Source organism: Nelumbo nucifera, chromosome 3 (assembly GCF_055504915.1).
Source record: "Nelumbo nucifera cultivar China Antique chromosome 3, China Antique-T2T, whole genome shotgun sequence".
In the NCBI taxonomy this organism is placed as follows: domain Eukaryota; kingdom Viridiplantae; phylum Streptophyta; class Magnoliopsida; order Proteales; family Nelumbonaceae; genus Nelumbo; species Nelumbo nucifera.
In genome coordinates this window covers 15,290,588-15,434,766 of record NC_142651.1, presented here as the reverse complement: position 1 = coordinate 15,434,766, position 144,179 = coordinate 15,290,588, and the positions used below count along the sequence as shown (strand labels likewise).

The 144,179-nt window shown below is 35.9% G+C and overlaps 7 protein-coding genes, 2 long non-coding RNA genes and 2 pseudogenes across 38 annotated transcripts; 4 read left to right on the top strand and 7 right to left on the bottom strand.

The window, feature by feature from the left end:
• Window positions 1-3,048: 3,048 nt before the first annotated feature.
• LOC104597794 (expansin-A1) lies at window positions 3,049-5,106 on the top strand. Its single transcript, XM_010259514.2, has 4 exons — window positions 3,049-3,181; window positions 3,344-3,480; window positions 3,620-3,932; window positions 4,234-5,106. Coding segments are annotated over exons 1-4 (759 nt in total). The 5' UTR covers window positions 3,049-3,179; the 3' UTR covers window positions 4,541-5,106.
• Window positions 5,107-12,610: 7,504 nt separating this feature from the next.
• Window positions 12,611-14,012, top strand: LOC104597786 (chlorophyll a-b binding protein 4, chloroplastic-like). Its single transcript, XM_010259509.3, has 3 exons — window positions 12,611-13,017; window positions 13,185-13,600; window positions 13,721-14,012. Exons 1-3 carry the CDS (start codon window positions 12,815-12,817, stop codon window positions 13,852-13,854), a joined length of 753 nt encoding a protein of 250 aa, XP_010257811.1. The 5' UTR covers window positions 12,611-12,814; the 3' UTR covers window positions 13,855-14,012.
• A 39-nt stretch (window positions 14,013-14,051) lies between these two features.
• LOC104597757 (agamous-like MADS-box protein AGL65) lies at window positions 14,052-24,181 on the bottom strand. Of its 6 annotated transcripts, none has more exons than XR_735249.3 (11): window positions 22,868-23,794; window positions 21,775-21,834; window positions 21,655-21,673; window positions 21,460-21,524; window positions 21,330-21,345; window positions 21,162-21,223; window positions 19,684-19,780; window positions 18,674-18,804; window positions 15,330-15,690; window positions 14,424-14,590; window positions 14,052-14,332 (listed from the first exon to the last, which is right to left on the bottom strand). XR_735249.3 is itself a non-coding variant. In XM_088902204.1 (11 exons), the coding sequence occupies exons 2-11, from the start codon at window positions 23,050-23,052 to the stop codon at window positions 14,579-14,581; spliced, it is 1,008 nt and encodes a 335-aa protein (XP_088758330.1). In that variant the 5' UTR covers window positions 23,053-23,131; window positions 24,002-24,181; the 3' UTR covers window positions 14,052-14,578. The 6 variants fall into 6 exon arrangements, 5 of the variants coding, with proteins under 5 accessions (XP_088758330.1, XP_010257792.1, XP_088758329.1 ...); XM_088902204.1 differs by adding an exon at window positions 24,002-24,181 and having other exon boundaries at window positions 14,052-14,590; window positions 22,868-23,131; XM_010259490.2 differs by adding an exon at window positions 24,002-24,180 and having other exon boundaries at window positions 14,052-14,590; window positions 22,868-23,238.
• A 22,270-nt stretch (window positions 24,182-46,451) lies between these two features.
• LOC104597747 (uncharacterized) lies at window positions 46,452-49,082 on the top strand. Its single transcript, XM_010259478.3, has 3 exons — window positions 46,452-47,263; window positions 47,445-47,984; window positions 48,502-49,082. The coding sequence occupies exons 1-3, from the start codon at window positions 46,672-46,674 to the stop codon at window positions 48,783-48,785; spliced, it is 1,416 nt and encodes a 471-aa protein (XP_010257780.1). The 5' UTR covers window positions 46,452-46,671; the 3' UTR covers window positions 48,786-49,082.
• A 4,056-nt stretch (window positions 49,083-53,138) lies between these two features.
• On the bottom strand, window positions 53,139-62,592 carry LOC109113908 (uncharacterized). 12 transcript variants are annotated; one of them, XR_016084719.1, is made up of 6 exons: window positions 62,225-62,578; window positions 61,917-62,017; window positions 61,607-61,764; window positions 58,412-61,319; window positions 57,698-58,242; window positions 53,139-53,471 (listed from the first exon to the last, which is right to left on the bottom strand). It is a non-coding gene; the product is annotated as an uncharacterized LOC109113908 (long non-coding RNA). The 12 variants fall into 12 exon arrangements; XR_016084720.1 differs by having other exon boundaries at window positions 58,412-61,294; XR_016084722.1 differs by having other exon boundaries at window positions 58,412-58,464; window positions 60,806-61,764; window positions 62,225-62,563.
• A 4,103-nt stretch (window positions 62,593-66,695) lies between these two features.
• On the top strand, window positions 66,696-69,116 carry LOC104602969 (pentatricopeptide repeat-containing protein At5g39680 pseudogene; annotated as a pseudogene).
• Window positions 69,117-71,368: 2,252 nt separating this feature from the next.
• LOC104602959 (putative calcium-binding protein CML46) lies at window positions 71,369-71,959 on the bottom strand. Its single transcript, XM_010266841.3, has one exon. It carries the CDS (start codon window positions 71,957-71,959, stop codon window positions 71,369-71,371), a length of 591 nt encoding a protein of 196 aa, XP_010265143.1.
• Window positions 71,960-80,646: 8,687 nt separating this feature from the next.
• Window positions 80,647-81,724, bottom strand: LOC148800975 (uncharacterized). The gene is made up of 3 exons (XR_016083903.1): window positions 81,413-81,724; window positions 81,240-81,295; window positions 80,647-80,984 (listed from the first exon to the last, which is right to left on the bottom strand). It is a non-coding gene; the product is annotated as an uncharacterized LOC148800975 (long non-coding RNA).
• A 9,746-nt stretch (window positions 81,725-91,470) lies between these two features.
• Window positions 91,471-92,052, bottom strand: LOC148800974 (enoyl-CoA delta isomerase 2, peroxisomal pseudogene; annotated as a pseudogene).
• Window positions 92,053-104,062: 12,010 nt separating this feature from the next.
• On the bottom strand, window positions 104,063-108,311 carry LOC104597726 (cyclic dof factor 1-like). Of its 3 annotated transcripts, none has more exons than XM_010259452.3 (2): window positions 107,491-108,311; window positions 104,063-105,830 (listed from the first exon to the last, which is right to left on the bottom strand). In XM_010259452.3, the coding sequence occupies exons 1-2, from the start codon at window positions 107,707-107,709 to the stop codon at window positions 104,511-104,513; spliced, it is 1,539 nt and encodes a 512-aa protein (XP_010257754.1). In that variant the 5' UTR covers window positions 107,710-108,311; the 3' UTR covers window positions 104,063-104,510. The 3 variants fall into 3 exon arrangements, with proteins under 3 accessions (XP_010257754.1, XP_088756787.1, XP_088756788.1); XM_088900661.1 differs by lacking the exon at window positions 107,491-108,311 and adding an exon at window positions 107,073-107,475; XM_088900662.1 differs by lacking the exon at window positions 107,491-108,311 and adding an exon at window positions 106,816-107,056.
• Window positions 108,312-136,985: 28,674 nt separating this feature from the next.
• LOC104597688 (transcription factor BHLH089-like) lies at window positions 136,986-143,334 on the bottom strand. 12 transcript variants are annotated; one of them, XR_016084551.1, is made up of 8 exons: window positions 142,376-143,324; window positions 141,708-141,911; window positions 141,391-141,456; window positions 141,194-141,262; window positions 141,004-141,075; window positions 137,661-137,897; window positions 137,245-137,350; window positions 136,986-137,126 (listed from the first exon to the last, which is right to left on the bottom strand). XR_016084551.1 is itself a non-coding variant. In XM_088902047.1 (7 exons), the coding sequence occupies exons 2-7, from the start codon at window positions 142,502-142,504 to the stop codon at window positions 137,772-137,774; spliced, it is 666 nt and encodes a 221-aa protein (XP_088758173.1). In that variant the 5' UTR covers window positions 142,505-142,652; window positions 142,991-143,317; the 3' UTR covers window positions 136,986-137,771. The 12 variants fall into 12 exon arrangements, 4 of the variants coding, with proteins under 4 accessions (XP_088758173.1, XP_010257722.1, XP_019053577.1 ...); XR_016084552.1 differs by having other exon boundaries at window positions 136,986-137,091; XR_016084548.1 differs by having other exon boundaries at window positions 137,245-137,897.
• Window positions 143,335-144,179: the final 845 nt, after the last annotated feature.

Sequence of the window (144,179 nt, the reverse complement as noted above, 5' to 3'; positions counted from 1 at the left end):
ACATTTAAATAGATTCATACTTACCTGTGCATAAAAATAATAGCTTCTAGTTTCATAAGATGTATTTTTGAGTTGGGTTGCTCCATTGCAACCTGAGTGGTCAGGGTTCAAATACTTACCGTACAGAACCCCACAAACCCAAAGTGCAAAAATCTACTGCACCACCATGTATCGACATCGTTCCTCTATTTAAAAGGTTCCAATCCAACAGTTTTGACGTTAGAAAGGACAACCTTAGCTGTTCTTCTGAAGGGAGCGGAGCCCCCACCACGGATGGCTCTATGTCACTGAGTCGTTCTCTTCTCTTCCCAAACACTGTGCCTGACCGACAAACCTTGGCAACATTCCAATGGTTGGCTATGCCTTTCTTTCTTTCTTTCTTTCTTTTCATGGCTTTTAAGTCATTTAAGAAAGAAACCATCACGGCTGTTGAGGTTGAGGTTAATTCATTGGTTGCAGGTAAGGTTCATGTGGAATATTTACTCTCATTCTGTTGCTCTTCTGCAATTTCTACTTGGCATCCCAAGAATCGAAAGAGCAAAAATACACATTTCACTCACCACTCTGTGAACAAAATCTCTAGTTTTTGTAGCCTTCAGTCAATCAGCCATTCCATAGGTAACTAAGCTAACTTGCTAATTAAGTGGGAAATTAAACAAAACCATCACCACAGTGATTGCTTTATTAGTTTCTTTAAATTTCTAAACAAAGAAAGTCGAAAAAAGCCAAACAAGGAAGTTGGAAGGAGAAGCTGTAATTGTTGATGAGATCTTCCTCTTGGCTTTTTGTACTTGGTTTTATTTCCATCAATTCACTGGGAAGAATCTGAGGGAAATTACAAAGAGAAATAGAATAGAAAAGCCAAATGCGTTTTGAAGCATGAAAGGTTCCAATTCCAAACACAGCATCTGCATTTGCCGAGTGCGAAGCCTGTAGACAGACACTTGAAATCGCTTTCATTTCAAGAGTAAAAGGACAAGAAATCATGCAAACTAGGATCTTCAATTTCTACACCAAGTAATCTTCTATTCAAAAATTTTCACCTTTTTACTACTTTACCACAACAAGACAAACAGGGCTTAAGTTAACAAAATTTGTTGATTCTTTTCTTACTTAGATGCCAATTGATCTAAAGTTTTGTTTCAGATGCTCATTGCCACCACCCCTACAAGACCATCCACTTGAAAACCACATTGTCTTCCTTCTTTTATTTTCTTTCTTCGCACTTCTTCCTATCGTTTAATCATTAAATATCAACCATTTGTAACACTTTCCAAGCTAGAGAAATTTTTACCTTCATGGATATTTTCTTGCTCTTCATCTTTTTACTTTTCTTTTTGAATTTTCTCTCTAACAAACATAGAAAGCACAATTTGATGCATTTTTTTTTTAATTATATAAACCGAATGCTTCTAGAGTTGGCATTTGATATCTGGAAACCCAGAGAGGACACTCAAATAAAAAAAAAAAAAAAGTTTTAATATTAAAGAAGGGGAGGACATGCGTTTATTTTGTAACAGAAAACGGACATGAAGGAAATCAAGTCAAAGAAGCAATCTCTTCATAGTTGTTAAATGGGTTGACTCAGCGAAATTTCTAGTGGCGGGATTCTCGGCCCTATGATTTCGCTAATCAAATTAGTCATGAGCTTTTCATTCTTTGTGTAGTTCACGGAATAAAAAAAATTGTTTTTCCTTTCTGTAATGCTTTTACTTTTTCATTAATTTATCCTCTGTTAGTTGCACCAACAGAGATTGTAGTTATTGTCCCATTGAGGAGCAGTATACAACTATATAGTATAATAAAAATAAGTAAAGCAGAAGAACAAAGAATCCAGCTCGGGAATGCAGAGAAAATGGAGAAAAGCAGAGGAAGAAAAAAAAAAAAGAAACTGAGAGCATGGAGGAGGGTTAATCACATGCCATGCAATTTGCAGGTTGAGATATTCGCCTTTTGGTTTCACGTATTTAAGAACTGAGTAGAGAATAAATGAACAGACTGGATACATCTGAACTCTTCCTTCTTCCATCTTTCTTTCGAATTTAAAGCTGTTTGCTGTGTCATAACCCACGTGGTGTAAGCGTAACAATCTCTAGATATAGAAAGCGGGGGTGTCTGCAACTACAAAGAATGAATTTAATGAGGTGGGTGAATTTTTTTTTTTTTGCTCTCTCAAAAGAAATTCGAGTCAAATCCCATTCTAATTCATTCACAGTTTAGACCTTCAAAAGTCATAATAAACGGCTATGGCGATTGATTGCTTCGTGTATATTGTAATAAATTCAACATTGTTGTTCGTTAGTTGTTAGACACCCATTAAATCCGTATAGCTATAACATCCCTCCGAAGATCACGTTCATCAATCTGGGCTCTTCTTATGGCTCATGCCTTATGATTGGGAAAACCTGTGAACAAGTCTTTTTAAATTTAATTAATTGTAGGTTAAGGCTAAATATGTAATTAGAGAAGGAGAGAGGAGAGAGGGAAAAAGCTAGAATACAAAGAAAAAAGAGTTTAAGGTTTAGTTGCGGAGAATGGGCGTTGTTTGTATGTGGGGTGGGAATTCACATCTGCGCCCCACCCCGCTGTGTATTGACTGGCTCCCGATGATTGATATATATCATCATCGGGAGATGTTCTCAATACATGGCGGGAATATGCTTTGGACGTGGTGGGGCGCAGATGTAAAATCGTGGGGTGGGCAGGACAGTTTTAAGTTTTAACTGCTCAGGGGTCTGGGCTGAGGGCAGAGCCGTTCGCTCTGATCTCTAGTCTCTAATCTCTATCTACTACGGTACCCCACCGGGATTTAGGGATTTTCTTTTTTGGTTGAGATTAGGGGATTCCCCAATCCCCATAACCCATTTCCCATCCAGGAGAATCCAAAACCACGCGGTTTCGGTACAAAACTGCTTTTTAAGGCAAAAGTGTTATTTTGCACTATTAGAAAACCGCTTTCACTGGGCCGTTTTTGGTCCAAACGGCTCGAGTCTCGAAGAGTCAGTTATTTGTGACGGTGGGCCGGTGGCTGAAGCCTGAAGCTGAAGGTCCCCCGCACTCCCTCCAAAGTCCAAACATCTATTTATTTCCCCCGACCCCCTCGTTACTTTCCTCACCAATCCTTCCGTCGTTTCTCCCAATTATCTGCTTTTGCTTCTCTTCTTCTTCTTCGAAAGTTCATGTAATCATCTATCCTTTGTCATTTGCTTCCATTAGTCTTTTTACTCGCTGAGAACCAAAAGAAAGAATGGTTACAAAATGAGATAGTTTTGAGTGACAGTTGAGTGTTTTCAGTGTTTTAAAGTTCGTTTTTGGAGTACTGAAGACAAACTAATCTGTGCAGGAAAATGGCTCCAATAGGGCTTCTGTTCGTGGGATTTCTCTCAATGTTCTCATCTGTTCATGGGTATGGGTATGGTGGGGGTTGGATTAATGCTCATGCCACCTTCTATGGAGGGGGTGATGCTTCTGGAACAATGGGTATGTTACAAACTGAATGTTATAATCTCTTCCTCTCTCTTTTTTTTTTTTGGTTTCTATAAAGAACCCAAGGCGTACCTTAGCTAGCAAACTAGCTATTTCGACATTCTCTTTTGATTGCTGTTTTTCCTCTTTGCAGGCGGGGCTTGCGGCTATGGAAACCTCTACAGCCAGGGCTACGGGACTAATACTGCAGCTCTGAGTACCGCTCTGTTCAACAATGGCCTGAGCTGTGGGGCTTGTTTTGAGATTAGGTGTGTGAACGACCGAAAGTGGTGCCTGCCTGGCTCGATTGTCGTCACAGCAACTAATTTCTGCCCACCCAACAGCGCCCTTCCTAACAATGCAGGGGGTTGGTGTAACCCTCCCCAGCACCATTTTGATCTCTCTCAGCCTGTCTTCCAACACATTGCTCAGTACAGAGCTGGGATTGTTCCAGTGGCTTATAGAAGGTAATTTTTGTACTTCTTTGGTCCTCTGTTTTGTCCAGTGTACCTTAAGCTATGTTGGTTTGACAGAAAGTTGAGGGAATTTGTTAAGAACTTTGCCTCAACTTTCTTTTTCTCTCTCACTTTCTATCAAAAAACCAAACACAGCCTTCGGCCCTGCTCTTCTCTCTCTCTCTCTCTCTCTCTCTGTAGTTTGTTTTCTAGGCTTTAATTCTTTCTGAATGTTCATGTTCCCTTCTCTCCCCACGCCAAGAAATAGAAGCTTGCTGACAGGTTTGCTCTTCTTTTGTGGGTCTTTTTGCAGGGTTCCTTGCAGGAAGAGGGGGGGAATCAGGTTCACCATCAATGGCCATTCATACTTCAATCTAGTCCTCATAACCAACGTCGGAGGTGCTGGTGATGTGCATGCTGTCTCCATCAAAGGGTCAAGGACTGGGTGGCAACCAATGTCAAGGAACTGGGGCCAGAATTGGCAGAGCAACAATTACCTCAATGGACAGAGCCTGTCTTTCAAGGTCACCACCAGTGATGGGCGTAGCGTAGTCTCTTACAATGTTGCCCCTGCTGGCTGGTCCTTCGGCCAGACCTTCAGTGGAGGGCAGTTCCGCTAGAGAGACCATCCCTGACCCCTACAGCTACACTTGGGCTGTGGGGAGGTTGGATATATAGACATACCCTGATGAAAGGTTGTTAGCGTAGGTGTTTCGGTAATTAATTCGTTGTTGGGACGAAGTGAGAAGGGCCTATTTTAAAATTGCCCTTGTCATTTTAATTTAATTGTGGGGTTTCTACTTTCTATTCATGGGTCCCGTCAGGCCCTTTGTTTTTGAGGTCTATTTAACTGTTTGTGTGAGAGAAGAAAACACTCAAACAGGGAATGTAATTAAGCTTCTGCTGTAAAAACAGAAGCTGGCAGAGGTGATCCCTTATCACCCGCCACTAGTATATCAAGAGTGGTGTTTTTTTTTATTTATTTTTTTTTTGGGGGGGGGGGGGGAGGTTATCCCCTTTTTTGTTTTTCCCCTCTTTTGGTGATAGAAAAGACAACGTTATGCTTATAAGTTGTAAGCGGTTGTTGTGATCAGCTATGCTGAATATTTCCTGGCTTATATATGAGACTCTAAATGTAAATCTCCAATTTATCTCTAGTAAACTCAAAAAGGGTTCTATCTTCTGAGTTCTGATGTGATTTGTTAGCTTCAGTCTCCAAAAATTTTGTTCGGGCCTTTCTTTCTTTCTTTCATTTGGGTTAGGTTGCAATGGCAGATTAGCACGAAAAGGAAATGTGCTTGACATGTTTAAACTGCAAAAGAACACTAACAGTGCGAATGAGCTCCGCCTTGTGGAGAGCCCTGTTTCTTTTTATGGCATAAAAAAGATCACAACATGTATATCAATTATTTGGTCTGAAACTATACATTTTGCCTCTTTTACATGCCATGTAAGGTGGATTATGGGCAATTACATTTTTACTTCTATCCTCATGACATATACTATAATCATCAAAATATCTTAAGAGAACAGTAACATTTTCCATATAGAGCCTATCAAGCCATCACCCTTCTTTGGTATTTGAGTTGTTCAACTTCAGGACCATATTATATATTATTCTGGAAAGCTTTATTGCCCTAGTCTCTGCCGGTCTTCAGTGCTAGATGTAATTCTCTCCACTCAACATCCAAATTTCCCCATGCTTTGCGTTGCACACCTGCTGCATAAAGCACCTGTTGGTTGGTGAGCATTTAGAGCTTGCATTCTGCATTCTTGTAGTAGCGAGCTGTATTTGGAGTAGAACCTCTTGATTATGTAAAATAATGCCTTTGATAATGTAATAAGGTAATTTGGGAGGCTGCTATGCTCAAAATTCGAACAAAATTGCCACATCTTGTAGGATTGCTCTTTTCCTTGCCCCACATCTTATAGGATATGGAGGCCTTTTTGTCTCTCTCTCTCTCTCTCTTTTATGGTTAGGTGAAAAAGGAGAGGAGAAAGGATTTCCTGTGACTGGTTGTATGACATTCAACAAAATTTTTTAGACCAAACACTAGTTGATGTGATGTTTTATATTTTTAGTGGCATATTTCCATTGAAATCAGTGCAAAGCTCGTTTCGAACACCCATTAATATGTTATAACCTTGTATTGAGAATATCTCTCCATGAAATTAGTAGTACGAAAATGTTTCCAATGCAAACGGGCCTTGTACTTACTGAAGCGGATCTCCGATAAAAAGAGCCCATCCCATCCCTGAAATCATGAAGGGATATAATAGTAACTAGTAAGCCCACTTAGCAAGGAGATCAGTAGCTGGATTTGCTTCGTTAGGAATATGGTGAATTTTGAAGTCCATCAAATCATCTGTGCAAGGAGATGTCCAAAATTATTTCATACAAACCTATAACCCTTCATTTGTTATATTGAGTGATGATGTAATCAACATGAAGCTTCATCTGGTAAAGGGTAGAGATCACTCAATACATGAATAAACTTGTTGGAAGTAAAATCTACTCCCTTCTCACTGGGTATTGAAGCAGGTACTTCAATCTTTCCATCAATATATGAAATTATGAATCGTAGATCATATATCATCTCCAACTCAAACAACAAGCCACTACCACCACAAGGCATTTGAAAGCTAGGATTTTTTACTTGGCAGAAACTTCAGATAAGGGAAAGGTTATTCATGGAAGATCACAAGAAAATCTTTTAAGAAGCAAAATGTGTAGAGAGCAAGGATTAAAACATCAATATGCACCAATATCCACTTGCCCCTATTTTTTCTTAACTTTTTATTTTTTAAAATTTTATAGGCATTAAAGAGTCCCGCCCAATATTTTAATGTTTTAAATATTAAAAAGAAAACCTTTGTATCGATGTATCCACACAAAAATATTTTAATCCTTGTTCTAGAGTCTACTACCCACATGGCTTGAGGACTAAATAATGTACAAATAGATGAGGGGAAATTACTACTATTTCCTCATCAAGAAACATGTTTTCATTAAGGCTATGTTTGGTTTGAAGGAAAAGGTAGGGAAACCTATACAAGGTTTGTAAAGGTTTCTTTACCTTTCCCTACCTTTTCTTTCAAACCAAACACAGTTTAAGAGATAAAAACATATGGCTAGATTTTTCCTATTCTGAAAATAAGACCTTCAACTCTCTCTCTCTCTCAATAATTAATATGGGGATAAACCAAAGGGTAAATCTCTTAAAGTACCCTTAAGTTTTAGGAAACTGACTAATTTTGCCCTTATTCATTAGAAATTGCCTTAAAGGATGCCTAAGTTTTCTAACAATTGACTAAATCCTGTCCTACCGTTAGTGTTCCATCACAATTTGTTTACATGTAACACCACGTGATACAAAATATTTTTAAAACCCAATATACCCTTATGTGATTGATTTTTTTTCTCCACTATTCTTTAAATTTAAAAACAACAAAACTCAACATCCACCTTGCAGACAAGAACATAGTTTTCAATCTTTACTTAATTGAAGCTCAAGAACACAGAAAGGAATTTCCCCATTGTTTCCTATGGTATTGAAGTAGATGGAAATGGAGTGAGTAAGAGCTAATCCTCAAAATCTAATTTTTGGGTGGAAAATGATCCTTCCTTTTCACTTGTTGGGCATCTCTATCCATTGGAAAGCTTTGCCAATGATGAAAGTTTCGATGAGGAGGAAGACTAGCAAGGTATTATTGTCAAGTCAAGACCATCAAGATATTATTCAAATGTTTTATATTGAAAATTTAGAAAAAAATAATGGGTAAAATAGTATTTTTCATCTTTTTGTTAATTGTTAATTGTTGAAAAAACTTAGTGATAATTTAAGGCAATTTCTAAATAATAAGGGTTGATAAGTCAATTTCCTAAAACTTAGGAGTGGTTTAAAAGATTGGCCCAAAGAATAACTTTTCCTATATATCTTGCCATAGACAAATTGTGACAAATCCACATCTAAGTGCATTCTTCCATTGATTTTCTTATTTTTTGCTTTCATACTGAATTGGGTGAGATGTAATCGTGGTTCCAGCATTTAAAGCATTGATGGAAGGTCTTCCACTCTTTTATATTTAAAGCATTTACATTATCTTCAACCCTGATCACCCAATATTATACAAATAAAAGTAAAAGCATTTCAAGTTGTTAAGAGGAGTAGAGGACCATAGACGTTATTTATTTTTGAAAGAGAGAACTCAGGGTGATAGTACACGATCGATCTTATCTCCGTTGGACACACATGCTGTTAAATGAGGACTCGTCAAAGAAGTCGGACAGTGTTGAACATTTTTGGTGGAAGCTGGTGAGCTGCAAGAGGCTCGCTCTGTAAAGAATGTATAGTTTATAAGGTTTGGTATGCCAGTGGGATCCATGTATTGAATGATTCGTACCTTGGTAATTAATGTTTACGTTATAGAGAGAGAGTGAGTTTCATCGTTTGTTTGGTTATTCAGATGCTGTTGAAGGCTTGAAATTGAAGCAAGCAGTAGGAAAGAAACCAGAAATATCCAGTTCAGTCAAGTGCTAGTTAAATGAGACTCTTCCGGAAAAGCTTGGCAGATCTTTTATATTAAAAAAAAATCTGTCCCCCTTATCACCTCCTCCATTTAATGCTTGGTTTGGTCGGTGTTTTTTGATCAGGGACATCAAAATTCCTTTCAGCGCCAATTTACTGTTCTTATGTTGACAACCCAAGCTGTCGGCCAAAATTTTCTTAATAATAATAAGGATTCGATTATGATATTGAGAAAAAACTTATAACCAATCAACTGGCATTATCATAGTCAGAATTTATGGGCAGATTTGATTGGTCAAAGCCTTTCTGATATTACAGATTTTTTTATAATAATAATTAAAACACCTCATTTTTTTTCTTGTTTTTTTTTGGAAAATACAGTTTCGCTGTTTTTTAATAGGGAACAATTTAGTTAGAGTAATATCATCATTTACTTGGTTCTGGACTGTTGGTATTGCTTGAATGATATCATCATTTACATGCATTTTTTTTTTTTTATACTTACATGATGGCTTTTAACCTACCTCACCTGGGTTTGTTTCTCCAGAAAAAAATGAACATGGAATTTATTTTTTTAGATAAAAATACTTGAGTTATTATTTTCATCCTTTTGCAACAAACTTGTAATTTATTTGTTTTGATGTAGACGGCAAATAAAAGAATGCTTTAAACGTAAAAGGGGTGAAAACTGAGAAGTATTGCTCAGATATTTCAGACTAGAACAACATTTTTATCTCTATTGCACAAGCAAACAGAGATAGGATAAGGAAAACACACCGTCACAAATTCACAATCCAATTCTTTTCTGATTTAAAATGGTATGGTGGGTTCATCTTGTGGTTATTTCATGCCTTATCCCTATTAGAAGAAGAAGAAGCAGCAGCAGCAAGCATGTGCCCTTCTCAAACCATTATAACTAGAACTATAAGTTATTAACTGTCCTATTTGTTTGTTTCTGGTTTAGTAATGATTTCTGTTTTACTCAAAAAAAAAAAGAAAAAAGAAAAGAAAGACTGTCCTATTGCAAAAAACATTGATTGTCAAAGACGGTCCTCTGCTCAGTCTGGCCCAATCCAATAAATAAGATGGGCCTCACATTGGATCTAGGCTTAAACCCACATTACAATACATTTCACCAGAGTTGATAGCAATCAAGTAGCTCTCAGTTAAGGGGCTTCATCCAGACCATGCTTAAAGTGCTTACTACTACACTATTACTGGCATTAATAAATGTGTATGTAGTATGTATTAAGGATGTTCATAAAAAACCAAAAAAACTGAAAAACTGAATCGAACCGAGAAAATTGAATCGGAAAATGTGGTTAACGAATCAATCTCAGTTGGTATTTTTAAAAAATCGAAGGATCGGTTCGGTTTTCGGTTAACCGAACCGACTGATATATATTTAATATATGTCACATATTTTTATATATTATATATTTTTATAATATTTATAATATATTATATATCATTTATTATTTATTATTTATAATATAATATAATATAATATAATATAATATAATATTATATATATATATAAATATATATATATATATATATATTTATATATTTATATAAGAGATATTATGAATATAAAAAACTGAAAAATCGAAGAACCGGACCAATGAATCAATTAACCAGTAGTACCGATTCAATTTCGATTTGAAGAAACCAAAAAATCAATAAGACCGATTCAATTTGAAAAAAATTGTCCATAATTCGTTTAACCGAACCGTGGACACCTTTAGTAGTATGTACTCAAGGGATGTTTGATGTTTCTAACATTATCTTTATTATATAAAGTCAAAGGATTCCCTATATTCTGCTCCTCTCACTTAGTCGAGGAACAAATTTTGGCCTGGAAGACTTTGCCACATGGCAGAAATATAGATAGTAGCCTTAGATAAGGAGCTACCCTCCACTCAACGACTCAATTAGGAAACCTTTAGGTATACATAGGTTCTGACTTCTGATGAACATTTGTAGGCTGGTCTGGGCTAAAGTGAGCTGTGAGCCTAAGCCCAGCCAGAGTTTTTCTTTTTTTTTTTTCACTTTCAAAAGGCTGTTGGACAGGCCAAAACCCATTCTAGGCCAGTCGGTGTTGGCCTCCTTTAATGTCTCCTTTTTAACCTAAGATTAACTACTAGTCAATTAGAGTGGATTTTTAAGCTATGGCTGTCCTCCCCATCTATCCTCCAAGTAAAAAAAAAAGGGTAAATGATCAGGGCATTCTTCCATTTCCATCAAGTTGATTTATATCTAATAAAATCTCTTAGAAGGATGCCACTATTCGTATAATTCAGAGTCCACATAAAAAGGGGCAAATGTAGCTCCACATTTCACATAAAAACATAGTGGGTTGTTTTCATTATTGAAATGGACCAGAGTGAACTAACACAATTTCAGACCAGCCCAGTATAGACTAGTCTAGGCTTGAATTGCTTCTTTCACTCTTTGAGCCTATGCATGGGGTATGTTAGGACCAATCATTAAGTGGTTCTGTCCCTCCTGGCTTTTTAGACATGGTGAGCTTATTATATTAATTGAATAAATAATCCAATATCCATTAATAGAAGCGAGCCCGAACATGTCAATAGGTCAGGTTTAATGGTTCAGCTCAATCTTATCTTGTGTGTCTGGATCAGGTAATCTTCTTTTTAACTGTTGGTGTTTTGATGTGTTGGCTTAGATAATTTGGTGACTCTCTCTCTCTCTCTCTCTCAACATATGATTATTTCTTCTCCACACAGGGTGAGACCCATAGAAAAGATATATCAGAACTATGCTTTTTTTCTTGGTTGCTGGGTTTCCTTTTATGCATTCCCCCCATTTAGAAACTTCAAAAAGGTATATAATTTTCTAATTAAATGCACAAAAGCTCTTCTTTCTTTGATATTTTGTGGGTCTGAAAGGAAGGGTTCATCATCTTCATCATCAACAACAACAACTTCATATAAGACTTTTCCCAAACATATGGGGTTCGGTCAGCCAATTGAACCCTATTTTGTAATACCTCTCTGTTCAGTGCTATGTCCGCTGTTAAATTAGGAGACCTTAAAAATCATTTCTTACTCCCTTTTAACTTACAAAAAGTCACTTCTTCTCACAAGTCAGAAGTTCTCCCCAATTGAACTTGAGACCTTACCACTCAAATGGCTAATAATTCCCATGGCTGTACTCACAGCAAACAATGTGGGGCTTATCGCTTTCCTACGATTTTCTTGTTAATCAACATGATTAATAGACAGACGATGTGGTCATGTCTGGGCCTAATCAAGGTAGACCTACCCTTAAGGAAATACGCCAACCTAACTCTACTTCTACAACAACTGACCCAATCCTATTGTTAATCAGGCTATCGGGCCTTAGCCTGACCCAATAAGAATTAGACCCGCTTAACACCACTAAAACCTGGTAATTTTTAGACTGGTAGTTTAAGAATAAACGTGTGAAATGACAAGGTTAGACATACTATTTGAAGATATTGCATATAAGAAAGAGATAGATCTCTGCTGCAAGGTAGAGGGTATCTTTGTCGTAAAATAAACTAGGATATTGACATTATTGCTAATGGTCTTGGACCCGGTGTACCAGTACCACGATAGACCATCCAAATCCAATTCGTCAATATTGCTTTTGTGGATGGTCAAAATTTGTCCCACGCACTATATTTAGATTGTCTGACTGCTTAGGTGGATGGTCCAGATGGAAACTGAGGATAAGGGGGCCCCATCCCAAGGACGCTGACTCCTGAGGCTGAGAGGAAGATGCCAAGAGGGAATTGATTGTTTTCTTTTTCACGATCTCGACAGGCTTATCCTTGGTATATCTATCTTTCTTTTTCCATGCAAAAAAAAAAAAAAACCCTCAGCCAACCGCTTCTCAGGTAGGTGATTGGATGTCCAGGTTCCACGTCGGAAGCTGATCCTCTCCAGAAATTGGATTCGGAGAATCGGAGTCTCTCTCCACAGAGGAAGAATCTTGCAGATCCATTGGATTTGGACCCACAACCACAAGATTTTTTCTTTTTCTTTCCTTTTTTTTTCCCTAGGCTTTAACCAGCACCAACACAGCAGGAAACAGCAAAGAAGAGATAGGTTTGTGGCTGTGGATACGGAATCAGAATAAGTAAGGATAAGGATCGGATGCTCCGATTGGCCAGTATAACCCCTTACGAGATCCTGATCATTAGATTTCCGAAACCAGGCAAACCAACCGTCAGCTTCAAGCCATGAACCGGAACCACGAGAATACCATAGTAATGAAATTCAAAAAAGGATACCATACACAAAACGCACTCTAAATCTCTAATCCCCGCGGCCACTGCACCCCTCTTACGTCTTACGTCTTACCGGGAATATTTAGATGGCGATGGTCACCACACAGGCTTCTGCTGTATTCCGGCCATGCACCTCAAGATCGAGGTTTCTCACTGGCTCTTCCGGCAAGCTCACCAAAGTTATCTCCGTCAAAACGCCCACTTCTTCGTCCCCCAGTTCCTTTAAAATCGAAGCCAAGAAGGGCGAGTGGTTGCCTGGTTTGGCCTCGCCTTCATATCTCAATGGCAGGTATTCTCTGCAAGATTTTGTCTGTTACAGTCATATGTGTAGTATGCTTTCATTAAAGCTTCCTTATAGATTGGATTGTTGTTGTTGTTGTTGTTATTTGAGAGTTAAGCAATGCCAATGGACGTCGGCATCTTCTATATGTTCTAACAACTTGACATTGATGACAGTCTCCCAGGCGACAATGGATTCGATCCTTTGGGACTTGCAGAGGACCCCGACAACCTGAAATGGTTCGTCCAGGCGGAGCTTCAGAATGGGAGGTGGGCCATGTTGGGTGTCGCAGGGATGCTGTTGCCCGAAATTCTCACCAAGATCGGCATTATCAATGTGCCAGCGTGGTACGATGCCGGAAAAGTTGAATATTTTGCGTCGTCTTCTACCCTCTTCGTGGTTGAGTTCATCTTGTTCCATTACGTGGAGATCAGAAGGTGGCAAGACATAAAGAACCCAGGAAGCGTGAACCAAGATCCCATCTTCAAGAACTACAGCTTGCCTCCCAATGAGGTTGGATACCCCGGCGGCATCTTTAATCCCCTGAATTTTGCCCCAACTCTGGAGGCCAAAGAGAAGGAGCTCGCCAATGGTAATACCTGAATCACCATAACCACCATCACTAGTGTTCAGCAAGTTGATTGATTGTTAAGTTGAGCTTTGAATTATGGATGAGAAATAAGGCTAATTTTTGTTTGTGATACATTTGCAGGGAGATTAGCAATGTTGGCATTCTTGGGGTTTGTTGTCCAACACAACGTCACCGGGAAAGGACCCTTCGACAACCTCCTACAACATCTCTCTGATCCGTGGCACAACACAATTGTCCAAACCCTCCGGGGCTAATTTAAGCGGGACACACTGATTCTATTTTCATGTTCCGTAACCATGAGTTGGTGGTATTTGAGTGAATTAAGCTTTAACATATAAAAATGAAACTTTCAATGCACAGGGGAGTTAAGAAGACATTATTGCTTTAATTCAATCTACTTTTGCTTCTATTCTATCATTACTCACAAAATTGGCCTCGCAAACAGACGAGAAAAGAAGAAATTCCCTATATTCTTTTTTTTTACTGCTAAAATAACATTTCCAAAGAAAAAGCATCCAGAAAATATGAAGATGTTAGCTTGAATTTGTATTACTAGAGTTTAATTTACAGCTTAGATTACTGAGAAATGAATAAAGGAGATTCTCCCCGTCATTAGTAACACTGTCAAGGGGAAAGTGTAATAAAAAAGCCTATTACCATATATTGTTTATACTATACAAACGGTTAGGTATTGCAGATCCAGTAGCTCAAACGACTGAATCAGCAACCTTCCTGCTACCAAAAAAAATAATCAGCAACCTTCCAATCTTTGCGGCCAAACGTTCAAGTCATGTACAAATATAATATAACAGTTGCACCATACCATGTCTCTTGCGGGCTGCCTCTGATAATTGTCAAAGATACCAACCCAGCATCCAGAACTTTGTTAATTCGTATCAACTTGATTTCACATTCAAAAGGACTTGTGCTGATGTGGCTACCCAGCAAAGAATGATAATGATAAAATCACTCGTGAATTCAGTTTGGTTGCTGCAAGAAATAATAGACAACTTCAAATTGATGCAGTCCCTAGCTAGCAGAAGATCGAGGAATAGTTGGGGCAAGAATTCAAAATAAAATCAGACGATAATCTAGATTATAGTCAATTTCCATGCCAAAATATCCTGATGGACCAGATGATCCCATAATTAGACTTGGTACATCAATCTGGATGGTCAGTCTTCCTGGGCAATGGTCCGAGAAAAAAAGAACCATCAAATTGATGGTAATAGAGCACCTCCCAAGTAAGATATCATGGTTCAAACTTTTTTATTTTTTTGATATCTTCTGAAGGGCTACACAACGAGGGGTAGCCCATCCCCAACCCAAGTGCAGGTGGGATTCGATCCCAAGTCTCTGCTACGACCAGCAGGAGACCTTACCAACCAGCTGGTTGGCACCTTGCATTATAGTTCAAACATTAATGAAAGGCTAACACACTCAAGAAGTTAGGGCCAGCCTTCTCTTCAAACCAAAATTTCTTCAGATTGTTATATCTCCAACTTATCATTTGAATGGAGAAGAGTGAAGATATAACAGTTCAAAGAAATATGATACTACATATTTATAATATTAGGATTGTCCTTCTACCACATTGAGATCCTGTCCATCCTTGTGGCATTTTACCAGTTATTATACCAGATCAATTCACTGCTCTGCTGTGTTTGTAACCATGGAAATTAATATTGTGAAATTCAGGTAAGCCAGAATTTATTGCAGGAACACTTACTTGAGGGTATGATTGCTGATCAAACACAGCAATGGCACAAGGTCCAGATGTAGATGCCCAACTCTGATGGCTTGTGTCATACCCAGGTCTAGTTGGTTCAAAGCCACTATTAACTTGAAAATCCACAGGGTTTTCATGTAAACTCATCTTTGTTTCAGTCTTCAATTTCTTTTCATCCAGCAAATTGAATCCATATGATGGATATGGATATTGCCCACCCAATTGTAGCCTCAAGCATGCATTTCTGCTTAATTCATTCAGGGCATTACTTTCTTGACCCGAACTATCAACTTCTGTTTTGCACGCACTAAAGAAACCAGAATAGCTTGGAATGGAAGCATCTGTGGAGCACTCCAGATCTCTAGGTAAACATAGAAAATTGGTTCAATGAATTATGAACAAATATCTAGTTAGCAAGCTCAGCAAACAATGGTTCAGCAAAAAAGTACTGAATAGACAAGAAAAGTAAATAAAGCAAATGGCAGAAAATCATCATCATTCAAGCCTTATCCTAACCATATGGGGTTGGCTACATGAATCTTGTTTCACCATTCCATTTATTTCCATATCCATTGTTAAATTATTAGCGCTTTAAGTCATTTCTTACTATTTCTACCCATGTCCGTTTTGGTCTACCCCTAGCCCTTTAAACCCTTCAATTTGCAACAGATCACTTCTTCTAATGGGTGCTGTTGATGGTCTTCTATGAATGTGACCAAACCATCTTAGTCTACTTTCTCCCATTTAATACCTATTGGATCTACTTCTAAGTTCCTTCAAATGACTTCATTTCTGAATCTATCCTTTCTAGTTTTTCCACTCATGATAAATATCAGCATATGCATTTTTTCCACAATCATTTTTTGGACATGTTTCTTGACTGCCTAACACTCGGCTCCATACAGCATAGCTAGCCTTATAACTATTTTATAGAATTTTCCTTTTAATCTAAGTGAAATTCTCCTATCACATATGTTACCTCTCCATTTTGCCCATCCTGCTCAAATTTTATGGGTGACATCTTCCCCAATCTCTCCCTTGTTATGAATTATCAAACTGAAGTACTAGAAAAGGACGCATTGAGTTATCAAGTAGATAGCAGAAAATCTCATCTATAGATGGGCACTAATTGATAAAAACAAATATATATATATATAGGGCAGAGACACTAAATAACTAAGGTTGTGTTTGGTACCATTGCCACTTCTACTTGCAACATTTTAGGTTGGTCAATACAAATTTTTGAGAAGTTGTCTTGTCACATCACATCAAATAACCACTTCCACTAAAAAAAAAAATATAGGCATTGGACTGGCTGTTGCCATTTATAGTAGAAATACCAAATTTGATAGCTCAAAGCAATCGTACCAAACACAATAGTACCAAATGTTGTATTGATAACTCAAGGCAATTGTGGTAGAAAACAATATGTTCTCATAAAATATGTACTGACCAACTAAAAAAGTTGCAAGTAGAAGTGGCAATGGTACCAAACACAACCTAAATAAGTCATACATGATTATACCAAGTTATCAAGTACAACAAATTCCGAATTCAAACACAAATTTTGTTTAGGGAAAATTACTTAAGTCCCCTATATTTTTGAGTCTTGCAAAAAAACCTCCCTTCACCTTTCAAATAAATATGCAAACACACCCATTCTTTTAGGCTATGCTCGGTTTGAAGGAAAAAGTAGGGAAAGGTAAGGAAAGATAAGGAAACCTTTACAAATCTTGTATAGGTTTTGATGTCTTTCCCTTCCTTTCCTTACCTTTTCCTTTAAACCAAACATAGCCTTAAATTTTCTGATGGAAAATGCTGACATAATGCTTTAATCTTTTTAAAATCCCAGATTTACCCATGAAAACTATATATTAAAGTACCTCTTGATAGGCAAGCACACCCCTTCATTCATTATCCCAATTGCAATTTAAATACCCCATCATTACTGAACTCAGCATGGTCAATGGTCACCTTGATTTGCATACATTTAATAAGGGCATAGTTGTAACAGGGATGAAGTGGCATTTTGAAATGTGTAATCTTCTGTCTTAATGGTAATAAGGGCATGGTCATAATTTCAACATCTCAGTTACAAGGCCTTTAACAGGAGTGTGTTTGCATATTTATTTAAAAGGTGAAAGGAGGTTTCTGCAAAGGTCAAAACACAGGGGAAGTTTAAGTAATTCTCAGATAAGCCATGAGAGGTTTAAGTAATTTTCCCTTTTGTTTAAGATTCATGTCTTTTTAGTCACATATTATAGATTTGATAGAGAGAAAAGACTCCTCATATAGGTGTTTGTGTCCATGTGTATGACACCCAACTTTAATTGTCCATATGACGATATTGGAACTAGCACCTTTTTTAGGTACAAATTCGTTTAGAACAGCTACACTTATCCACAGAAATTAGAATGGTTGCAAACTTGATGTTAGTGTAGTTTTTTTATGGCATTAAAGAAAATCCAGTCTAGTTGGTACATTACCTGTTCATGGGCCAGGCTGGGCTTTGACTCTTTATAAACAAAATATGACCAGGCCTGAGCCCGAGCCTGGCCCAACTATAAATCCAAAGCTCGATCTGAACAGAAATTTTATAATATATTAATTATATAGAATATATATTAATAATATAAGAATATTATATAATACTTTTATTGCTAATAATAATATATATTATATATTTATATATTATATTTAATATTATTGGCCAGGCTTATTTGGGAAAGCCCGGGTCTGGCCTGAAAACAGTCAGGCCTGGTGTTTCGAGCTCAAGCCCATGGGCTTAAAGATTTGTCCAAGCCTGATATAGAACGAGCCAGGCCGGGCTAGCCCGTTGGGCTACTCGGCCCATGAACAGGTCTGGAATTTATCCTCTAGAAATTTAAATAAAAGAAATAAAATGAATTCAATACATAGATATGTAGATTTATAACTAGCAACTAGGGACTGCTCTTCAATGTGAATTAAATTGCCCAACAAACATTGCATCAGAATTCTTCACTTCTACAAGTAAGATGCATGAACCAGTTCAGAGAAACCATATGGATCACCCCTTTTACAAGTGTTGAGAGTCAACCAGTTACATTCACAGACTATCTTGAATCCAATCACAGGGTAATGGAGAGTGTGAAAATCAACTTTGGTAAGAGATGATGCTCCAACTAGGTCTGAAAGCACAGTTATTGCTTATGCCTTATGCATGCAATTTAAGAAGATAAGTTTGGCCCATGTGATTTCCTGTGAAACTGGATCATGAATGCAATATTGATCCCAACTGGGTTGACCGAAAAGTTAAACTTCCAAGACAATCAGAAAATTCTTGATATAGGAAAACCACTCACCTGTGAGGTAACAAGTTTGGATCCTCTGCTAACATCATATGTTGACTGTCATTACCAGGCAGCCATGAAATGGGTTGTGCTTGTGGCTGCTCAACACTCATTCCCAAGGGTAGATGCATCCCATTCTGGAACTATATATCAAAGGAACTTGTGTAAGACTTCCAATTTATGCAACAATAAAAAAATTACAAGATCTCTACATGGGCAGAATAATCCATTTGGCTACTGCATTTCAATGAGAAAAGCTGCTTTTATCTGCAATTATCTAGGGGATAAATTATTGATCTATATGTTACTGGGCAAGCTAATCAAATATTTCAAAACTCCAGGCCACATGTGTGGCAGGGGTGTCCATCAGCATAGATAACAGACATGTAAATGTCCAACATTGGTTTGCGGTGGGAATCAGAATCAAAATCTCCTGGAACTGGAATCAGAATTGCTTATTCCCCCCACCTGTTTGATTCAGACAGGAATTAGGATCAGATTCCATATGATATGCACAACTCCCAAGAAGAGTTGGTGTCAGGTAAAGAGAAATAGGGTTTGGGGGGTTTTTAAGTCACTTGCCTTTTTTTTGGCTGGCTGGAGAGTGGAGATTCTCATTCCCAAGGGGGGAGGCCAGAATGGCCATTCCCTCAAATGGGGGACCGCCATTCCACCAGGAATGGGAATCAGAACCCCATTCCACCCAACCAAATGGCTGGAACCATTCTGGTTCTGATTCCAGACCCCTATTCCCACGAACCAAACAGACCCTAACTAGCTTCAATAGAGTACCATTATGCTGAAACATTACTAATAAATTACAAATACAACATATAAGGAGACATTCTGAAGCAAAGACTAAATATTCTAAATGATCTTGAATTTCTAATAAACTAAACATAGTTCCCACCTTCCAGATGGTGTTGTTAGATTAGATAAAATAATTACATTAGGGTACAGAAATAAAACATAAAAGCAGATCTTTACCAAGAGAGGCCTATATTACACAACAAAAACCATACCTTATGAGCTCTTATTTGGTTAAGTGATTCCTTAAGAGAGTCTTCCATTGCCCTCAGATGTTCTATATTGTTGATTTTATCTGGATGAGTCCAATAGCTGAAGAAAACAAAATGGTATGCAGTATTATCATATCACAGTGATGAATCGAGCATGTTTTATGCTAGCTTATATATATATATATAGGATAGCACAGAAGAAAAGGCATTTTAAAGACAAATCAAGCCTCTCTTATTTAGAAAGGAATGGAAAGTGAAAGCTTCAGAAAAAAAAAATGATTAGATGTATGAAACATGGTGATAAATTAGAAAATACTTTCAGTAAACAATATTAAGATGCAGCAGCTATAGAGCCCAGCTCACTCCATAGAAGATAACTTATGCCAACTGAACTGGGTGAGTTTTATCCACATCATCCTTGGTTCTTTCTTTTTTTTGGTAGAATATCATCCTTGGTTCATTAACATTCTAAAAGAAAAATTAGACTTGTTATGATCATCTTCACATTCAAACATAACTTTTACTGCAGGTAAAACTAAAATTCAGTACAAGAACTTTGCATGAAAAGGAGAGGGGAAGGTATAGGTAGAATTTCATCAAAGATAATGATAGACATACAACATTAAATGTAAGAAAATGGATCATAAGCTGGAGAGCTCTAGCAAGAGACAGTTTTGCTACCATTCTTTAAGTGCAGATTTTAATGGTTCTTTCTTGAAATTGTTCCAATAAATGTGTGGCACTTAATAAGTCTACTTGAATTTCCACCTTTAATATTACTATAGATAATTTTCTAATATATTAGCCTTTTATGATCTTTCATAACTGTTCTGTAAATGAAATTAACAACTGTTTTGTAACTTTTATTTCCATTTTAAAAAAATTCAAAGAAAAAGGAACTTGCTTTGCTCCAATGTAGACTATGGCTTCCAGTATTAAGAAAGGACCACCAATGACCCTCATACATGTCCAGACATATGGTAATTACGGATGAAAAAAAAAAAGCAAGCACCAGTAATGAATCTAAAGTTGATAACCAACCTTGAATAGTTGGGACTAAGGGTGAATTGAGTTGTATTTGGATTGTTAAAAAACTTAGTAATCTCCAATCAACTGGACTGAATATTATGGTAGAACAAGTTCAAAACATGTTGTTTCAACTTTCGAAAGAATGTGAACAAAACATCTCAGACTCTCAGTCATTTATAAGATAGTCAGCATTGTATACCACTATACCTTACTCTTGAATAAGTCGCTGGCTTTTTCTTGGAGTTTGTAATTCATCTATATGCTACAACAAAAGAAGCTTTCTACTTAAAAATGCAATAACAGTTTGGAGGCATATCAATGGAATGAGCTTACCAAATAAAAATGATTAGAAAAATGAAGTACAGCCCAATATATTTCAAACTTCCAACCAATATAAATCTATAACATCTCAGAGGGAGCAAAATAAAATAAATACTGTTTCAAAGATGCACCTCAATCTCTTGTGCGTTTCTGAAAGTTGAGTTTGCAATAGCCTTGAATGGTTGGTCAATTCCTGCAGAAAAAGAAAGATAAAATATAAGATGTCATTGACATGAATGACAAATTAGAAACTGAAAGATCAAGAAAGGCATCAATAATTACTGGTTTATGATAAATACCTCAACTGTTTGAGTACTGCAACCGAAAGAGAAGGGAAGTATCAGTTTCTTTTAACTACGAATGCAATGCAGAAGACAAGAAGTTTTATTGAAATAATAAAGTACCAATTTCACCAATATTAGCACAAACCTTGCACCCAAAAAGTCTTGTATGTTTACATCATGATCCAACTTCTTAAATGTTTTCTTTAGTGCCTATAGTCTCAAAGAAAGCACCAGAATGTTGTGTGAACATACATTAAAGATGGTTCAAATCCAAACATATATAAAAAGCCAAGAGAATGAAGTCTGCAATAGAAGAATAGATCATGAAGAATTGGCTTACTTCGAGGCTCTCCAATTTCCTGTTCCAATCCAGTGAAAAATTATTAAACACCAAATACCATTCATATCTAACCCAAACCCAATAAATAAGTAGATAAGCTCAAGATTGAGCTGAGAGAACCTTTTTGCCCTTTCCTGTGGAGTTAATTGAGCAAACTTTCCAATAACCTCTTCAAAGTTACTGAATCATGGAGAAGTAAAGAATCATCAGAAAAGGACACAAAAAAAATCAATGATGAAAAATATAAAGTTACTTTCTATAACATAGAAACAAAACCAGTTAGTAATATACAACATAAAGAGGTTTTGATGATTTTCAGGGTTAAATGAGAATATTTACAGTTCAAATGAGATGTTCTGTCTAGTGTCTTCATGATCGAATATGTACAGTAGATGGAAAGATATACTATCCTGCATCCTTAGAGTCCAAAATGCTAAGATTAAACAATCTAAATTTGAATGTTCTGCATAGAAAGAACTTGTCTTTATGCATTGATAATAATCTATGATGCATGGCATAAGAAAGACTCGTCTAGTCGTCTACATGATAGGGACTGAAGCAAAAGACAGAGACATATGAAACCTTCTACTGCAAAGTTATTCTATGCTAGCCTAATTGCAACAATCTCAGCATAAACTAAATTTTCCTTATGTCACTTTTATGGATCTTTTATTGGAGGATGCATTTAAATTCAACTCAGAACAAGCCTATTTGAAACCCCAAAAAGAAATACAAGAATACGGATGAAAGGATGTCACCGATGGTTTTTTTCTATAACCGAAGTCGTTGCAGTGTACATAATGTTTTCTTCTTAGTTTTGAAAGCTGTACATGAATAACCCCGTTTGTCCTTCCCTTTTTTTCAAGTCATTAGGACCTAGCGCAAATGTTCTTCATTTTTTACTCCAAGGAGAGGCCAGTATTTTTCTTGCTATATAGGTTCACTTCATACCATGTCTTTGGATACAATTAGAAACCTTTGATCATTTACTATTATCAAGGATGCATGTAAGTAGAGAGCAGACAAGAAACTTTTTCAGTTTTGATAAAGGTACAACTTCACTGAAATGATCTGCTTTTCTCTATCTCACTAGTAATCAACTTTATGCACTGTTTAAACCATTTTTGAGACTTTGGCTTGTAAAATCACATAAGAGCCAAGGTTATTGATGAGCAGATAACAGAAGGTATAGCTAAAAGGAAAAACAAAGTACCTGTGCTCTCCTAGGCACAATGTAGGCTTGCCAGTTGGTGAAAACATGATAAGGGCAATGTCTATGTCACATAATATGGATAATTCCCTAGCTTTCTTCAAGATTCCATTCTTCCTTTTTGAATAGGTTACTTGTCTACTGCTTGTATTCTCCAATCTCTTTATCTTGAGCTTAACCCTCCCCATCCTACAGGTTTTCAAGTAAAGCCCTTTATCTCTTTCCTATCTCTAGAGCTTCTGATCCCCTGAAAAAAGGTTTGAAATCCTAGCAAAGCAATATCCCTTTCGTCAAGTTTCACCCATAAGTCCATTTTGAATTTGCATCAACAAAATTCTATGCGGAAATACAATCGAAGCATCCATTGCCAACACCTTGAACTCCGATGGAAATAAATCAAATAATTTAGTAACATCCACATTCAAACCGAATTACAAAGCGACAAAACAATTGAAGCGGAAAGGCAACACAGCAGCAATTTACGTTTGAGACATCGAAACTCGGAAAAAAAAAATACCAGGAACTGTTGACAGCACTCTACTGCTAAAAACAGAAACGAACAACTAATCAAAAGCCATATCAAGTTTACCAAAGCTGATTAAAATAGGTGAAAACCCATATAAAACTAAAATTCAAATTACAAAACCCATATGGAATTAGAAATAGAGGAGATAATACCCAAATAAAATTCAAATAATCCCCAGTTGCAGATTCCTAACCTTCTGAAAAACCTAATCCGTGTAATAAAAAAGCATGAAATCGTATGTAACAGATAAAGAACACCAAACGAACAAATACCCAGATGAAGAAATAAAAAAATTATATTTTTTTTCAAAAAAAAAAGAACAACATGGATAAAATCATTAAAGGAAAAAAAAAAGAATTATTGCAGGTAACGAAAGAAAAATGAAAAAAAAAGAAATAAAAGAGATGCAGAGAGAGATGTATAGCTCACATTTCATGACCGGCCAAGCTGAAAAATCGGTCGTTAAAACGCGCGGGAGAATCGGGAGGCACCCGAATTTTCAAAACCGACCAACTAATTGGAAGAAAGAAAAAAGCGGGAACAAGAAAGAACAGAAAAACTATAAATTTATTTCGAGAACCACGAAATTCAAACGGACGGTGAGTTCGTACCCTTCAAAGTTCAACCTCCTTGGAGAATCATTAAACCCCTCTCAACCAAGGAAGCTCCTCGTTCTCAGGAGTCCATCGCCCGAAACGAACTATAGAATTCCGATATTTTGCCGATACGACATTCAAATGTCGAATCGTTTGGCTTCTCTTTCTCTCTCTAACCACTATCTTTACCAGTTACGCTTACGTGGCTAACATCTCAGTAAGACAGTAACACAGTATAGAGAATTCAGATATGTGATTTTGGGCTTTAATTAATCCTCTACCACAGGAAGCGCTAACTCTACGGTTGTCATGGGCCGGGCTTCAGGCTTATCACTTTAAAGTTTAAATACATTAAAACTATGGTTTTTGAAATCGAACCGAACTGAACAGTTGGACAGTTCGACCTTAAGAACCAGTTATGGCTCAGGATTTGATTTTGGACCCCAAATCGTTTGATCAGGATTTTAACTGGACAGTCGAACCATTTGACCCAAGAATCGATGGTCAAAGTGATTCCATCTAAATTGGTTTTTAAAACCATGACATGATTAATCCATCCAAATATGTTTGCATGTGATAGGAGAATTAGTATTTATTGCCTTTTATCCTATTAGCTAAAGCTTTAGCTAATGGGTTGTGGAATCAATCAGTGTTTTCAAAATTCGATTGGAAAAACTGGGAACTGGTCCATTTTACCTTAGAACTGCTTTTTGGTCTAAAACTGTTGATTTGGTCAGTGAATTACTGACTTAGGTGGTCGAATTATTGACTCAAATAACAGTTTTTTCTATTTTTTTATTTTTTATTTTTATTTTGTTAGAGTGGACTGTCCATTCAGACTGGATGGTTGGACCATTTGACCTGGGAACTGGACCTAGAATGGTTTCTTGTCCGATCTGATTTTAAAAACCTTGAAATCAATGATAATATCTCACACCAATAATAAAATACATGGAGCCTGAAAAGGTTAATTAATTATAAGTATTTTATGACTGGTGTGGAGCATTATTATTGGTTCGACAACCTACTTACTGAATAACTATTGTCCTCCGTTAATCCTATCTTCTAACATCATTTATAGGTTAATTTAAAAATAAATAAATAAACAAACCAATTTTACCTTTTTCATTGCCGCTTTGCATATAAAACCAGGTATCGGTGCATTGGAGGATTCCTCCTCCTTTTTGCATATGAAATGGGGAGTCCCGGAGTCGAGAAGTGGGAAAACAAAGAAATGAAGATTTTTAGAACTTAAATCAGAGGGGAGGTATAAATATTTATCTTAAACCTCCACTGTTAACTCTTTCACCAAGTATGACTATAAAAAACTGTATATATACTATTTTTTAACAAGTAACAATTTTTTAGAACAAAATAATATTTTTTTTGGAATATAATTACAAACCCAACTTTTCAGCTTTAAGGAGTTAACAGTATTCTTGATAAATTTATTCAATGAAAATATAAAGCAATATTATGCCATTCGGTTCAGTCATTTCAGCTATCATGATTGGCCTTTGGGATTAATTAATTTTAGAACATCATTTGAATGGTTTATATTAATTCATTGCTTTTAAGGGTCTGTTTGTTTTTTAAATTTTGAGAAAGGAGAAAGTTGGTCAATAGGATTTTAGTTATCATTAATCAAGATACTTATATTCTTTTTTTCAAATTTATGTAGGGTCTATGGAAAATTTATTTTCCCTAGGTATCACTATCTCCTCCCAAGTGGGTTCCCACCTAGGGGAAAAGTTGACAACATTTGGGTGGGACAAAATTTTCCCTTCTAATAATAGATTTTTATGGCTAAAACGATCACTATATCATTTACTTGAAAAATAAAAGAACATGGATAAATACACTTATTTGGGTAAAAAATTTATCAAAAAACAAACGGGGCCTAAGAGACAACTTTAATGGACTAGATTTTTGAATTGATTGGATGCATTGTTTAAATAAGTAAATATTATATTAATCTTAGAACACCTGTTTACTAGTTTAGATATTCTTAGAAAATTATCATATATTACTAGAACGATCGTGTGATTAAATGAACTCCTAATCATCTATCCATATAAACAGAGTGGACAATATTGTAATTATACATTCATTAGTTACACAAAGAGCTTTTTTTTTCCTTATTTCTAAAAACATGTTTGAGTAATAGATAATTTCTAATATGCTTTCAACAATGATTGCAAGAGCAAGAGCTGCAAGACCATTTGCTTCTATGGTTTGGATGGCCATTTAAGTCACTCTAGATCTATTGTCTACAAATTATTCCCACATCTCTACTCACAGAATACCACCACTGTTTATTGGGAACATCTTCGCATGAATAACAAGGGAGATATTCATAATGCACAGCTGTAATGTCCTGTGGGTAGAGGGATGTGGGGTCAACTCGTGGCAAGCATATCAAATATGCTATTCATGATCTAATCAGCTTGGATCAATGCAGATCTGATGTCAAGAGTCAAGACTAGAGTAAAGCCACTTAGACTATGTTTGGTTATTAAGTGGTTTGATATGCACAAATGCTTATTTTAACAACCACTTAATGGTGTTTGGTGACCCATTTGTAAAATCACTGATTGGGGTGGGGATGTTTGATGAGCTACTTTCCCCACAAGTGCTTATTTTAGCATAAACAACAATTTTAGCCCTTATTTTACCCACACATATAAACAATGATTTTCAATATTATATTATACATTTGAAGGAAGTTTGTCACATCACCACACTATAACACATGGGAATCCATGTGGGCCTACACATTGAGTGCCATGTGAAGAATGTGCAATAAAAATTAAAAAAATAGTATCACAAAAAATTGTATTAATAAAAAAAAAACAATCAACATTCGGATTAAGGAAAAAAATAAATTTGGAAAAACATCACCAAAGAACAATCACCAATTATTCATAAATTGGAATAAAAACACAAACTACAATAATATTTAACACAACCAAACTAGTTAACACAACATTATCGTTTTTATCTTTGACAATCGAAAAAACCAGTTTTGAGAAAAATATTGCACAAAAAATAATAATAACGCAAAACTAATTAACACAACCTGATGTTGCCAGCGATTATACAACGAGACTGGTGTGCCCAAAAAACCAAATTTGGTAAACAACAATGCCAAAAGGGTTTTGAGCATTAAATGCCTCAAAAAAAAAAATTCATAAAAGCATGAAAAAAATGGTTCCAAAAGTAAAATTGACCTGATCATCGATGAATTTTTAGATTGTTCAGTGGTTGCCGGTCACTCCCAGTAGAGGTGCCACCGCGGTCTGTTCGAATGAGGAAGAAGAGGGTTTTTCTAACACATGGGGGGTATCTCATGGATTTAAAAAATTAACTAGGCACTGAACTGTCCCAAAAGTTTCAAACATGCATATTTTTAAGAAGTGCTTAAAAAAGCCACTCTCAAGTTGTTTTTTCAATAAGCACATTTTCCTTACTTTTTTATCAAATAGAAATAAATACTTATTTTACACTTAATGTGTGATCCCAACACTTATTTTAAATAGTATTTAATAAAAGTGAAATCAAACAGGGCTTTAATCAATTAATGGGCCTTTAGGAGTTGACCTATTCAAAATTTGGCAAAAGTTGAATCCGAACTCAGCCATGAATAGGTAATTCTATTTAGGAGGATTAAGATCATAAATCATTTTAATTAATTATAAATGATTTAGATAAAAAAGAATTCTAGGAAGTAGATCAATTGCATTTCTTTATATATATATAAGCATCGTTTGGTGTCCCCAAGCCTCGATCCCTTTGGAAAGGCTTTCCCATGCAGACAGCATATAAGCATCGTTTGGTAAAAAATTCAGAAAATCCAAATTTGATGTTGTTGTCGTCGTTCAGCCAAGTGAGAGGAGTTCAACAAACCTTCGGCCCTCCCAAAGGACCCTGGCCTCCACGTATTAATTTAATTACATATCATTGAGTGATTTTTTTTTTTTTTGCGGGTAAAATGATCTAGAACACGGTTGAACTAATTTGTTTTTTTTGTAGGAGGGATGGATATATACAAATAATGAATGGATTAATATATACCAAATGAAAAAGTGGTGTTAAATTTCTCTTCAATAATATTCACAGTGTACATGCATTTGAACGATATGATGATCAACGTTGTACATAAGGGATAAGGCTCATCGATCCGTTCATAAAACAAAGCCGGAATGCCGGATGGGATGGTCATCAAAATTACAACCCAAACAGAAGCCTACGTCGTGTGTCAACTCAAACTCAAAGTTATACATGATGGATGCGGGTTGCGGGAGTTGAGTTTCACACATCCACTCGTTAGCCGCGCCTCACGTACGTTTGGTTTTGAACTTTTGATCATCAACTCAGGAATGCCTGGCCTAGCTTAAAGTTCCACTGTTTAATTACACACAGATCTATGGATCAAGTGTGCTATGAATTGGCCATTCATGACGCGTCAGACACGGTTTAGGGTTTAGACACTAGTCTTAGAGTCTACTGTCTACGGAGGGAGCAGTAGTGATGTCTCTTCCATGCTAAGCTAGTAGCTAGGAGGGAAGGGAGAGTGAAACTGAAAAGGCATAGTAAAATATATATGATGCATGCGTGGTTGATATATGTTGATGTATGATTATTAATAACTTCAATTATATATATAGATAGAGAGAGAGAGAGAGAAAAAAGAAGTTACGACTATATATACATATATGGGGTTTGGCATGGAATGAGATGGATGCATGAGAGTTGAGAGAGAGAAGTGTACCCAATCAAGTCTGGGCTTTGGGACTATGCATGCACGAGTGGTTGAGTGGCATGCAAAATTTCAAAGTGCAAAGGGCATAGCGTAGAGTAGAGAGAGGAGTAGTGGATGGGGCGGGACCCTTAACGCTCTCCCTCTGGTGTTTAGTCAACGACTTATTTTTATTCTGTCACGTACCAGTTTGGTTTTGCTCTCTGAGAAGTCAGAACCACATGGAAACTGGCCCAACTGTTCCTTTGAGGGGGCTTCCGGCTTGCAGTTGCATGTTGTGATGCTACCTCCTCTCCTTGTTTACTGTGTGTATGTATTGTGACTTGTGATTTTTCATACATACATGATAAGGAATTGCACTTCACTTCGATGCCGTTATGATGCACACGTAAATTATGGCCTCATGGCGCCTTGGGATTAAATTGCTGACACCCCAATATTTCCTGAAACAAAACAAAATGTTAACGTGGCATGTATGAAAAACAAAAAATGTTTAAACGTTTAAAATAATAAATGGCCTTTCAATAAACTCCACCGGAACCAAATATATAAGTTTGTTTTAGCTTTTTAAATTTGGGATGCAACTGTCAAGCATTCAACTGACACTTCATCAAACTTTAATACCTGCCCATCAACAGAGTGTTGAGAAGGACCTCGCATGGTAGTTTCTATTTGCTTGTATAAATTTTACAGCTTAGGCTGTAATTATGGTTTTCCCATTATACTATGCGGATAAGGGGATTACTCTTGTATACACTTGAATGTTATGTGTGAGCTGACTTTTAGATTACAGGAACTCTATGAATTTAACAGTTATTTCTAATGTGGAGATGAATGTTATGCCAACATAATTTTTTGCTCGTGCGACACCCACGAATTTAATATGCACAAGACATATTTTCAATGCTATGTGAACACAGTTTTTGCTTATAGGATGGTTCTATACTAATTCCTTATAAGCCCTTTTAAAAGGAGAAGATAATAAGTGGACATGCATTTGAATTCACTAAGGCCGTCTTGGTTTGAGGTGTAAAGTCAAACTGGGGTAAATTTTACACCCTGGTTCCATTTTGCAAGCGTTTGGATAGAGTGTATATTTATTTACACCATAAATCAGTATAAAACTCCATTTTGAAATATTTTTGCGTTAATAATTGATATAAAAAAAAAACATCAAAATTATTAATCTAAAACTTACCCTTTCTACAATCGAACTAAAATTCTTCTCACTCTAACGTTTCTCTTTTCCATTTCTCCGTGTACTCCATCTTGCTCGTGGTGGCCAGGTCAACTTTTGGCGGTGATCTTGGCCACATCGATGGCGGAAGCTTCGGGCTTCTTTTTAGCATACAAGGTGAAGAAAGTGACGACAACCACTAAAATAAATCCCCCAATAGCCATGGTTGTAGAAGAGAAGGGTGAAGGGCACCGTGGGTTAGTCGTGCCTCCTGCTTACTGCCCGAACAACCTCTTAGACGCCTCCATTTTCTGACACTTCATCACCTCGTGCCGCCTGTATGCCTCTACCATTTTCTCCGGTTCTTTGTTCCACTACTCTCTCTCTCATTTGGTGTTGTAGTAGAGCGAACCATGGAAGAAAGAGTTGGTGAGCAATGATGCATCTGCTACAAGCTACAGGTTGTAACAAGCTATATTTACAATGACTTGTGCTCCAAACTCCGAAAAAAATTCATCAAAATTTACACCTTACAACCAAACATGATTGATGTAAATATTCAAAAACAACCAATTTCAATTTCCATCCATCACTGAACCGGTTCATATTTTCTATCGGTGTAAAATTAAATTTACACCTTAAACAAACATAGCCTAATGGGCTTCCAACAATCATTTTGGTTAGTGGGCTTCTAATGGTTAGTTTCATTAAATTCTCTAACACCTAGTTTTACATTTAATGCTTTAATAGTTAGTTTTTCATTTAATGCTTGATAGTTAATTTTTGTTCTCTATATAAAACCTTATAATATCAATTTAAAGGCATCAAGTTGTTTCCTTTCTTTTGAGAAGCTTATAGCTATCTTTGAGAGTTGAGAGAATCATCTTTTTGGGTGAGTGAGTCCCAACCTTGTCTAATATTGTAAGTTATCTCATATTAACGAAGTTTCATCAAATTTCTTTCTTCTTCTTTTACTATTTCTTTGAACAAATTTCTTTCATTACCTTTCTTCATATTTGAGCTGCACCAATCTCATTCTTTTAATGGTATCTAGGGGGTAAGCCCATGTTCTTCTGTTACTATTATGGGTCCCATGGAAAAGGAATTTTTTTTGGAGAGTATCAATCGGTTACCCCTTGGAGGGTGGGTAAGTTGCTTGTCCACCTGCGAAAAACATAATTATTTATTCCCGCATCTCACATTACTTTGGTGATGTTTGGCATCAATGCCAATTTCCTAGAAATATGTGCCACGTTGAGTCCACATCATCATTTGAAGAATAAGTGATTTTTCCATGTTTTTTTTGGCCAAATATGCCAATTTTTGAGAAATCAACAAAAAATTGATTGCTGAAATTGGCTTGGGTGAGGGATCACCACATTTGGCGATTCCCTGATTTGTAGGCAATTCTTATTTTTGTTGGGTGAGGTGGCATCTTATGTGGCAAGGGCAAGAAGGTGTTCTTAATGCTTCAATGAAAAATAATCACTCTTGACATAAAGGAAATTATATCAAATAACAAAAAAGAGTAATTTTTAAAAACTCACTGATTTCAGTAATCACCGATTTTCAAAAAATCAGGTGTAGGGAATCATCATCAACGCCAAACATTAAGGCTCAATTTGAAAATGGTACAAATACAAATATGTAGGGTGTAAATACATACAAAATACACGATTTTACACTACATATTTGTATTTGCACTCCTTTCAAACTGAGCCTAAGTGATGGCGCAAAAGAACACTTGCGGGCAACTTTTTCCTTATAACCATAATCTGGTGTCAGGTTCAAACAAGAATAAATCTTGAATTAGTTTCAAATCAACCCATTCACATGGTGATAGAGGAATGGTGGAACATCACACCACAACTGCAAAAAGTATAGAAATTTCAAGTCCCAGGACTAATTTGTATAATTGTAAGATTAATTTGGGACAGCAGGAATAAGGGAATGTTTGAAAATAAATAGTAAGGCTAGAAGAATTAATTCCACAAGCACAGTCATATCAGATCCAGAAAAAGACTTCAATTTCGGTTTTGAAGATTCAAAATGATTGACAGAAACATGTTTTTGCTGATGCACTTAGCCTAATTCAAAAGATTACAGGAGTGGAGGAGACATTAGAACTATATATATATATGGATAGTTCAGCAACTATAATTAAAAACATGGAAGATGTGTGTTTTGAACTCAACCTTTTCAAAAAAAAAAAAAAAAGAAAAAGAAAAAGAAAAAAGAAAAACCAGGCCTAAGGCCATGTTTGGGAGTGCTTAAAAACAAGTGTTTATTTGGGTTATCAATCACTTATTGTATTTGGAAAATAAGTCTGAAATAAGTGCTTAATTTAAAAATAAGGGCTTAATCCAAATTTACAGCTTTTTTTAAGTGTTCATACAATAAGCACTTATTCAAATTTTTCACAAAAAATTGTCCTTGGTAAATTTTTAGAATACCAATTATACCCTTTTATAAAAACACTTTTACAAAGGCACTTTTATAAAAGTAATTTTATGAAACAAAAGTAAAGTATTTTTACAAAATCACTTTTTATGAAAGTACTTTTGTGAAAGCACTTTTATAAAAGTACTTTTGTGAAAGTACTTTTGTGATGAAAGTACTTTTATAGAAGCACTTTAATGAAAATACTTTCGTGAAAACACCTTTACAAAGGCACTTGTACGAAACCACTTGTAAAAGTACTTTTATAAAAGCACTTTTAGAAAAATACTTTTATAAGAATACTTCTGCCAAAATACTTTTATTCATTCACTTTGGATTGGGTATTTTGAAAGTTTGAAAGAAAATGAAGGACAAAAGAATCACAATTGCTTATTTAAGTACTTATTGGAGAAAAAGACCACTAAATACTCAATATAAAACAAGTGCTAATTTTAAAAAATAAGCACTCGAAAAAACTGGGTGTCAAATGCAAATAAGTATTTATTCGAATAAACATTTATTTTTAACATAAACACTCCCAAACATGGCGTAAGTGTATGAGTGAAGAATTAACTCCCATGCCCTCTATAGACAGCAGATGCTGTCCAACGTAAACAGCAAACATCCCAGCACACACCCCTACAACTGCAAACGAGCCCCCGGGTGGGGGTGGGATTGATTATGAAGATAAAGAAAAAAGAAATCTTTTATGAGCCCAATGTTTATAGAGCTGATGTGGTGTATCATGATTGGCTGGTCCAGTATGTATGAGTGGAACCATCGAGTTACCACAAAAGAAAGATAAAGACGCTACTATATTAGAATATTACAATGTTCTGTACGTACGAAGATCAGCTCGTAGCCCGTACGTAGAGGCTAGAGCTGCTACCGACCATAATGGACGGTGGTCTTGCACAGTATGCCAGAATCTTGTACGTTTGCTGCTTTCCGAGTTGAACACAAAGAGCTTTGTTTGTCAAACGACCATTGCAGTTTTGGACATCCATCCCATTAAGTAATTTGCATTCTCCCTCAAGTTTTCGCCAGCCTGGTACTCTGTATCTTTCTATAAATTAAGTATAAACCTTTTCTTTTCTCTTTTGGTCTCACAGCATCTTTTTAATGATTCTGGAGCCTGGAGGAACTCTGAGGGTACTCCAGGATTAATTGAAACTGGAAAATAGGCGGTACTCCAGGATTAATTGAAATTGAAGACCTGGAGCTGGAGGTAAACTGCTGTGGTTATCCTGGATTAATTTACCATCAGCTTGAAAGCCTCAAATTCTCTAGTCATTGGATATATATAGAAAGTAAATGTTTTTGAGGGGCAATTATCATGTTTTTCTGGGTTTATTGGTTATTCCAAAAGACAGTCTCTAGTCACTACAGAGTCCAGCAGGATGTATATGGGGTTAAAACTTAAAACAGCTCTTTGAAATGATTCTGTGCAGATGTATTGATGAGAAAATATACTGTTCTGTTAATGTAAAAAAAAAAAAAAAATTACATTTGATTTTTAGCTTAGTTGAATTCATATGTTTGCCAGAAAGAGTTTTTTTTTTTTCCCCTGCCAGAGCAATTGCAAATTTACCGATCTTTCTACACACACAAAAAAATAAAAAATAAAAAAATAATAAAAAATCTATCACAAATCTTCTGCATAGTCAGGGGAAAGAAGCAACAAATAAAAAGGCCAAATGGTCCAGTGGTCCAATTTACGAATTGCCAAATAGAAGAAGAGTTTCCACCTTTCATTTTGATAAATTTGTAATGAGCAGGATTGCTCAGAGGATTTGATTGTGATCTGGCAAACTATGTTGTACCTTATTTTACAGTGGCTTTTGGCCTCTGATGATCCAGCTGCTTGTTTTCATAGGGTTTTGTTGTAACATGTCTTGTTTTGATCCTAGGTAATCTGTTGGATTTAAAGTTCGACTTTTGTTGGATAGTGGTGTTTTTTTTTTTTTTTTGAATAAAAATAGAACTTCCTTATTCTATTATTTGAAGGAAATTCAAGAATAGATCGGTGCTCTTGAAAAGAAAAAGACTTGGATATAAAAAGCCAAAACTAATTAATTTGGTTTTGCTGGTAGAGATATTGCAGATCAAAAGCTTAATATATTATTAATACAGATCAACGTATTATATTAAGGGTTGAAGCTTGGGCTGGGTTAGCCTGACCTTGGTCAGGTTGAAGATTAGGTTAGGGTTGAAAAGTATGAGCCCCACTTAACATTTATTATATGAATATGTATTTTTGTAAATACCAAAAAAAAAAACAAGAATATGTATTTTTGTAGAATATATACAATTATATATGCATAATGCATCTGTAAATATATATGTTATGTATGGATGCTATATATATCATGTCAACAATTATACATTTAAGGCTCACTTTGGAAAGACTATAAATACAAATTTGTAGAGTGCAAAACCTTGTTGCATTTGCATTGGTATTTGCACTCCTTCCAAACTGAGCCTAAGGCTTCGTTTGTTTGCGATACAAACGTCAAACCGGGGTATTTATGTACCCAGGTTCGTGTTTATAAGCATTTGTTTGAAATATAAAAAAATAATGATTATCAGAGCAAAAATGTATTTTCAGACACTTTTGTATTCTGAGAATAGAGCATTATTGTACCTATTTTTTGGATAAAATTTCATGTTCTTTTGATAATTAACTTTTTGACAAAAATTAATGCATTGGAGCATAAGATAATTGGAGCATTTAATGATGGACCCACACTTTTGTATCGATTTCAAACAAACAAGATGAATGCAAAAACGATTTAAAATGTAAACAGTGTTTGCATTCATGAACAAAAAAAATGAGTGTAGAGAAAAAAACAACACTTTAAATATATAGGGATGTTGCATTAGACCTACTAAAATGTTTTGATATATATAAAATCTCATATATATATATATATATATGTAAATAGACAGGAAAAATGAGATAACACATACTGTAGCCTACAAAGTATGTGAGGGAATGAAACTAATTTGCTATTATCAACTCCCACCGAATGGTCTTATATGGCCTTGATGTAAACAACTCTATTTTTAGGGAGAATATGTATACAAGGTACACGAGATTTGAGAAAAGCTATTAAGTAAGATTGCATTATCTTCGCCATTATTGTTTTTCATAATTGAGAATAAAAGTCGATCTTTAATTTCTCCTGAACATGGGTACAGGGTCAATAAGCTAGCTACATAAAATCCTTTTCTTCTCTGAGTTGCTCTATTTCATAATATAATTTTCTTAATTTACTGCGACTCTTCAGAGTTCATATTTAAAGCCGAATGGATTTCGCATCAGATTATATCTGGAAGATGATTTGAGAGCTACAGAAACATATATATATATATATATATATATATATATGTTCAAATTGATGACGAATTAAGCTTTCTGAGTTAAAAGCTTCAACTCATTATCATTAACTCTGTATTATTTGAGGGTATATTTGAAGCTGGAAGTCCTAAAAACCACTGGACCTAAAATTATTTAGTTGTTAGACCCACCAAATTTAATTAATTAGGAGCTCATATTATTGTAAGACCATAGACTGTATAATCCAAACCATCAGTTTCACTGTGAATAATAAAATTATATATTGGTATGTATGGTTCTTTATTCACGTGCTTCACTGTGTTGCTTTTCTGTTGCACGAAAAAAGAAAGATAAAATGTAGGAGGAAGCTAAGGAAAGATAGATGGGTATTTTCACCATTTTCCAGAAATATCTACGTCGGGACAGGTAAATGTGAAGAAGCTGTACTGTACGTGTGACATGTTGAGAATAGTTCAGTTGTGGGTCTCTCTCTCTCTCTCTCTCTCTCAGTTGGAAGTGGAAATGGTGTGAGAAATAAGAGCAGGATATGCTTCCTGGCTTCGCAACATTATTTCAAGTGATAGTAATCCAACATAGCCAAGTTTGAGTAGTGGACATTGGTGGGGGAAAGGGATGCCTGTTAAGATATGGTCAGGCTTGGTGTATGTCCTCTAGCTATCTATTTAGTAGATTAAAAACCAGGGGACAGTGGGACACCTTGGGTTAAAGAATCCTTTTTGACTGACTGAATTGAATCTTATCTCTCTGTATTTATAAGCTTGTTTCTGACCGTTAATCATTACTTCCTACCTGTTGGCTGTTAGCTAATTAATTAAGAAAACTATATATGGAGTAGATTTTGATGACTGAGCTCCAACTGTGTCAAACTATGAATTGAATTAGCTAATTTTGTTGGGGTCTCTGCATGATGATACACAATCCCATTTACCCCCGAGGTCTGCCCTCTAGAATTAATACAGTGTCTGTGCAAAGACATATTGTTGGATATATATATATATATATAGTCCACATCATCGTCATCCCAGTTTTTGTAGCATTTGTTGGCATTACATGATATGTGGAATCTTTCAAGTCCTTTGCCTTTGTGCATCATCTTTTGGGGAAGAGTTTGATTTCTGTCTGCTACGTATACTCATCTGTTTTGCAACAGTGTGGAGTTCTTAATTTGCTGTCTCGGTTGGGGAATCTTGTCTTCTCCGGTCCTATACTATCTTTTTGCTTGGACAAAGATACGAGTAAGTAAGCTATATAATTATAGGGTGGAAGGATCCTTCACACTAGTTTGTTTTTTTGTTGTCATGGGGCGCTGCCCACTGCAGTCTGCAGTGGATGGAGAGATGGACTCCCTAAATCAGGTTAGTTAATAGCTAGTTTACCCGTCACACATCTGAAATCTGATCGATGTCGTGACTTGCTGTTGCTCCTGAGTTTTTTTTCATCTCTATCTAATGCTTTCCACTACTAGAACACTTGAGAAACCCACTTGGGGCAAACGAACTTAACTGGGAAATGCTTGGCATAATTTGGATCCCTTTCCCTTGTATGAGCTATATATAGCTAGCGATATGAACGTAGAAAAGCAAAGTGTGGGTCTCTCTCTCCTTAGTCCTGTCTAACCTGAAATCAGTAATGATCAGTAGTTGGAAACTAGTGGTTGGTTCAACGAATGGTCGTAAAATGTTGGAGATGTAGGCGTCGGTGAGTGAATGAATGATTCAGGATGCATGAGACGAGAAGCGACCGAAAATCCATAACATTGGTTGCTAATGAGGCCATCTCTGACAGACACATGAGATACAACACCAACACCATGTTCGTACAGATGTGTCATGTATGGTAGATTATTTCATGGCCCCACGTTCATGCAATTCACAATGACTTGTCTTAAACTTGAAGCAACTCTTCTTTGTTTGTTTGTGATTTACAGTATCAAGGCCTGTGACTGTGTGTGTGAGAGACAAGTAAATCAGAAACGTTATAATAATAGGCCACGGATGGATGGTAGAGAGGGAAGGCTTCATCTCTAGCTACATATCTACAGCTTAGCATAGATAGATAGATAGATAGAATCTTAAAAAGGAAAAAAAAAAAAAGAGAGAGAGAGAGAAAATTTTGGTTGGAATTTCCATGAAAAGGACCAATAATAACAGTTAAATGAGTGAGGATGCATGTTTAGTTATCACAAATCAAAATGTTGGGTGGGTAAAAGACAAGGGTATGTTGGTATTTTAAAATAATTGTTAATACAGAGGTTCTATTACCCATCTCTGACGGTTTCCTTAAATGTTGAAAAGTGATTCTGATGCTCGTGGCTTTGTTCAACTTTTTTATCTGCATCTTTGGCGTTACACAAACGTCATTGTCTAATCTAATGCAATGAACCCTCCTCCCTATCAAGATCAACCCCTCTTTCTTTTCTCCCAGCTAGGCTTCAATATAATATATAATTCTCATTCATCATCTCTTAATTGTTTTCCTTCTTATTACTCATGCGTAGTTGAAAGTTAATTCATATTGCAGACTGCATACCGCTTATTATCGACTCAAATGTATCCAGGCCATGATATGACATGCATATACATTCACATTAAATAAAAAATAAATAGAAAAACAGATGATAACTCCTTGCCGTATCATCAATGATGATGGACGGAGTTCACAGACACATTGATTCATCATTCATTTCATCTTGGTGTTTCAGATTGAGATGATGGGGCCATGTTTGTGCACGCACCGAACTTTCAAGTTGTTGATACCCAAGCTAACATCGTGGTTTGATGGTTCTGAAAACACAGGGCATGGTGTGTTGGGATTTTAGCATTCGACATGGTCCACCAATTCATTCATCAACCTTGTTAATTAACCAACCATCCATATATGCATCCATGCTTCGGATGTATTGCAACTTTAAAAACAAAACCAAAGAAGAGATCTATAGAGAGAGAGAGAGAGAGAAAAAGATGAAATGAAATTAGGTAGAAAATTAATCAGACAAACTTTTAGTAGTTAATAAGCAAAATTTGAGTTCCAGATTGGAAGGTTAAAAGATAATTGGGAGGGACAGAGTCCGGTCATGTTTGGATGGATAGCACATCCAAAAAAGACTAATTGATTGATTGGTTTGGGTCGACGTGTGCGTGGGGCACATGTACTGCAATGTATGTCCTTGTCCAGGATTATGGACCTGAGTCACTGTTGTACGTTTCCTTTCTTTTCTTCGCTGCTTTCTTTCTTTCTTTCTTTTTCTGATTTAAACTGAAAGAGAGATTATTAAGAGATGGATTTTAACCCTAATACTTACTTAAATCGTGCGTTGAAGCCACCCCCATATCTCACCAGGAACTTTCCCATTATATATAGGGTCTAAGATGAGACCCTAATTTTGCTCATAACTTCGGAAATTCTATTTGCGTGGCAGATTATTGTTAGACAGCTATGCCCCTATATCTGAATCTGACACAGTGACGCATGCTAATTTAAATGATCTGAGTTCAGTTTAAATGAAAAATAATAGTGAATTAATTAGACAATAAGAAGAGTAAATGTGAATTTCTGATGAAAGTATTTCTTGTTTGAAATGACCTTCGAGGATCTATTTAAATGAATCGATACTATTGATTGGACATATGTCAGATGCCCCTGTATGAAATATGAAGAGCTTTAAATATTAGATTAACGCTAATGTACATCACCCAAATTAAAGATGTAACATAATAAAATAATAATATGGATAGGAAGCATATCTCTTGATTCTGCTTCTTTGTTGACTTCAGTTGAAAGGGAAATCTATGGATTTTCACTTGTTTTAATTGGCCCATCAAGGAGTTTGCATGTAAGAGGACATACTGATTAATTATCTATCTATCTATCTGCAAAGTAATTTTTAGTTAATCAACATATATAGTTTTTATTTATTTTTTTCTTATCTTTTTCATCGTATTGCCTTGTGTAATCTCTTTGATAAGATCCATTCAATATGCTTGTTACATGCATGCAACTATATCTATTAATGTATGCTGAAGCATTCAAAGTCATTCGAGTTAAAAGGCTGCTTATTTTTAGTTGAACTTTTTATAAGATATGACCGGTTCTGTTTTTTCACAAAATCAGATATTTGCAAAAAAATGTACAGTTGATTTGGGTGATTGAATCGTTCCAACTGTTCAACAGTTTTAACTTTTTTTGTTTTTTTAATTTTTTTGTCAGAATGGGTGATTGTTCAACCGAGAACCGGACCCTTGACCCGTTCCTTCTCCGGGTCAATTTTAAAAACCTTGATACTAACATGAAACTCTGTGCCCATATTTCATGGAAAAGGAAGGATTTTCTTTCAGTAAGAAGCCTAGCAAATTATGCTCTTTTTGCTACTGCGCACATGCTTTCAAGTTTATAGTAGCTCACCAGGAGAAAGAAAGATGAATCAAATTATGATCTTTCGCAAACCAAGGAAATTTTAGGGATTTATTTTGAACTATGTATAATTTAATCATGTTTTCAATAAGAAGAACAGGTATTAAAATTTTCAGTTAAAATGAGTAAAGTTTGAGGCATCATTTGGTTGTTTTAATTTTTACTAGTTATAATTAAAAGTCTTCAACTTTTACTGCTTACAAAAATTTTCTCTCAGAGCACATTCTCATCAGTGTGTTGTATGTGTGTGTGTGTGTGTTTTTTTTTCCTTTGGTAGAGAGGTACGAACGACTGGTTAGCTCTAGCTAGGTGCTGCAGGGGCATTGGCTTTTTCTTATTCAAGTGTTTGTATACGAAAATCCACATTCTTTTATATTTTCTTCTGAAGCAGTTAGGATTTAGGAGTAGTTGTTGTCTCTTTCTTAATATAAATTAATGTATTCATTGTCTGGTGCAAGAACAAAATATTCATCCGAATGAACGAGTTTCATTCCTGGTCATATCTTTGCTGGAAGCTTAACCCATTTCACATAAACCCGGTTCATGCACTTCTGATTTATACGCTGACCTTATGATAATTGATCACCTTAATTAGTAACCTCACTGCTCTTCCATCCGAGAACTTCACAACTGTAGAGTAAATTGTGATTATGGGAAACTGCTTATATATGGTTGTGATTGTGGGATTTCTTGCCATAAAGAGAGATAATTTCCAAATTATATAATTAAAGGGCTGGTTTGATTATTAAAAACTAAGTAATTAACATGAACTTGAGGTCCATGATCGATGATAATCGCTGGCTGACATGTAACCAACCATGCTACGTTGCTTTGCTGAATTGGTGGGGAAATTCTAGGTTGAATGTTAGCCGGCCGGAAAGGTGAGTCAGATTCGGAACTGGTCATAAACATAAAATTCAGATGCACTGATCACACTCCAACCCTGGCCCACAAATGCTACATGGTTCATCGAGGATGATGAAGCTCAGCTATACTTCCAATCTGCTTGCAATTATATGCATGGTAGACCTTCAGAACTTCAAACCGCTTTGAGCTTGTGACTTTTTGTGCAGTGTGCCAATCTCTCTCTCTCTGTACATACATATGTGTCTCTGTCTGTCTGTCTGTCCGTGTGTGTGTGTGTGGGGAGGGGAGAGGGAGAGAGAGAGAGAGAGAGAGAGAGATGGTGCAAATGCATATCATCACGTCGGGTGAGCAGGAGAAGCTTAGGTTATGTGAAAGGGAAAGCATACATGTGATGTAACAATACAATGTAGTACAAGTGTGGATGTAAATCACATCTTATTATTTATAAGGTGGTCATATATAATATAATATATATTCATTGAAAGCCAAGCAGTAGTACTGACGTTCAAAGATAGATAGATGGTGAACCGTTGGGCCTGCTTTGTTTGTTCGTAACAACACGAGAGGTCTTTGCACGTGGACGGGCACATTCACTTTTTCTGCTTGGAATGGATACATGACTACATGAGAGAGAGAGAGAGAGAGAACAATTCCCTCTGTGTTAGCGAAGTTCTGTCTCTTCCCCAATCAATGCCAGGAAATCTCAACAAAATCAAAATTGTCCTTCCGCTTCCATCCCCCACCGTCTCTCTTCCTGCCACCATCTGTACAGTTATATAACTTCTTTCATCTCCATTATGTTGTACAACCCTTCTCGTTTAAATTCAATATCTTCCCTCGCCCCCACCCCATTTTCACTCTCTCTCTCTCTCTCCTTGGCTCACTGGCTGAAGTACCGTGGAAGACTTGGGGTTATTGGGAGGTGGAGGTGTGGAGAGACAGCAACTTTGGGGCTCAGAAAAGTTAAAAAATCAAGACTAGTCTCAGGGCTTACCCTTTTGATATGCGCTGTTGACGTCCTGTAAACCATGAAAAAGAGTGAAAACATCATCTTTATTATCTATTTATAGTATTAAATATCAATGAGGTCATCTCTTTCTACGGACTGTGTTAACTTATGCAGTCCAACCCCCTCCCACCCCCAGGCCCTACCTTTATTATCCATATGTGGATCGTGAGCTCCGTCCATCCATCCCTTTTTTTGGGATGACTTACAGAAATCAACATTAACCCTCGCCTTATATAACTTTTCACCTATTTTTATTTTGATCCACGGCCACGGCCAGCATTGACAAGTAACTGGCTAACTGATGCTATATATTGTCGCATGGAGATCTGCCAAACAACCAGAACCCATCTTATTTTGGCACTCTCTCATCAAACTCCAATCCAATGGTTAGAAACCTCCTATTGTTGTGCGAACAAGGTTCCTTCTTTTCTCTTTCTAGCTGTCTCTAGTACTACTGTGTACATTACCTAGCTATATCTTGTGAGCTATTACTTCATCTGAGTCTTGTGTAGAGTTGTAGCTGGTGTTTTTGTGTACATACCTGTGCAGTGTACTACCTGTGACTTCACCCTGCTGCTTACAATACCCGTTATTACTAGACTTCATTCCATGATCTGCTCACTTATTGTTTGTTTGTTTCCCAAATATTGTTACTAAAATTTGGAAAACCAGTTTCCTCTCTTTCTCTTTCTCTCATCATGACCCAGATGTATACAGATGGATTCATGACTCATGCTGATGATCTACCTCACATCAGGAGATGGGTCTTTATCTAAATGTTGTTCTACTTTGTCCAACAGGCAGCTGAGAAGATGACATATATGTATTTCAAAACTGCAAAGGGGGAGACGGAGAAAAGTTAGCTATTAGGATTTTTTTTTTAAAAAAAAGGGAGACAAAACCCCACCAAGAATACACTGTAGAACATTAAAAGCATTGCGCTTGGTAGGTTATCAATACTTCAACATTAATTTATGGGTCTTAGGTTGTTAAATATGTCATGCTGGAGCGTTGAGTACTACTACGGCTTTAGTACCATTCTGGTTCATTTTGAGACAAATATTTAAGAGCAATGGTAGGGTTAACACCCTTCCAAATGGTCCATCCTGGCCCACTGTTTGTTTGTTTCTCTCTTTTTCTTATACATATCCCGTTCTTTCTTTCTTTAATTATCCTTTCTCACTCCAAGTCCAAGTCCAAGTCCAAGCCCAAGGTTTGCCCGCCTTTGCCCACAATGGAGACTTGTACCAACCAGGTGGTAGGGCCGAACTGTGGCCTGGCCTCTATGTTTGTGGCGTGTGGATGTTGAGAATTTCAAGTTCAAACCGTCACAAATCCAGGTTTCATTAATAATGGTTTGTGCTTTTCTTTCATGGGTATGACGTATGAGCCCTCAGTGGCAACCGTCCAATGTGGAGTCAGATTCTACTGATGACTCAAAGCCAAATGCATGCATCCATCCAGTGAGACAGGAACTCCTTCCTTCTAATGCATCTTACATTAATTCTTACTGGGTTGATGATGTATTGATTCGATATCTTGCCTTGGACTTGTAGTGATACTATTAATAGGATATAATAATTGTTGCCCTCACAAATTAAGTGTAATGAAGAATTTGGGTTTTGGATTGTTGCAAGTCTATATTATATATGTTTTAGTGTTAAGGTTCGGTGTTTGGAAGTTGGAAGCACATGGTTTAGGTAATGGGGTTCCGCTAGCTCATGAACAACAAGTGTGGTAGGAAAGGCCATAAGCAATTGATCTCTGCGTTCTCTCAAGTCCTATGGTTAAAAGCCTTTCTATCCCCATTTTAAGCTAGGGTTGGTTTTGTCTGGTTTTGGAAGACTAAGTACCCAATAGCTGCAACAGAAAAGGGTCAATCAGAGAGCACCACCATGCAACAACAGAATCTTATGGAGCAGCTCTACCCTTTATATGGTGGGCCATCCACATCACCTACCCATCTTAAATCTTTCACTTCCATACATGCATCGATCTGTGGCTCCTGGTAAAGTAAATTGATTGCCCAGATGGACAGGCATCCTTCTCTTTTACAAAAAAGGTTATCTCATCAAATAATTCATATTGTTTCTCTAGATCTATTATATTAATCAAGGATCAATGCAACCATTCATGATATTTGTCCCAACAATCAATCTATCAGGTCTGCTGCAATAAGCAACTACTTGTGACTGATAGTCCTCACATGCAAGTGATGGGAGGGATGATATACGTGGGAATGAGAGGAAATTTTTTGCTTGATCACTCTAGAAAGGTGAATATCGTATGATGGGAGCAATAGATTCTCCCAAGCAAATTACTTGTCAACACACGTTTCCTTTCTTGCTTTTCTTTCAGTTTTCAGTGGTGGTCTTTGTAGTTGGGAGACCCAATTATCTCTTCTTCTTGTCTGAAGAAAATCTCTTCCTCCACCTGCCAACAATGTCATAACTCTTAACTAATCCATATGATGTTCTTGGTCCAAGGTCCACCGTCCACATATAATTGGTATACAAATATATGAGAAACTTTAGATCTAACAGTTTCAGTGTACGACCTTTGTATTTTTTTCCATTTTATTTCATCATTGAAAGTAGAACCTCTATATATATATATATATGGTGAACTAGGAAAGAAATCAACCCAGACTTATTGCTCACTTATGATGACCAACTAACAACCCATCGGGTTCAAAGTTCAAACAAACTGTGTTTTTGTTATAGATAAGTGATGATTAGATTCAAAATATATATCAATTCCTTTTGGTAAAGGTAAACATGATTGATTAGGTTCAGGTCAGTGCAAATTAACCATATTAAGTTTAACAATTTGTGGTTTTGGGCAACACGCGCACCCACTCAGCTAAGAAAGCGTAAGAGTAGTAAAAAGAACTAAAGATGGTTTGTTCACTGGGCATATTTTGATTTAGCTTTAATCTTCCATAAATCAAAGAGCTGATTCTACATCAAATCACCCAAAAGCTTCAGTAAGCATGTTCAGAATTGCATGCATGCACCCCTTAACGATATAACAAGTACAACAACTAGAGACTAGAGACTAGAGACTACTTGGTCTAGGAATAGGGAAATACAGAATTACAAATGCCATCTCTCGTTGGGACCTGCGGTCTACAGGAAGGTCCTTAGGTTTCGAGGCAAATGAGATGGTTAATTCATCTTTGTTTTTTTTTTCATTTGTTGGGCTGTTTTAGTTAGGTTGATTTCCATAAGTAGCCAAGTTTCAAAGCTTTTTGACTGAAGTGGTGCTGAGCTCTTCGCAGCAAAAGATGGTACATTCCTGTTGCACTGTGACCTCGTTAAATGAAACGTCTACCATTGTATTTTCAGGTTGGTGAAAATTAAAAACTGAAATTTGGATGAGTTAAAAAATTCAACAATACACATGTCATATATGTGCATGTTGAGTGCAGGCCAAGGACATCTTGCATGAAACTATACAATCCTTTCACTGGTGGTGTCTGGTAGGAATATACAGTTATCTTCCTTTGATCAGTTCAGTTTTACTATCTTCTTCCTTTTAAGAAATTTGGGTGGAATACCAAGGGATGTTGAAAGTGACTTGCTTTTGGTGAACAAATCCCATGAACCAATTTAATTAAATGGAGATACGGGTCCTGATACCAGTCCTGTTAAGAGAGGACTGAAGAGTGATTGAAGTCTTGCAATGGGACCCAGACTATTTAATGCCTAGCTTAACACCAGGGTACATTGCTAGCGATGGGAAGAACTCTTCTCCCTTCAAATTTAATTTGAAACAAATTTCAGTCAAGTTTAAGATTATTTAGGAGATGAGTGATTGGCTTTTTGTTTTCCTTTCTCTCCTTCACTCCTTCAGGAGGGAAGAAAAGTTTTTGCCAAAATGGCTAGAACAATAAAATTTAAGTATACTGTGTTAATTAATACGTGAAAATCCAGAAAAGGGACAAAAGAGCTGGTGGGGTTTAATAGACATGAGCTCCATGCCTGTTTGGACGGTTATTATTAGTGAAGAAGAACATGTATTCTTTGTCATTTGTTGGTGGGGTGGGGGGTTATCGTTGAGTCTCCTTCAGGTGGTTAACTGGAACCCAGGTTAACTATCTCAAGTTAAGGACTGATGGAGATGGAGATTGAGATGTTATTTACTAGGGTTGACAGGAGATGTTGTGTCAAGCCTCAAGCCCCACCCAAACCCCAGCCCCACTCCCCCCCTCCCCCTCTTCCCTTCTTGAAAAGAAAGGTGTCTAGGCCTCTGCAGGCCCAAGCTAGCAGACAGCACAGTAGTGTTTTTTTTGTCAAGCTAGAGAGAGACAATATGAGAGAGAGAGAGAGACTTCTCTCAGCTTTCACGCGTGAAATGAGATGACATACACACGTGTGAGTGATGTTGGGTTGTTAAAAAGGGAAAAACCAAAACTAAAAGGAGAAGACTGGTAAAAAAAAAATGAAATAAAGGTCAGGGTCAGACGGTCAGTCAGGATTATAAACTCCTCTAAAAGAGTCAAGAGATGAGAAGCCGTGTGGGTTTCTGTTAAAGCGCTATTGCTGTTTCAAGCTTTTTTCTCTCTTCTGCAACTCCTTCCCCCTCCCTTCAATCTCTGTCGATCTCTCTTCTCATTTTTTTTTTCTTTTTCTTTTAATTTTTTAGTTTTTCCTCTCTGGCCATGAAGCTGACCTTGCAACAGTTCAGCAAAATCGTCTGTCACCAAGAAAATGATGGTATGACCAAGGACTATAACATGTATGCACCAGATCTTTCGACTGGTTTTAGCAGTTACTCCACCACCACCACTACCTCTTCTTCCTCTCCTCGTTCTTCTTCAATGGGGGTGTTTGCAGATTTAGGTTCTCTCTCCATCAATCCCAAGTATGCTTCCCAAGAGAGTTATGATGGTAAAAGCTCCCAGAAGGATAACAGGAGAGGTGGTTGGGCGTTCCCTTTTATGGGAAACTGCACCGGCAGCAGCTTGGAGGATCCCCACAACAATGAGGGAGATGATTCTAAAGGCTCTGAATCCAGTGATGGGTTTGGAGAAAACAATGCTGTCATGCAAGACAACAACAACAAGCACAAGTTTAATGAAGAGAACCCAAATGCGGATTCAGTGAATGGGAAGGAAATAGATTGTGGGCAATCCAAACTGTGTGCCAGAGGGCATTGGAGGCCTGCAGAGGACACTAAGCTCAAGGAACTTGTTGCTCTTTATGGCCCTCAGAATTGGAACCTTATAGCAGAGAAGTTGGAAGGAAGATCAGGTAAGAATATACCGGGAAGTAAAAGAACATTGTAAAACCACCTGTAAAACAAAAACAAATGAATCTTCGTTCTCTTGTGGCTTGAATACATTTTTATTCTGTTTTCTTCAAAATTTTCCTCTTTTTTTCTTAATTTTTTTTCTGTTCTTTGAATTGTCTCTTTTCCTTTTTGGGCTCTAAGGTAAGAGTTGCCGATTAAGATGGTTTAACCAGTTGGACCCTAGGATCAACAGACGAGCTTTCACTGAAGAAGAAGAAGATAGGCTAATGGCTGCTCACAGATTGTATGGTAACAAATGGGCCATGATCGCAAGGCTTTTCCCCGGGAGGACTGACAATGCAGTCAAGAACCATTGGCATGTTATAATGGCGAGGAAATACAGAGAACAGTCTAATGCTTATAGGAGGAGAAAGCTTAGTCAAACTGTTAGCAGAAGGTTGGAAGAGCCTGCAAATTTTGTCTGCAGAGATACATCCACAAGAACAGATTCTAACTCCTTAAATCTATGTAATGGCGACTTCAACAACCACTCTGCCTTCCCATTTGGAGCTATCTATTGTGGTGGAATTGCTGGCTCGAATGGTTTGGCAAACATGACCAATGGTGGAGAAGATTCAGTCTCATGTTCCAGAGATTTGCTACTTGGTTCTTCGAGCAGGAAAATTTTCCCGCCTCATGGTGCATACTGCTCGGATCAAGTCCCTTTCGATTTCTTCTCTGGTATGTCCTTTTTCATCATCCCTCATTCCAACTACTACATTTTATTTTATTATTTTTTTTTCTGTTCTGTGAATTTGGACTTCTGTGCAGTTTTCATTTAACAACTCGATTGATATATTGTCTACTTAATTAGACTGCGACCCACTAAAAGTTCTGGTTAAACTACTTCGGTTATCTTAATATTTTTAGGTTGTGACGCTGCAAACTAAATCACTACAACTATCAACTCCCTTTTTTCATTTTGAAACGATATACAAAGTGGTTATCATCAGCATCATCATACTCGGTACAAGTTCAGGTTCTATGTTAAAATGTTTTCTTTGGTTGGGTATTTTGTAACCAAAATCGGCTTCAATATCAACCCTTTTTATGTTTTTGTTTCTATACTTGTATGACAAACAAAGTGATTACCATCTGTCATCTTCATCATCAGCATCGTTATTCTTATTTCTATTATTGATCATTATTTGTTTTCTGAGATTTGTTCATCTTTGTGATTGGGTGTTTTTTCTTTCAGGTCCCAATAACATGACCAGCTTTTACGGCCAGAACAGGCCTTGGGATAGAGCAAGCGATGATTCTACCCTCACTGGGTTCTACACCAGCCACCCTCCAATGATGATGCCAATGCAACAGTCAAACCAGTATCAGCTTTCTTGTTTCTCGGACTCGACAACTTCAACATCCCACGTCTCAGTCACTGAACCATCATCATCTGCTGCAGACAACAACCCGGCCAGCCATTTTGAGAGCACCATTTCACCTCCATTTATAGACTTTCTTGGGGTTGGAGCCACATGAAGGGAAGAGAATGCCCGGGAAAAAGAAAGGAGTCTCTGAGACCAGGAGAAATCAAAGCTGAAACTGAACAGTGTTTCAAAGAAGGGGCTCTATAGTGGCACTCAAGGTACGAAAAGGAAGAAGAAAAGATCTTCAGTTTGTAGGGGGAGAGATAAATCATGAATAACATAATCCTTAATTTGGAACGACCCTTCCGATGAAATTTCCTTGTAATCCACCACCTCAGATGAGAATCATGAGATGAGAGAGCCCTTAAAAAGTAGAAGAATAATTTTAGAACATTTGTGTACAATCAAATATCATACTACTTCAACTTACTTCTTTCTTAATTAACATTTTATTGGGTCTCCTACAGAATAGGTTTAATATTTTATACCCCCAAAGAAGGAGACAACAAAATAAAACAAAATTGAAAAAGAAGTTTTAGGAAAGGACCAAAATATAAACTGAATCAAGTGTTTGGGTAAAAAAAAGACTAGTTGATATTGACTACATTTAACGTTAAACTCGACTGGTGGCACCTGTTGGGAAACAAAAGTCTATCCCATTAGATCTACAGAATGTTTAATTAAATATAAAATTCTCCATGGCAATCTGGGTCACTAGACTTGAGGCATGTAAATAAACCTCCGAACGAGTTACAACTTTCAATCTTCTGTGAACTGTTCACGTACAACGACTTACCATGCGATCCCATCTCCCAATAGTTAATAATAAACGAATTGAAGAAATAAAGATAAGACTGCGAAAGACAAATGCTCTTGCCAGAGAGAGGCTTGACCATTCTTTTAAAGGATAGATATCATAATTCATCTTTGCTCGCTTCAGGCCAAACAGAACAGAGTTACAGAAATGGTGCAAATCAAAGCATGGATGATGGTTCGTATTGGGCCCCGATATCTTTATTGTCGATTCTTTTTTTTTTTTTCAATTTCATTTTCATTTTTCTTAGGGCCATAGCCCATGGGAGGGGATCCTTCTGCAGCTCTGCTGTTCTGCATACAAAGAGCCTAGATAGAAAAAAGTAGAAATCAGTTCCTACTCGAAAATATAAGTGCTGGTATACATATACATCCAGAGTCCAGACCCAGCCAGCTCATATGCAGCCCTGTTACGTACTAAGCGCCTAACCAGGATTCAGTAAACCCTCTGCCTCAGTTATCGGATCGACCGACTCAATGCCGAGGTCTCTCAAAACTCAAACCAATATTTTTTTAGCTTAAATCCGGTCCAAGCATCATGGATCAGACCTGTTTCATGCACTAATACCATCAAAATTTCAATTTCCACATACCAACTTGGACGACCGTACTTTAGATGAATTTTTTTTTTTTTTAAATCTTTGTAAGGACCGGAGACGAGAGAGAGAAAGAGAGAGATGATGATGAATGGGGAGGGGGGTAGGTAACAGGAACGCCGAATCCTCTGAAAGAACCGGACGACACTGGGCTTGTCATAATGCCCCGGGTCAGACTGATGTGCCCACGTGTACAGAGCTGACGTTGTGAAATGTATTGACCCAGTGCTACGAGTAGAACTGTAGAGGATTCGAGGATGGTAACAGTGGAACAGAAACACAATAACGAAAGACATGGGACTTTTCAAAAACGTCCTTTTCCAACGAGTCTGGCAAAAGAAAATAAAATAAAACTTGGAGGGGGGAAGGGGGAAGGGGGAAGGGGGAAGGGGGGGACAGATTCTTCTGAACACCAACTTTCTTGCATGCATCGCTGACAGTAACTGCTCTCAACTCTCAAGCAGGCAAAAATGAGCTACGCCTTCTCTCTTCTCTCCCCGACTCCTCTCAAACTTCATATTTTCGGAATTCATAATCAATTACCATCCAGATGAATTAATTGGACACCTCCACCGGAGCTTTCTCCAAAGCTCAACACAACAGTGGAATCATTGTGAATCCCCCAAATAGAAATTCATGATGAGATATGGATGAAAGTTAAAGAAACAACCAGTTTATGCAACTCTGGGATTTCTTCGCCCCACAGACTTAAAGATGGGATGGGACCCATGATAAAAAATGACATATCCAGTCCAGCAGCTTTGTCTTGTAGCATGTATATCAGGTTTGCCAGGGAGAAATTTCCAAGAGTTTCATCAACTCGTTATATTTACTGTCATTGCTCAGTGTTATAGTACATCCTCTTCTGAATATCCATTTCAATCACAAATTCACAATTATTATTATTATTATTAATTAAATTAGGTGGATAAGATCAAAGTCTATTACTATTACAAGCAAGACCCAAATATTGACTGGTTCACGGTCACCTGATAGAACCAGGGGCATCATTGAATTAGGATTTAAGAGCTCTAACATTTAACTTCACAGCTCCATCATCATCCATGGCGTGTACTGATCATCAACATCCATGGCGTGTACTGCAACCCCAGTATGAGCCACTTAATGAATCTGGAGATGAGATGAGTTGGATGGACGAAAATGGTGTCCGCCTGTCCGGTTAAGTTATGACATTGGACTTTCAATGTCAGGTATCCATCATATTCATATATATAGTTTATAGAGCATGCTGACTACCTCTACCTCTACTGGGTCATCTTCATTTTCTTTGGCCAGAGTAACTGTTGGATGATCTGGCTAGCTAGCTAGTCTCGGTGCTCTTGGGTCTTGGGAAGCTCAAAAGTTTGAATGTTTGATGATACAGTAAACGGTACCCTTATTTAATAAAGGCAGGAAGTGGAAGTTTCTCATTCCAATTCCACGGATTTGAAGTGAACTTCTAGGGAATCTGTGATGCTCAATGTCAAACAACACGGGATTGAAGGCTAACCCTCTAGTTAATTGAATTCTACAAGTATGGATTTGGAGCCGGAACATAACAACCGTGGGAATTACAATTCCTTGAGAATCAGTATCTACACCATATCCAAAACAAAATTGAGATAGGCTGTCGTCGACGGTTTTTTCCTTTCCCCATTAATTTTTCCTTCGATTTATTTTATCTATTTGGGGGCAGGAGTAGCTTCTTCCCCCAGATGAGTACCAACTGCCTAACCCAGTTTAAATTCAGTCCGTTCAAGTTGGATTTAAACCCAAACATCACCCATTATCTAAAATCGTAACCACTGTAACTGAGGTTTCTCGTTCTGAGATGCAAAAGCTGCCTCCAGTTCCTGCTCTGTCAGCATGCTGGAGAGGACGAACTTTGTACTGGCAGAAATTCCGATTGCTTCTGACTGTATGGGTCCGTCTCACTGCAAATTGGGTTCCAACTGCCTTGAAAGTTTCATCGGTGAAAGCTGCTCTTGACAAAAAAGAAAGAAAAATTCCTTCCCTTGGATAGTTGGATGACAAAAGTAAGAACATTAAGTGACACAATAAAACCTGGGGGGGTGGGGACATCAATTGGACCATCCAGATTGAAAGCACGAATTCATTGGATGACCAAAAGTTTGCCACTATATGAGGATACAATGCTACAATTTGATTCCTCCTGATTAGATAATACAAAGGAGAGCCAACATCTTTCCTCCAATCACAATGTTGACAAAACAATTCCTTGTGAATATGGAATTAAAGTTTAGGAACAGGAAATAACAACTTGACACGAAATGTATATTAGAGGTGATATATTTGGAACATAATGACATTGGGAATGATGGCAAGCTTTGATAGCTTAGAAGGAGGTTCTACAGCTAGAACTGAATCCACTGTTCGATGAGACAAAACATTCCTACACGATGCTTTTCTGAAAAGGGTCCATGGCCCTGGCTGTAGACTCTGGATCCACTCCTGTCCTCTATTTCTATAATTGCCTGTTGAATGAAACTTCAATATGGCTAAGCTGGACAATGGTCATGGTGTGGACTCTGGATGCATTGGCAACAAGCAATTTTCTACATTTTGAGGGTACATGGTATATTAACTTTCACATGTTATTACAGTTGGAGCAGCATCCAACTCATCTGAATTGAATCCAAAATCTTACACATCATATTGCTTTTTATGGTGGTCTCATAATGCTGTTTGTGCAACTTACTCTTTCTCGTGCACTGTCACCTTGTCCCAGAACTAGATAACATCACCTCCATATTGGTTCGCAGTCTGACACGTGATTGTGTTCAAAGCATGTTGGGCACAAACTGCCAAACTTGTTAAGATAAAAATGCAAACTTGGTATGATAAAATCTTAGCTTTACGTGTAGCGTTGCATGTCTCTGTGTGTATAGATTGCTTTATTTTGATCATTGAAAAGCTTTTGGACTAGGTTATGTTACTCAGTAAGTGGTAAATTAAAGATGGTGAAAATTTATGAATTTTGTTAACTTAAAGAAGAATCAATTTCAAGCCCATTTAGGAAATGTTGCCTCCTCTGCTTGTGCTTTTTCAATGCACTAACCATCAATAAAATCTGCTTTACTTATCACGGTTCCCCCCCTCCTCCCACATATTTGAGTTTAGCACAATAACAATACTAAGAGACCAACTTCAATTTCAAATATATTTAAGATGGAGAATGATCTGACACTCATAGGTTTATCCTTTACGAATGATCCATGCTTTTTGATTACCTAATCAATCAGCTTTTTCAGATCATAATTTCATTAACCAGTTAGAAGCAAAAGATTGAATCTGATAAAAGGGGGAAGCTGTTGTTAAAAGGGGGAACCTGTCAGCCACAAGGCCCCACACGAGTATTTGCACCGCACCTGCAGACCAAAGATAGGAGTTAGGACAAGAACATAATGGTCGCTATGATATACATTGTCTGAAAGTTTAACTCAACTTAATTTCATATTTCAACCTCCTTGCACTTAGTTGTGTCTTATTATATAGGAAACAACATAATAACAAAATACTGTTAACAGAAATAACTACAACAGAAAATGGAAAACACCGAGAGGGCACACTGACATAAGAGCATGCCAAATAAAATTTCAAAGCTTGAATGTGCACTCTGAGGTGGCATATTCCTAATCTCATGATCGGAGAAAACAAAACATGCGTGATCGATCCAAGGACCATCTATGTTTGGTCATAGATTGAGCATTCCCACCAAACTATGGTTACAGAGCACACAATCTAGAAACAGATGGAAATGTGAATCTTATGATCTTATCAGTAAAGCAAGCACCTTTTTAATTTAAATTTCCTAAGGCAAATTATCAACCAAAGGAAATATAAAATAGTATGGCTCTGAGCCTACAAGATTAACAGAGATGGACAAAATGTGCAAACTGAACACTCCTGAGAGGACCATCTTAGGAGAAACTATTACGTGAAAAAGAAAAAAAAAACTCTGGTGGCTATATTGAAGGCTTTACAAAAATGAAATATATGCAAATAGGAATTAAGTATTGAAATTTGGACATGGGAGCAATACTAATACTTGAATATAGAAATAGAAGAAACTTGACTTATCAAAATTGTCCTTTTCTTACATTATTATTATACAATTCACCACTTCAAACTCAGGACTTCGGATCTTGTTTTGTAAATTTCAATTAGATTCATCCTCCTACCTAGTAATCTCATTTTATAAGAATTGATCTATGGTAGATCTGCTGGTTTATGGTTTTAGTTGAGCATTCTCACCAAAGTTGCAGTTACCAAAAGCATGACCTAGCACATATGGGAGCAGGTATCCTTTTATGGCATATTTATCTGCAACACATGCATTTCTTCAGTCCTATTCTTTCTCCTTATAGTTTTCTTAATCAGAAAGACAGCAACAGATAGGAGTCATTTAGCAATCTAAGACAAGCATACAATGGGCGGCAAAGCCATTATGCAATCTTACGAAAATGAGTGGAATTTCTAGTGCTCATAAATAACAGGAAATGGTAGTCGAGATATAAAACAGAAACATGTTATTTGTATAAGTAAATCAATAACTTTTGCAGAACACATATACAAAAAACAAAATATTTTGCAAGGAATCAGTTTGTTGAGAGTGTCTGACAATTACACAGATATCCATGTCAAAGCTACATGGCTAAAGATCAATAAAAGAAACTCAGAAGGATAGATACTGGAAAGAAAAATTCCCTGAGAGAAGTTGCAAATAATCAGAGTGGATGATCTAGCCATTTGTGCCAGCCAGATGACATAATGAAAGAATACCGTTAAGCAACATCAGGGTACAACCCCCTGACATGGGACCTATGAAAAGACATGTCTAGCAGTGTGTCTTTTCATGGGTTCGACCATGTCTGTGGGTGAATAATTCAGAGAGTTTCACAAAAGCATTGCTTGATAGCATTCCACACAAATAAAACCAACTTTAGTATGTGCTAAAATGACTTAGTAAATTAATTAAAAGGATGCAATAGATGCCTTCTTGCATTTCACTAAAAAACTAATAATTATGCTGTATATATGCCCACTGATACCTTCTCACCTAGTCGTCTCAACTAACTTATATGATATTACATATTTCAAATTTATATATCCACACAAGACTTGTCAAAAAAAAAAAAAAAAAAGATCTTCCAGGTTGTCACATCCAAACACTTTGTGCCATTAAACTGCATATTTGTGTATGATATAGATAACTTCCTCTTACTGAAAATTGTAAGTCATGTGGGCATTGAAGGAATATTTTCCAAAAGAAATCTCATTACACTCATCTAAGCTAACCTATATAACATCCTCCAATATTATTTTTTGAGTTAATATTATAAATATTCCTTGAAAAACATCCTTCAATATTGTAAATCAACAGAAAAGACAGCTCAATATATGAGCTTTTCTGGAGTTTACATATTCAACACCTTGTGCCTTCAGACTTGTACATTTTCTTCTAATATACTAAGTGATGAAGGAAGATTTAGCCCGACCTCGCAATCACGCCACGTGGCAAAAAACAAGTAGCTCGGCACTTAAAGCAGCATACCCAGGGTGCAAACACCAAAGGAAAGAGACCAGTAGACCAAACTCTCTTCAAGGGGCCCGAACTCCCTAAAAGGAGCCCGACCTCCCTACTAAGAGCCTGAACTCTCCCTTTGGCCCCGAGCCACACAAAGCAGTGACCCGAACTGGCCTGTCTCATGGCAGTTCGGGACACCCCCCCTATCCGAACTCAAGACTTCGCCTCGCACACCGCTCCAAGCACTTCGCCTCCAGAGCATTGAACTGGACAAAATACACCATACTTGACACCGAAGGAGTCTGTATCCAGGGGCGGCGCATCTGACTAACTTGGGATCTGACGCTTGACGGCCGCACTTCAACGGCCACCTGCCACCGTCACCTACCACCGCCATCTCCAGTTACGGAGACGGCTCCGACAAAAAGAGTTGTGACGGTTCTACTCCAGCAGAGGCAATGACGCCCGGACTGGCAGAAGCACGGAAGTAATCATTCCCGACCTGACAGAAGTCTGGGAGTGAGTGTGCGAGGTGGTTATAAAAGGCTCTCCACCCCCCCGAAGAGAAGGTAAGCAAACTTTGCGCTATCTGGTTTTATCTTGCCTTTGAAGGATTCTAACTTGAGCTTCGGAGCCTTTACACCGGGTTCCCCCCGGAGCTTCCTCATCTCCTCCGTTTCAGGTTCCCTGCTACTCAGTTCAGAGGCAAGGTCGTTGACAGCTAAGACCGGCCGGATTGCGCATCATCACTAAGCTTCCCATTAATGTAAACTAGGTATGAACCATAGGAACATATCCAAAAGGTTTCATTTCCATGCTTAACCAAAGATAGCAGAAAGGAATACCTCATTGACATTGTAAAGATCAGATCAATGGTTAAATAACCATAGACATCCTTATCTAGTTGTGTAAGCATATTGATTAGGGAGTTGTTTGATTGTTTCTGACATTTATTAGAAAAGAACTTTAGCTCATTACTCCCTAAATATGCAATTATTTTTTAAAGAAGGATGTAAATGGATCATTTTTTTTATTAAATAATGGACCATTGTATCCAAAGGAAAATATTTAGACAGTCTCTGCATCTTAACCGTTCAAACATGTTTACAGGGCCATGTTTTGTTGCATGTGAGCTGTGAATCCCAAAGCATGTTCTTTATGTCCCAAATCATGTTAATAGAGATTCATGTTTACTATTTATATTTCATATATTTAAGTACAATTAGAGAAAATAATAGGCAGGACAGAAGGAAAGATTCATCTCCAATAATATAATTCAGTTTGAACATATTTCAATAATAAATGAGAGCCAAAAAGGGAAAAAAAAGAGAAAAAGTCAAAAACAAAAATATGGTACAATATAACACACACGTACAGATTCATGCTTACCAAAAAGTCAAGACTGTATGGCATATCTATTATAGGTGGATCACCTAATTTACCATCCAAAGTCTCATTCTTTCCGTGTACTGCACATCTAGGGAAGATCTTAACCATTGATCATATCATACCTTAATGCAAATATTAGCAAAAGACACTGAAGAAAAACACTAGCCCAAAGAGATAATGCAGCAGAAACCAGGAAGAGGACATAACACAAGTAACAAGCTACAGCTGAAACTAAGCAATGGTGTTATCAAGACCAAAGGTATAGAAGAGATGGATAGAGAGAGCACAGGCAACTCACAGGCACACCCTTAAAATTACAAGGTATTTCCAATACCAGTGCAAGATTACCAGACTTTGGAAACCTACTTCCGAAGTAAATACAACTTCCCAAGACAATGAATTCTGTAGTATCGAATACTTCAACACATGCCAAACAAGACTAGAAAGAACTTAGTCTAAAACAGTAAAATAAAGCACTCATGTGAAGACATAATTACATAAAAGGTGGCACCAAACCACCTTGCCTCAGTTGCTACACATGAAATATGTGAGGTCTACAACTCAAGTTGTACAAGGTGTACACAACATTTCTTTCATCTCAACATATTATTGGTGAACACCTGTTGCTACCATGGGTCAAAGTATTGATATGGGCAATACATAAAAATTGCAAATCACCTGATTCTGAACAGCAATGCTCTATGAAAACGGCACTATTTCAGAACAAGATTTGAAATCTTCATTCTTCTTAATGAATATAAAGCTCTGAATATCTTAATTCTCCCAAATTCGCAGTATTTCATGTATTGCTCACCCTGAAAACTATGGGCCCGTTTGGTGCGTCTTTTCGCACGGTCCTTCGACTGTTTACAAGCTGGGAAGACTGAAAATCGGTCTATTTCCGTTTAGCACGTGAAAGATCTAACCACCAAAAGACGGGACGCCGAAAAGACACGAGAAGCCCATTTTGGGCTGATTTCGAGAAGCTCCAAATGAAGCTTCTAGGGTCTTTCGCGTTTTAATCTCGCACGAAAAGACGCAGAACGACGCACATCTGCCAAACGGTCTTCGGGCTGCCCAGATCTTACGTCAAAAGCTCAATACGTCTTTTAACTGTCAAAGCTACAAGAATATCTTCTCAAAAAGACTTGCCAAACGGGCCCTATATGTATCATATGAAACAGTACAATATGTATCGATACTTTTAATCCTGGTTGCTATTCCTGCAAAATAAATAAATAAAACGTTAAGGCCTCGTCCGTTTCGCAGATTTTAGTAGGGGGGAAGTGTTACCCCCCTACTAAAATACCCATTAAAACAATATAATCCAAAAAAGCATGGACTTGGGCCCAAGGGTAAAAATGACAAAACATAAAAAAATTAACCACTTACCCGGGAAAGTAGGTGAGGCAAAAAAACATGGGAAAGTTGAGAGCCTCATTTACCTGGGTAAATTAACAAAAAAGAACATGGGTAAGTGCACTTACCCGGGTAAATGGCCTCTTAGTAAACGAACAAGGGTAAGTGCACTTAACAAATAAGTTCTTCATTCAACCATGGGTTTCTTGCTTCTGCACAGGAGTGGAGAGTGGGGAGAAGAGAAATTTGGCAGAGAAGAAAGCATCCATGGAGAACAAAGGGTTACTACAAATTAGTGCCAGATTATTATTTCTTCTGCTTCTTCCAAGTGAACAACAGGGGGGCTCTACTCCTTTCAACTTCTCTCTAAAATGAATTGAGACTATTTTCTAATTCCAATCTTTTATGTGTTTCAATAAGACCAGGTTTATGGACAATAATTGAGACTATTTTAGTGAAATCTGATCTCTTATAGGTCTCCATTGTTGTTGTTTTTTCTTTTTTTTTTTTTTGCATTTTCAACTACATCTGCATTTGGTGCTTCATCTCTTCATATTGGGTTTTATACAGGATTAGACCTCTTAGTTCTCCTATCATTTCCTGTTTTTAAGCAGATGGTTCAATTTATTATTTTTCTGATAATTCTATATCAGATATATCATAGCTTTTTGCCTCCTGCTTCAAATCTTCAATCCTCTATCATACATAGTATTGGAGTTTTTGTTTTTACTTACATTACTGTTGTAGTCGGTTACAACATAGGGGCGGGGATGAGTTCAAACAAGTCTTTTTCTGTTTATAAAAGAAAGCTTGCATGAGGATTTTGCAACTAGGTTCATCACAGGAACTAGGCTTAAGGATATTCTTTTCTTGCCATGCTGGACTAAGAAAATATACCTTAAAGTTTCTTCCATCATCGAGTCTGGATATTATAAAATATCATTAGCAGTATGGTTTTACATTCTGCTCATGGCATCTATTTTGGTCCTAGCTGAAATTGAAGCAGAATCCGCAAGTTTAGGAATCCCTTAAAAGATCTATTGAAGTACTTTAAAACTCTTACATTCAGCAGAAATGGGTAGTGTAGTCGAAACTTTCAAAGTCCCAGAATTACTTGCAGGAAAATTGTCTTGCCTTTAAAGTGTACATGTTCTCTGCTTTGGTTGGCTATGTGGAAAGCTTTTGGCTCAAGTAAATAAATGACCAAGGGCTGGGGGCTAGGGATGAATTGAATCAAATTGTGTATGTTGTTGTTTGAGTTTTGAATTGTAATTGGATGTTCAAATGGGCATTATCTCTCTGCCATCTAAATAGTACGGACATGGGCATGGTTGGTTTACAAATATGATTGATACAATTTGAGTATTTTGGAGTTTGGATTATGCAATATGATTGCTTTTTTACAGATCTAAAAGGTGTTTGTTTATATTATTTTCTTTGATATTACTATTTTTCAAGTTTAAAAAATCTTTCAAGGATATACTATTCTACCAACTATATGGGGTTACACTAAGAAATCAACTAAATCATGTTTTAATGTTTTGTATTTTTATATATATTATATTTATAATTATTCCGAACATATTTTCTAGGCATATGCCTTGAAACACCTTAAGTCCAATTCCTTACCTCTCCAACTCCCTTGACCTTTCCATGGCCATACTAGTTTTCTGAATCAGTTGTGACATTGTAGCCGTCATGCTTCTACATTATAACTAGAAGAAAAAATCTGCATATAACTTCCGCAACCCTGGTAATTCTAATGAATATTATATCCTGCATCTTTTATTGTAATGCCCCTGTTATCCAAAGAGACAGGGGCAACAGGATTTTGCATCTAATTCAAGTTTGGCTTAAAACAGGATTATTTTGTACTAGGGGTCGTATTTTGTGCAATATTGTTCATTTTACCATTTGTTGGTCCATTTGGAACGAAAGGAAGGGGGTGGGGCTTTAAGGAAAGCAAGTTTGAGAGGATCAGTTGAAAGGGAAGATTTGAGAGGGACATCCTCTTTTGCATATGAATTCTTAAGGAGTTCAATGGCTTCACTTTAAGAGACTCTTTTTTTTTGAGAAAGTTAAAGTGTTGTATTGTATTATATCTGTACTGTAAAACTCAGACTACAAGTATGTATCATGTATGCAACATGTACAGCCAGTAACCATACATCATTCTGAGCAAGCCATAGAAAAACTTTCCAACCAACAGAAAACTAAAAATTCAGGCCCTTCTATCAGCATGAATGTGTTTAACCAAAAAGGCAATGGAATGCACAAAGTTATACATGATTCAACCATTGATGCATAGGTTGTATATTTTGTAAAGAGCTTTCTAATCCTCTTGTATGAAGTCAACCCTTTTTATATAAAAAAAAAATTACTAGAATCTTTACAAATCAAAAAATAAATAAATGAATGAAAGAGTACTAGTGCTGAAGGCATTTGTAAAGGCAGAGCTATGATACCTAGGTACCTGCACAAGAGTGATGCATCATGTTAGATACTTCAATTTTTAGTGTAAATTCTATATACCATGTCCAACTGTTGGGTTGCTCCATTGCAACCTGGGTGACCAGGGTTCAAATCTTGGAAATAGCCTTTCTGTATGTGCAGGGGTAAGGCTGCGTACATCTGTCCCTCCCCAGACACTGCATTGGCAGGAGCCTCGTGCACTGGGCTGCCCTTTTTATGTCCGACTGTGTCCTTGCCATATCAGAGTAACATAGATGCAGAGCTAATATATCATTTACACAGATGTGGAAATCACCAATCCCTTGAAACTTTGTTATAGAACAGGCTACTCCAAGACATGAATGACCGAAGATATGGTTTGTACACCAGGAATAGCGTTCCTCTTACATATTGAAGAGAAAAATATTGTTCCATGATCAGCAATATGGTGCCGCCACCAGGAACCTGGTCATGCAGGTGCAGCACAGATCTAAGTTCAAGAAGTTCAGAGTGAGGTTAGCTAATCATGCTTTATTTTAAGTTTTATCCAGTCAAATAGTTAATGTTCTAGTGAGTGAAACAACACTATCACCAAGCCAGTTCTCAACGTGATTCAGTTAACCTGTTAGGGTCAAAAACAACTCCATCAAGTCATGGCACTCTTTTATTGGATACATTGATAAAAACAACATTATTCTCAAGTTAATAATAATCCTTCAATGGTTATTCAAATGTTAGTAGAAACCAATGATTTTTGGAGTGAACAAGTCAACTTGCCTGAGCCATGGTTTTATATGGAGGCATCTCAAGTCCAAGTCACAAACTTTCCATCCTTGGGATGAAGATAGTAGCTGGAAGTTGATGCCCTTGATCTAATATGGAGAATCAATCCTCTCAATTACATGAATAACGCAATTGACCTTGTATTGGCCAACCTATTGGGTGAAGAAGTTGGATTAATAGAAGTTTGACGCACGATGCCCTTCAGTTGAATAAAGAAATATGCAAGCTACAACAGAATTCAGAGTGCAGCTTTGCACCCGCTGTACAGCCTATCTATATGAGACAAGGAAAAGAGCTAATTTACCCTGACATCCCCATGTCAATGGTGGGAATATATGTTCTATCATGAACGGTGCACCAGTTCCTTGAAGAGGTCTGGAGCAACTGCTCCTCCAAGTATAGTTGCTGCAAAATAGGTGTTCCTTTAAATCTAACATAAGTAATAATATTTTCTACAGCTTCCATAAATGTTCAAGGATCAAAAAGGAAGGAAAGAATCCAACTGGGGAAAATCTTATACATTCTTTTCAGGACTTGGTTTAAATCAAACAAACCGACAACGAAAGTAATTAAGAAAGAAAATAAAAGAACAAATTGCCAAATACTTCTTACCTCAGACTCTGAGTGTCTTCTTAGCTTTACCCAATTTTACTTTAAGGATCGGAGAAGAAATTTTCTTCCCTCTTTTCTTTCCTTCTCCTCGATTTTATTGTCCTTTTTCTAATGGGCTTTTTAGTTTTTACCAAAAAAAAAAAATAATAATAATTGACGAAAATTCAGATACGGATTTCTAACAAAGTGCAAAACAGGTGAGGTGTACCAAAACAGTTAATTTTTATGACTAGATTGCCCCTTACTAAAATTTCACTCCCGCTCAAGGACCAAACTCCTCTTTCGCTCCCATTCTTCTTCTTCTTCTTCTTCTTCTTCTTCTTCCTTTCGACCTTATATCTACTTTGTCGCCAAACTCCTGGAATGTCCATTTGGGACCTTACTCTGTTAATCAACGTAATCTGTTAAACCAATCCGAATTCGAGTATGCATATATATAAGGCATTGTATATTTTATTGGCAGAAGTTCTGAATTTTTATTAAAGGGGCATAACTTCGTGTCATTTCTATTTCATTTGTTTATAATATATAATATTGTAGCTACTTTTTAGTTTGGTGGCCATTGCTTCGTGCAGTGCTAAACATCTCCGGCGGACAAGCATGAGACATTGGGTTCAAGTCTGAAAATTGAAATTCACCCATCTTTGAAAGGATAGGCCATTGAAGCTGTAAGAGTACTTGCTGTTTTTCTCTATAGATTGAGGAGCAACACTCATGACCCACTCAAGTAAAGCCATGTTCAGGTTGATAATGCAGATGGAACTGTGGTGCCTATGCCCAATGCGTCCTGCATCCAATTGCCCTTTTCAAATCTCACTCACAGACCTTAGTTGTATTTGTATTTGTACTCCTTTCAAACTGAACCTTAGTTGTAATGGGTGCAAATACGAATCCCAAGATTGAACCATACTTTTTAACATTGATCAACTTTGAATGCAAAGTTTTACATCCTTTTTCGATGAAAACTTTGGTCTCATTCCGGTGCAGACATGCCTTGAAATTTGTGAACTGTCACTTTCAATACACAAACCGGACACTAACAAAACTGAACCAGAACTGGCATTTTCACTTCCCAAATGGAGCCCTAGCATTCATTACATTTCTACTTCATCCACCATTCTATGTGTAGTGAACATGTATATTTATCAAGGAGATTGATAGATTACAGACCTAATTAACTTGTCTCCTTTGAAGACATCAGCATGATCATTGAATAAAAGTCAAAAAGCTATTCTTCATGGACTTTAACCATGGCTATTACTAGTACTTCTCATGTTGTTTGCTACTCTATTTTAAAGTTGTGGTTTAACAAGCATAGTTTATGAATATTGGGGTTATGGTAACACAAATGTAGAATCTTTGAGGGCTATGTTATAATATTTATTATTTAAATTTAGGGTAAATTGTTGAAGCCTCTCTGAAGTTTATGGCCATTGCTTCAGCCCCTGAAGTTTAGTAATTGCAATCAACTCCCATGAACTTTTTAATACAGTTGCAAGTAGACCCCCTCTAGTAAAATCTTCTAAAAAAGGCATAAAATGTCCAAAATACCCATGCAATTATTATTGAGGTTGGCTTCTATTAAAAAAACAATGCAACTTTATAAACAACAAGAACAAAGAGAATTTAAAGTTGCAGATTTATCTTTGAGTGATTGATATGAAGGGAAAGTTTGAAAAATAAATCAATTTCAGAAAAGAGATTGGAAGGGTTTGGGATAGTGATTCATATAAAGAGAAAATTTGGAAAACAAATATTTTTGCTAAAAGTAATTGCATGGGTATTTTGGACATTTTCATGCCTTCCTTTAGAAAATTCTACCAGAGGGGTTCTATTTGCAATTATGTCAAAAAGTTTAGGGGAGGTAATTGCAATCACCAAACTTCAGGAGCCAGAAGCTTCAAGAGAGGTTTTAGCAATTTACCCTTAAACTTAAACTCTTTTATTTAAGGGTAAAATACAAAACCTCCCCTATAGTTTCTGATAATCATAAAAGCCTCATTTATAGTTTCACTTTAATAAAAACCTCCCCTAAACTTTCAAAAAATTCAATAGAAACCTCCCTTCTGTCATTGATCCAGACAGAAAACGTTTAACTGATCTATAATTTTTCCAAATACACATTTTACCCTTTTGTAAAATGGGTACTGAAATAACTAATTGATGAAGAATGGATTAAGCTAACCAATAACATTTGCCAGTGAAGAACAGTTGACGAACGTTAACATCCTGGGCATTTCTTGGTCAAATGTTAACTCAGTGCTAAATACCTTTGAGGGTGGAAGATTCCAAATAATAGTTAAAAGGGAAGAATACTCACTAATGAAAACTTCTGAACCCCGAAGAGTGATGATATCCTTGGCAATAGTTCTTGATGCCATATGTATCTTTCTGCTCTAATTCAACAAAGATGGTTTCTTCCTTTTCAAGAATTGGATGAGAGTCACAGAACAAAATATTTTACAAAAAAAAAAGACCCATAGAGCAGGGGAAATGGATCCGGCGATTAAATGAAATCTTGAAAGCAATAGTTTGGGTTGGGATTCCATAGTTAAATTTATCATGATTCGCAGTAGGAACGAAATCTTTGTATTTATCACTAATTCACTATGTCCAGAACTAGGTCACTAAGAAACTAAGACGACAACAATTCATCGAAGAGTTGTGCTCTAGTCCCATCAACCTTGAGAGACAATGGAGATTTTGCTCATATGAACATATAAATGCTTTAAAAGATAATGGAGATTGTGTGGTCAAATGCTTCTACAAGCTCTCACAATTCAGAAACCACGTTAATCTCTCCCTCTGTTCTTTCTAAGCTGAAGGTGATACCCTCTGTTTTGCTATTCCATCATGGGGGTTAGAATTTCAAGATCAGAAGGAGAAATTCATCTTTGCGTGTCATGGAAAAGGAATCCTAGTTCAAGTTAGACCAAGAGAAGGCCTAAAAGGCATTGAAAAAAAACTTGACGAGCAACTCCAAACCCTCTCTCATAAAGAAATAACTCCTCCAAAGAAAATGCTCTCTTCTTGCATTTGGAGGATTTCCATGCTGCAACGTAGGTGTTCCATGGTAATGGTTCTTTATCGGCAACTGTTATTGGTCGGGCTTAATCCGTTATTCACCGATTAGTTATTTTAGTACCTAGGTAGGGATTAGTTCCAAGATTTTGGAGCCAGACCCTACCCTGTAACAAATTGGGTAAGATCGGTTCGAGGCTGGGTTGAGGTCAGTTCCATTTGGTTCCGAGTAGAACCTACCCATTTGCTCACCCCTAATTTAACTTCTCAGAAAAAGGTTTGAATCATTAAATAAAGGGTAAAATACAAAAACCTCCCCTTTAGTTTTACTTCAACAAAAACCTCCCCTAAACGAGTTTACCCTATCTGATCCGACCCAATGAACTGGCCTTGGTTGGCCTTAGTGGAACTGGCTTTAGAACTGAACTTGCCTTGAAATAAACTCCAAAATATTTTTAAGAGTGAAGATTTGAACACAAGCTCTCATGGTTACAAAAGCCATGGTCTCACTTGACCATTGAATTACTTAAGTGATTTGATCATTTGTTTTCATTTTAATATTTGAATGTGTATAATAAATAATGTAAAAAGTAATATTTATAAAATTTAAATTATAATATGACAAATTTTGAACCACATGTTAATATATTATAATAATCTATACATTAAATTACTCAATTTAATCAATAAACATAATATAAGTTTTAAAGGACATGTTTCATTCTTTTAAGAGGGAGAGTAAACAAATAACAGATTCTACGGGTAGAGACCCTGGAATCGACCCTGGAACCTATCTTCACAAAGTAGGTTCTGGTTCCACAAACTTGGAACCCACCCCTACAGGGTAGGTTCTAGGTTCTGTCATGGAACCGAACCGAACTAACTCGTGCTCACCCCTAAGTTGAATGATTGCTTTTATTGTATTAACTTCCGAGCAAGAGACACCTAAGCGTATACTCCCTATATTGATTTTTCTTGATCAACAAAATGAACAAGGTCAAGATGTTACTAGGCATTAAATGGTCTTACTTTATTAGTAGATGTATCTATGAGAAACAAAAAGAAGGCTATGTTGTAGAAGAACCCCAATTGAACTTTGAAATCTTTGGATCAGTGGAAGTTAGCATACCAAAGCTTTCTTCTCCCTCAAGTTCATTGTCATAATCTCATCCTCGGTTTAAGGAGGAGCAGTTTTGTGCTTTTCAAAAAAAAGAAAAAAAAAATTGTCCCACTTATTGATGTATCCAATTTTGTCAATATATAAAACTTTGTTAATTTCTGCGCAAAAATCCTATTCCAATTCAAATCACTAGAGAAATCTTTAATTATGGGTATATCTACAGGGGCATTTTATTTAATTATTGCTTAATCTAATTACTAAAAGCATGGCACGTGGACAAGCATGAAGAGGAAGGTTGGACTCTTCTTGTTAATTAAAGACAAGTTCAAAGTACAGTTGATGTTCACCCATGCACATCCGAAGATCCACACTCCGGCACTCTCGAAAAGACTAAAAATTTGTTGAAAGCATCTGCTGATACAAGGAACTTGAAGTTGGGTAAAACGCTCCATGGTCAGTTGTTCAAGAGAACCATTAATGAAAGCATTGAAGATGTTGTGATTCAATCTAACTGTCTGATAAATTATTATTCAAAAATGCAACCAAATGTCATTAGCCCATCAATTGTTTGACCGAATGCCTAAAAGAAACCTAGTTTTTTGGAGCTCTCTAGCTGATGGCAGGTTATCTCCATAGTGGACTATCTTCCGAACTTTTCAGGATATTTAGAACAATGAATTTGGATGGAACTATGCAGCCCAATGAGTATATATTTGCCACCATTATTTCTTTATGTGCCAATTAATATCAGAGCACTCGAAGAGGGAACAGAGCCATTGTTATGTATTGAAGTCTGGGTTGGTATTTCACTCATATGTTAAAAATGCACTTCTATATATGTACTCAAGTTGTTCATATGTGCAAGGTGCCTCACAGGTTTTCGAGACTGTGCCAGGATCGGATATTCTTTCTTATAACTCAATCATCCTTGGGCTTTTAGAACACGGGTATCTAAATGAAGCATTGGAAGTTTTGAATAAGATGGTGGATAAGCCTGTAGTGAGGGACAATATCACATATGTTACTCTTATTAATCTCTGCAAACATTTGAAAGATTTAAAACTCCAGGTTGCAAATCACAATCAGATATTCAGGACTGGTCTTAAGCTTGATATCTTCATTGGCAGAGCAATTATAGACATGTACGGGAAATGTGGTAAGATATTCAGTGTGCAAGAAATGTTTTTGATGGGCTATGCAACCACAATGTGGTCTCATGGACAGCTATTATCATGGAGATGTATTAAATGCGTGTATAAAGAAAAACCAGATTATTGTTGGGAATGCCCTGATCAACATGCATGTATTTCAAGAGTGGGTGATGTTGAATTTGGGCATCAAGTACTTTTAGATATGTCTTACCGTGACATCATTACATGGAAATCAATGATATGTGGCTACTCCCATTATGGACTTGGTAGACAAGTCTTCCAAAATATGTTGTTAGCTGAAGAAGCACCTAGCTATGTAACTTTTGTTGGAGTTCTATCTGCTTGTGTTGACAAGGGGTTCTACTATTTAAATCAGATGATGAAGGGTATTGGGATCACACCTAGGGTGGAGCATTAATTATACTTGCATTGTTGGGCTTCCAAGTAGGACAAGACTACTCAAGGAAGCTGAGAGTTTCATGAGGTCTACATCATCAGTCAAATGGGATGTTTTTGCATGGTGTACCTTGCTCAATGCTTGCCATGTCCAAGGAAAACTTTGGTCTGGGAATGAAAGTAGCAGAGGCTATTTGTCCTAGAGTTGGATCCTGGTGATATGGGGGCATATATTATATATGCCAAGGCAAGGAGGTGGGATGGAGTTGCAAACATTAGGAAGTTGATGAGGGGAAGAAACATTAAGAAAGAACCAGGGGTGAGCTGAATAGAGATAAGAAATAAAATCCATGTCTTTATTTATTTCAGAAGACAAGAAACACCCCTATTCAAACCAAATACATGAACATGTTGTCGAGCTACTACCACTTGTAAAACCATTATGTTATGTGCCCAGGGTCGACACTGTGCTGCATGATGTGGAGGATGAATAGAAGGAAGAGTATCTCAGTTATCACAGTGAAAAGTTGGTGTAGCATATGGCCTTATGAATGCACCTATAGGAGCACCAATTCGTGTCATTAAGAACCTTCCGATGTGTGACGACTGCCACTATGCCATAAAACTCATATTAATGGTCACTAACAGCAAAATAATCATCAAAGGTGTTAATCGGTTCCACTGCTTTATAAATGGTGGTTGCACTTGTGGTGAATACTGGTGATGCTCCATTGACCTTTCACTCATTGAGCAACTTAGATGAAGAAAATAGCCTATTCAGCTGAGAGGTCAACTGTGCTTTGTTACATAAAATCAGCTTTCAATGCACGCCCAAACTGAGTCCATTTTGCTCAGGTTCCTTGTAAGTATTCTTAACCAAATTTGTTACGAGTTCCCTTAAGTTTTATTTCCCTAAAATATAAAGTTGTGAGTTAATTTCTCCTCATCTCCTGAATAGACATTAAAGTTCATCATACTTGATTTTGTTTAGTTTATCTGTGTGAGTTACTCTTACAGTAGAACCACAAAGGAAGCCAAGGAAAATAGTTCTAAAAGAAAAGGAAACAGCAACAATAGTTTTCAGTTCTTGTCACTAAGAGGAATTTCCCATTCCCTAAAGCTTGAATACACTTGGGCCATCAATAACAGGTTTTCTCTTCTAAATAAATCAATAGCTCAACTAGAAATATGTTTCCTGTACAACTACTCTAGATCCACTTAAAAGTTGTTCTACCACTTGTGATGCACAAAAAAAAAAAAAAAAAAAAAACAGTTTCATGACTTGCCATTTAATGCCTGGTTAAAAATCCATAATATTTGTCAAGGTTCAGCTTCTTAGCATCTATGGGTTGTGATGATTCTTGCATCTGCAATTAGAGAAGTAATTTGATTTCTGAACACATTGCTAAAGCAAAAGGGTAAAGCAGAAGAGAAGAAGTTTTACTACTTCATTGTCATCATTACATAGGGGACACACCAATTAAGTCCCGTTGTTGGGGGCATGTTCTGCCATTGCTTTCCCTGAAAAGAGCTGGAACCTAAAGGGAACTTTGTAGACAAGATTCTCACTCCAAACCATCTGATATCTAAAGGGATGGAGGTCGCTAGTCTTTGCAGCCTATGTAACCTTGAAGAAGAACCGGTCCATCATTTGCTATTCATGTTATGGATGATAATTTTGTAATTTCTGCTTCCTAGTTGTAAAGTTTAATATTCTCTTTGGCTGCGTTTAGAAACGATGCAAATGGAGTGTAAATCCTGGTTCAGAGTAAATTTGCACTCTGGTTCACTTTTGCCTATGTTTGGCAACATTACATTTATGCATTGACAAATGACAGACCAATGCATATTTACATTGATAATAAGATGTAATAGTACATCAATAAAAAAGAAGTGCATTTGCATTCAAGTGGGCTTTTGATAAAAAAGAAAGAAAAAAAAAACATATGCTTTATTGGAATTCATGTTTGCATCCATTACAGCTAAAAGTCTGTTTGGTAAGAAGATAAATTTGTCAGTGCAAAACTAACCCAATTTTGCATTTTATATGAACCGTTTTACATTCTACACATTTGCATTCACACTTATTTGCATCGTTTCCAAACGCAGCCTCTGCAATCTTCTGCTTACCTGCTTTTTATATAGCGTTTTGGCAGGGATCTATTCCTCTCTTTATACATCGATATAATTCTATTTTCATCTTTAAAAATAAAATATCCATCTAATGCTTGAACTGGACAACTAAAGATTTTATGCTTATTTTCTACTGCCGGTAGTTAAAAAAAGTTAGCTTAGGTTTTCTAGAAAATGAACACTTTTTCAGTTTCTGTTAATAGCCTGAAGTTGTTTCTGGTCGGCAGATGAGTGGAATGAAATGCCATATAAAACTGAATCAAATGATTCAATTAATTTCCCAGTGGCTTCCAAATAGAAGATTCTATTTTTGCATACGCTTGGGGATGCTAAAAATGTAAGAAGCTCTTCAAGTTTTATAGGAGGAAATGCTTTGTAGGTAGTGAATCTGTTGCCAGTGGAGAATTTCTGTTTACTTGCACCCAGAAATTATGAACCTTTCAGTTATGATTTCACTACCGGCGTGTTTGGGACCGTATTTTTTGCAATTTTTGAGAAAATGTTTTTTCATGGTATTGTTTGGTTTCATTGCTGTTTTCTGAGAAAACACTTTGTGGAAACACCAAAAATGACATTTTTAGTATGGGTAGTTTTTTTTTTTTTTTCCTGAAAAAACGGCAAAATGTATTTTACTGTTTTGAGAAAACTGTTAACCAAACAGCATATGCCGATGTGTTGTTTGCCCTTTTTCTCAAAACCTGATGTGGGACTGTTTTCTCAAAAAAACGGCAATGGTCCCAAACACCACCTTAGCGTTTAATAGAAGATTGCACGGGCTGTGCTAAAAAGATGGCCATTCTACATTCAGTTAAATTTACTGAATTGGTTGATGGTTGTGGGTGAACTTATATAGCCCGATATTTAATTTTTTATTTTTAAAAATTCAAAAGAACCACAAAATTCTGAAAGGATTGGGAAGTAATATATTACAGGTATGATGTGGACAACTGCATTTTAGAATGAATTGGCCATTTCTTCTTTCTTTCCTATGAAAGGGTTAATTATCAGCAGTCAGCTCAGGTGAGGGGTTCGGGATTCTGTAAAACAATTCATATACGACTGAGACAAGCCAGGTGTCCTGTTTTCATATCAGATAGGGAACAACTCAACGATCATACAAACTTGTGTTACTGCCATGAATCCCGTCTTAGTGTCATCTGATGCTGAGGAACTAACTCTGTGCTGATGGGAGCACCCAAATTTAATTCAAATCGAAACACCAAAAGGTTATATATAGACATGGAAAAACAAAACTAAAAAGAGAAGAAAAGAAAATTCTGTTATAAGTCAAATTAAATGGAAGTGTGTTCAAAAGTGTTTAATTCAGCAGAAGCCGCTTTCCATCAATTTCAAAAATTCACTGAAATCTATCAGTCCATCTCTGTTGACATCAAAGGTTTTAATCATCCTTTTGCATTGCTCCACGTCGTATCCTTCCTGGAAACCCAGAGAACAGAGAACTCTCTGCAACTCCTTTGCATCTATGAACCCATCTCTGTTATTATCAAACACATCGAAAGCATCCTTGACTTCCTCCAAGCTTGGCTCCTTATCCTCAAAAACTTTTGAAACCTCATCCGAACTCAGCCCGTCCTGAATCTTATCGCCATGCGGGTTATACAACAGCCCAAGCTTGTTGATAACCTCCTCCACATCTCTTCTGCACAGTCTCCCATCATCTCCCTTGGCATTGGACTTCTGGCTTGGTGTTGATTCACGACTCTGATATTTTATCTTTGAACAAATCTTTGATTTACCAGATATAAAGTCAAGTAGTGATCTGAGGGGGAATTGGAAACTTGAGTCCAACTGAGGAAGTTTGATGAGCCAGGCCAAAACTCTGTGGCACAAGATGTACTCAACACAGACAGTTAATGAGAACTGTAAGATTGTGGCTGGTGATAGTGTTTCCATATCTTAAAACAATATGGATTTCTAAAAGAAATAGATAAAGACTGCAAGTTAAAAACAGATGAAGAAACTGAATTGGGGATTATCTGGGAAATGGAGACGGGCATATCCATACATATATAAAATGATCAACTTTGAAAAATCAAGGTCTTTATTTTATTTCTTTTCCTGTACAAGTTTGAAAAGCACAAAACTTGCTCCAGAAAGGAAATTTCTCCTCAACTGCTGCATATTTGAAGTGAACTTGCTCTAAAGTTAGTGATGGGAAAGAGTCTTGGTCTTTTTCTATCTTAAGCTTTGCAAAGATTATCTGAGCTTCTAAATAGAACCGAATATCCAGCCAGATATGGGATATGTAAATGAATCAGATTCAAAACCATATTTTACATATCCATCATATATCAAATCGAAATTGCATCTCCCAAGATTCTTGGCGGATGGAATTTGGATATATATAACCCTTATTATTTATTGTTTGTAAAAGACCCAGAAATTGTCTCCTCTTCTGGGTCTTCGGTCTTCCTTTGTGTTGGTAAATTAGTAACTCACACTTTGTTGCGCCTCCGACAGAGAGAGACTATTGATCCATTTGCTTTAAATCCAAGACACGAAACCGATGTATTTTTAATTAAATGGAGAAAATTACAAAGGGAGCGGTGTGTTTGAATTTCCCTGCAGCTGCGTATGATCTTTATGGACGACCGACCCAATATATCAGTCAGTTAACAAAGGAATCCATGTCCTGTCCACTGACCCCCACCTACCCCCCAACCCCTACGAACTCTCGCAGCAACATACATGATCGTGGTAGCATTGACTTGCGTCATAGTCTTTTTATTAAAATAAAACATACCCACTGGGCGGGTATTAGGCTAAATTTTATATGTACATTGTTGACAGTTATAATGTATTAGGTGTTAAATGTAATAATATTTTATATTTTAGTGAAGGATAATTGATAATTTTATGCATTTTTTATATGTTTAATCAAATAATTGAAATTTTTTATATTTATTCATGCTATTTTATTTGCACATTATTTATACATAACATGAAATAATAGAAAATTAGGTATGACTTCGTGACCTAATTTATCAAACCAACCAACCTCACCTTCAAATACAAATACACGGAGGATAAGGTTGGAAAGGGTTTTGTATTTTCATGTGCGGGAACGGCTTGGATTCTGAAAATCCAATCCCCAATAAATTTTGGAGAAGGCATGGATTGGGAGGTATAAAGAGTTGGGTAGGGTTTAAAATTTATAAAAGCCTCTCCAAACCTATTTTTACCATGGTTTTCAAATCCGGACCGGACCGGATCGGACCAGAAAAAGTGGGAACCAGTCAGGTGATTGGTTCTGTTTTATCCCAAAACCGTTGACCTAGGTGGTCGAACGAGCCATCCAACGATTTTGACAGTTATTTATTTTTTTTTTATTTTTTGTTAGAACGAGCCATCCGTTCGGTTCAAATGGTCAGACTATTCAACCAGGGAACTAGCTCTTTGACCGGTTCATTGTCCGATTCAATTTTAAAAATCTTGATTCCTACCATCCTTGACACAATTTTTTTTTTGGGGGGGTGGGGGGGATAAGCGACACAAGAGTTGTTTATACTACTTTGTGGACATTTCAATTGAATTTGTAGTTTTGTTTTGTTCTTTGATATTAATTGGGAATATTAAGCACTTCTACCAGTTCCATGTTGAAGAATACCCATCAAGTTTGTTGCTTCTAGAATCACTATTCCTTTTCTGCTTTCATAGTTGTTAGGAATGGCAACTGGGTGAGACAGAGACGGTGAACCATTTCCCAACCTGTTCTCACAAAAAGGCCCCCTTCTCTCGAGTCTCTCCTTTCTCCCTTACCCCTTCCTAGCCCTTTCATGTAGCAACATGGCAGTCCTCTCTTCTACACTAGAGCCCCTCTCCAAATCTCTCTCTCATGTTCTCAATCACTTAAAATTTTTCATAAACTCTCTCTCCCACCTAAAATTCTTCCTAAAACATTCTTAATCTATATTGCCACATGGTAACACTCTCTTTTTCACTAGAGTTCCACTCCAACTCTCTCTCTCTCTCAAACCGCTCAATACCCTCTTAAATTTCTCCCATCTAAACAATTTCTCCCTTACCCTTCCTAGCCCTTCCATGTAGCAAAGTGGCAGCCCTCTCTTCTACACTAGAGCCCCACTCCAAATCTCTCTCTCATGTTCTCAATCATTTTAAATATCTCATAAACTATCTCTCCCACCTAAAATTCTTCCTAAAACACTCTTAATCTATATTGCCACATGGTAACACTCTCTTTTTCGCTAGAGTTCCACTCCAACTCTCTCTCTCTCTCAAACTGCTCAACACCCTCTTAAATTTCTCCTAAACAATTTCTCCCATCTAAAATTCCTCTTAAACACCTCTTAATCTATATTATAAACCATCTAAAAACAAAAAAAAAAAACGTGAGTAAACTAATTTGGGTAGTTAAATAAATTTGTGAAATATTTTTTATATTTTCAATAATTAATGATATTATTGAATATTATTTAGTAAATATCAACACCTAAACTATACTTTTTCATAATTTTGGTAAATTGAAAAATTCAATTACTAATAATTACTCGCTGATAATTACTAAAAATTTCAGAATTTTTTGAAAATTAATTATTGAAATCAATAATTACTAAAATATTAATAAATACAAATTTAATAATTAAAAATTATCAGTAAATTTTTAGTGGAAAATTAATTTCAATAAATATAAGTTTATTTTTTATATTTTCAGTAATTTTGATATTTACTATAAATTTTGAGCAATAATTAGTGATTTGTTAATTTAGTGAGACTTAAATTATAAAACATCCAATTTTTCAAATAAATAATTGAAAATTTTTAATAATTTCCATAAGTATTGGATACTACATTATTAATCGCCATAATTAATGGAACTATAATTATGGGTTTAGGGGATGACCCCTAGGGTAGGAATCGCAATAATGGGCAGGTTTGGGGCGGGGATCATACTCCCCACCCCGACCTTGAGTTTTAAATTAATCATTGTCAAAAACTTTAGCTCGCGGTCCTTGATACAGAGGGTTTCCCCATTGGGGACCTGAATTTTTTAATTAAATGTTTGTTTATTAGCTCAATATATGTTTTATCCTCTCCTTCACTTCTATCTCTAATCCCCCTCTATTCTCTCCAATTTCCCATAAAAATAGGGCCATAATTTATTAAGATTTGGTTTTCCAAATCAAACAATATTTATATCTATAGACGAGATTTTAAACAAAGAGAGGGGAATAAGGGGAATTCGATGTTTCCTATATATTCAAGGCATCTTCCATTATTGTTAAATAATCTATTCTTAAATAATAATCTATTGTTAAATAATCCACTAGCTATGGAAATTATTAAAAAATTCTGGAAAATAATCTACCAAAAATTATGAAATAATCCATTATTTAACAAATATTAAATAATTTAATAATCTACCAAAAATTAATAAACAATCCATTATTTAATAATTTTTAGTTATTAATAAATGTTCAAAATTTCAATGTTTAACGTAATTTACATTAATCATTGTAATTTAATAAATTTTATTAAATTTTTTATAATAATTTATTGATAAAAGATGTTACTAGTTATTGTAATTTACTAATTTCTATAAAATCAATAATTATAATTAACAATTATCAAATAATTTAGGGAAACTATTTAATTAATAATCCATAATTATTTTTTAAATAAGTAATTAAAAATTAATAAATTAATCTATGAAAATTTATTTTTCAAAAGTATTTAAGTAATAGAAAGTTTTTGATAATTATTTAAATAACAATCCATTATTATTATTATTACTATTATTAATATTATTATTATTATTATTATTTCAATAAGTAACTATTAAATAATTTAGGAAAATTATTAACTCTATCCACACCGATCTAGACCACTTGGTTGACTTCAATCATACATGGTTTTACATTATTTAACAATAAATGGTTTAATTTTAATTAAAAATAATATAATTTACCATGATTACATTAATTTACTTTGATTAATAGTAAATAATTTACATACTACTAATCGATAGAAATTTCAATAATATTTTGGAAATTATCATAAAATATGATAATTTATTGTTAGTTATTTAGTTATAGAAAATTATTAGAATTGTAGGGATGACAATTTTCCCTGTAAAATTGGGGCCTTACCTTGTCCCACTTCGAACGAGTCAAATTTTCTCAAATCTTAAACGGGGACGGGGCAAAGACGGGGTGTGTACGGGGGAAATATTTTTGTCCCAAATTAGGGATGGGATTTGCATATAATTCCCTGAACCCAATGGCAAATTAATAAAGTATCCATAGATTTAACATTGATTATTAAAATATCTCTAAGTTTTCCTCATATTCTTATAATCCTAGGACTCTATAATTCCGTTTATAAAATACCCCCAATTTGTCATAATCTAATTCCTGAAATACCCCTAAATTCCCATAATCCTATTTGTAAAATATCCATAAATTGGATTTTTTATCTGAATTGCCTCAAGGTGGGGAAAATTTGAGAATTTCCCATCCCCAACAGAGAATGGGTGTCTCGCCCCAAACCTGCCCCACCGTTGGTGTCGAGACAGGGCTAGAGTATGTCTTAACTTACAAGGGCGAGGGACCACGAAAGGTACCCATCCCGTGCATCACACAGCCCCCGCTAATTTTATATATATATATCAAAAGTAATTTAGTAATTAACTAAGTGGGGATCCCTACAGGACGGGGACCAGGAACCACATGGGGTGGGGAGTATGAAAATTTTCTCATCATCATCCCCGCAGGAGGGCAGGGATTGCCATCCCTACTGGCTACTCACTACTGTGGTATGTGGTTGTGTTGTGCTTGAGTTCGTCGTCTCTGCAGTCATTGGAAAAGGTAGCCACTATAATACGTGTTCATCCCCTTTTCTTCTTCTTCTACTATGGTAAATGAAGGAGAGTTGATCTGGAGTTGCTGCTTTGAGGGTAATGTAATTAAATGTATAATTCTTCTTTTCAAAATTTTGGGGGCAAAATCACTTTGGGGAATAGCCAAAGTCTTATGGGTTTGGCTCCAGTGGCAATAACTGTCTAATAATGTGATAGATAGGATAGTCGATTCTTCTACCTTCTTCATACTTTTTTTAATGAGATACCTGTTTCATAGTTATTTTTTTGACAAGTAAAACAAAATATATATTAACAAAAAGAACAAAATACAAAGTCTTGGACCTTTTGTACAGCAGGAGGATAGTTATATAGTAAAAGATGTTCCTCTCGAGTATTTTTACACAATTAAAATTGGAAAGAAATAAAATTAGATAGTAAGTTCGGGGTTTCAAACAACAGTCTTAAAGATGACTAAGGGAGAGAAAATTGATTTTGGAGAGCTTAATTTATAACTTGAGAATCTGAGCAAAATGTCAGATGAGATTTTCCAAGCTGCTGTATTAAGATGCTCCCTTGGTGACTCACAAAAAGTTCAGCTTCTTCTATAGAGTGCAATTTCTTTTTTCCTCCTGAAATTTGGGTTCGCTGTAATTGAGTATTGAGTACAATGATTCCATAAGAAAATAAGGAATGATTAATCTTTCTTGCATCAGTAAAAATGAGACAATCAGTGCATATATTCGGTTTTAATCATAGTTGGGTGGGGAAAGTTATATCTGGAGATGACTATATGAGTCTTTGAAGATCTTTTCATTTCTCGCATGCCAAATATAGTATAAAGCAATAACTTACCAGGAGAGTATTAACCGAAACATTTCTTTATCTGAACTTTTTTGTTCAATATAAAGGATACAGTCAATCCAGGATGCATGATTCATTTCTATAAGATTGATATTCCAAGAGAGGCAAATAATATAGACTTTGTAAAAGAACATTCTATGAAGAGATGATTTGAGGTTTCCGGATGCTGTTGACATATGGTTATGGAAAAGAAGTTGATGTCTGGGGGATAGGAGAGTTTCCAAATCCATTTAGTACAAGGTTTGACTTGATGAGAAAGAATAGGAAGAGTGTTTTGAATTAAGCCACTGAAGTTTTAAACTTCCTTGAAAGATGCTTTGTCCAAATCCAGTGAGTGGGCCTAGACTTTGCATCCTGCAAATGTTTATATTGTTAGTTTATCCCACCCAATATCGTTGGCTGAGTCACCTCTCCTTCTCCAATTCAGTTCTTTAGGCTGAAGCCATTTTGCAATCCTAAACACAGTAAGCAATGACATCTCTCTGCCATTAACGTCCTGTTTCTGCGTGTTTGTAGTTCCTCATCCCATACGAGTTCCCTGGAACATGTTATTTTAAAGTCGATTTTTCTTTTAATAACAGATCAACCTGTTGAACGAAACAGAGAGAGAGAGAGAGAGAACTTGAGAGACCTCTGTGTCAAAAAGTAAAAGATGACCAAACAAATACCCAATTCTTCTTTGAGGTTGGGCTGGCATTTCCAAACCAGAGGCATGCTGTGTTGAGTCAACAACCTGAACCCGCCAAGACCACCACCTTTTTATGCATATAATATAAGCGTAGAAGCAACTAGAAGGTCCAACCCATGCGGATTTGAGGTTAATTGCTTTGGGCATACGAATCAGTGAATCATGTTCAACTCCCTATCAATTTTTGGAGGATTGTGGGGACAAATTTATAAATAAAACAAGGAACCCGTGAGCAACCCAGCTGGGAGTTGGTAGTGGAGACAGCGAGAAATGCTGACTTATCCATCCATTACCCAACCAGGATGAAGTACTGAGGCATCCTCTGTAACCAAAGTCTTGACTAGCGAAGAAAGGAGGAGGAGGAGTGGAGCAACCAGTCATGTCAGGCCACCATACCAGCATCTACAATCAGTGGGTTTGAACAGGGAACTCCTCTCCCACTTGAAAGTTGGGGAATTGCATGTGTGATGTGTGGCTCCGCCTCTGAGTCTCTGACCTTGGGGAAAGAAGGCATACAGAGATCAATATCAAACAATAATTAGTTAATTACGACACCTTTGTTGTGTTAGGTGGATTGACCGTGTGAGTGATACAAGAGCCCCCCATCCCCCATCCCCAGTCCATCCCAGTGGTGGCCTTTGTCCCGTTTGTGTTTGTGTTTGTTTTTTTTTTTTTTCATGTACAAAATATGTACTTGTTTTGGATTTTAATTCCTGCAAATTTTCAGAAATTAATGCACAAAATATTTGAATAGAATGTCGCATGTTGGGTATTTTGTTTTGTTTGAATCTTAGTTTCTGTTGCTCCACTACCATACTTTTGTAACAATGTGGATGGTACTTTGACAGTCTGGTGCAACTTTGGATTGAATAGTGAAGAAATGGGTTCAGGTTAAGCCAAAACCGCATTGAACCCGATTAATTGGCATTCCTTAATTATTAGTTGAGAGCTCATATAAACGACAATTTGGATGGGAAAAAAAAATAAAAAGGACAAAACAACAAGCACTTTTATTAATTGGCCAAAGTGTCCCTAATGTTTTGTTATTTCTTTGGGCATATGCAATTTGGCCCAAGGCTTCTTCAAGCGCTGCTGGTTGGCACCACTCTGATTCCACAGCAATTTATTTATTTATTTTTAATTTCTTTTGATTGAGTATTGGTGGAGCCAATGAACCAAAGATACAGTAAAAGTTAATAACAGTTACCCAGTCATAACACATAAACGATTCCTATCAGATCATCATTGAGATAAACCCATTTTTATAAGCACCTTTAATTTTGTGAACCTTTTTTCTTTTCTGTTTTTCTTGCAAATTATTGACCTTGGATGGCCAATATACCACTTGGAGAAGACTCCAATTGGATGAGTACAAATTGGCATGGGTGGGGTACTGGCCTAAAGGCTTTGTGGGTGAATCCATCCAAACTCTAAAAAGGGACGAATGACGACGCCACCATTCGTCCAGTTTGAAATTAACAAGGATCCTAGCTCAGTTTGAAACAGGGAAATCAACCTCACTATTCCTAGCTATTTCCTAGTCTAGAGTCTTTTGGGTGAATGGATTAATGGAACTTCAGAGTTCAAACCCGGGATCAAAATCGAACCATTATTAGAAATTAAAGTGATATAATAATTAATTTTGACACCTTGTGGACAGCAGATGATGACCCATTACCATTAGGACTGATTGATTCATATCCTTCTGGCTGCATATAGTCGGGGGAGGGGTTAGACTCTAGAGAGCTGACTAGAGTCTCTCCCTTTGCAAGTGGGATCAAGCCACGTAGGTCCCAAACTGGCACAAGACTTTTCTTTTTCTTTGTACAATACATGTGGGCATCTTGACACATCACACATGCTGGTCCTCTAGTTGTACTAGATGAATAAATTCATGTAGAAAGTAGAAATTAGAAACCCATACAGTCTTGAATCTTGACTCTTGACTCTTGTCTATGAACTATGATTGATGGACCCCAACGAATAATGAATTATTGACCTCGTGATATTGGGTCCCTTATGCACCGTAAAATCTCATATATATTATTAACAAAATTGTCACCAACACTACTAATCGATCGAGTAATTCAAAGATTCCTTTCCTGTTTATCTTCTCACCAACATTCCTTTGACATTCTAAATTCTAATACGTTGGAGTGAAGGGAAGAAGATGATGATGTGATAGTTGACAAATATACAGAGCTAGCATTACCATCACTGAAGCACTATCAATATCTCATATAATTTTACTACCAGGTAATTAAACAACGTAATCACATCACCTTCCTTACATTCAGGCATCTCAAACCACCTCCCTTGTTTGACTTGTACAAATAATATGTAAATGGAAAACCATATTACAGGCAAAAAAAAAAAAAACCTTAAAACTTATAACAATAGTATAATTTGTTATTCCTTTATAAATTATCTTTCGTTTAGCCTTGCGGAACAGGAGGAGGAGGACTGAGCAGATATCCACTTCTTGGGTTGGTGTTCGGCCCTGGATCTGTGTAATCCATCGTTTCTACCGTTTCCTTTGAATTTGAATTCCCCTGTAAAAGAAAACAAAATGAAATCAACAAATCAAGAATAGAAACTTTCCCTCTATATGAGAAGTAATAATGCTTCCATAAAGTCTTAACGGCTATACAAATCTCTGAAAAATTCATGATTTGCACTCGTAGAAGCTACTAGATGCTAAAGCTTTCCAGCTTCCGTTATAGAAGTTTAAATTAGACAGGAAGAAAAAACAAAAAAAAAAAAAAAGAAAGTGATACAGAAGAGCAGAAACCAAAACCGATAGCCACCTTTAGCACCACGGAAGAATCTCCTTTATTAAAAGAGACATCTCCTCTTCCAAACCCTACAAATCGAGAACAGAAGTTACGGCAGAACCAGAGAAAAGAAGAATAGAAAGAAAAAATCGTTTAGACAACGAGAACAGAAGAAGAATTAGTTTAGTAGCAAAATAGGGTAAAACCTTGAGAAAAGGAGAAAGACAGAAGAGCTAAAATAAGAAAAACTGCTGCGAGAAAGCATGAGCGACCCATTATTTCTATCCGACTTCCAGCAAATGGGTTGTTCTTGGATGTCAGAATCTTGGCCGGTAACGGTAAGTCCCGATCAGAAGACCATTTCTACTCTGAAAACCGCCTTGGGTTCAGATCTCGAACATTAAAAGCGTACTTTTACGAGTAGTGGACAGTAGATCCCGCCACCTATAGCTATAGTGGTATTCAGACGTGGGGGTCTGACGTTCCTTTTTATAGTTTAGTTTACATGGATACACAGATAAACAATTCCCATCTTTAAAAGCAGAAACTACTGTTCTGCTCGTGGTCGTGGGGTTCTACGAAACCGCTGTTTTCCAATTTGGAAGGCTCCATGACCATGGCTGATTCGCATCATGTGTTTGATTAAGTGTATCGAATCTATGATACGGATAGTTTTTATTCTGAGTCAACCCATAGAAATATAATACTAATGCAATCTATTTTCTATCAGAATCCTTCATGTCAGGTCAATATTTTAAGGCATGAAGTCGTGCATTTAAAGTGGGGTAATCGGGTCACCAGGGCTTTCCATATCCTCTAGAGCTGTCACCTTGGAGATAAGCATGGTTACTGTAGAAATTAGAAATGTATCCTCTTCCACCGTCCATGTGGAGAAGGTGGGGCCTTCGGCACATGAACAGAGGCCAGAGGGTGGTGGGAGCAGTTGCCACCTGGAAATTATTGGATCGAGTGAGACTTTTTCACTGAATAGACCAACTAGCATTACCCATATATAAATTGGGGAATATTATTAGCTTTATCCCCCCAGTCCCTTGTGAATGCCGAAATGGGTTTCGCTAAAAGCCAAAAAATACAGCAGACGTGAGTGGATCGAGCCTCAAGGTTTGACTATTTTGCTCGAGCTACTGCTCCCTTCATAGATTCACGAGCGTACGGATTTGCTCAACTAACTAAATTTGTCAGAAGGTAGTGGGAATGAGTCCGGTTCTGCTCTCACACAGCGCGTCTCACAATTCAGTGGGAATGGGCCTACCCATTGTGGAACATAAAATAGATGGAAATAATTTGAAATCAGAGTTGGGTCTCACATTATGCATGTAACTCGGCCTAATAAGCTGAAAATTAAAGCTGACTTCTTGCTTGGTATAATACCATTACCAAGAAAACCTACTATTTTTGAGAAGGGATCGACCTTAATTACCAATTTTCTTTGCTGCTGAGCAACGTTTTCGAACCGTCGTTGATCCGCATGATCAAACCGTTTAGACTAGAAACCGGTTATTCGAATGGTTTTGGGTTTATCTCGAATTGTCATTTAGCAAAACAATATTGACAAAGTCAAAAAATCGTCGACCCGTCCGGTCGAACCGTCGATCCATTCGACTCGATCAACAGTTAGCGGTTCAGTATTTTATAAGTTCTGTTTTTTTTTCTCAGCCGTCAGCGACCCGTGGCAGCCGGCGGCAACTAAAGTTGCAGTGGCAGCTGGCGACTAAAGTTTTACTGTGGCTGCTGGTGAACACTATGAAACCAAAAGCTTTCACTCTTTTTCAACCGCATCTTGAAAGGAATGGCTCCGGCGATTATCTTCGCAGCGGTTACCGGCGAATACTGTGGACTCCAACCTCCGGCCACTATCTTCAATTCTTCACTGCAGCTGCCGGCGAGCACTGTGATTTTTCAGGTAACTAAATGAGTCGGTTACCATTGTTCAGTTCTGAACCATTAACTTGTTTAAGCGTTTTGTTTCTCATTTCGTTTTACCTCTTCTCTTCATTGTATTAAACAAAAAGTGAAAAAACAAGCAGCTCATACTTTTTTGATTGGAATTATCCTTTTGTAAAGCTACAGAAAGTTATATCTGAGAATGAGTATAGAACCTATAGGTTCAGATTTGGTTATCCTTGTACAGATCTTCGTTGTTGAGGGCTTTGTACTTTTTTAATATTTTTAATGAAATAAGAAAAAACCTTGATTGCTAGGTGGTGGAAGGAAGGTATGTTCAACTGGTAAATTTTATCTAATGCTTTGTAATTTTCTGTTTTTTTTGGAAAATTTTCTATATTTTTTGGATTTTTTCTATAAATTTTGGAATTTTTTTCTGTTTTTTTTTTATATTTTATTATTTTTATTTTTTCATATATTGTTCTTTTTTCTGTATTTTATTTATTTTTATGATATTTTTATTATATATAAATATTTTTTTAAATTTATTTATGATGTCACGGGTCAAACCATTTAACCCAAATGGTTGAACTACCAAACCCGGAAACGGTGTCCAAAACAGTTCCGTTTCAGAGTCGTTTTTAAAACGTTGCTGGTGAGAAATAAAACAGCAGCCTTAAATTCAGCATTTTGGTGAATGTGACCTAATTATCCAGTTAGAAGAAGATACTTGGGTCTTCATAATGATGATTATCCATATCACTAATTATATAATTAGAGTAAATCACCACCCATAATGGAATAATAATGATATGTGAAGATATAAACAAGACAATATTTTGGATTTGATTATTATGATACTAGACAGAGATAATATCAGAAAAAAAAAAACTTATAACCAATAAACATATATCGTAACATTAGTAACCAATCAAGTGTTGAACTTGATTGTCTTGCCGTATCATACCTTAATTTCTGGCATCATAGATTTATCCTATTAAATTATTCTTCATAATTTAATAAATATATAAGAGATATCACGATTTCCACGCATCAAGGAAAGAAAATTAGGATCCATAAACAATCCGTGAACTATCTACCGTGTATTGAATTTAAGATGGGCGCTGGAGGAAAATGTTGATTAAATTATTATTATTTTTGGGGGTGGGTGGGTTGGAAATACATATTATAGATATATCCTCTTATAGCTTTATAGTTGCATGTAGACCTGTTCATGGGCCGGGTAGCCCGATGGGCAGGCCCGGCCCGGCTTAGCCCCCGGATGGGCTTGAGCATGTATTTTAGCCCATGGGCTTGACCTCGGGTCTAAAAGCCTGAGCTTGACTATTTTACGTGTCGGGCTCGGGATTTGTTAAAAAAGTCCAGCCCGACCCGACTTTTGTATAAGTTAAACCCTAACCCTAAATATTAATCCTTCTCTTCTCAACCCCTCTCTTATCACTCATCTCTTTTTCTTAGCCGAACAAACTCCCTTTTCAGTCACAGTCTCACATAGCCAAGCATTCTCAAGAAGACAAAACCGGCGCAACCAGTGAACTCCAGCAGTGACTGGTAAGTTTTCTCTCTCTCTCTCTCGTTCCTCTTCTCACTTCTCCTTCTCTCTCAGAATCGATCTCAGCAGCTCATTTATCAGATGCGAGTCACACAAACTTAGGCACCAACTGTGAATCCTCTCTCTCTCTCTCTCTCTCTTGTTCCTCTTCTCACTTCTCCTTCTCTCTCAGAATCGATCTCAGCAGCTCATTTATCAGATGCGAGTCACGCAAACTTAGGCACCAACTGTGAATCCTCTCTCTCTCTCTCTCTCTCTCTCTCGTTCCTCTTCTCACTTCTCCTTCTCTCTCAGAATCGATCTTAGCAGCTCATTTATCAGATGCGAGTCACGCAAACTTAGGCACCAATTGTGAATCCTCTCTCTCTCTCTCTTTTCATTGTTTGGTTGTTCCTCTTCTCATTTTTCCTTCTCACTCTCAGAATCTCAGCTCAGTTCATTTATCAGACGTGAACTCAGGCACCGACAGCGAGTCCTTTCTCTTTGCCTTTTTGTTCTATTCTTCTCTTAATGTTTGGTCGGCGGCGAACACAAACACAGACATAGGTATCGGTGGCGAACACAGACACAAGCACCAATCTATCTTTTTGTTAGGTTGGGCTTCGGGCTTTTTATTAGGGCTAGGCTCAGGCCCAAGTTGTAGGCCCATTGGTTGGGCCGGGCTCAGGCTCGGGCCTAACAAAATCTTGTTTATGAAGAGTAAAAACCTAGCCCGGCCTGGCCCATGAACAGGTCTAGTTGCATGCAATTAATTTAAGTTAGCGTCTATTTGTTTTTTGGATATTGAGAGGGAGAATGTTGGTCAATGGGATTTTGGTTCCCATTGATCAAGAAATTCATGTTTTTTTTTTTCAGATTTATGTAGAGTCAAAGGAAAATTTATTTTTCCTGGGTTTCACTTACCCAAGTGATACCCATCTCCCAGGTGGCTAGATAAATTATTTTTTCACATGAAAGAAAAATTCCATCCTTATTGACTCTTTTTAATAATAGTTTTTTATGACTAAAACAATCATTATCTTATTTAACTGTAAAATAAAAGAACATGGATAAATAGACCATAAGTAGAAAACATTTGGAGTCACAGCATGGCCAAACCAGATTAATTGGTTGTGCCATTTCTTCACTCCAAAAGTAAGCACTAATACAATCAGCTTTATAAAACAAAATGTAATGGAGTTTTGTCCAACTTACAGTAGATTCACCGAAAAGTGATGTTTCAAATCGGCGGTACAAGATATTTTGTGAAGAAAGAATTAGTAAAGTAAACCCTATATATATATATATAGTTGGGATAAGATTTAGATTTAGATGCTGATGACAATGATATAATATAAGATTTTTTGGATATTTTTTTAAGAGTATTCACCAATGCATATGGTGGTTTGGGTTCTCATTAGAAAACAAAAAGAGAAGGCAAACATACAATATATTATGCAATTTGAATTTATATATTTTAACGTATACTACACATGTATGTATATACATACTTGTATATATAATAAAATAACAATTTATAAAAATGATTTTATTTCTATGTGGTGGATATTAATTAATTATAAACAAATATTAATAGTTGAAGAATCAAGTTGGTCGTCCCTCGATAGACAATTAATACAGCTAGTTTATGTTTATTTATTTTAGAGATAATCTTACAATTTCAAGGTAGTAAATGGATCCAACCTAGCTAGCTGTTTCTAACTATGATGCTCATCGATCCATTTCTTTAATGGATGCATGAAATTATTTTAATGGCAATATGAAACTTTGTTCCTTAAAATTTATAATATTCACACATTGGAAGAGAAATGGCAAAAGCGTATTTCTTTAGTTGGTTATTTTGAAGGAAAATATTGGTATAAGTTTCTTTACCTTTTCCTTCAAACCAAATACGGAATAAACCGGATGTAAAGGCAACTTATGCATTTCTGTGATGTTTTTAGTAGCTGAAAAAAGCCACCATATAATTCTATTTATTTTCATGCAAAGGACTGAAAATAAAGACTCTATATCCATAATAAAAGGGTGAAATTAAATACGAGCTCGCATTTCCTACGACACAGTGGTCACATAGGACAATTCAGATATAGACCTCTCAACAAAAATTCGAGACATGCATCACATCAATTGTTTTTTTTTTCAAGGATTGATTAATTTGTTCACATTTCATTGTCGTGGTCGCAGAAAATGTATTTTCCAACTTAAGTTTACCGGCTAAATCCAATATAAGAGAGAATATATATATATATATATATATATATATATATATATATGGCCACCGATCCCGAAAGTTATTTTCTGCTTTACATGCAACATAAGCTGAAAAGATGAACTCTTAGGTTACGATGTCTTTTCACCCAAAAATTAAAGAAAACAAAAATATATATATATGATGATGTGTACTGATTAACAACTAATTTACCAAAAAGTTAAACCACTCTTACTCTTGTGAATTGTGATGTGCCTCCAATATATACTTCTGCTCTATCCACATATATGTTAATAAATAGACTTGCTTGTCCAAATTTGTTTAATTAGACTTGTAGCTGCTTGTGCTTGGTGTATACCCAAACTCTTCTGCTTCTTCGGAACCTGCTATCATGCCTCTCATCTATCTCTTTGCATTTTCTTTTGCTGCGATTGCAAGTTTGAACATGACTTGTGCACGACCAAAAGAGATTCCTCAATTGCATGGTTGAGAATCATTAACATTCATTCACAATCACAAATAATTTTTTTTTTTTGGTATTAACCACAAATCTATATTTACACTATATACATGTGTGTAGATGAATACTAGATTTTTTTTTTTTTACTAAAATTATCTTCTATTTTTTTTACTTGAGAAAGGATATATAAGTCATTTTATTACAACTTTAATGTCATCTTTTATGGCTATTAAAAATGCCCATATTTGTGTATTTATTCCATCTTTAATTGTAAAGGTTGAAAATGTAATTTCAATAATTATTACTTTTCAACTCATTTAAGTCTTATACCGACGGTATTAACTCCCGTCTTCTCTTATTAAATCCTATACTTAAGTTATTTTTCACTAATAAATGCTATTAATTAGATCTATGCCAATATTTTTAACAATGTAAACTCATATATTTTAAAACTGACTCATAAACAAAACAATTCTTTATCCTAGTGGTGACTAAGCAATTCAATCATTTGAATCAAATTGATCATCCCATGAAGTTATAGTTAGGTAATAAAATTTTTAAAATAGAAATAAATATAAAAAAATACAAAATTTTAAAAAAATAGACATATTAATGATATTTTTGTTAATCAAATTAAAAAATAAATGTAATAAATAAGAATTATTTTTATTGATAATGAAAATGAAATACATAGTCTAGAACTAACCAAAAACAACATTATTTTATTGTTTAGCAAATATTAATAATTCAACTTTTCTGGGCCAAATGTTTTAACATTTAATGACATAAATAAATAATAAAAATCAATAAAATAAAAAAAAATACATAAGTTGGAAAAACATTCAAACACATGTATAATATTATATAATTATCATATTAAACAAAAAGTAAGTATAACATTGTGACATATCATAATTATTTTTACACACAGAAATACAAAAAATTATAGAAAAAATTAAACACATCTATAATTCTATATTTACACTACTATTTAAAATGTGAATAAGATTGTTGAACTTTTTTTTACTAAAATTCTTAATTTTGAAATCATTTCATATTTAATTGTGAGCTTTAAATTGTAAATTGAACTACTATTTTTCACCTCATTCACTTCCCTCTATTTTTTGCTACAATTCAATTCCCTCTATTTAAATCTTATATTTCTTTGATAAATGAACAAAAAAAGATAAAAAATTACAAAAAGAAGAATCTAGCTAAGTAGGTAGGCCTGTTGATGATACTTGAAATTCGCAACTTGATCCGATTATTACATATTTGGATGAGGTGCTTATGTAATTAGATTTGGATTTTACAATCTACATTTGATTAATAGTAAAAAAACAAAAAATATAAAAAATATAAAATACATATTTATAGAAAATTTTGGATACATTATTATTATTATTATTATTATCATTATCATCATATAGAATTGCCACGTACAAAGCACGTACGTGCTTACTAGTAATTTAAATGGGGTAACGGGAGAGCACTCAACTACTCATGCTATTCTATGTAGGCTTGGGATTAAATATATTGAACTCAAACACAATTTGAGGGGATCTTCACAAGCAATGCCATGGTATTTGACTTGCTATTACGAAAATTTTCATTTTTAGCTTTCCACAAAGAGATATAGGACATGTTTAGTATAAATTTATTAATTTGTGTACATCTTTTATTATTTATTTAAGTCAGTTAGACACCACACTATTAGCCATCACATAGACAAAAAGGTAAGAAGTGGAAAAAGAAGCTCTAAAATAATGTTTATTGTAATATTATCTTTCACATAAACTATGTATTTAAAATGGCGTTTATTTTTATAAATGCTCCAACCAAACATAAAAAGTTGATAAATCCACCATGGCAACTTGACACTAGGGATGCAAATGGATTGGATTGGATTTGAGTCAGGGTATATTTGAATATGATCTGACATTGTTCATGTCCGATTTGATCTAATCCGAAGATCCGATCAGATCTGATAGGACTCTTCGATTTGAAATCGAATCCCATTAGTAAGTCGGATCTTCGTATCTGATCCGATTTGACATTGTTCATGTTCGACCCGATCCAATCCGAAGATCCAATCAAATCTGATAAGACTCTTCGATTTGAATTTGAATCACATCGGTAAATTGGATCTTCGGATCTGATCCGATCTGATTTGTTTTCTTTAAAAATTAATAAATTGTTAAAATAAAAATAAAATATACTAATTTAAATAAAGTAAAAACAAAAAAAATACAAGTATTTTTAATTATTTTCATCATATATATACATGTTTTTTATACAAAAATAAATAATATAACAAATTTATAAAAATATATTTATAAATAAATAAATAACATATATATGTATTATATATACTTATATTTATAAGTATACAATATATATCGGATTAAATCGGATCTTCTTGGGTCCGATAGTGGGGATCCAAATCCGATCCGATTTCTAATCAAATCCTATTACCCGATTAGATCTGAAGATCCAAACAAGGGTGATCCGAATTTGACAAAATAGGATCGGATCATCCGATCCATTTGCACCCCTACTTGACATTGACATGGAACATTTATAAAAATAAACTCCCATGGTACTAAATACCTACATAAAATAACCCCTTTCAAATAGAGGTGTAAATACGATCGCCCCACCTGTGACTTCGCATGGCTTGACAAGATTTTGAGCTGGCTCGGCTTGATGATTCACGGGCCATGTTGTAGCACGACATGATTGTATGGGCCATGCTGAGCTTGGGGTTTTAGGTCTGTGGGTCAGGCCGAGCTAGCCCATAATAGGTCGAGCTCAGTCCGCTCGAAGAACTAGCCATTGGAGGCCACCCCAATGGCTAGTTTCAACTTTTGGGTTTTTTTACAGAAATACCCCCCAATAGCTATAAACAACTATATATGGGGTATTTATGTATTTTGGCTTTGGGGGAGATAAAATGACAACAATGCCCCCCAACAACTACAAAACAACTAGTTTAGGGGGTATTTAGGTAAAGTGATAAATGACTTTATAACGACCAAAATTCCCCTTCCAAATCTCAATTCCTATAAATAACCTTATCCCCTACCATACTCATCACACCAATTCTCATACTCTCTCAAATTTCAATCTCTCATACTCTCTCTACTCTCCAATTCTCAATTTGATTCAAGTTTCAACAAGAAGGCTTGCTAGGGTATCTCAAGTTAGCAATTTGGGAGACTTGGAGACTTCAACCATTGAAATTATGTTAAGATTCCAAATAAAAAATCCAAGTAAGTGCAATTAAATTACTTTTTATTTTTTTAAAATGGTAAATTCCTCTCCCTCTCGACACCAATTCCCCAATGTTGTCAATGTCGACAATGCAATGTTTAGTTGCAATATGATAGTGTTGGTGCCAATATGGATGCTGTTGATATTACCAACGTTCCCACCCCTAGTACTACTACTAGAGGTAGGGGAAAGAAAAAGGAGAACACTAGGTTGTTTAGCTCAATTTGGACATTATTTAAAATAAATGAGGTTAAGGGGAAGGGACAGAGAGCCATTTGTCAAAAATGTAAGATTGGCTTTAGCTACTGTAGTAGTGGTGGTACTGACCACTTGAGCAAGCATTTGAAATGCCATGTGATGAAAGAAGAAGAAGGGAAAGAAACATCACAAACACAAATAGGAAGTGAGATTTTTGGTACTTTTAAATATTCCCAAAAAAATGAGACAAGAGTTAGCAAAATATATTATGAATGTTGAACATCCATTTTTATTAGCTGAAGATACTAAACTTGAAAAACTTTTACATAGATCTGTAAATCCACAATTTAAAAAGTTTTGTAAAAATACTACTAGAAAAGATGCTTTAAAAATTCTTTATTCATATAAAAATGAAGGGTAAATTACAAAGACCCCCCTTGTACTATGGGGTTAGTGACAAAGTCCCCCCTCTACTTTTTTTTGCAATAGACCCCTCTAATCTTTTAGCCATTATACAAAGACCCCCTTGACCGTTAAGTCAGATGATGAAAAGCGTTAAATTACTAAAATACCCCACTAAACTTTTTTTATTTTCTTTTTCTTGCCCTTTTTCTCTTAAAACCTACTTAACCGAGGAAATAGATATCTAGTCATCGAGAGTGATTTTGTTTGTTTTGATTGCTGGTCTCCTCTCTAGCCCGAGCACTCTACAGAGTCCCGGAAACGACAACTTCCGTATCTTGGCATAAACCCCTCCATCCCACTTCTTAGCGGCCAAGGCCAACTTCTCACCCGTGCGTAGTGCGGCCTTCAGAATCTCCACCGCGCTATCGTGTGCCAGCCTATGATCCCATTATGACCGCCTCCTCAGCCTTCACCTTTGCGGCATGCAGAACCATGCCGTGCTAAGCCATCGCGATTGAATCTTTTCTCTCAATATACAATGCCATGAAGTAGTCAGAAAGGGTAAGCCCGATGTCGAGCTCGCTCATGTAGAGGACCCCCCTATCCTTCCTCATCAAGACATAGTCATGGCTAAGCGCGAGTATGAACCCAACAGCAACAGCGTGCCCCGATATTGCTGCTATAAAGGGCATAGGGAGGGAGAGCAAGTTAAGTCGTCGCCCATGTGCTGAAGCCGGTGGAGGAAGACGTTGGATTTCTTTTTCAACGTCGCCCCTATGCCATTTCCCACTCTCTTTGCCAAACTATTTATGGGTGGAAACATCAGCTGGATTTCTTTTTCAACATTGCCCAAACATCAGCTGCGCGGATTTGGACGGCTCCCCTTTGCCGATGGCGATGGATGAAGTTGAGCGGAGAGAAACATTAGCTGGATTTCTTTTTCAACGTCCAATGTCGCCTCATCGCCACCGTTTCCCACTCTACTGTAACCCCATTGGCCTTGTGGCAATGGCGCCGCTTCTGTTGTGTCGAAGGGTCCATGGACTAGTTCACCTCCCTACTTTGCAACTTCGGAGACGACGCATACAGTGGTGTGGCAGAGGAAAATGAGTTGTTTCTTTCCTTTCCCTTCTCGTGCTTTCTCTCATTCTTGTTGTTCATCTTTAACGATACGAGCTTTTACGGCCTCTTTTGCATCCATTCCCTGCAAAATAACCTCAATTACTTCAACCCCAAATTCTCAAGACTCTCAGTATAGCAAGCAAACAAACAAATGGAGATCTAGATAGAGATAGATAGATGTGTTTGGTACCGTTTATGTTTATTGAATAAACGTTTGTACTTTATTTGCTGGTAAAACCGAGAAATGCAATAATTGCAACTATTTATGACAACTAGGCGCCACTTTAGCGTAACAGTGAATAAATGTCTGGCCATTTGTGGAAGCTTCGAAAAATAACATCTACAAATGGATGACATGCACATAAACCAAAGTTCACTTTTTACATTTTTGATGCATGCAAAAGAGCAAGAGAGAGAAAATGCTAAGATGGCACCTATGTGGCACCATCAAGAAACGTTTATTGAATAAACGTAAACGGTACCAAACATCACCAGAGTACTTCAGGATTTTCTGCGTGAATGGAAGGATCGGCAGTCTGAGTCATTAAGCTTGTGGCACAGGTCTTGCCACTACTGGCCGGTGATGGTCGGGTTTGGGACGGTGTGAGAGTGCTTGAGGTTAGTTTTGAGGTTCAATCAAGAAGACAATGAACAGTATAAAAAGGGTAGTTTGGGCAATTAAAAAATTTTAAGTGTTCAAATGAGAATCTTTTTCAAAGTTAATGAATAGAATGTAACAGAGGGGGGTCTTTGTCTAATGGACAAAGTTCAGGGGGGTCTTTGTCACAAAAAAAAAGTATAGGGGGGACTTTGTCACTGACCCTATAGTATAAGGGGGTCTTTGTAATTTATCCAAAAATTAATTTCTATGTTATCAAATCTTAATTCTAAAATTGCAATTACTTATGATATTTGGACATCTAGATTTAATATAAGATATATTTTTGCTATCGGTCATTTTATTGATGAAAAATGACTTTTACAAAAAGAATTTTAAGTTTTACTAGGCTTGAATAGCCACATACTAGCCCAATTATTGCTACAAGTATTTTAAGTACTTTACATATTTATGGAATTGAAAATAAACTTTTTTCTATTAGTTTTGATAATGCTAGTAATAATGATTCAACAATAAATATTTTAAAATTTCAATTAAAACCATGTTTAGATGGTAAATTATTTCATATTAGATGTGCATGTCACATCTTAAATTTATGTATTCAAGATGCTTTAAATATGATTTCTCATCATATTTCTAAAATTATAAATTGTATAATACATATTAAAAGTTTTGGATCAAGAAAATAAGAATTTAAATATTTATGTCAAAATTATGGTTTAAAATATAAACATTTTGTATTAGATGTTTAACATAGATGAAATTCTACCTATTCTATGTTAGAAAGTTGTGTTGCTTACAAACAAATTCTTATTGACTTTTATGGTGCAATTAATGAATTTTTGGGTGTTTATTACTCAACTAGTTGTCTTTTAGTTAATCAATTATTTATGCTTAGTGAACGTTTTGCAAAATATAGGAAAATCTATAATTTCAAAGCATTATTGAAATAATGAAAAATAAATTTAAAAAATATTGGGAGGAATTTTCTCCCCTTTAATGCTTAGCTACAATATTAGATCCTAGGATTAGGAAAGAGGGTTTAGAAATTTTACTTGAATCATATTGTGAAAATATGAATATTGAAATTGGAAATAAAAAGAAGAAATTAATAGTTTATTATTTAAAATGTATAGTTTATATGAATCTCAAGTGGTAGGGCATAGGAAATCTTGTATAGGTGCAAGTTCCACTTCTGAAACAACTAATTTCAGTAGTGGAAAAGACAAAATTTAGTTTCTAATAAATAAAAGGCAAAAATCTACTTAAGTTGATTCCTGTGACTTAGAGGAATGGGATAGTTTTGATATTTTAGCTTAGTGGAGAGGAAATGAAAAAAAAAAACTATCCAGTCCTTGTCACCATGGCATGTGAGTAGCTAATTTCTACTAACCCCTCAGGTGTATACAGTTCCATTAGGGTCTTGTTTTAGTGTAGGTATTAGGGTGGTAGATGACAAGAAAAGCTACATGAATGATTAAAGTCTGGAGATGTGCATCTGACTTAAAGATTAGTTGGATGCTGAGGGTAGATTACAAGACAAAGGAGGGCATGACATTACACCTAATATTTCACCTGAAGCAAATGATGAAAATCAAGGAGATGATTAGATGAAGATGCAGGCGGAGGTGGAACTTGAAGAAAAATGATGAAGTCAATATTTTTTTGTATAATCGATATTTCAATTATTGTACTTTTTTTCAATTTTTAAAATTATTGTAGTTTTTCAATTTTATTTAAATTAGTTGTTATTTTTTTAACAATGTAATTTTCTATTTTCAATTTATAATTATATTATATTTTTTATATTTTATTCAATTTTCTATATTTCATTCATCCATCGACCATTGTATTGTTCAAATTCAAGAAATAAAATTCCTATTTTTTCAATTTATTGTCCATTTTGTATTTTGTCAAGTATTTAAGTATTTTTTCCATTTCTTTGTTAGATTTTTTTTATTTTTCCAATTTGTTCCCAAAGCTCAAAGGAATTAAGGAAAGTGTAATATTTTAGTTTTAGTATTTACTTAGAAAAAATATAAAAAATCAAAATGTAAAAAAAAAAAACAGTTTGGCCCGGTTTGGCCTAGGCCCAAGGCCCAACCTGTAGCCCAGCCTAACACGGGCCAAGACCACGGTACGACATGGGCCAGTACGAGCTCGGGCCTAGCCCCCAAAATATCCCAGTATAGGGAAGTACGGCCTGGCTCAGCCTGCGGGCCGCACGAGGATCGTATCGTGCCAACCCAGCATGACCCGATTTACACCTCTACTTCCAAACATTTCAAGCTTCCTAGTATTCTCTGTTGTAAGGAAGTTAACCAGCTATGAATATAGAGTCTGAGGCCACCTTTGATTTGCAACTATGAGTCTCATTCTTTCAATTCTTAGTTTCTTACTCTCATTCTAAACAAGAATAGATATGAATAAATAACATTAGAATGTTTAGTAACAAAATTCAAATAAACATGATTTAGGAATACTAGCTATATGTTCCTTTCACGAGTTAACTTGTACAAGTAGTATTAGTATATATGTTAGCCAATGGATTTTGAATACCATGAATTATAATTTTGTCATATTGACCTAAGCTTAGCAGTATTGGATATAAACGACGCCTACCACCAAAACTATAAAATATTTTGTCCGCTCCCTTAATTCAAATCTTTTCTTTTAGTAGCTTCTTAAATTAATCCACGCACACATACATACATACAGATAGATAGATATAATACTGGGTTTTTCTTGTACCATGGAATTGTAGACAGTCTAAGGAAATAAATTATAAACAAAAATAATCACCAAGTAAAATTAAAGGAAAAAAAAATATAATGTGAGGGATCCAATTATTGAAACTGAAAAGAATAAGAAATGTAGAAATGTGTCTCAAATTCATTGGACATCTCCCCGGCCTTTTTGATTGGATCAATCCCTTCTTCACCTTTTTTTGAACATCTTGAAAATAAATGAGCCCATAAAATACTGATCTGGTTACTTGATCTCTTTCTTCTCTTAATATGTATTTAAAGCATGGTTTTCAAAATCAGACCAGATCAGATGATCGGACCAAAAAAACTCGAAACTAGTCACTTGACCGGTTTTGGATTTTGTTTTTCCCCAAAATCGTTTTTTCCTCCAAAACCGTTGATTTTGATCAGTAAATCGCTGAACCGGCTGACTAATGGGCCAACCGTTTGGGTCGAATGATCAGACCATTCGAACCGATAACCAGACCCCTGACCGGTTCAATTTTAAAAACCATGATTTAAAGTATTGCAGTAGCCAGAGCAAAGTTGAGCACATGTGGGATATTTGCTACACAAACGTGTGAAACTAAGAAATCCTTCTTCACACCTGAATTGGAAGGCTTAGTTGGTTTGTAGTACAAATTTTGTTTGCAATAGTGCAAATGCTTACGGGAATACAAATAGGAAGAGTATAGATTCTAATTTACTTTTTCTTGAGATTTAACTTTGCCTTATTTGTTAATAAGAAATAAAATAATGTGGTTCTCACCTTATACGAGAGAATATATTGAAGTAAAATGATGTGATCCCCACTTTATTGAGATTTACATAAGTTTTTAAGATTCATAATTTGTATCTAATTCAGTTTGCACTGCCAAGGGTCAAATGCACCCCATAAAAAAATGAGATTGCATCCAATAATAAATATATAAAGATGCATTAATTAATTACAAAATGCCAAAGCACTAAAGTGAACATATAATACATATTACTATTCAAAACTAATTAATAGAGTTTGATTGTTTGACACTTTGACATAAGCTATATATTACTATTATCTTAATTGTTTCCCAATCAAGTATGAGCAATATGAGATGAGGGAAGTGTGGTTTACAGCAAGCACGGAAATGCTTATTATAATAGTGGGTTTGCTTAGCTTGTGTAAGACAAGGACTTTGGAAGCTCAAGTTGATGACCTTTTGCTAACATATATATATATGTTTAATAGTTATTCTATTGTGTAATACAAGTTAGGTTTCCTTCCACTCCACTTACAAAGTAAAAGATGAGAAATTTTAAATGTTTTACTTCCCAACAACTTTTTCCTTGTTCGTGGCTTGCACTTTTGTTTAGGAAATTGGTTTTGAACATCAAGATTCTTTTGGAGCACTTCGTGACTGAGTTTGTGTACATTTTAATATTACAACAAACAAGGGGCTATAGAATAAGTAAATGCAATGCATCCAACTTCATTCCTCCTCCCCCTCCTCCTCAATGGAGTGCATCAGTGATCTGATCAGTCATCATCCCACTAACAATTCTGTCTCTGTCGACCTGAAAGTGTCACAGGTTCAGGACCCAGGATACAGTACTACAGCTCTAAGTAAACCTGATTATTACTGAGTTGCATCAGCCCCCCACAACATCCCACAGCCATGTATTCGGAACATCTACCAATGATATTTCATCATTTCTTGTATTATCATCAGGTGTTCCCAATACAAGGCTGTGATGTGCTCTAGGACATTGTGGGGTGCCCCATCGTTGAGGGTTGATGTGCACTCATTATTACTTGGCTCTTAATTCAGTTCTATAGCAATTTGTGAGTTTGTGTGAGTTGAGTTGAAAGTTCAAAATATCAATGTTCATTTTGCTCCATAATATGGTGTAAGGGATGTATCAGTATTTTAAACCTTATGCCCCCTATTATTTTATATTTATTTTTGAAGGGTAAATTGCAGATTAGTACTATGTAATTTGGGCCTAATCTTATTTTGGTATCTGAATTTTAAAATGTGTCAATCCAATATCTTAACTTTCAAAACATCATAGTTTAGTTCAAAATCGTTAACTGCCATTTCAGTATCCAATTTTTTATCAGTCTCTTCACCCTATCTCTTCATACCCTCTTTTTAGACCCCAAAAGTTGGAATTACAACCAGATCAAATTGAGACTTTACAAAGCCAAAAATTTCTCTTTTGACACAATTCATAAGACAAATGAAAACCTCAATATCAATATCGACGTTCAATTAAATATGACCTACAAACTTAGGAAATTATAAATTAGTCATACATCCACCATTCATCATGCCAACTTCCTTTCTAATGGCCATAATCCAATGCATCCATCACCTCAAGATCATTAAGATACAATCAATTAGCAAATCCCTTGCAAGTCCTCAACGATCAACCTTTAAAGTGCCAAAATTCCATTATGACGACTCTGATTTAGAAAACCTAGATTAACCATTTCTCTTTTAGATAAGAACCATCCACTTGACTCCTCACCTTAATCCATTCCTATTCGCCAAATTTCATTCTAAGAACTCTCCAGTTTGACCCACCATTAAGCTTAAATTCTATTTCAACAAATCTTATCGATTAGAGCTTATCATCTACCATCCCAACTTCATTTGACTGATCAAACCTCACCACTGTGTTTAGAGACCCAAAAAACCATGGCACGCCAATTTCATAACCAAAGTCCTCCATTTGATCGTTAAAAAAGTGAGATTTCATTTTGGATCATCTTGTTAACTAATAAACCATTGACCCAAACCAAATCTGTCAATCTACACCTCTAATCAAAGATCCATTACCTCCATCAGATTTAGGACTTCAAAATTTCCTACCCACCAAATTTCATCCAAAAATTCCCTTGTTTGACCATTCATCAAATAAAGATTCTATTTCAATAAATCTCATTGATCCAAACTTATCAGCCATAGATCTCAATCATCCTGACCCTATTTGACCAAGAAGACATCACCATTGTATTCAGAGACCCAAAAAACCCTAGTACGTCAAATTTTACATCATAATTCATCTATTTAACCATTAAACTAGAAAGACACATTTCAATGTGTCAGATTGAATCGCCAATTAAGCAGTCCCAACCTAGGACCTCAAGAGGGTAGGGACTGATGCCAATCCCTTACCTGACCCTTTAAAACTTGGACCAATGAGATTGGGCCTAATAGACCCAAAAACCCAAAGTACCCCCACTTAAAGCTAAGAAAAGACAAAACCACATTTAGAAGTTCATCAAATTTACATTTTCTATCACTGACAGCCCCAAATACGAGACTGTCATGACAAGCACGCCCCAACCTCTTAGTGGACACATGAAACCTGTGAAAGCCACACCCATATCGAAGAAAACATTTCACCTATGAAAGTCTCCTCCCATTGAACAAATTTCAGATCCCTTCCTCTCCATTTCTCTATAAATACTGATCCAACTCGAGCTTGAGAAGAGACCCCTAGAGAGAGGGGTAGGGGAGAGAGAGAGAGAGCCAGAAAGGAGGACGGGAAAAAGAGAAGAGAGCTTTTTCACAAGCCATATACTGCCTTCTGTTCACTAGAAATTCAGAGGTACTCTGAATCTCAGATTCCAAATTTGCCTCTTCTATTTTGAAGCGGAAGTTATTATAACCAGAAGCGCTCCCTAGGTCAAGAGCTCGTTTAAACGTCATTCTATCTCATCCCTACCTATAGGAAAATTTTTGACAAGGTACATACGAAATGTAAGTCTTTCATTTTAACTTTTAAACCTAATTTCGTAATTTCTATTTTTTTTTTTAGTTTTTTTGGATTGCTTAAAGTTCTAAAATATTGGAGAACCATCGTTTGCAATTTTTTTAATTGAGAATAGAGGCAGAGAGGCGAGGGTCTTAAGGAAATCAATACCTTAGACTTGATATCATCACCTCAAAATCAATCTTAGGAGAAGTTGAAAGCATGTTCCTCTATATTTAAGAAATTCCTACAACCATTTCTGTTTTTCTACATAAAAAATTGAGTCTGAACAACTCTCGTATTGGGCTGCTATAGCATGGAGAGATGAGTATCTAACGCCTTCCCTCTCTCAATCCTTGGGGGTGGAAATCTCTCAATTGTGTGCCTTTTCCCATAAAGAATAGAGTCACTATCAAAACGAGTGAATCAATTTTCGAATCTAAAAATGAAGACCCATTTTCTCTAAAAATGGGTGGCAACTCCATTTCATTGAACCAGCCATGAGCTTCCCAGATTTTACACGCCATTAGTGGCATGTGAAAATATGCAAATGCCCTTTAGGTGTCATCTAATTTTCTTTATCACCAATCGCCTAAATCCAAATGTATTTCGGGTTGTTCATTATTGTTTTGGTCCAATCTTTATTTTTAAAAAATAAAAAGATTATAAACAATGTCTTATTTTAAAAAATAATTTTGATATTTTCAAAAGTTATAAATTACACATGCCATACAGATAACTAACATAGTACCAACGACCGAAACTAAATTCGTAGATTTTGGGAGTTCAGAACTTTAGATACTAAATTTTGAATTAAATTGATACGTTTTAAAATTTAAAATACCATAGTGGATTAGACCCAAAAGGCCAAAATACAATACTAATCTGCACGTTACCCTTAATTAAATGGAGGGAGAGAATAGAGATGTGAGTGGAACGTGGAACATTGACCTTTGAGAATGAGAGTTGCTGAATGATTTAACCCTACTTTCAGAAAGAAACTGTACTCTTTTTTTTTTTTTTCGGACAAGTACGGATAGATAGGATCCAGAATTCTGAATTCCAGCTCTCCCCCTATAAATCACATTCTATCCGTGAATTTGGCATCAATTCACGGTCAGGATGCATTCCCCCCGTACTTTGGGGTTATAAAGTTCTCATCTGGGCTGATTGGTCATTCTCGCTTTTTTTTTTTGACTCGAAGAAAATGTACTTTACTTGCACTTGGTTGCTCTCTAAGTCTAACCTATCTACCTACTTATTACTTTTAACTTTAAGGACTAAAAAAAATCATTGGGGAGTTGGGATTGAAGTTGTAAATTTGGAAAATAGCTGCCTAATCCGGCAATTTAGGAATGAAAAGAATTTCTGAGCAAATGTGTTAAGGTGTGGTGTTAGAGCAACTTAAAATAAATGAATATTGTTCCACCGAGACAAAAGTAGAGGTAGTTGAATATAGTGGAGGAAAGGTGGGGAGGTCCTTGAGTCAAAAGCATTATTCCAAGGGAGAAATCTTTATCTTGCTCACCCATTGTGCCAACAAGATTCGGACTTGGGCAATCATCTGTTTCTATGGTTTTAATGGACCGGCCTTTCGCTTTCTTAGTGTCCCTTCAATAATCGATATGTCCTTAGTTACTCCCTTACATGAGCATCTATCTTGATAATTTAGAGGGTCCATAGAACTGGGCTCTATCCCTTTGGCTTAGTTGAACACTACCCATGTTAGGGGGTTTAGGCTCCAATGTTCTGGGTACATAGGGTTGTGCAAATGTCCAGCTAGCTCGGCCTAACCACTCAAACTTTTGACTTTTAACACGCTCTCCATGTGTTTGTATTTTTGTTTGTTTTACCGAGTAGGACTTGGGTCCTGGGACTTACTTGGGACTCGGCTATCCCTGTTAACTAACAACACACAAACAAGCTGGCTAGTGAATAGTGATGAATTCTTGAATTGAAAACATTCCAGTGATCTGTTTTTCTGTTTTCCCATTTCATCATCCGCATCTAATTAGTGGGGGATCCCATGCAGGAGAATAAAGTGCTGCACCATGGGCGCAGAAGATGTGAATTATATTCCTTCTCCATTTAAGCGTTTGTGAATCATATCTGTGACAATGAAAGGCAACCCCAGCGCCCATATATGCCGTATGGAAATGACGTGGCCTGGTCACGGTGTACCATGATGGAATTATAGACAAACGAAAGTCCAGTTGGCACATTCATTAATGAGCATAAACACTGAGCAGCTACCACGCCTGTGTGCGGCAGCGGTGTGCCTCCCCAGTTCACCCGATTGGTGAACTAAAGATGTGTCATGCACATACTGATTGTAATGCTTACTCAGTCAGCATGCTCACCGAGGCTGCCTAGTGTAGTGTAGTGCAGCTTGGTGAGGTGCTGGGCAGTTGCCACTTGGTAAGTAAGTTGGTAGGGTCATCTGTTTTGGTGATGACATTGCTGAGATAACACAGATGATGGAGCAGAATATTAAAGGGATCAGGAGGATATGTCTTGTCTTAAGACTAATTGAGCCTCTCGCCTCGCCTCGCCTCGCCACGCCAATTGCTTGGACCATATCCAGCTAGCTAGCGCGCGTACATTGTGTCCACAGGCACAGATGCACTGTGCGAGACAATGGCCCAACAGTTCGACTACAACAGGAACCTGAATTTTGAAAAAGCTTGAAATGATTGTTCTTAGGACAAACATCTGCATTATCATAGAAGGCTGTCTCCAACGTGCATCCTTTTAGAAAGTCAATCTCTGGACAAGAGCCACATGATTTGGGCGAACAAGATTTTATGGGTGTGCGTCTCATTGAAGGTTGCAATCCAAATTTCTTTTTCTTGTTTTCATTTCATTTGTTTTTGGTATCATCAATCGGTTCCATCGCATGGCTTCAAATGCTGCTTTGCTCCTAATCTGAACCTCAACCCGTACGTATATAACTGCAGCTTATTAGTAGGTGCATACAAGGAAATGCAGTGCAGTTGCCTCCATACAAAAAGGAAAAGAACAAAAAGAAAGATAAAAGAAAGGAAGGAGAGAAAAGAGGCAAAGCAACAGAGGATACCAAAAAGGCTCCACCTCCACGCCACGGCATCACATGGGTTTGGTCCCAATAACAACTCATCTTCTACCTAAACAAAGGTGGTCTTCTTCTCTTGTCGATACGATAATACCACAAAATATCTAAGTGACGTGCTAGCTTCCTTCCAAACCCGAACGAAGAAATGAATCAATTGTAGCCTTGTGCCTCTGATTTTGATGTGTCCATCAAGTTTCAGTAATTATGAGAGCCATTACCCAACTTTCAACCCTCTACAGTGTTCTCCAAAACAAACATAATTTCTTCACCTATCAACATAAAAAAAAAAAAAAACCCAACTTGGTGTCTGTGTCTCCACTTTGACAAATGAATCTGTTCATTTGGTTTCAGAACTTTGCACCACGTTTCTGCTTTTTAAGGTTTCACAGCCTTGATCTTGATGGTTTCCTTCACCAAAAAAAAATTCTCAATTTTGTTCCAAATTCATCATCATTTCATACTTGGTCGTTATTTTTTGTGGGAAATCAATATATATCCACCATTCCACCTAGCTATATAGCTTTCTTGGATATCTTTCAAGCTTTCAAGCTACCCGGTCATCATTTTATGATTTATTTAATTCATTCATCTTGGGTATCTTTCATTCCATCTCAAAAAGAGAAAAATAAAAAGAAATACAGAAATAAAAAAAAAAGGAGAAGAGGACAACGACCTTTTCCGTCAGCTTTCCACCTTTTGGTACTAATTGTCTGGTTTCCATGGCGTCGAAAAGAAAAGATGCTTGGCCTTTTCTCACACAAGTGCAAGTTTATCAGGATAAGTAAAGGACCTATCACAACTTTTGTTTTTTCCGCCCTTCTAGATGATGCCCCACCACTCTTTTTTATCTCCAACTTGATCCCCTCCCTAGGCTGCGAGTAGTATCCATTTGCCCGACTTTGAATCCGATTATTGGTTTATAATTAATCTGAATCCCACTGATAATATTCAATGTCGAATCTGAGATTGAGAATATTAGCATGTTGAAATCGGATCCATTTGCCAAGTTGCAACACCACCGAGCTAAGGAATGATTTCTTCCGCTTTTGCCTCGTCCAAACAACCGGACAAGACCAAAAACCAAACATCTTTTTACCTTTCCTGTTGCTTACGTTCAGTTCTAACTTGGAACTCTGAAACTATTCTTGGGGTAACCAAAATAAGTTGCATATCGGTCGGTCTTTGAGTTTGAGGTATTTCTCGATAGTACATCAGTTCCATGTGATCGGAATGGAAAATTCATCAGTAAGTTGAGAATGAGTAACAACTTAGCATGGAATGATGAAATGAATCCATTTTTGAAAATTTTAGGAACCAGAGAAATCTGTGGCAATAACTGATGGGGTTACAGAGCACAGAGATCTTAATATGGTATCGTTTTGGATAGGAGGAAGGAATACAGAAGGTGCCCAATTTTGGGCTGGGCTCTGCAACTCAAGTCTCAACTCTCAAAGAGTAAAGCGTTAGAATCCCATAAAGGAGGTCTTGTCTGTCAAGGTAAGAGACATTAAAATAAGAAAAACTTCTACTCGCTTGGATTCACAAATTTATTTTTTAGTACATATAAGAATCTCCCACTCCTTTATCCACCTCTATCTGACCACTTTAAATTTAGATATATACATGTACAAACTGGCAAACCATCTAGGAAAAAACAAGACTTGTTCATAGTGTCATACTGTGAAAAACCAAAAAGAGAGAGAATGAAATTAGTTGGCTACTTGGGTATGAGAGCTCTAGGAAAGAACTTTCTCTTCGGAGGAGACCAGAACTGGGTCCTTCTCAGGCCTTCCTCTCTCAAACTTGTTGCCTTGCCGATCTATAAGCAGTAAATGCCTGAATAGTGGACCAACGTGGCCCAAACCACAGGTGTTGGCTGCAAATTCAACTCAACCAGTTGCAACCTCCATTACCATTACCACCGTCTCAATGAAACACTTGCTCAACAGAACAATTTCCCATTATGAGGTCTCATGGAAGTTCAATGATCGAGACAGTGCTGCAGGATTAGCTTGCAATACCAGAGAGGCTCCAGCCGTGTGATTCTTTTCTTCGCTCTTTGGTTGGAAGACCTTAAAGAGCCCCCCTGCACTGATTGAATCAGCCTTGTTATTTTTAATCCCCAGTGTTGACCATATGGAGCTCCTTGCAGCTTCACCAGGATCATCGATCCTCAGAGTTTTTGGAATCCAAAGGCACTTCTCTGAATTGCTCTCTTTTGATGGATCAGCTTTCTCTTTGTTATTTGATTTAAGAATGCTTCCATCTCTTGAATGCTTGCCCAATGGAGAATTAGGACCAGATCCCGATCCCCCATTACTTGAAGAAGATGATGGTGGGGATATCCAGGGGATGTTCCAATTGGCTGGAAGAGTACAACCCCAATAAGTTGCCGTGGGATAGAAAGATACGGGAAAGCTTGAAGGGCAGAAGGCAGGAGGTGGGGGTACTGCAGAGCTCCACTGAGCCGAATTCCATGGATAAGGCCAAGGAGTTCCTGGAAAGCACGGTATCTGAGGAGGGAACCCATTACAATTCCGCATCATTGGATCTTGCAAACTTACCCTGTTCCCATCCTCTGTACAATTCGATGAAGTTATAGACGATCCACATCCACTAGAACGGTCATCCCCATTTTCTACCCCACAGGACACTGGAATTCGCTGCTCTTCTGCTCTATTAAACCCATTCCTGGTGCAGTTCCGAATTGTCTTCTCTGTAAGGTTCAACATGGAAGCCATAGATTCACATAGAGGAGAATCAGAGCTGAATGTGAGTAAGGTGCCATTGGGTTTCAGTGCTGAGTGGTGAACTCCATCTGGGGCATCAGTTCGAGTGGTCTGGAGGGCTTCGGAGACTGTAATATGCCGATAATGTGAGGCAGAGTTCTTGTTCTTGCGACGGCCAGCACCCACAGGCACATTCCTCATGGTCCCACCGGCTGTCCAGTATCTCTGGCAATTCTTGCAGAAATGCCGGGGTTGATTGACGTTGTAGTTATTGAAGTAACAGAACTTTGTGTCCATGCTGTTACAGCGAGGACATGGCAGTATCTTGTCAGGCTTCTTCAGGGTCTTCTCTTGTGGGATACTCGTAGTTGTCTCGTTCTGTTCTTCCTCAGTCTTGCAACCTTTTGTTGTTGCAGCTTCCTTCTCAACTGAGGCGGTTTGGGGTTCATCAATCATCTCTAAGGAAGTAGCTGGATCTGACAGCTTTTTCAGACTTGTAGGTGGTCCGCCATCTTCCCCCGTAGGCTTGGTCGGTTTTCCTCCTGATGGATCCTGAAATTTAGGACCATATCTTCCATGAGCAAAGAATCAACCATTGTGAACAAAGGAAACGAAGCGAGCAAATACCGAATTTCATGCATAGCTTATTAAATTAATATCCTCTTTTTTCCTCTACACATAACTGTTTAATATTTCACATCCAAGAACAAATTATGTATGCGTTGTCTTTCTGTTATTAGAACAATGTTTAGGAATCAAGGTTAAAGGCTCTACCAGAATTTAATAAAAAACATATTGGAAATTTCAAAAGATAATCACGTCTAGTGCATTTAATTTGCACCATGGAATCAGCTTTTTCTTTCGCAATTAGAGAATTATAGGATTAGGTACAGTAACAACACATTTTAATTGAAAGAACATTGCTTGGTTTATCTTTGAACTGGTGCAAAGAAATTGAAAATTCAAATAATACATCATTTCGAAGAAAAAAAAAACAGAAATAGAGAAAATTAATTCTTAGAAGAATGGGGTAAGTTGAAGAGAAGGTGAATAATAAACATGATATTATAGTACTAATAAACAGTTTCTATATATTTTGTGATCGAACTTTCTTTGATGCGGAGACTTCAACAAAAATATTAGCGGAAAAAAGATAGGAAAATTTTGATCCGGAGATGCTTTTTTTTTTTTTTTTGCGGAAAACTAATTGAAGTTGTCAAAGCCGAAGATTCTCAAATTATATTAAATTACATATAAAGAAGAAACTACTGCAGAATAAATGATGAAGCACACTCCACTGTCTCCACAGTAATTGTTTGTCACAAAGTGCGGATTTTGTAAAGAAAATAAACCTTGAGCTGTCCAGAGATCTCTGCAGACTGCAGAAACCCATTCGATAAAGGAACAATTTTCCGAAGCAAAACAGTGAAGGAATTGACACCCAGTAAAAATAAAGGACCCTGCTGGGGCAATCGGGGGAGTAAAGACTAAGCAGAGAAGATTAAACATCAAGAAGAATGGAAGTGTAAGAGAGGACCTGAACTAAACCGGAAAATAAAAGAAAAAGGTTTAGACTTTTAACACACACTCCGAACTCAGAAGATCGCAATCCTTCCACAGGTACATCGTGCATGATAATTAACCAGGAAGCCCCAAATGAAAACTGAATACAAGATAATTAGTATTTGGTTTTGATGAAAAACCAAATACTAATTCCCTGTCAAAACTACGTTAATTTTGAAGTCTAAGGAAGTGACCAAATTATTAAAAGTCATTTGTCTGAGAAAGTTAGACCTGGATTTCTTTTTTTCTTTCTTTTTCTTTTTTCAGAGAAAGCTGGAAAGAAAATTGTTTGTGGCATGAAGTAAAAGAAACCCGAAAACAAGTATTCCAAAAGCAAACCATGAAAAAGAAACGCAATGTTCAAAATCAAACCGCGGACAAAAAACACCTCATTTACAAATTTATCTAAAAATAGCATTTCCAAGTGAAAAACCAAATCGCACCAAAATAAGAAACTCGGAGAGAGGGGAGGAAACAACCAAAGTAGTTTAAAGCACGGAAAAGCAGAAAAAGAAAGAGAAAAAGGCCTCGAGAAAGATCGACCCATTGTTTTACTTTTCTGAAAAATGGGTCGTTCCTTCCTAGATTTCAGCATCTCATTTGCATATGACAGATGGTGGAAAACTCTCCACTAGAAGACAGCACGTACCTTCTCCTTCTGTTGTCGCTGTTGTTCTGCTGCTGCTCTCTTTGATTTCTCGTCCTGCAAAGCCGCAGAAGAAGAACGATCCTCATCGAGTTTGTCTTTAGCATAAGCAATAGCAGTAGGAGCGCCAGAGATGGCAGAGACTGCCGAAGTCTCGTCGTTTGACGTGAGAGGAATCGTCTTCCCGAAGAGCTTAATCGCCGGGTCTTTTGCTTCCGACATTTTCGTCCACTATAGATCTGACGAACCCGAGGAAAATGAATGAAATCCGGATACGCTGGTTCTATTGCTTACTAACCTGAGTGTTGCCCGTCATGAGTGTATGGGCGTGGCTGCAGCTAGGCTGTGTTGTTCGCGGGAGGGTGGGCGTGTCGTCGTTTTGATGATGTTGTCGTCTTCGGCGTCGTCGTCGTCGTCGTCGTCGTTGTTTGGGATTGTTGTGATTTGCTCCTCCGTTTAACGAGGTCTCGATGCCACGTAAGCAAGGGAGCAATTCTCAGCCACAAGTACTTGTGGCCTTGCGATCTTCCTATTTGATTCCCATTTCTCTCTCTCTCTATATATATAAAGAAAGTGGGTGCTAACCCCTTCTACGCTTCGTCAGCGCCCTCCCTCGCTTGCCGCTTTCAATTCCTCGCCTCTCCCCCTCATATACTCGCCACGTTCTTATGGTTCTGGTTATGGGTAGTGATCCGGGCACTGGGCACATCCCCATTTTTATATAAACACCAAAGAAAATCCTACTTCATTTTTTAATTAATGAAAATGTCCTTGTCTCTCCATCCTTATAAAAAAAAATGGGATGTATTCAAATAAAAAGAAAAAAAAATGTTATCTTTATAACTTTTTGGCATTTTCTTAAGATTCAATAAAAAAAAATTAGTGATGATCATGGATTAGGTCTGGTCGGACCAAGCCTGGTCAGATTTACACCTAATATAATTGCCATTGCCTAGACCTGACCCAATCCAGGTTCCAAGCTTGGAACATAAGCCCCAAGCTATAAACTTTTACGTTTAGAATATTATATATATATATATAATTTTAAATGGCATGTTAAGTGTCATATTATAATATTTACATATGAAATATATAATATAACATAAAATAGCATATACACATACTAAAATTTGTAGGCCTGGTATTGGTCTGGTCTCGAATTGAAGGTACATTTGTCATAAAAAATATTTAATAAGCTTGATTAGACATTCAAAGGTAGTTTGGTCTTGTAAAATACTTAAATATTTATGTTAATAATCACTAGTAGAATTCTAATAGAAGATGAGTTTTAGACAATAGAACTCAATGACATTGGTTCATTGGATGTGTTGAAAAGTGATGGTGAATTTAAGCATGCGTTTAGTTTGTTGGACATTTTGTGATAGATGTTTATCAAAATGTTATATGTCATCATCAAATCAGCATTTTTTTGCATCATATTCATCCATACGCATTGATATTCATAAAAGTGAATTTTGATTTATGTGCACACCAACCATTGGGGGAAGATTTATTTTAACGTCTCCTCTAACGATTGAGCGTTTATTCACTATTCCGCTAATGTAGTGCCTAGTGTTCATAAACGGTTTATCAAATACTTTTCTCAGTTTTGTATATATTTGGTTCCGTTTACGTTTATTGATGGTGCCACATAGGCATCTCATCAGCAAATGCCTCATTAATTGCATTTGTGTATAGAAATTTGCAAAAGCAAACTTCAGTTTCTGTGCACCTCTCCCATTTTAGGAAGCTTCATTTTGGAGCTTCCTGAAATGGGTAGGCATTTATTGGCATTTTGCTGATGTGGTGCCTAATGGTGCCTATGTGTCATAAACGCTCTCATTAAATGTGTTTCTTAGCTTTGCAATGACACAAGTACAAAACATTTACTGAATAAACTTAAATGGAATCAAACATTCTCTTTGAAGATAAATCAAGTACAAACGTTTATTTAGGGCCCGTTTGGCGCGTCTTTCGGTTGTTTACAAGCCGGAAAGACCGAAAATCGGTCTATTTCCATTTGGCACGCAGAAGATTTAGCCGTCAAAGACGGGATGCTAAAAAAACACGCGAAGCCCATTTTGGGCTGATTTTGAGAAGCTCCAAATGAAGCTTCCTACGTCTTTCGTGTTTTAATCTCGTACGAAAAGACGTACATTTATCAAACAGTCTTTGGACTGCCCAGATCTTATATCAAAAACTTAATACGTCTTTTGACTGTCAAAGCTACAAGACTCAAAATGACTTACGAAAGGGGCCCTTAATAAAACAAAAACTATACCAAACATATACTAACTCTTTAATAGAAATGTAAAAAAAATGCCATGATGAATTTTGGATAAAAGTACATAAAAAAATTTCCTTATTTTTTTTATAATATATGGTAGTTGGAGCCGTGGAGGTCGTAGAAGAAATTGCTACTTGGCCCACTTTTGGCTTTGGGAAAAAATTGAGTTTGGATATTTATCCTTGCAGCATTCATTAGTTTGTTACAGGCCAACTAGTAAGATGTGGACTTGTCTTAATTTTAATAAAATATTTATTTCTATAGTGCTTTTTTTCTTATCTAGTTTGATTTTTTGGGTTGATACGAATATAAAATGCATTTTAATATTGTAGCCCACATAAAAAACATTTGGGGTATTTATTCCAACAGATTTTACAAATTCTAGTGGAATCTGGTTCACCCCTTTGATTTGTAGACACCCATAATAATTAAGCCTGTTCTGTCGATCCTACCCTCTAAAAAACCTGACATTTATTTCTTTTCTTTTTTTGATTTTTTCTTAAATAATCAACGAAAACTAAAAAAAAAAATAACGAATGATATCCCATGATCAGGTGCATCACATGCATGGCTGATGAATAGAATCTTGTTTAAATTATATATCTTAGACATGATATTAAAAAACTTGTAACCAATGATGGGTTTTGATTAGTAAAGTTGTTTCCGATGCTATATTTTTCTATTGAATTATAAAATAATTATTATCTAATTTTCAAAAAGTACACGAATGTACAAACATATCTTCGAATCTAGTCCAGGAATCTGAAATTTGGCAGCCCACATAGAAGGACAAACAATGGTAACAAGTGTTTGCCACGTGACAACTGACGAGCTCTAAAAGAGAACTTTGTTTACCACGAATTTGGATACTGTCACGTGAGAAAACACTTGGAGTGGATGATGTTGGGCTATGGCCTATGGGCCGATCCTGAAAACCGTGTGCGACGCTGCGCATACATTGTACTTACTACTTACCGACCGTCGGATTGGTATTAGAGGTACTCGACCTCATGTAAGGCCCGGTATGAGATCTGACGTCAAGAAAAAGACAAAAAAGAGAATGACGTACATAGCAATATTGAATTTGAAGCCGAGCTCCAAGTTTTCACCGAGTTTTTGCCGAGTTATTAATGACACACACCCGTACGACTACGATCCATACCTACTCGGAGTGGTAAGTTACTGAACGGGAGGAAATCCAAAAGCGCGAAATTTTTAAGACGAAAGTCCACGTAGGCCCTTGAGGCCCACAACGACCCCGTGCTGATCGTAAGGAGAACGGAATGCAATAGGCGGCGCGACACGTCAGCCACACATTCCCCACATGACCCAGCTTTTTGAAAAGCTTAAAAGCGAAAAGGTCTCTGAGTCCCATCCTGGCCGTTCATCCGCTGCTCCGTGAAAGGACACGTGTTGGTAAAGAGTACTTCATTTTGTGCGTTGGGAACATTAGAATCTTCAACTAGTGGCTGTCCTTTGCCTCGGTACACGTGGGTTCGAGAAGCCATTTCCTCGTGAAGAGCACGTGTCCCTGTCGAGGTAGAGAATAGAGATGAACAAAATCTTTTTCTTTTCCTTTGTAAACCTGCTGTTTATTTCTTTTATTATTTTCTTAATTCGTATAATTAGCTTATTGCTATTGGATGGATCGAAGGACAAGCAGACAAATTAGAGGGGGAGTGGGGGGAGAGACCGACATTCGACAAGATGGTTGGTCTTCTTCATGAAAATCAATCATGTTGTAGGGTTGTTTACGGGTCGGGTTGGGTTGGGTTGGTTTATTGACATTTTTCTAATGGATCCAACCTGATCGGTTTACCTAAAAATGAAATTAAAATTGACTCATTACTAAGTAAAATCGATCTGGTTGGTTTGAATCGGTTTGGGTCGATTTTGTGAACGATTCTCTTGGTGTAAACGGTAAAGGATTCAAGTCTAAGAAAGCAAAGGCTAAATGCCTGGAAATTAAAAATGATTTGATAGATTAAAACTGATATTTTATATATCATAAATTTTATATATAATATGTATATTTCTGAAATAAAGCTAATATATATATATATATATATCTAAATCTGTTTGGGTCGGTTCGGCATGAAAATCGAAATCGAACCAAACCATCAGTTTATGTTTTTTTGTAACCCGAAACCGATCGGTGCTAAAGAAAAACCGGCCAATTTGGATTAGATCAGACCGGATTGATCGATTTGGGTCTCGTTATGAACAACCCTACCATGTTATCCATCACGGCAACGAGATCGGATCTGCTCCTCACACCTGGCGCCTCACAAGTGCCTTACACACACATCTTATTATGCATTGAGAACATCTCCCTTCGTTATTATTCACGAGAGATGTTCCGGTGGATGTGCTTGTAAGGTGCTCATTTGTGAGGAACAGATCCCATCACCCCCTAAAATAGAATTTGGATCATGTCCCAACACTGGGTCCAGTCTTTTGCAGCTGAGAACATCTTCCATGGAGATCAAGGAAGTGGCTCAATGTTGGGACCCTTTATTGGGATTAGATTTGGTCTCTTAAAATAAATATTTTAAGGCCTTATTTGGTTTGTGAGAATAGGGGTCTGGAATCAGAATAGGAATTGATTATTTTGATTCTAACTGTTTGGTTGAATGGAATCAAAATTTCATTCTCATTTCTGTTAGAATAGCATTTCCTCTTATGGCCATTTCCTGTTTCTTTTTTGGGAATGAAATCCCATTCCTGCTAATTCTAATTCCCATTTCTATTCCTGTGTGAATCAAATAAACTATGGAAATGGACCATTTTAATTCTAATTCCAAATCCGATTACGAACCAAACGAACCCTCACCCAAAATAAATAAATAAGTAAATAAATAATATTCTAACTATGGAGAAAATTAAAATAAAAAAATATATATATATCTGAAACTCCCCATCACTTTTGTGAGATTCTCTCAAGTTTTTCACTTTTTGAGACCTTTCCTTAGGCCACTGTTACTTAACAAAGTGGCTCACATGCATCATTAATACTTATTTAATATATCAAAATTAACCATGGCCTACCAATCAGTTTTATTAAATTATTTCTTTTTGATAAAAACATCCTTCATTTCTTTCCCTATTTTCTTTTCTTCACAACACCTTGCTTTTTTTTTTATAAAATAAGATTTAAACTTTATCTTTTTCCTCTAGATCAAACGAATAATTATGGCATGTTGACTTAAAAGGATAGAGATGAGCAAAGTGGTATTAGAATAATCTCGTCTGAATTGTTTGTGTTTTAATAGAGAGAATGTATGATAAGGGATTCTTTGGAATTATCTAAAAATTCAGGGTAAGTTCAAGAAGATTTGGGGAAAAGTGAGGTGAATCCAAATAAAACCCTTATTTTAAATAATTATTAGTGGGGGCTCATGTGATGCATTAGCTTTGTTATGTAAAATTGAATTAGGAACATGAAAGAGTCTTAGGCTCAGTTTGGAAGGAGTATAAATATAAATATGGAGAATGTAAAACCTTGCATTTTGTATTATTTTGTATGTATTTGTATTGTATATATTTATACTTGTATTTCTTCCAAATTGAGCCTAAGTCAATCCAAATCAACTCAAGTCTTATATTTCTAAGTTATGAATTGTTCTGGTCACAATCCAAATTGAAATTCTAATAAGAGTGGATGATCTCATATAAGGATGTCCATGGGTCAACTTAAATGGTAAATTTAATTTGACTCACCCTTAAAATGTAATACACAAATAGAGGGGCGAGATTAGTGGGTGTCTCCTCACACGTGTGTTCACATGGATGATAAATCAACAAGTTCTTAAATTAAAAATCATGAAATTTAGAAAAATAAAGAAATCACACTTTTTTTTGTTTTGCTTTTGTTTGGTAAAAAGAAAATCTTATTTATTGATTTAATATATATATATATATATATAGTTAATTTGTACTTGTATTTTGTGGGAATAGGCATAATATGGGTCAAGAAGATCCAGATTTTGTCTTCACAAAACACTTATTGCATCAACGTCAGACATGTGGAGAAATTTTTCTGTAATTGCATGTTGTCATTCATAGAGAACGCACGACTGCAACATGGTGTGAGGTTGGTATGAGGAGAAGCGCCCGATTCGGACAAAAAAATGAGTTTGCGAAAGAGTACTCAAAGTGAACCCAGATCTAATAGACGCAATAAAGTAAACATGTTAAATTAACACTTGATAAATATTTTGATAACTATCAAAAGTGAATATCGTAAGGGACAAATGTTAAAAAAATTTTTAAGTGCTCATTTACCCACTTACAAAGTTGTGCCTATCTGATCCGAACTTACTAGTTTCTAAAACAGTTGTAAATTTGAGATATATGGGTTTATAGGGCCACTTAACCGAGTTCAGATCTCTTATCCACGAGAACTCTGTCTATATTTATTGCAGTCAGATATAGAGAACATCTCATCCTCTGTATAGTATTATACAGGGGGAGATATTCTCAATTCACAGGGGTGGTGTATTGTGAATAAGCATGGACAGGAGATCCGGAATCCACTTAACCAAAGAAGCTCACGTTCTGCCCCAGGGCCAACCTTGCTGGAACTAATGGGTTTTGTACGACTCAATTGGATTCGGGTGTGAAATATAAACCCATCTAGGCCATACATTCGGGTCCCTACAGTCTGTCATATATGTCTGAGCTGTTTTTTATATAATAAATAAAAATTTGTTATCATTTTTAATTAGTTTTATTATTTTATTTTATTAATATCTTTATGTTTTATCCCACCTGCATCCCCTAGTTTCCTGTGTGGTGTCCCAAGTCCCAACACCACCCTCCGAGTTACAGGACGGGTCAAGTTCGGGGTAGGATGTGGTTTTATACAGGTTGTGTGGGTTCAGGATAAGGCCGACCCATACTCAACCGGGAGTACTAACATCCCTAACAAGTATCAAACTGTCAATGTCTGGCAGGTTTTCTTCCTCAATGTTAAACTGGGCACTTTTTGAGCAGTAGTTGGTTATTTTAGGTTATGTTTGGTTTAAAGGAAAGGGAAGGGAAATGTAAGAAAACCTTTACAAATCTTGTAAATTTTTCTGTTTTTCCCTTTTTTTGCTTACTTTTTCCTTCAAACCAAATACAACCTAATTTCTTTCATTTAGGTCAAGCAGTAATTTTTTAAAGTTCCAAGGTAGACAATTTTATGTAATTTCCTATGGTTAATGAATGTTTGGATTTAATATCAAAGTATTCTATATTCTCTATTTCTATGATTTCTTTGGAAATTATATGATTCTTTGGATTTAGTTTCCTCAACAATGTACATGAAATTTGTTACCACAAGCACAAGCATAGCATGCAACCACATTGGAATCGGAGACAAGCTTATGTAACTTTGTATACAGAGCGCATTCAAGCGTGCAACCACATGCACAACATGAAAGTAATAATATATCAAGGGAGAAAAACAAAAGAATAAAATACAAGCTCCCTAACCCACTGGAAGCTTAAGTCAAGGTTTTCCTGTTTCTCAACATATTAATAATCCCGATATATATTCAGCTTTCGGTATATCATGAAATCCCAGTATAGGGGCACAGCAAGGCGGAAAAGAAGCATCTCGACACCGACAGTAATCTGCTGATTAATAAACCCTCCTAAAACCCTTCAGAGCTTGCATGAATGGCACCTTCGAGCAAATCATGAAGAAAACTAATTTTAGATCCACCGTACCGGTTAATGCTCTAGAATCGGAGAAAACACAACTGAATCAACCACGTAAAAGAAGAAGAAGCCTTACCTTTTCCTTCTAAGTCAAAAGCCTTTCTCAATCTATCGATTTCTAAAAACGTTTTTGCTAGAAGAAGGAGAACTCGTCGAACACACGAAGTAGAAGGCGGGAGTGAAAGTTTTTGGATCGTTGCACTCTCTCTCTCTCAAACACAGAAGGCCAATTATTTAGACCGGTTCAAGTCCAGTTCAAATGCAAAAGTGCCACATTTATTCTCAAAGACTATCAACCAAATTTTTATTTTCTAGGCAACGGTCTTTAGGGCTGTTCACGGGTTGGGTTGGGTCAGTTTACTGATGTTTTTCCAATCGATCCGACCTGATCGGGTTACCTGAAATTGAAATCGAAACCGACCATGTGTTAAGCAAAACCGACCTGATCGGTTTGAATCGGTTTGGGTTGGTTTCGGCTCTACTTAGTGGTGACTTAAAGTTAGGTTGTAACTAGGATAGAGACAATTTAATTAAGTAGGAACTAAGTAGGTTGTAACTACTAACTAGGAACTAACTACTAAGTCGGTTCGGTTCGGGTTTTTATAACCCGAAACCGACCGGTGCTGAAGAAATCCCGACCGACTCGGGTTGGGTTGGTCCAAGTTGGTCGGTTTGGTCGGGTTGGTTCTTCTTATGAACAGCCCTAACGGTCTTTATAATAATGCCAGCTCAGTTGTCTATATAGCGAACTTAATTATATACTTCCATCGGTGAAGTGCTTGGAAAATATATGATCTAGCTATGTAAAAGTTAAGGATAAGTTTGTGGAGGCAAATCTATTAAAGTCATGCTCGCTTTTCATTAAGTTACTTATCCGGGTAAATACAATTATATGGGTAAGTTTTTCCTGGAAAACACTTACCCAAATAAGTGCATTTATCCATGTTCTTTTACTTTCCAAGTAAATAAGATAATGATCATTTTAGCCATATAACTCCATTATTAAAAAGAATATTTTTGTCCCATTCAAGTGTTGGCAATTTTACTCTTATGCGGGAAAGTTATTTACCCACATAGGAGATGGGTATCATTTACCCAGGAAAGTGATACGTAGAAAAATAAACTTCCTCCCATTCCCATATAAAATTGTTATAAAATTCTTAATTAATGAGAACCAAAATCCAATTGATCAACTTTACCTTTATCCAAATCAAACAAAGAATGCCCCTAATTAATAAACGGTGGGATAAGTGTTTGGAGGCAAAATCCATTCCCCATCACATCAACAAATCCTAAGGTCAACAGAATGGGACGCCTAATTAAGTAGGTATCATTATTTGCACAACGACTCGTTTCAACATTCCTCTTTCATAAATATGGAGCCTTTGTCCCCTTGCTTTATTACCACTGTCTCCTTGGTGTTTTGCTCGGAAATTGTAGTCGGATGCCAAACACATTGAATTGAATAAAATATGTCGTGCAAACAAATTACCAAATTAATCAGGAGCATTGATCCATTTTCAAATGGTTAATTTACAAATACTTGAATAAAGAAGATACACAGCTCATCTTAGATTTCCAAGCGATTATTATATATAGAGAGAGAGATAGATAGCTATGCTGCATCTGATCTTGGCTGAAACTGAAAAAGTACTGATCCATAAGAACGTGTTTGGAGATTGAAGAGTTGCACCAAACTCTTAAAAATAATTTTATTGCATGCTTCAAACTGATGAGACTAATCAATCTGATCAATTCAATTTGAGTTGGTCAGTTTTCTAGTATTTCTATTCAGTTTTGTTTCAATAATTTTCCAATCCAATCAAGTTGGATCAGTTTTGCTTTGGCCATTTGTAAATCGACTAAAATTGAACGACTTGACCATAGATATATACTAATTTTTTATATTTTAAATATAATATTTTGATATGGGAAAGTGGGAAAATTTCCATATTTATTAGTCTAAAATATTTTATATCATAAATTTAATTTTTAAATTTATTTTTTAATAACACCACTGTAATTTTTTTTTAATTTAAATTCAAGTTTTCAAGTTTAAATCTTTTGAACCGATTGACCAAACCAAAAATCAACCCTAATCGATACAATCCAAGTGGTCCAGTTTTCACAAATGGTTAGTCAGTTTTGGGTGACCAATTCCCCAACCTAACCAGGTCGATTTGGTTGGCCAAACATCCAACAACCAAATCGAACCAACCGGTGAGCATTCCTAATTTTGGCTAAATTAACAGCTTAATCTCTAATAATAGTAGTTTAATCTCCAATAATTATTGAAAATTTAGAGCGAAAATGCACTATTGTTGAAAATATATTGATAAAAAATACAATAAATAACTAATAAAAATATAATAAATACAATAAATTAAATTGAAAAGTTCAATAATAGTAGTATTATCCACAATAATTATTGAAATTTTTTTTGTTAAATAAAAAACAATAATAAATTTATACATAATTATTCAAAATATATTTATCACAAAAACAATAAATAATTATTGAAATGCAATACATATTAATTTTAGTATATATAATTATATAATAAATATAGGTTGAGACATTAAAATTAGGGCAAAATTCTTAAACTACCCCTAAGATTTAGGAAATTGATTAACTATACCCTCACTATTTCAATATTGTCTTAAAGTACCCTTACTGTTTTTAACAATTGTCTTCATTGTTAAATTGTAACGAAAAAAATAAAATATTGGATTTACCATCCATTGTTTCTCAAATTTTCAAAATAAAACCCAACTGCTGAAAAGGAACAAGGAAACAAGGTTTTTCTTGTATGAGTAGTGAACACGTTGTTGCTTTGGTCATGGCGACGAATGAAGTCAGCTAGAGACGGGGATTCTATCGCTAGACGTTCTCTCAAGCCAGCTAACATTTGTGAAAATATATTTATCACAAAAAACAAAAAAATAATTATTGAAAATATTAATAAGTATTAATTTTAGTATATATAAATATAAATATAGATTAAGAATTGAGAATTATTATCAACAAATATTAATCTTTCTTACAGTTACTTTCTAGAATTATTAATTTATAGAAGTGAAAATAGTTATTTAAATTATTATTTATTTATTTAAATATGAAAATATTAATTATTTATAGAATTCAATTATCCATAAAATTATAATTTATACTATTATTACATAATTTCTTTATTAATTTTATAAAATATGAAATTATTATTATTTTGAATATTTTGATATTTATTTATTTTAAAGTTATTGCATAATATTAAATATTTTTTATGTAATTATTTAGATATTTTAATGCTATATTATTTAATATATTTAGTTATTGAAATATTTAAATAATATTTTATTTTTTAGTTTTAAAATTTCATTATTTTAATTACATTTAAATTGAATAATCCAAACAATCATAATTTATATTGTGTGTACATAATTTCATAATGAATTTTGTAAAAATACAAAATTATTAATAATTTGACTATTATTAAATCTATTTTAATTATTTTTTGTGTTTTTAATAATTATTTTAATGTTAATATAATTTCATTAGAATATTTAAATATTTTCTTAGTTTTTTTAATTCAAACTTTCTTTAGATAGATATAGATAAAAAGTAAAAATATAAAATTATTTGACTATTATTAAATCTATTTTAATTATTTTTTGTTTTCTTAATAAATATTGTATTGTTATTATATAATTTCATTAAAACATTTAAATAAATTTCAAAATTTTTAATTTAAACTTTCTTTAGATATATATAGATAAAATGTGGGGGAGGCGAAAAATAGGAATTAGAGATAATTTAGTTGAAAGTGGAGGATAGTGAGGAAGGTAGCTTAGGAGAAATTTTAGGAGAGGGAATTATTTAGGCTATTGGGAAGGTGTGGGGGAGAGAGAGAGAGAGAGAGACTTCAGGTTTTTTTTGGGAAGGAAAAGCATCTCATTGATTGTGTCAAAAATGATATGGAATAAAAAAAATAAAAAATGAGAAAATTTCTAGATCGTTGTGTTTTAGACTTTTAGTATATATGCGATGCACGGGATTTGTTAAGAAAAAGATGAACAATAGTAACACATAATAAATATATAATAAATATATTAATAAGTATTAATTTTAGTATATATAAATATAAATATATAATAAATATAGATTAAGAATTGAGAATTATTATCAACAAATATTAATCTTTTTGACAGTTACTTTCTAGAATTATTAATTTATAGAAGTGAAAATAGTTATTTAAAATATTATTTATTTATTTAAATATGAAAATATTAATTATTTATAGAATTCAATTATCCATAAAATTATAATTTATACTATTATTACATAATTTCTTTATTAATTTTATAAAATATGAAATTATTATTATTTTGAGTATTTTGAATTTTATTTATTTTAAAGTTATTGCATAATATTAAATATTTTTTTATGTAATTATTTAGATATTTTAATGCTCTATTATTTAATATATTTAGTTATTGAAATATTTAAATAATATTTTATTTTTTAGTGTTAAAATTTCATTATTTTAATTACATTTAAATTGAATAATCCAAACAATCATAATTTATATTGTGTGTACATAATTTCATAATGAATTTTGTAAAAATACAAAATTATTAATAATTTGACTATTATTAAATATATTTTAATTAATTTTTGTGTTTTTAATAAATATTTTAATGTTAATATAATTTCATTAGAATATTTAAATATTTTCTTAGTTTTTTTAATTCAAACTTTCTTTAGATAGATATAGATAAAAAGTAAAAATATAAAATTATTTGACTATTATTAAATCTATTGTAATTATTTTTTGTTTTCTTAATAAATATTGTAATGTTATTATATAATTTCATTAAAACATTTAAATAAATTTCAAAATTTTTAATTTAAACTTTCTTTAGATATATATAGATAAAATGTGGGGGAGGCGAAAAATAGGAATTAGAGATAATTTAGTAGAAAGTGGAGGATAGTGAGGAAGATAGCTTAGGAGAAATTTTAGGAGAGGGAATTATTTAGGCTATTGGGAACGTGTGGGGGAGAGAGTGAGGGCGAGAGAGAGAGAGAGAGAGAGAGAGAGAGACTTCAGGTTTTTTTTGGGAAGGAAAAGCATCTCATTGATTGTGTCAAAAATGATATGGAATAAAAAAGAAAATAAAAAATAAGAAAATTTCTAGATTGTTGTGTTTTAGACTTTTAGTATATATGCGATGCACGGGATTTGTTAAGAAAAAGATGAACAATAGTAATACATAATAATATACAATTGTTTTATATTTTTTAACTTTTTAAATAATTAATAATTATTTATATTTTATATAATACTTTTAATAAATTTTTACAATACAAAAATAGCAATAAATAATATCAGCTAGGGTTGTTCATCAATAGTAACACATAATAATATACAATTGTTTTACATTTTTAACTTTTTAAATAATTAATAATTATTTATATTTTATATAATACTTTTAATAATTTTTTTACAATACTAAAATAGCAATAAATAATTTCAGCTAGGGTTGTTCATCAAACTGATGAAACCGACCACTAGTATTTCCTGTCAACCTTGGTTCAACAATTTCCCAACTGAACCTAGTTGGATCAATTTCACTTTGGCCATTTGTATACCGACTAAAACGGGATGACCTGACCATAATATATGTTAATATTTTATATTGTTAATATAATTTCTTTCATATGAGAAAATGGTTAAATTCCCATATTTCTTAGTCTAAAATATTTTATAACATAAATTATATTTTAAAATTTATTTTTTAATAATGCCACTACAATCTTTTTAAATTTAAATTTAATTTTTAAGTTTAAATCTTTTGTACCGACTAACTAAACCAAAAGTCGACCCTAACCAATACAACCTGTGTTGGCCGGTTTTTACTAATGGTCAGTCGGTTTGGGGTAACCAACTCCCCAACCTAACTAAGTCAATTTGGTTGCCAAAACAACCTACAGTCAAGTTGAACCAACCCTTGAACACTCTTAATTTCAACTAAATTAATAGTCCAATCTCTAATTAATAACAATAGTTTAATCTCCAATAATTATTGAAAATCTATAGCAAAAGCACACACTTATTGAAATAATAGTTTAATATCTAATAAATATTAATCAATAAATTGTAACAAAAATACAATAAGTACAAAAAATTAAATTTAAAAAGTTAAATAAGAGTAGATATTGAAATATATTTATAAAATTTTTAAATTTATACAATAAGTACAATAATGTTAAAATACAAAATTAACATAAGTACAAAAAATTATTAAAATTTTTTTATTAAATAACATAACAAAAATAAATTTATACATAATTATTGAAATATATTTATAAATAAATATTAATTTTAGTATAGATAAATATATAATAAATATAGTTTAAGATTTTAAAATTAAAAGTTAAATAATATCATTATTTAAATTTTAACTTATTGATTATTTATTGAATTTAATAATCCATAAAATTATAAGTTATACCATTATTACATAATTTCGTTATTTTAACTATTTAAAATCTAGTTATATTAAATATTTCCTTATTTAAAATATTTAGTTATTTAAATATTTAAATAATATATAAATATTTAAAATTTTTGGTTATTTGAATTTTCTTTATTTTAAAGTTATTACATAATATTATATATTTTGTTATATAATTATTTAGATATTTTAATATTTTTTTATTTAAATATTTAAATAATACCTTATTTTTTAATGTTTGTATAAAATTTAAATTGAATAATCCAGAATATCATAATTTATATTTTTAGTACATAATTTCGTGATAACTTTTGTAAAAACATAAAATTATTAATAATATGAATATTATAAAATCTATTATAAATATTTTTTGTGTTTTTACTAAATATTTTAAAGTTATTATATACTTTTGTTGGAATATTTAAATAAATTTTATTTTATTTTTATTTCAGCTTTGTTTAGATAGATATAGATAAAAAGTAGAGGAGAAGATAAATAGGAATTAGAGATAATTTATGAGAGAAACTCTATACTAAATTAGAGATAATTTAAGAGATAAATAGGAATTAGAGATAATTCAGGAAAAAAGTTGGGGATAGTATGGGAGGTAGTTTAGGAGAAATTTTAGGAGATGATACATATGAGTAAATAATACTCGGGCGACACACGAGCTTTCTTAAGGGAAAGGTATACAATACAGATACATAAGAGTATACAATTATTTTATATTTTAATTTTTAAATAATTAATTATCTTTTTGCGATACAATTATTTTGAGTTGGTCGGTTTTCTAGTATTTTCTAGTCAACTTCAGTTCACAATTTCCCAATTTGACCAGGCTGGATATATTTTGGTTTGGCCATTTGTAAACTGACATGACCATATGTATATGTATATGTATATGTATATGTTATATATATATATATATATAATTTATATTTTAAATATAATTTTTAATACGGGAAATGGGAAATTTCCCATATTTCTTAGTCTAAAATGATTTATTTTTTAAATTCCCATAATTTAAATATGTTTAAATTATTTATTTAATACTATTGTAATTTTTTTACATTTAAAATTAATTTTTAAGTTTAAATCTTTTGAGTCGATTCACCAAATTGATACAACTCAAATTGGCTGATCTTTACTAATGATCGGTCGGTTTCGGGTAGACTTGTACATGGATAAGCTTGCGCCGGTCTTTTCATCTTTATAAATAGAAAATGACTAGGCCTGAGCCCAAGCCCCGCCTGACCATCAAGCCTAGATCTTGAGCCTAAACTCAAAGCTTGATTTAGATAAATATTTTGTATTATATTATTTATATATTATTAATATTTTATGATATTCTATATATTATAATATATAATACCTTTTTTCACTACTAATTTTATTATTATATAATATATATTTTATGTATTATTAATATATATTATATTTTTTTACTATACATAACATTTTCAGGTTGGGCTTAGGACGATAACATTGGACTGTGAATGTTCCTGATTTCTACAAATAGGATAATCTTTTTATTTGTTCTTATCCATTATATTTCTGCAACCGTTTTCTATGATAATTTATTCATTTTGTATAATTTCCTATTATCTTTTCTCTGATAATTAAATTCAACTTGAATGAGAATACCGATTGTTAGCACCCAATTTTTGTTCGATCCATTCACCCTACCTCTTTGTGCCCTCCTCTTAGACCCTAAGAATGTAGAAACACAACCAGATCAACTTGAGACTTTCCAAGACCTGAAATGCCCTCCTTTGACACAATCCACAAGACAAATAACAACCTTGCGGTCAACATCAACATCCGATCAAACATCATCCCCAGACTTGGAAAACTACTACACATCAATTTTTATGACTAAACTCCAAACATCCATCATTCATCATGCTAGCCCCCTTTCTAACGGCCCTGATCTATGTGATATTGAAACTCCAATTCCCCAAAATCAAATCCAACACACCCATCACCTCAATATCACTAGGAAGCGATCAACTAGTGAACCTTACCAGAAATCTATGATGACCAACTGTAAAAATGTTGAGATCCCATTCTGATGGCCCTGAATGATTACCAAGATCAACCATATCTTTCTCAGATCAGAACCATCCACTTGACTCCTCACCCTAATTGTAGTTCAAAATTCACCCATTTGACCCTTCATTAAACAAATGTTTTATTTCAGTAAATCTCGTTGACTTGAACTTGTTATCCATAAATCTCAATTTTACCGACCCTATTTGTCCGATCAGACCTCACACTGTGTTTAAAGACCCAGAAACCTCACCATGTCAAATTTCACGACCAAACACCTCCATTTAATGGTTGAAAAAGTAAGATTCCATTTTAGGCCCTCTCGTTGATTGAACCATAAGCTAAGACCATGATCTGAATTAAATCTATTAATCTAGACCTCTGATCAATGATCCATAACTTCCATCAGATTCAGGACGTTCAAAAGTGTCAACCCACCAAATTTCATCCCAAAATTCCCATGTTTTACCCTTCATCAAACAAAGGTTCTATTTCAGCAAATCTCATTGATCCGAACTTGTCAGCATAAATCTCCATCATTCTGGCCCTATTTAACCAATAAGACACCACCACTATGTCCAGAGACCCAAAAAACCCCAATGCATCAAATTTCATGACCAGATTCATCCGTTTAACCATTAAACTAGAAAGATACCATTTTGACGCACTAGATTAAATTGTCATGTCATCTATCCCAACCTGAAACCTCAAAAGGGTGTTGGCTGATGACAGACCCATTAGAACACTTGGACCAATGAAACAAAGCCTAATAGACCCAAAAATCTTAAAATACAAAATAGACCCCTACATAAGACTAAGAAAAGACAAATCAACATTTAAAAGTTCATCAAATTTACATTTTTTGCCACTAACAACCCCAAATACGAGACTGCCATGACAGACACGCCCCAAGCTCCCATTGAACACATAAAACCCATGAGAACCACCCCCAAATCAAAGAAAATGTTTCACTAAATAGGTAAACTTGACTGGACATCTCTTTCTTTGAACAATTTTTGCCTATTTGTGTGAAAAAACCATTGTTGAATCACAAGTACTGTAGTAGCACAAATTCAAACTTGACGCCCTCCCTTTCTCTATAAATATTGACCTAATTCGAGCTCAAAGGGGGAACTGAAGGGAGGAAACCCGAGGGAGGCCCCCTAGAGAGAGAGAGAGACAAAGAGAGAATAAAGCTTTGTCCTAGCCCATATACTGCCTCTTGTTCACCCGAAATTTGCAAGTACTACGAACCCTAGATTCCAAACTCACCTTCTCCATTTTCAAGCGGAAGTTGTTGCAACTAGAACTACATAGATTAAGAACCCATTTGAACTTCATTCTTTCTCATCCCTAGCTATTGGAAAACTTTTGACAAGGTACATACGAAAGGTAAGTTATTTTTAGTCTTTCTGGGGTTGCTCGAGGTTCTGAAATGTTGGAGAACCATCATTTTCAATTTCTTCTTGGCAGAGAATAGAGGTAGAGAGGCGAGGGTCTTAGGGAAATCAACACCTAAGACCTGATAACATCACCTCAAAATCGGTCTTAGGAGGAGTTGAAAGCATGTTCCTGTAGATTTAGGAAATTCTTACAACCATTTATGTTTTTCTCCAAAATAAACTAAGCCTGAACAACTCCTGTATTGGGCTACTCTAGCAGATCGGAGAGAGGGGTGCCTAATACCTTCCCTCTCATAATCCTTAGGACCTGAAACTTCTCGGTTCAGTGCCTTTCCCATGGAGGACGAAGTCACTATCAAAAACTTCGATCGAACTTTTCAAACCAGAAATGAGGGCATATTTCTGGAAGCTCATGGCCGACTCCGGGAGGATCATGGCCGATTCAAAGAGATGGAGTCGCCATCCATTTTTTATTTCTCTTTATTTATTACTTTTTATTATTTAATCAAACCTTCACCATCCCTACCACTATTTAGATTCCTACCCCATTCGTATTCACCGCTGGTATTGCATTGCCAACCCAAAGGCCACAACCTACCATCTTCACTAAGCAACTCGCAATGCTAGTAATCAACCAAGTCAATGACTTTGAAGAGGAAGGTCCTCCCAATCAAGCCAACCTCGCTTACAAATGATCCTGTAAAGGAGAAAAGAGAGAAGATGAAGGAAGAAATCTAGAGATTAAAAGGGGTTCATAACTTAGGGAACCATAGATTTTAAAGAACTATGCTTATACCTGATGCAGTACTCCAAGAAAAATTTAAATTGCTTGAATTGGAAAAAGTATGATGGAAAGGGGTGTCCTCAAACCCACCTTAGAATCTTTGGTGGAGATATGTTCCAATACGGGTTAAACGAGAAGCTCCTTATCCAGGTGTTCCAAAAAAGTTTGATAAGAGATGTACAAACCTGGTTTGCCTTTTTGGACCTCGCAAGGAAGAAGTCTTGGAAACAAGTTTCCGAAGTCTTTCTAGATTATTATTCCTTTAACATGGAACTGGTTCCCGATTGTCAACACTCGATTTTTGCTCAATCCACTGCCTAAGCCTCTAATTTACCCCAAACAACCGATCAAACCCATCTAACATGTCTAAAACACCGCAAAAAACCTAGCTTTTAGCTGCAAAGCCTTCAGAGGTCACCATTAAACTCAAGACCTCCCATAATACCTACTCAGCAAATCTCAACCCAAAATTCCTTCGTTTACCCTTTTATCAAAAGAATATTCCATTTTGACCCATGTTGTTAGTATAAAACATCCATAACCCAGATCCCCATGATTCAAAGACATATGAGCCAATCAGATCATACGATTGAGCCTTAAACACACAAAAACACCTGCCCATAAAGTTTCAACCCAAGATTCCCCTAATTAGCCTTCCATCAAACTAAGATTTTGTTTTGAATCATCGCATTGACCTAAATTCCTATGATCTTGACCCTCTGAACCAATCAGACATTACCACCAGACCCCGGATACCCTAAAATACCCACCTATAAAATTTCAGCCTAAAATACCCTTGTTTGCCCTATATTGCACAGAGATTCCGTTTTGAGGCTCTGAATTGATCAAATCAAGCCCTTTTCCAAATCTGCCTGATCCAGTCCACTTGGCCCAATCCATCTCCACCAATAAACTTAGAACATCCAAAAACACTATCATGCCAAATTTCAACCAAAAATATCCATGTTTACCCATCTATCTAAAAAGATTCTATTTTGGCTAATCTCATTTGCCTACTCACACAAAACCACTCTTTGCGCTTAGACCCATCTCAACCCTTTGATCTTTGACCCAAAAATCCTAGCCATCCATCAAAGAACCTCAGTTTGACCCCTTGGACCCGGTTTAACCAAACTTTCCCGAAATCATGAAAAATACCCCTAGACTTCTTTAAATTTATGAAACTGTATCCATGCCCTGCTATAAAAGGAAACCGACTTTCTTATTCGTAAGGAGGAGTTATTGTTTTTGAACGTCGGAAAAAATACCAGCAATTCACTTCATGATCGAACAGATGGAGTTGCCACCCATCAGAAATAAATAACCGAGTGATGAGCCTCCCGGGCTTAAATTTCACAAAACATTTGGGAATAATAGTGACTCCACACCGTTTGACTAGGACAAAGCCATTCTGGGTAAGTTGAGAGGGAGAGAGGGAAGGGGTTAGGCACCCCTCTCTTCGGTTAGTGTGAATGTTGAATGCCCTTGTTAATTTAAATTTTTTATATACTTTTTAGCAAACAAAAAGAAAAAAATCACAGGTCAAATTGATAATCCATATTCTTTGGAAGCTTGGGAGAGTGCTGAGGCCAAGATTGCTCATTCACCCTCTTCTAGACCAACCTCTTTTTGGATGCAGGGACCTAAGCAAAAATGAGAGAAACTAAGTCCTCACCCCTTTTCTATCAAAGTCCTTGCCTCCAAACTCAGCCAATAAGTCTGAAAAGCTGAAAAAGTAAGGCAACTATCCCCGGATAACAGAGAATACTCAATTCTCACACCCGAACTCAAGAGCCAAGCAAATACATGCAAATTAAAAGGATGAAATGCAACTATAAGATAAAAACAAAAAAAAAGAAAAGAAAAGAAAAACCTAACCAATTGCTCAAGTAACAACCAATCTCTTATGGCCTTTGTACACTAAAACAACTTCTATGAGGTGCTTCAGAGATCTAGTTAACTTGGGGTGATTTTCTTCTAGACAACAATGCATTGTCTTCAGTTTGGCTTCAAACGACTACTATGAGGTGCTTCACAGTCCGATTAAGCAAGATTGCTCTCCATTTTCTTTTTGCCAAAAGAAACTCAGAAAGCTATCATTGATCAAGAAACATCAGTACAAAAGGGTCTTGGGTTGCATGAGTTTTCTACTACCATACTTATTTACATGCATTGTAAGATAGTTCATGTGCAACTCTATTCATATCTCTATTTACATGGTTTACACATACTATGCATGTGTTTGGTAGAGCTTCCGTTTATTAACTAAACATTTATACCTGATTTGTCTTCAAAACCAAGAAAAGTAATAATGTCAATAGTTTATGACAAAACCATTAATTGCCACATCAGCAGAACAGTGAATAAACGTCTAACGTTGGGGAAGCGTTAAAATGAAGCTTCCCCCAATGGTAGGCATGCACATAAATTATTTAAGCGTACGAATCACCATGATGAGCTAAATGCTGATTTGACAATGACATGGTGGCATTTTGATAAACACCTATCACGAAATGCCCATGGAACAAAACACACGCTATATCAAAACTCAAATGGAGATGATAGTTGTAAAACTTGCTGCTTTATAGGCTGGATAAGCCAATCATCTTCATCATTCTTGTATCAAAAGGAGATAATAGTTGTAAAACTTGCTGCTTTATAGGATGCATAAGCCAGTCATCTTCATCATTCTTGTAGAAATTATTGACTAAGCTTTCTGAGCCAGAAAATATGCAGAGAAACTTTAGTCTCAGTAGGTGAACATATGTAAGCCCACCATTCAGCTTGGGGGGGGGGGGGGTTTGTTGCTGCAACTTTGTTACTTCCTATGAATATTGTACCATCATCTATTAAGAAGATTGCAACTCCTGTTCCTGCCAATATAGATGTGGATAATGAACAATTTATATTTTGTTGAAGCATTTATATGTGAGTGCATAAAGCTTGGGTGAGAGTCTTGAATAGCTGTGCTCAAAGGTAAGAAGTGGTGCATAGCTTCTAGCAGCTGAAGTGGGTTTAGCACAAACTTGTTACGCAGAGCTGAATTCCTCGCATCCTAAATCAATCTAAAAAGGATAAAAAACTTGGCAATAAAAAGCTGTTTTTCAGCTTGGATTCAGTCCACTCAAATATAAATTCATGAAGAGCTTGATTCTGAACTCTATCTGGATTTATGCCCAGAGAAGCTGAGATCCAAATAGAATGAGAACATGGAGACATTTTCATATGACGCAGAGAACATTTCTCTTTGTCATTTAGGAAGCGTAGTCTGTCCTTAGTCTCAATGCTATTCCACCAAGCTTTTCACATAAAGATTTGAAATCTCATAGGGACTTTACATTTCCATATAAGATTCCAATTTCTTTGATGTCTAGAAGATGATGCTTGTGTAGTTGTGAAGAATCTGTACCCTGACTTTACATCATACTCCCTAGATTTCAAAGATATCCATAGGAGCGTGTCCAATGAGAGATGATGCAAAATCAATGTTTGTCCAATGAGGTAATTCATAGTCATGCTAATATTCTGGTTTTGAGCTTCTATTTGAACGTCAGGAGTTCAATTAGGGAGAGACGGAACCCATGGATCGGATATATATATTGAAGAGCCATCTTTTATTTGCCAAATGGTGTTTGTTTTTATTTTGTCCCACAAAGACAATAATTGTTTCCACCATTTAGAATCTGCCTGTCTTTTTTTATAAGGAGAACAGAAATTTATTCCTGAAATATTTTTCTTTTATTGCTTTCCTCCATAAGCAATGTTCTCTAGTAAACAACCTCCAAATTTGCTTGGAAAATAGAGCTTGATTGAACTCTTTCATCCTTCTGAAACCTAGGCCACCCATACTTTTTGGTTTACATAGAAAATTCCATGCTATGGTATGAACACATTTGTTATTGATGGTGTCATTCCACCAGAAATTCCTCTGTGTTCTAACTTTTTTAGAGTGGAATTTGGGAGGCTTGGAGTGTGGACTTTATCATGGTGGTCCTGCCCGCCGCCTAGGATAGCAATTTTGCTTTCCATAGACCTAGCCTTGAGTTTATTTTTTCCAAAAGTTCTGAGTGATTATTTCAACTAGCATTTCCAAGATTAAGCTGTACTCCTAGGTATTTCTCCACTTGTTTTAACTATATCATGTGAAGAAGTGACAGAAACATTTTCTTTTTCCTTCTGTGAACCCAAGAGCTGAAGTGAACACCAGATTTTGCTTTGTTTATTTTTTGACTAGACATCTCCTCAAATTACTTCAGTACATTCAGCATCATTTGAACTTGACTAATGTCCGCTTTGTAGATTAGTAGGCAATTATCTGCAAATAAGAGGTGTGTAACTTGTGGTCCACCCTTACTGAGTTTTATATCTTGAATTCTGTTACATGTTTCAGTTTTTAAGAATAAACATGTTAGGATTTGCATCCCATCCCAGTTATGAACAATTTTTTTTACATTTTTAATCAAATAATTAGAAACTTCATTCTTTATTTGTGTTATTTTACTTATTTATTACTTATATATAACAAGAAGTAATAGGAAATTAGATATGGGTTCTAAACCCAACCCAATCCCCCATACCTTTGAATGCGGGATGGATTTTGCATTTTTTATGTGCAGAGTGGATTTGGATTCTCAAAATTCAACCCACACTATAGGTTTTGGAGTGGGTTTGGGTTGGAAGGTATATGGAAACAAATAAGGTCTAAAATTTACAAAACCCTCCCTAAACCCTATCCTATTGCCATCTCTACATATGTGTCACGGGTAATCAAATTAGATGTCAAATTAAAATTTGGGTTTTCAGAATCACATCCCCCTCCTAATTCAAACTAATATTTTAAAAACGAATCAAGAAATTGATCAGTTTTTTTGTATATATAGATGATAACTAGCAAGGATTTATACGATGCATGGGCTGGTACCAAGTAGCTAGAGCTTTGATAATATTTGCTATGGTGACTAAATATTGTTTTTCTCGTGATTTGATTTAAAAAAAAATATACATAATAGAGGATAATATGGTAGGCTCTCTAAATGGAAAATATATCAATTTGGATTTCATCTACCCCCTCTCTATAGAAATATGCAAAAACATTTGCATGCATTACATATATAGAACACGTCAAGTTAATCTGTTAAGCGTTAATGATTCAGGGAAAATTTGATAGAAACAATAAAACTTAAATAATTAATCAATCAAATAATATATTCAAATAACAAATAATCAAAGTATAGGGAGGAGAAACAAAATCGTTGAATGCAATCATGCATTAAAACTAAAATATATAATAGAACAAAGTGAATTTTTGATAGCCAATAGAAAACGGTATTCAAATTAAACAACCATAGCAGAGTTTTAAACTTTTAATAACAAATATCAAAGATATATAAAATAGCATCATGCCTCCTTTCCAACCTGAAATACGATGCTCATTAAGTCCGGATCTCCTGTTCATAAGAACTTTGTTTACGTTTACCCACATAATATCGCATGCACATATAGAGAATATCGGGAAATGTTTTCAATGCACGGGGTAGTATATTGTGGGTAGGAGATCTGAAGTCTCATTGCAGATGTTTTTTTATTCTTTTTCCTTGTGTTTCTATGCATTTGGCATTCCTTTTTTTAAGAACTTATTTCTCTTTTGCAGTTAAAAATTCAGTGTTCATATGGACATAAAAAGAATAAATCCTTAAAATAAAGAATGCCAAATACAGACTCCTTAACCCGCTAGACATGTGCCTTTTTATGTTTCATTTCATCCTTTCTTGGTCGTTTTTTCTTCTGCCAGTAACCCAAAAATTGTAGCGGTGATCATGTTCTGATGCAATGCAAATTTACTTGCACTGATGCGCAAAACCATGGAAGTGCAAATGATGTCAATGTAAATTAGGATTTATTTTTATTTTAAAATTTATCTTATTTTGTTTTGATTGCAGTACAAATGAAGCAAAGTTAGACTTGAAGCAGAATAAAATATAACTCAAAATAAAATTAAACCAAAATTTGTATTATTTTCATTTGCACTCTCAAGTATTTATACTAGTGCAAATAAAATTGCATTGCAACCAAATACAGTGTTTTACAGTAAATAGGGGTATAATAAGAGACTAGGCATGGTTTTCAAAACCGGATTGGACTGGAAAAACTAGGAACCGGTCAAGTGATTGGTTCTGTTTTACCCCAAAACCGTTATTAAACCCGTTGATTTGGTCAGCAAACCGCTGACCTGAGCGGTCAAACCGTTTGAACCGTCTAACGGTTTTGACCATTTTTTATTTTTTAATTTTTGTAATTTATTTTTAGTTTTTTGTCAAAATGAATCATCCATTCGATTCAAACTGTCAGACCATTTGACCCAAGAACCAAACCCTAACCTATTCGGTTTTAAAAACCTTGGGACTAGGTCAGTACCCCAAAATGAATTTGTTTTTTCCACCTTTTAAATTGTCGAAAGAAAACAAAGAAACCTCCTTCATTTTTTGGAGCGTCTTATTTGTTCACTGCAAGCAGTTGATTCTATCATTGCAAATTATATCCCTTCATACAAAGGAGGGCTGTAGGGCAAGAATCTTTCTACTAGTTACAGTTGGACTTGAAATTAGTAGGGCTGTAGGGCCTCTACATTTACAGAGGCAGGAGCATGGAAAAAAGGGTACAATAAAATAAGAAGACAAACACATACTCAAACCAGCAATTAAAACCTCAAACTTGAATGCCTGATTCAATGATTATGGAGGGAATTAACAATGTTAATCACCAGTTGTGTAAACGAAACTCAAATCTATCCTTTTTTTTATTTCTACAAAAGGGGATTTCCTAGTAGTGATTCAGACTTCAGAGGAATTTTATTTGAGACATTTTTTTTTGCATTTTTCTTGTATTTTATTTACTTTTATGGCATTTTCATTATTCATAAACATTTTATGGCATGTTTTAATATTATAAATATTTTATATTTTTATTTTTATTATATTTATGTTATCACAGGTTGAACCATTCAATTCAGATGATTGAACCGCTGGCCCAAAAACCAATTACCAAACCGGGTACGCTTCTCACACTCGTGTCTTTGGATCCCAGGATACGTCTACTAGTTGACAAAGTGACTTACCTAAAAAAATGGTGGTGAAGGTATGATGTGAGTGGTTCACAAGAAGCTCAGAAAAGGTGTTTCAGATCAATTAACTGGATGGTGGAATTGTGGCGATTGTTTGCCTTCACTACGGAAGTAACATCAGTTAGATTTATTGAGCAAGCCAAGGTTGTAAATCCCCTATTTTGATATTTAGAAGTAGGAAGTAGCCTCAGTTTTCACATCTAGAAGAAGAATGAAAAGGGTACACACCTAATGAACAGTTGTCAACAATGTTTCAAATTTGGTTTGTTCATTTGCTTTAAAAGTCTGATATTTGAAAGTGTAATAATTACATTAAGAGGTATATTGGTATTACTGAATTTTTCTTTCTTCTGAACTTGAATGCAGAGAATGCTATTCTGAATTCTGAAAATTATAAAATATCCATTTTGATCTCATATACGAGAGTTTTTGTTCGTCTCTTTTAGGGGTATCATTAGAAAATAAAAAATTGTATGATTGTACTTTAAGAGATAAGAGATAAGAGGAAACGAACAACCATTTTTCTTTTAAAATTAAAAGATTTCTCTTAAGATATAAGAGTTAAAGAGGAAATGAACAAGTCTGAAGTAGAGGAATCCCAGGAGAAAGATTTTGGTGTTTTGTATAAAGAAGATAAATAGAAAGAGAAGAAAGGGAAAAACTTTGGTTGTTGGGAGTCGTTGGCCCCCCTGCTGTTGAAAATATTTTTGGGAATACCACGTTATTATAGAGTGGGGTAAAATAGTAATTGCTCATATTTCTTTTTAACTATAATCATAGATATGGATGTGAATTAGTGAACGCGTCCAGGCTAAAAACGCTCTCAACAGCATAGACTGTTGGGAGCAAACAGCCAAAGTTAAGGCAGAAGAGAGAGGTGGGGTAGGGAATGAAGGTTTTCTCTCTCTCTGCCTTGTAGAATTTCAGGCTAGGTCAGTCTCGGCTTGCTCTGGCTTGCCCAAGTTGCACCGTGGTATGAACGTGAATTTAAAATAAATAGTGGCATTATTTTTTTTGACAAGTATAAAGTAAAGATTAGTTAGATGGTGCACTTTTCTATGTATAAGAAATTTTTTTTGGGTGAAAATATACTGCATTACTAGAGATACGAGTATAATAGGGATCAACAAATTTGGGTCTATCTACACAATAAATTATTTATCCATTTGCGGCCCTATCCCAAATGATAAAGTCTTCTTCATGTTTCCATCAACACCCCATGTACATTAATGGGATGCAAAATGTGGTGTGATCATATCAAATTAAATCACTGGTGGTGTGCCCATATCATGGTGTATCACATGCAGTGTGGCCATATCAAATTAAATCCCTGCTGCCTTAGGGGTGCAAGTCGGGCGGGTTGGGCCGGGTTTATAATCGACTTAGGCCCAGCCCTAAAATTTGAGTTTAAGGCTGAGTCCGGCCAGAGCCCAAGGTCAAGCCCGATTTTTCCAACCCGAGCCCAGCCCGCCTTGTAATTTGATGCACTCGAGTTGAGTTCGGGCTCGGGCCAGGCTCGGGTTGGTCAATGAACCCACTCTAAAATTATACATATATAATTGGGCCAGGCTCGGGACAGGTTCGAACTACCTAAGAGCTAGGCCCGAGCCCAGCCCGTGTAAAATTCTGGGTTGGGCCGGTTTGGGCTCGGGCTGGGCCAGCCCATGTTGCATCCCTATGCAGCATGACCATATCAAATAAAATGACATGTGACATGCCCATATCAAATTGAATCACCTACAATGTGCCCATATCAAATTAAATCACTCATGGTGCGCTCATATCACATTAAACACACATGATATGCCCAAATCATTTTTAGGTCAAAAGTAAATTCAATTGAGGTTTTGCATGGAGTCATAACATCATAATGAGAAGTGAAATAAATGGGCAAAATAAAATAGGTGTTATTAATTTTAATAATTACTATTTATTAGCATAATTAATAATTATTATAAGTAAAAAATGTTATACCATCCTGTATACTATGGCTCAGTTTAGGAGTATAAATACAAATTTGTAGAGTATAAAACCTTGTATTTTGTATTATTTTATATGTATTTGCATTGTACATATTTATATTTGTACTATTTCCAAAATGAGCCTGTGTTGTAAATTAAATCATTCAATTTATGGTAGACCATCCACTCTATCTACCTTACCAAACATTAGAAGCTTTTTTTATTGGAATCATGCCAATAGAGTATATTAGAGTGAGGGGTAGGATTGTGAATATCTTAATAAGAAATTGCTAATAAAGTAAAAACTTAGGCAATACTTTTCCAACTTACGTATTTACTGCTAAAAAGTACGAAAGCCAATAAAACTTATCATCGATTTTTGAGTGCCCAAAATTGCCACATATTAGTGGTACATTGAATGTTAGTAATTAATTTGGAAAAAGAAGTCTTTAGAAGTGTTTGTTATCTCTAATACCTTTAGGAGTTGTAGCATTTTATAAAAAAAATAAAAAAATAAAAAAAACAATGTCTAGACAATTTTGTTTTAATATATAGATTCAGATTTGGGATTTAATGGGATGAGGGAATATGTCATATTGACCATTGGAGAGAGAGAGAGAGAACAATGTTTAGAGAATTAAACCAAACATAGAACTGGAAATGGGAGAGATTCACAAGTTAGAGGTTCAACCGAAGAGGTAGATTAATGGTAATTAAGAGTCATTAAAATATATGCATAATAAAGTAATATGTACAATAAAAAATCATTAGTTAACACAATTAAGAGGTGGACTAATCATAATTAAAAAATATTTGAAAATACAAAGTCATGGGTTCAAGTTTTATTAAACACATTTAAAATTTCAATTAGTTAAACGAGCGGTTTTATAAAACAGGAACCAGATCACCGGTTATTCAGTTAAACAGACCGGTCCAATGGATTTCAATTGGTGAGAGTTACAATGGATTTTATTGAAAGCAATTAAGACTGGAGAGTTTTTTATTTTAACTTATAATTTTTATGATTTAATTTAAAAATAACTAAACAAGTGTGAGACATGAGAAGAGGTCTGTGTCAACTTTGTGGCGAGGGAGCCCTCATCTTTCATCTTTCCTCTTTATATTATAAATATAGATGAGAGAAAAGTACACCGAGATGGTTTGTGCATCGGTGCATGTGAATAGAAGAGCACCACCCAGGGGAGCATGGTGAGTGGACAGAGGTAGTGGAAAGGACTCACACTTTGATATATATAGTTGAACATATCGACTGACTAAAGAATTTGCATATTTATTGATAAAAAAAGCTTGCATATTCTTCAAGGCAGCATGGAATGCATGCTATCAATGAGAATCAAATCCTGTGTTTCAATCAGGATTACCAATATATAACCACGAAAATGCATCCAAATCAGATATTACAAGGCAAACTCAGCAAGATCTAATGGCCAGGAAAAGAAGTTCTTCCATTATAGCAATGCCGGCAGTAAAGCAGAAATAACTCAGCTTCTTAATGTAGCTAAATGCCAAAGACATGGCTCTGATAGTCTGTAATTTCTTTTTTCAACATTGAGATAGTTTGTAATCAAAGGGAGGCTAGCTGTACTATTTCATACAAATCAATAAAAGTACTTCATACTTACCAATAAAAAACATGGTTGAGCTTATAGAAATTTTGAAAAAGCATTTTTCTTTAGTTAGGTTTAAATAGAGTTCAAGAACAACATACATACTAGGAGGTTTAAGTCAAGTTCAGTGATACAACAAGAAGAGGATTTCCTGTCAAATGATACATGAAGGTAAATAATGAATCCCTAGCACACAAGGAAACAGAGATTGTTTCAGATTTTCAAATGAAGCTCACTCGTATAAACACCAAGCATAGCTCCATATCACATAAAAAAATAAATAGTGTAAAGTACAGATAGGTACCATGTACTTTGGGGGTAGTGACAAATAGGTATCCTGAACTTTCAACTGCAACACTTGAGTACCTTGAACTCTCAAAAATAGACACTTGGATCCATCCATTAGTATTCTGTCAGTTAAACATTGCATAATGTCAAAAATACCCTTCTCATGTATTCGTTCTACAGAGTAAAATCATCACTAGAAAATGCCATCATCACAAAATTTGAATATGTTATTTGCTGTCCATGTGAGAACGTCACTATGGGAGATGTTCAGTTACCTGAGAATGATCTTAGAAATACATGATAAGAGTATTTTTGGCATTATGCACTGTTTAACTTATGAAATACTAACGGATGGACCTATGTGTTTATTTTTTAAAGTTCACGGTACTTAAGTGTTGTAATTGAAAGTTTAGGGTACCTATCTGTAATTACCCAAATAAATAATTATTTTTCTCTGAACTAAGATGATAGAGGATATGATTGTTGGCAACCACTGGAAGAGGAAGCAAGCTGCTTGATGTCCTTATTGTCAATTTACGAGAATTAACTAAAATTGTGCTGATCTTTAAAACTGCTACCGATCTGCATATGCAGCCATTCTGGTGGTGATCCTTGGTCATATTCCTTTGCAGCTTGTGAACTGAATGCCATACTAGTAGTATCAAATGTCTGTGCACCAAACCGAAACACCACATCTAAATTATTAGATGGAAAATGCAATAACAGAATCATATATATATATATATATACAGATATAGATATATGTTAAAGAAGCATGGAAAAGGCGAATTCATTTTTCAATAAGCAAGATAAATACATAGACATTTTTTTCCTTTTTTTTTTGTTACAGGAACTTATAAGATGAGATGCACGAAGATTCAGGACCTACAATGAAGAAAAAGAATCCAATGAGAACAACATCAAAATAAAACAAAGGCAAAAATCTAATCAATAACAAAGAATTGTCCTCTAAGAACCTCATTTTTAGTAGTGATCCTGAAAACAAGAGCTTCTAGTGGAATGAGATGTTAGGAAACTCTTTTAATCCTTGACTTAAAAGAAGAAAGAAAATAACCTCCCTCTCTGTCACACAAGCACAAATAGGGAGACAAAAGAAAAAGAAGAAATTAGGGTGGTGATGAGGGCAGATTTGGCCCTCCACTAACATCATGACACATGGCATCTCGAAACAACTGGGTGACACCCAGAACCACCTAGGCGACAACTTGCCTTAGCCAAAATGATGGAGTCCTAGCTAGCGACCTGGCACTGTCGCCGACTTGGCGACCTGCCTCTGGTGCCGACTTGGCGACCTGCCTCTGGTGCCGACCTGGCGACCTAGCGACCTGCCTCCGGCGCCGACCTGGCGACCTGCCTCCGGTGTCGACCTGGCGACCTGTCTCTAGCGCCGACCTAGCGACCTGCCCCTGTTGCCAACCTGGCAACCTGCCTCCACCGCCGACTTGGCGACCTGCCTCTAGCGCCAACCTGGCGACCTGCCTCCACCCCCAACCTAGTAGAAACCTAGCCAGCGACCTTGTCCACGACTCAGGGCGACTAGCAGCACCTCGTCCAAGGCCGACCTGTGGTACCTCGTCAATATCAACTAAAGCGACCTCGACATGGGGAGTGACCTCCCTCGAGGGCTTGCCGACTTGATTGAGGTCTAGGTGGTGACCTACGAGACGTGCTCGCCGTCAATTTTTGCATGCATCCCATCACTCTCGGGTCTCTCGAAAGTTAGCTCTCACACCGAATGTTTTGGGAGAAACCGAGTAAGGCGCAAAGATTGGCCTACGTGCACGACTACCTCCGAGGACTTCGGAGCAGTTAGGCACGTCCTCCCAAAGATCCCGGACGTGTTGCGTGATGCTCACGCCAAACAATGCCTCCTATATAAAAGCCTTACCTCCAACTCCAGGGGGGAGATGCGCAATTTAGTTCTCGCAGCTCTCTAGATCTCTCACATTTAGCTATCTTAAAATCTCCGATTCACTAACTTACGCATCGAAGTGCACACCCCGGGTAAAGCAACCCGGGCACTCTGACATTGTGTCCTGGCAGGTCGCATCAGAGCCACCTCTCCAGCTCATCACCACTCAGCTAGACATCAGAGCCACCTTCTAGGTAAGAACCATTCAGCTAGGCATCCAAGCCACATTCCAGGTAGGGATTATTCAGCCAGGCATCTGAGTCACCTGCCAGCCGGGAGCTGCCGAAATGCGCATCATCAGGTGGCATCCCTATTCATTGTTTTGTCTGTCTACAAAAGAAGAATCAAAGAGAAAGACTGGCAAGTAAGAAGGGTAAAAAGAGAAAATAACAGTCTCTTTCTTTTTGTTGATAATGAATTTTAATGAACTTTTATTTATAAAAAAAAGGTAAAAAGAAAAGCAAAGCCTTGCTTGGATTTGTTCATATTTTCTTGGAAATTTTAATATTCTTCTTCACAAAATTGTTGTTCATTGTACTTTTTTTGTTCACATGGATGTTTCATACAAAATTCAAATGAATATATCACTTTAACAACACAGAGCCATTGATATAATGCTTCTAAGATTAAACCATATACAACATGAATGACCTATTACACCTACCAACATGCCAAGCTACATAGCCTTAAGAAGGAACTTTTTTTCCCTTGAGGTTGCGCTTGTTTGCAATACAAATGCAAATATGTACTTTACACAAATACGTTCTCTTTGGTTCATGAATGCAAAATGGTTAACAGTTGTAAACCCATTCTCTCTCTCTCTCTCTCTCTCTCTCTCAACAGAATAAAGTAAGCCTACTTACATTGAGATCTGATGAGTACAAGTTTGTATCCATCAAATGGATACAGTAATGTACTCTCCTCACGATACGAAAATGTCAGGAAAAAACATTTTCCCTCTTAATCATTTCACTTTTGTATGGCAAACAAACACTCACAAATCCAAACCGGGGTACATAAATACCCCGGTTCAATGTTTGTATCACAAACAAATGCAGCCTAAAGAACAAAGAAAATAACTTTTTCCCCATGGGGCACCTCAGTGATGTGCACCAATCACCTCATCTGAGTCTCACACTTGGCCACATTAGGAGAGAGTTGAATTCTTCACTTATAATGCCTTGTGTTGCCCCATTACTTACATCCCTGCCTTTCTCGTCTTTGACAAGCTGACATCAATGATGAGAAGAAAATAGGCATAATAAACCACCAATCATCATTGTCAAAACCAAATAATATGTGAAACTGTGTGACTGGTTCACCAAAGTCAATACACATTACACAGTCAATTGACAACATAAATGGACAACGAAAACCAACTTTCCCACTGGAAGATGGTCTCCAATCTAGAGTTGCATTCATAAAAGTAGAAGAGATAGGGTTAAGGGTTAAGACGGACATCAACTAAGTCGGCTGGGTTGATGGCCCAATACCACATATATAGCATGAGGAATAATGTTACGTGAGGATTTGCAGTCTACCATATAATTTTTTTTGATTAATCACCCATAACTTTCCCCTTTACCCTTTTTTTTCCCCAAAGTGCTGGTTACGGGACTTGATTCTGCGTCAATGCTGGAGCAACCCAGCTAACACACCAACGAAGCAGCCCTCGATTGGTAGTCTACCATATAATTTTTCAACAAAAAAGGTGCAATTTTAATGATCAAGACTTAACCAAGTTGATCTGAAAATTAATATGGCACTCAAAGTCTTCATTTGGTTCCTAGGATAATAAATGAGAAAGGGCAGCATGGTTCAGTCTATGTAATTAAGACTTACATCTTTTGAAGGGAATCCTCCAATGCCTGGGTTCATTCTTGAATTAACTGCTTCAAGCTTCATAGACAAAAACTACCATCCAAAAGTTTTATATAAATCCAGTTTCAAGTTCACTGGCTGAAAGGAGCAAAGATAAAAAATAAATAAATAAATAAAGCAACAAAGTAAATCAGAGAAAAAGGATGCATACCTGAACTTGACGCTGGAGTGATTGGATGTAATTAATTATTTCATCAAGGATCAGAGCTTTGCCAATGACCTAGATAACAAAACTTTTCTGAGCAACACTCTTCAGAAAATAGCACTGGCTTCATAACACAGAGAAGTTACAGCATATGCTAAGGTAAACAGACCAATAATATAAGCACTGAAGCAACAATATTGTACCTTATTACATCCAGGAACCAGATCTTGAAGAATTTTCATCCTCTCACTGATCTTTTCTCTCCTAGCCTGTCCAACAAATGGCTCCAATAATCAATTTATATGGTATATGTGGACATCATCTATAAGGTGCACCATCTGCATCCAATAAAGTATCTATTTTCTAGATGATAGCAATAATAAAGAGGCAGTGTTTATGCATCTCAATGTAAAGCTAAAAATGTTTCCATGTGAACCTCAGAAACTTGGTCACTATTTCTACACATTTACAGCAAGGTATAAATGCAAATAATGAAGTTAAGAGGATATAAGTTAATTACCCTCTCTGCTAGACTGTGGCTGTCAGTAGCTTGGCCCTTCCTTGCCCACACATGAATGTAATCTTGCTTAGGCCGTTCAGGAGGTTGTGTGTTTTGTTCAGCTGGCTTGTTACGGGCGCCAGAACTTGCTTCTGTTTCAGTTTTTGAATCACCATTTTCATCTTTGGATCTAGAAACCTTTAGACGTTTACCATCACAATCGTTCTGCTCAAAAGAGAAATGTTATCAAGAGAACTACAATAAGAACCCAGAACCAATTGAACTTCTATCTAAATATCTGAATTAATGTAAACATTTTAACTCCCAACCAACTGAACATCCATGCTCATACATTTTAACTCTCAAAAAGTCCAGCTTCAACACATCAACAGCCCCAAATTAATGTACTGAAGCTTATTTAAATCAAAATCTTCAAAAGAAAAACTTTAGTGCAATAAGTTCTTCTCAGATAAGAAATATCAATTCCAGTTTAAAACCTAAATCATAATAACCTTAGGCAAATTTCAGTAATATACGGTAATTCCAAACTACCCAAGTCTTACACTGCTAGAACACTCAGAAAAACAAATAAATATAACAAAACCAAAGTGAAGAAAAGCATTTAAGAAATGGAAATCAACAAGAGAGACAGTTTGGAAAGGAGAAGAGATGAATTAAAAACAGATTACCACATCATTGCCACTGCTCGTAGAGACAAGCTTAGACGACTCATCCTCCGAACCAGCATCGCTACGCTTCCTTCCATTCCCACCACGACTCACGCTCTGCTCCGTAACCGTTGACTCATTCATGGACATATCCCGATTCACCGCCGTCCCCGTCCCGGAACTATCTACAAACCCACCCGAATTCTGCCGAAAATGATTCCTCCTCAATCCCAAAACACCAGCGGAATCCCCAACACCTCCACCACCATTGAGCGGAAACGGCCAAATCTCAGCCAAGCTATAAGAGGACGGGTTAGCGGCGGGAAACGGACATTCATTAATCAGAGGAGGATCCATCTCCAGACACAAAATTCATCAAAATGTGCAAACCTATTCGAAATTCTCTTCCAATCCTACTTCACATTTCATTATAAAAGAAAAAAAAGGATGAAGAAAGTAGGAACTTGAACCGAGTGAGACTCAGATTCCACAAAACCTAACTGTGATCAACAATTCATCCTACCTTTTGTTAATTGTTCGCAACTCAACTCTAAAGTTGTATGCTTAAAAGGGAAATGTGGGAGAGTACCATTGAAATGAAAGAAAAGGAAAGGGACCCTTCAATGAAACAGATACCTTCCAAGCCACCAATATCTGAACAAGAGTTACGCAATCTCCTCTCGTCAGTGGAGAATGGTGCGCAATGCGCACGCTGTCTTTCCCACCAGGCCACCACTACTCAGTACTCACTGTTTGAGAGAGAGAGAGAGAGAGAGAGAGAGAGAGAGAGAGCGGTGGGGATTGGGGAGTCGGAGTTGGAAAGAAGTGAGTCACTGAGTATTTATGGTATTCTCGGAGAGTCCAACGTTTCAAGATGATCGTCACTTGTACTCACAACTCACAAGAGTCAAGAGGCACCCCCTCGGCACTCACACACACGCAGCCCTCACACACAGCGAGGGTGCATCCACCAGACAAGAGTTGAGATTCCCTGCCAACGATATAAGTTCTAAAACCCTTCCAAGTCCAACAAAATCCGACACCGCACATCTCATATATAACGGGTCTAATGTATCCCATCTTATGATAAGATGTATAATACCAAATGCCCCCAGAAAATCGTGAAATCGTGACTCATGAGTGGGTAGACCATAGACCTCCGTTTTGCTGACCGACAAATTACCGAAATCTTCATCATTACTTATCGTCACCGTTCGGAACTTGTGTGGTAAGTGGTACACCATTCATGGCAAGTAGCTATGCCATCGTTGGAAGAGTTCGGCTTCGGTCAGTGCAACGCCCGTCCGAATAGCCTTTACAATTACAGCCTTGCATTGTAAATATCTCCGTATTCACTCTTTGTTTCGTTGTAGATCTATAATTACTGTAATACCCTTTTCATGATTTGCTAAAGTTGACATGGATCTAATTAGAAAATTAGATGATGAATTTCTTCATTAGCATGCCTAATTAATTACTCAAGTAGGTCAATTCTAGGAAGATTAATGAAGCATACGTCCAATTTGTCTCACTCGCGTGAAAGGGTTTAGTCTGGAATTCTGTTTTCTTTTTGTCATTTGTCAGCTATCGCATTTTACGTAAGAAGGTGGCGTTAATTTTAGGGAAAATTCTCGATCAGTAATTGTAATTTCGCTTAAGTGATAATTTGGCTTTTAGAATGCAACAATACAGTATTTGAACCTTCAAAATATGATAGTCTAGTACTTATTGTTAACCAGTCCGTTAATCAATCATTAAGTGATATTTGAAAAGTTAAAAATATCCTTCGATTGTCATCTAATTCTTTTTATCAACCATTTAAACA

What these genes read in the sequence shown, in the direction of transcription:
- LOC104597747 (XM_010259478.3), top strand. Translation starts at nt 46,672, where the DNA reads ATGAAGCTGACCTTGCAACAGTTCAGCAAAATCGTCTGTCACCAAGAA. An exon ending in GAAGTTGGAAGGAAGATCAG is followed by an intron (nt 47,264 to 47,444) that starts GTAAGAATATAC and finishes TTGGGCTCTAAG; the next exon opens with GTAAGAGTTGCCGATTAAGA. An exon ending in CCCTTTCGATTTCTTCTCTG is followed by an intron (nt 47,985 to 48,501) that starts GTATGTCCTTTT and finishes TTTTTCTTTCAG; the next exon opens with GTCCCAATAACATGACCAGC.
- LOC104597757 (XM_088902204.1), bottom strand. Translation starts at nt 23,052, where the DNA reads ATGGGGAGGGTTAAGCTCAAGATAAAGAGATTGGAGAATACAAGCAGT. An exon ending in ACCAAATAAGAGCTCATAAG is followed by an intron (nt 18,805 to 19,683) that starts GTATGGTTTTTG and finishes TTTGATATATAG; the next exon opens with TTCCAGAATGGGATGCATCT. An exon ending in CCAAACTTGTTACCTCACAG is followed by an intron (nt 15,691 to 18,673) that starts GTGAGTGGTTTT and finishes ATGTTTACCTAG; the next exon opens with AGATCTGGAGTGCTCCACAG.
- LOC104597794 (XM_010259514.2), top strand. An exon ending in TGATGCTTCTGGAACAATGG is followed by an intron (nt 3,481 to 3,619) that starts GTATGTTACAAA and finishes TCCTCTTTGCAG; the next exon opens with GCGGGGCTTGCGGCTATGGA. An exon ending in GTTCCAGTGGCTTATAGAAG is followed by an intron (nt 3,933 to 4,233) that starts GTAATTTTTGTA and finishes GTCTTTTTGCAG; the next exon opens with GGTTCCTTGCAGGAAGAGGG.
- LOC104597726 (XM_010259452.3), bottom strand. Translation starts at nt 107,709, where the DNA reads ATGTCGGAAGCAAAAGACCCGGCGATTAAGCTCTTCGGGAAGACGATT. An exon ending in AGCGACAACAGAAGGAGAAG is followed by an intron (nt 105,831 to 107,490) that starts GTACGTGCTGTC and finishes CCTAAATTTCAG; the next exon opens with GATCCATCAGGAGGAAAACC.
- LOC104597786 (XM_010259509.3), top strand. Translation starts at nt 12,815, where the DNA reads ATGGCGATGGTCACCACACAGGCTTCTGCTGTATTCCGGCCATGCACC. An exon ending in CCTTCATATCTCAATGGCAG is followed by an intron (nt 13,018 to 13,184) that starts GTATTCTCTGCA and finishes CATTGATGACAG; the next exon opens with TCTCCCAGGCGACAATGGAT. An exon ending in AGAGAAGGAGCTCGCCAATG is followed by an intron (nt 13,601 to 13,720) that starts GTAATACCTGAA and finishes ATACATTTGCAG; the next exon opens with GGAGATTAGCAATGTTGGCA.
- LOC104602959 (XM_010266841.3), bottom strand. Translation starts at nt 71,959, where the DNA reads ATGGAAACACTATCACCAGCCACAATCTTACAGTTCTCATTAACTGTC.
- LOC104597688 (XM_010259420.3), bottom strand. Translation starts at nt 142,711, where the DNA reads ATGGATCCTCCTCTGATTAATGAATGTCCGTTTCCCGCCGCTAACCCG. An exon ending in GCCACAGTCTAGCAGAGAGG is followed by an intron (nt 141,457 to 141,707) that starts GTAATTAACTTA and finishes TTTGTTGGACAG; the next exon opens with GCTAGGAGAGAAAAGATCAG. An exon ending in CACTCCAGCGTCAAGTTCAG is followed by an intron (nt 141,076 to 141,193) that starts GTATGCATCCTT and finishes TTTGGATGGTAG; the next exon opens with TTTTTGTCTATGAAGCTTGA.